The 120,024-nt window shown below is 39.0% G+C and overlaps 7 protein-coding genes and 2 long non-coding RNA genes across 14 annotated transcripts in view; 7 read left to right on the top strand and 2 right to left on the bottom strand.

The window, feature by feature from the left end:
- The first annotated feature begins 10,904 nt into the window (after positions 1-10,904).
- Positions 10,905-16,138, top strand: LOC110960094 (transcription termination factor 1, mitochondrial). Of its 2 annotated transcripts, none has more exons than XM_022207175.2 (2): positions 10,905-10,953; positions 13,426-16,138. In XM_022207175.2, the coding sequence occupies exon 2, from the start codon at positions 13,474-13,476 to the stop codon at positions 14,632-14,634; it is 1,161 nt and encodes a 386-aa protein (XP_022062867.2). In that variant the 5' UTR covers positions 10,905-10,953; positions 13,426-13,473; the 3' UTR covers positions 14,635-16,138. The 2 variants fall into 2 exon arrangements, with proteins under 2 accessions (XP_022062867.2, XP_022062868.2); XM_022207176.2 differs by having other exon boundaries at positions 10,920-10,975.
- Positions 16,139-16,440: 302 nt separating this feature from the next.
- Positions 16,441-18,254, bottom strand: LOC127536262 (uncharacterized). 3 transcript variants are annotated; one of them, XR_007945256.1, is made up of 4 exons: positions 18,178-18,254; positions 17,722-17,873; positions 16,962-17,417; positions 16,442-16,809 (listed from the first exon to the last, which is right to left on the bottom strand). It is a non-coding gene; the product is annotated as an uncharacterized LOC127536262 (long non-coding RNA). The 3 variants fall into 3 exon arrangements; XR_007945255.1 differs by lacking the exon at positions 18,178-18,254 and having other exon boundaries at positions 16,441-16,722; positions 16,875-17,417; positions 17,722-17,965; XR_007945254.1 differs by lacking the exon at positions 18,178-18,254 and having other exon boundaries at positions 17,722-17,965.
- A 3,655-nt stretch (positions 18,255-21,909) lies between these two features.
- Positions 21,910-22,685, top strand: LOC127536263 (uncharacterized). The gene is made up of 2 exons (XR_007945257.1): positions 21,910-21,996; positions 22,452-22,685. It is a non-coding gene; the product is annotated as an uncharacterized LOC127536263 (long non-coding RNA).
- A 6,819-nt stretch (positions 22,686-29,504) lies between these two features.
- dus3l (dihydrouridine synthase 3-like (S. cerevisiae)) lies at positions 29,505-39,288 on the top strand. 2 transcript variants are annotated; one of them, XM_022220746.2, is made up of 16 exons: positions 29,505-29,646; positions 30,901-31,008; positions 32,007-32,268; positions 32,433-32,784; positions 33,392-33,468; positions 33,591-33,686; positions 33,878-33,919; positions 34,832-34,984; positions 35,144-35,260; positions 36,115-36,180; positions 36,366-36,476; positions 36,876-36,972; positions 37,123-37,198; positions 37,759-37,947; positions 38,806-38,934; positions 39,048-39,288. In XM_022220746.2, exons 2-16 carry the CDS (start codon positions 30,932-30,934, stop codon positions 39,118-39,120), a joined length of 1,917 nt encoding a protein of 638 aa, XP_022076438.1. In that variant the 5' UTR covers positions 29,505-29,646; positions 30,901-30,931; the 3' UTR covers positions 39,121-39,288. The 2 variants fall into 2 exon arrangements, with proteins under 2 accessions (XP_022076438.1, XP_022076437.1); XM_022220745.2 differs by having other exon boundaries at positions 29,514-29,781.
- Positions 39,289-40,864: 1,576 nt separating this feature from the next.
- Positions 40,865-46,257, top strand: LOC110970463 (zona pellucida sperm-binding protein 4-like). Of its 2 annotated transcripts, XM_051956083.1 has the most exons (12): positions 40,866-41,942; positions 42,487-42,789; positions 42,872-42,984; positions 43,110-43,293; positions 43,433-43,555; positions 43,644-43,816; positions 44,936-45,033; positions 45,137-45,285; positions 45,414-45,591; positions 45,667-45,796; positions 45,993-46,067; positions 46,151-46,257. In XM_051956083.1, the coding sequence occupies exons 1-12, from the start codon at positions 41,621-41,623 to the stop codon at positions 46,157-46,159; spliced, it is 1,857 nt and encodes a 618-aa protein (XP_051812043.1). In that variant the 5' UTR covers positions 40,866-41,620; the 3' UTR covers positions 46,160-46,257. The 2 variants fall into 2 exon arrangements, with proteins under 2 accessions (XP_051812042.1, XP_051812043.1); XM_051956082.1 differs by having other exon boundaries at positions 40,865-41,942; positions 45,993-46,227.
- Positions 46,258-47,610: 1,353 nt separating this feature from the next.
- cndp2 (carnosine dipeptidase 2) lies at positions 47,611-56,046 on the top strand. The gene is made up of 12 exons (XM_022220744.2): positions 47,611-47,850; positions 49,125-49,202; positions 49,509-49,652; positions 49,776-49,938; positions 51,508-51,596; positions 53,174-53,374; positions 53,506-53,590; positions 53,685-53,845; positions 53,926-54,090; positions 54,681-54,822; positions 55,491-55,638; positions 55,843-56,046. The coding sequence occupies exons 2-12, from the start codon at positions 49,143-49,145 to the stop codon at positions 55,907-55,909; spliced, it is 1,425 nt and encodes a 474-aa protein (XP_022076436.1). The 5' UTR covers positions 47,611-47,850; positions 49,125-49,142; the 3' UTR covers positions 55,910-56,046.
- Positions 56,047-56,911: 865 nt separating this feature from the next.
- On the top strand, positions 56,912-76,074 carry recql4 (RecQ helicase-like 4). The gene is made up of 28 exons (XM_051956081.1): positions 56,912-57,447; positions 57,604-57,637; positions 58,357-58,460; positions 58,826-58,972; positions 59,083-59,237; positions 59,719-60,748; positions 60,831-60,913; positions 61,000-61,099; positions 61,778-61,943; positions 62,703-62,813; positions 63,926-64,087; positions 64,177-64,269; positions 64,356-64,492; positions 64,578-64,661; positions 65,157-65,345; positions 66,797-66,979; positions 67,187-67,388; positions 67,586-67,779; positions 68,101-68,184; positions 70,156-70,293; positions 70,378-70,497; positions 70,620-70,857; positions 71,952-72,081; positions 72,255-72,415; positions 72,678-72,855; positions 73,612-73,765; positions 73,849-73,957; positions 75,781-76,074. Exons 1-28 carry the CDS (start codon positions 57,364-57,366, stop codon positions 75,900-75,902), a joined length of 4,692 nt encoding a protein of 1,563 aa, XP_051812041.1. The 5' UTR covers positions 56,912-57,363; the 3' UTR covers positions 75,903-76,074.
- A 7,983-nt stretch (positions 76,075-84,057) lies between these two features.
- Positions 84,058-94,774, bottom strand: slc39a4 (solute carrier family 39 member 4). Its single transcript, XM_051955588.1, has 12 exons — positions 94,571-94,774; positions 91,300-91,647; positions 89,193-89,394; positions 88,483-88,676; positions 87,897-88,077; positions 87,387-87,559; positions 87,053-87,244; positions 86,682-86,786; positions 86,406-86,460; positions 86,142-86,294; positions 85,327-85,514; positions 84,058-85,232 (listed from the first exon to the last, which is right to left on the bottom strand). The coding sequence occupies exons 1-12, from the start codon at positions 94,772-94,774 to the stop codon at positions 85,104-85,106; spliced, it is 2,124 nt and encodes a 707-aa protein (XP_051811548.1). The 3' UTR covers positions 84,058-85,103.
- Positions 94,775-119,299: 24,525 nt separating this feature from the next.
- Positions 119,300-120,024, top strand: part of LOC110954977 (CD59 glycoprotein) — a 3,131-nt gene continuing 2,406 nt past the window's right edge. Inside the window, exons 1-2 of the mRNA XM_022199754.2 lie at positions 119,300-119,405; positions 119,838-119,915. Coding sequence (XP_022055446.1) covers positions 119,315-119,405; positions 119,838-119,915 — 169 coding nt within the window. The 5' untranslated portion in view covers positions 119,300-119,314. The remainder of the gene's footprint in view (positions 119,406-119,837; positions 119,916-120,024) is intronic.

Here is a 120,024-nt window from a genome sequence, read left to right as displayed (position 1 = left end):
TTTCATTCAGCTTTCAAACAAAAAAAAGCCAACTATTTGATAATTTCAATTTCTCAAATGTGAATATTTGACACTTTTCTTTGTCATATATGACACTAAACTAAAGATCTCTGAGCTCTAGACTGCTGGTCACTGGAATATGGGACAATAGAATAAAATAAAAAAAATAGTAATAAAATGTCTGGGTATAGAATCATCACATTTGGGTAGCTAATGCAAAAAATGTTTTACTTTTTTTTCTTCAATGCATCTGCTGATGACTGCATTCTGAAGACATATGACTGCCTTTGTACAATGCATGACCGACCATCATTTGTCACATGTTACAACTTTAAGTGCTTGAGGAACAAAATACTGAATGCACAGGTCTGTTTAAGACACTTTAGATACCAACTGAAAAAGCAGCTCAGTACATGTGATGCTTAAGGCAATGATTAAACAGTGTTTACATGTATTATTTACATAATGTGTCAATATTAAATAGGGGACACTCACACTCTGAAAACCCTCAGATACAATTTACAGACACTTCAATATACTTCTAGATACAATTCTTTCACCTTGTGGTCAGGTCTCTGTCATTTCTGCAAAGGAAAAGAAGCCTCACTATCAGCAGTCCAGAGAGAGGAAGCCCGACGCCTCTCCTGTCATGTGCCAATGAGAGTGTCAGCAACATTGTGTTAGTCGACACCGAGCGACTTCAGGGCCTAAATCCTCTGCACACACACACAATCATTACAGTATGCAATGAACAATAGCTAGTAGCTGTGAATACAAAACATCTGAAGCTGCCTCCGCCCCGCCTGCTTCATCACCGGTACAGCAGGTGGAGCTGCAGTTTATCTGTGACGTGTTCGAAAAGCTCGGAACTAAGAGGTGGTGTAATGGCTTAAACAGAAAGAACACATAGCTGGCATGTGACAGAGAAGCTGACTGCAGGACTCTTTTAGACCAGTCAGAGTGGAATATAGACTCATTTTAGTGGTTTGTCCTGCGACAGTAAAGCTTGTGCATAATGTCAGTAAACAGTGTGTTAGATACAGGAAAGAATTTAATAGAATATATGACACAGAGGTAAAACACGCAAAAAAAACAGAGGTCCTCCAAGTCACTTTAAAGAGATTGGTGTGCATTTGTGGCAAAAATGGTCACTCCTAAAACACACTGCGGTTCAGTTTAATATCTTCTTCTTCTTCTTTAGCCAACAGCAGAAGTCAAGCCAAGTATCCGGGAATGATTGAGTTACTTGTTTTCCAGCATGTCTCTCTTAATGACTCCTGACCCAGACTCCTTCTTCACCACAGACACAACGGCAGGCAGAGAGCAACCATCAGTCTTGAAAGAAGGCAGTGACTCCACACCAAAGCAGTGGAGCAGACCGGCTTTACTGGCAGTCGAATAAAAACACTAGTTCAAATGTTTCCAGCCCTGTCCTTGCTGAATTATCAAAACTGTTCTTTCTGTGCACAACAGCAGGTGAATACGGAGCTCAGTGATTTCAAATAAATGCTAGATTCTAAATCTCAAGTACAAACCAGAACCTTGCAAATTGAGTCTTTCCGTAGTTTGTTTAAATTGGAGTATTTTTTTACATAATTTACTGCATTTTCACTTGAAGCCAAGTGTGACTTTTAAGCTTTTAATTTGGTGTAAACAAAAATGCAAAGATATAAAAACATCCTCAGACTTCCTTCCTGAAAGCCTTCTCTCTCATCCTGGCAGTAAAACCCACAGAGACTCGTGCAGGGCATGATAGCAATACATTAGTTATCTGTTGTGTCATGCAGCTGCAGCTTCATATTACTGCTACACTTCCCAGCTTCTAGAATATTCCTGCAGGATGCGGACTCCAACAGGATTGCATCAAGTGAAAACCAGTTTGCTACATTAGGAGAAATCATCTCAGTCCTCACAAAAGCATGCAGAGCTGCACAGAAAGTCAGGTTTAGTCGTCATCCAGGTTGTAGCTAATTAAGACTGGGCAGCTGCTCGACTATCACATTCAATTAATCACCCGGCAATCCCTTCTAAAGCAGCACAGCACAACAGAAGCACAGTTTTAAAGCTTTCAGAAGACTGAGGTTGTGCTACAGATGATAAAAAGTGTAGCTTCAAAGTGGCAGTGTCAATTATGCCAATTAATAAAGCTGCATAAACTGTGGTGGTCATAATCGTCTCATTACAGTGATGCAGGACACCTCCATGATCAGTCACCTGAAGGATTATTCAGGCCTAAGTTAAGTAGATCAACTTGTATCTTTGCTGTCCTCAAAACCTGCAACGCTGACTGACAGTGACGCCGACCTGTTAGTCCAGCTGAACCACGGGAAAACCTACTCGTATTCTATGGATGCACTAATAAAATGAACTGTTTTAGAACTAGTGGTCTCTCTACAGATCTTTTCGTAAATATCTGGTATACTAAATATCTGCGAGACAACAATACTATTGCATTTGATTTGCAAATAATAATAATAATAAGGCATCTTCTTAGCATAATGAGCAGCTGTCACAAGCACAATGAGGCATTACAGCTCTATGACAGTCTGCGCTGCTCAACCAAAACCTCATTTAGCAGAAAGACACTGAGCTTTGTTTGTGTGCAAACCATTCACACAATGCCAGAAGCTGATAAAGTTACTCCTAATTAGTGACCAGCAGACATTGACAGGCAGAGAAACGAATGAGCTTTCTCTCCTTCATGAATGATGTTTGCATCCCCTGAGCCAAATTAAACAACACTGCTGTGCCCTCCCCCTGAGCCAATCAGGATAAATTTGAAGCTGCTGGAACCGCAAACGGGCTGACACTTTTTATTCCCCGATGTTTTATTAAAAATTAGTGCTGTGCAACACACTGAGAGGAACAGAATGATGATCAGACACACCAGGATGGATCACAGGATGAAAGACTAAATACACAACAACATTAAAAGTAAATTTCATTCAGTGGAGACACACCCATCTATTAGTAACAGCGAGGGGAGGAAAATAAGCACAACATCTCGACCCATATACATCTTTGCCCCTTAATGTTTCAGACAAAAAAATAAGACAATTTACACAACTTCCTCCCTATGATTGGTGCTAAAAAGTGACATTACAGATGCCTGGTTAGACTCGGATTAGACAGAGTAGATGTGAAAAAGAAGAGAGACTGAAGAGATAACGTTAAAGTCACAGACTCCCTACAAAAGGTGCCATATCCGAGTTTCTTTGACCTAACACCAAATTCTTACACCATCCTGAGCTCATCAGTGCAGTTCTGGGTGCTTTGCAAAGAGGAAGTCTCAGAGGATGGCACTCGTGTAACTGGAGAACTGAGCAAATAAATCCATAGCGCCAGTAATGCACTTTTCAGTATGATCCATCTTGCACAGGCAGACGTGAAAGCAACAATACATCTGCAGCTAATGGTTAGAAACAATAACCTGGCAACACCAGCCCACATGTTTTACTTTGCTTATTATCTGGTATGACTCAACAGACACTTCCCTGGTATAAACATCATTTCAAACAGGATATACAATAGATGTTTGGCGGTTTACCGTTCACCCAGACATCAACATGAAAACCTCCTTTGTGTGACTCAAGCAACGCATCACTGTCACTGATCTTTACATCTGATTTATTAACTGGATTTCTTCAAATCAATCCCAAAAATCAAATTCTGTATAAATTTTAGGCAAAAGGTGCCTTTATTTTTTAAGTAAACTCAGTAGTAAACTCACTCCCCACAGATTGTTCACTGACTCCAACACTTATTAGCTCAGACTCTGCAAGCTTGCGAGCACACATAAGTCCCAGAAACCTCTCCTCAGTGTTATCAAAGAGTTTCTCCACTGCATGTGAGGACATGGTGACATGGTGCTGTGTGGAAAAACAGCAGTCAAACCAGCCTGCAGCACAGAGGCGCCTTTTATAAACCAAAATATCAAAGTCACAACCAGGGAGATGGTCTTTTCTACTGTATGTCCTCTCTTACTGTGAAAAAACCTCAAAGTCAGAGCACCAGTTCGAGCATGAAATCTGGAGCGACCAGAAGACCCACTAAACTACATACTAGATGCTTCAGTGTCGCATCAGGATGGAAACAATTTGAAGTGCAGCCCCTTTACCAGACTGCCGACATGATTCATTCAGATTACCTTTTTGCAATTTGCCTTATCTTGTTCACATGTCATCCATGTGGTGCTTTTGTAAATGCAGGAAGTGCATGCAGTGAAATAAGCAGATACTTTCCACCTTGACACTGCGGTGTACAAATGTCCATTTCAAAAACATGTCTTTAGACTTCTGGGGTTTCTCATGTAACAAACCTAAGATACCAATCCTGTCGACCTGTAGGGCTTCATCTGTGACTGAATTGCAACTTTCCATTGTGTAGCAATGCTAGTTTTACAGTGTTTGAGCTGCAGTGAATGGGAAGGACTTGGGTAAACAGAGAGACAGGGATTTCATAGACCTGCACGTTGTAGATAAAGTAACGGCTGTAGAGTTACATCTAATCCATTTTAAGGCCGGATGGGGATTATTTTCATTGAAAAAAATTATAAATATGTAATTCAAACAACAAGAGATCTGTTTTTCAGCATTGAATCAATGACCACTGAGGGATTTTAAGAGCAGATAATTACATCACTGGCAACTATGTGACTTTTTATTCAGAGAAGACTATCACAACTGACTCATGAGATCTCATTAGCCACATGCCTCCATTGTGTATTGATATTACACTGTGCATTACACGTGGAGGTTTGTATGTCTTGCTAGCTTCAATTTATGTTGTTAAGATGCAGCACTTTATATACAGGGGCCAGATGTTGCATAACAGAGTTGCTGCAAGATCATGCAATACATTATCAGCCAGATCTACAATTTTATTTACATTTATGGCAATGCCACAATTTATATAGGATAACATAAGAAGTCATCCAGGTTTACAAGACAAAAGGAAGTCCAGTATCATCACTGTTGTTTTGTCTGGTTAGTTAGATGGGTGGGGGTTGTCCTGACCTAATTTTTCACTGCTGCTGGTTGATAAAACCAATATAGCACAAGTTTGGCGTGTGGGGCAATGTCTGTTCCAGCTGGAGGGCACACGTCCTGTAAATCCTGTTACACCAGCTTGCCAGTGTCACTTCAGGTGTCGTTTATAAGCCCTCGTTACCGATGTGACGTGTTTGTGAATGGCTAAGTTGGCACAGCATGTACACTTCTACACACCAGTTTTGAGAAAAGAAAAAGGAAACAGTGGAGTAATGTCAGGCATGCGGCATGAAATGGGGGCGGCATGGCTCAGTAGGTAGAGTGACCCAGTAGGTAGAGTGGCCGTCTTGTAACTGGAAGGTTGCTGGTTCGATCCTCAGCCCATCGTGTTCATGTCGAGGTGTCCCTGAGCAAGACACCCCTAATTGCTCCTGGTGGGTCGTGGTTAGCGCCTTGCATGGCAGCTTCCGCCATCAGTGAGTGACTGTGTGTGTGAATGGGTAAATGTGACATATCATGTAAAGCGTTTTGGATAAAAGCGCTATATAAATACAACCATTTACCATTTATGACAAAGGCGTCCGGGGCTAGCAGCGGCTAAGCTAACCCCCCCGGCGAGCACCCAGCTGTCAGAGCGGGGCGCATGGACTGACAGCTGATACTGAGGGGAGGGGGAACACAAAAACAGCTGACAGACACCAGCCGAGAGGGAAAATAAGTTGTCGGCAACATTCAGCTCCAACTTTAAAGCACTGAGAGCGGTGTCAGGGAGTTAGGCTAGCAGCCAAACGGAGAATTCATACCTTTGCTTTGCCGGCCTCCAGCTTCTTTTGCCTCTCCTCGTCCTCCATGGCCGCGGTCCCGGTGGCTGAAACAAGAGGGAAGCTGCTTCATACGAAGTATCTGAGAGAGAAATCTAAAACCCTAACTGCTAAAATATCTCTCGTCTGGCTTCCAGCTCGCTGCCAGAGACTTGAACTCGCGTTAGCTGTCTCCTTGTTGGTAGTCCGCCGCCATGTTTTCCACGTAAACATGAGACCCAACTGTGATGACGTCGTGTAGGTGTCTCACGGCCACGCTCCCCGCATTCCACTAGTGCTGCCTTCATGGACAGTCAGAAATACCACCACTAGAGATGAATTGCTGAAAATTATTAGAGATTTTTTTACTTAAACATCTCCCCAAACACATTTGAGATATATAACGGCACTCTCCTTTGAATAATAATATCAAAACCAATAATACTGTTATTGATAAAATTCATTTGGATATGTGATATCTCCGATATGATTGAACATCCACTGGATCAATATATAATTGAGGACTTTTGAAATCCATAGGATATATATTGCATATAGCAGTTAGGTCCATAAAATGTCAATATCATTATTGACATGTAACATTTGACAAGACAGGAAAGTAATGCGACTTTAGTAAACAGGGCCAGAATACATCTTTAAATTGATCACTAAAAGCAATAAAAAATATGGCTAAAAACTTAATAACAAGTGAAAGTCCTTGTTGGAATCTTGACACATTTGGTGCAATGCAGTCTTTAGATTTTAACCTGAAAACAGCACAGTTTTCATTTTATTTTACTGTAAAATGAGTGTAAACTGTGAGACACTGTGCTCTTGACAAAGCGAGGTCATCACACATTCATTCTGTGCTTCATCAATATCACAGTGAATACCGGCAAGTTAGACCAGTGGTTCTCAAACTGTGTCCTTCAGTGTTAGTCTCATTTATGAAGTTTTACAGAGCTATAATCATAGCTAAAGATGTGACCGAAATACTTTTAGTTTAGAAGTGATGCAGGTGCAGGTGAAGGGAGAAAGTCTGGTTGTAAAGTCCCATTATACCATACCTTGAATGAATAACTAATTATACGAGTGACTCTCCTATTTTGTTAGCTGCTTTAAAGATTAGAGAAGCCGCATTCTGTATGTACATATAGTAGTTATGGGGAATTAACACCAATACCATTTCTCTCTGAGTGTGAATGTATCTCCATTTGTACAGAGTATTTAAGTAAATGTATTTAGTTTCAGTCCACCAGTGTAGCCTCTAATGATCAATCAGCTGTTTATTGGCTAAAACAAATAAACCATGTGATTTAATTTACTTTGTTGTTTCATCTTCCTCAATTCACATTTGAAAATATGTGGCAATAGTGACGTAGAACAATCCGACAATGTATTCTAGTACAATGACATTGTCATAATTATTATTTTTAAAATAATAATCATTACTAATATCAACACATGTAACAACAATGTCATAAATTTGACTGTATTATATGTTGTGTGAATGCTGCTTAAAACGTCTGCTCAGTTTCTATGGTAACAGGAGGAGAGGCTGCCAGAGCTGTCCCAGTTAAGAGTTTTTCTTTTTCAACACAAAATGTTTTCATGTCAGAGCTTTCTGATAATAAAGGCTGCAGCCATCGCCTCGTATTTTACAGCATGACATTTGATTGGACTATTCTGGGCAACAATACGGCAACAAACTCCTTCAAAGAGGAAACATTTGAGCTGTCTCGGCTGAATGTGACTGCAGGTAACATGAGAGGCTGGCATCGTTTTCTAGGACAGATGGTGGCGATAAAAGGAAAGGATGGACAATATTTTACACACAGACTCCATGTGGAACTGATCTTTTGTATAAGAATAGTTTGCATTTGATCAAAACAACCTATTCTTTGTATAATAGGAAGGTTTGCTTTTATGTTTTCTGACATTTTCTGCACAATACAGCAACTGAATGATAGTAACACTGAATTATCTCTCTGATTTTTTTTATCTATTGTTAATTTTTTGATCAGTAAACTATTTAAAGAAGCATTTCAAAGATGTGGAAGCAGGTTTTTGACATTCTGGGCCAAGATTTTAGAAATATGGAGGTTCTTTCCACTAGTTGGTGCCATATTCTTGCCTAATAAACTTGATATTGTATTATTAAAAAGTCCAAATTCCCTGAGTCTAGATCCAACCTGCAGATTTAAGACATTTTTCACTCCTGAAGAAAATACTGTGTTTAATATTTCATTAGGCTGCTACAGTTTATGTAAATGTACACATTGCTATGTATTGGAATCCTTTGGAGGGACATTTAATCTTTAATCTGAAAATATACAGCGCTTGTATAATACAGTTATTTGGAATTTCAACTCTGTTAAAATCCTCAAATTCACAGAAAAAAAGCATAATTTATATCCTCAATTTTCCACACAGACTGTTTCCATGTTAAAGTACTTTCATATGTCACGTTTAATATGGTTTGTAAAAAGTATGACTTCATAAAGAATGAAACAAAATATGAAAGTCTCTGTTCTGTTCCTATATTCCTATAAACATACCTGCAGCAGCAGCAGCAGCAGCAGGAGAAGACGGTCTGTGTCTTCGGCTGACGGGAGCCGAGCAGCTGATAGTCTGGCAGATTTTGAATTCCACCCATCTCCTTTTGGACATTTCTGGCCAAACGTGGTCTCACCTGTGAGCGGAACAGTTTGTGCAACAGCGTCAACAGGAACCACTGAGTGTTTGAAAGTTTCGACAGTTTCTGAATTATTCATTCACTCAGGGAGTACTGTGTCTGCAGTTACCAAAGCAACTTTATGAAGCAGACCGCAACAGCAAAATGGATGAGAACAGGATTCCATGTAATGTTAAAAATATAACAGCAAACATATTCCTGCATGATGTGACTTCCCTCAGCAGTTTTAATAAGGTCAGAGGGAGTAGGGAAAGTAACAGATATTATAGCTATGATTATAAAAACACTTTTTTATAAGAGCATCACTCACAGGGAGATACTCAATACTAAGGTCAATATATAATTGAGAGACTTTTGCAGTCTATGGGATATATTTTGCAAACATTTTTATTTAAAGTAAAAAAAAATATGTTTTTTATGGTCATTATGATCATGTCTTTACAAATCCCATAATTATTTATGATGTAAACAATCACTTATTAATAAAAAATGACTGGATATCACTAAAATGCCAACTAAATAACCATCCAAATTTAGTAACAACCAACTACTAATTAGCTAAACAATATTAAAATGAGCTTTAGTAAAGTATCTGTCTATCTATCTATCTATCTATCTATCTATCTATCTATCTATCTATCTATCTATCTATCTATCTATCTATCTATCTATCTATCTATCTATCTATCTATCTATCTATCTATCTATCTATCTATCTATCTATCTTGCATTATTTCTATAATGGAAAAATAACTTCATACTGTTTTCCTCTGAAGTATAGGTCAAATGTTAAGCATGACACAGGAGTAAGTGGATGTGCTACGCTGCGTTGGGTCGTGAATAATAAACTGAATAGATTTCCATGAAAGCATCAACATGTGTCAACTGTCTCTGCTTTAGAGGCAGAAAATGAGGAGGGTCACATTCTGCTGCAGCCTTCTTTGCTGTGTCTCACATGGATATTTCTTTCCCATTTGTCTGACATTACAAATGATTGAAACAGGCAGCACTGCAGACCATAAGGGTCCCTGTCACATCATTATGCAAATGCCGGGGAAAGTGGTTTGAACGAGTTGGAGAAAAATGGGTCTGGATGTGTAAATGGAAATTTAACTGTGACCGGCTGATGACTGAGACAAAGCTTAATTGAGACTGTGTCCAGGACATCAAGGAAGAAGCTGTTGTGACTAAACCACCGGTCGCCTCCATCTTACAGCAGCAGAGTGAAAGCTCATTTGCATAATGAAGATATCACTGTGCGATGTTAAAATATTCATAAGTGGTGGGACTCATCAGTAAGGAGAGGCGACGGGTCAGTAGGTTTGTCAGTGGCAGGCACATGGTCAATACTGGATGTATCTCAGGGGGATTCAGGAACATTAGCTGCAGCTGAGACAAAATTAACTATTTATGGCTGTGCTGTACTCTATAGTCGAAGCTTTCAGGTATCATAAAACGTTTCTGAAAAATCTCATTACACTCTGAGGGCCTTATAAGTGACTGAATGCTTATTTATCAAAAGTATTATCTGCAAAACAGAAATATATATGTTCACGGTCATCTCCACTGAAATCACAGAGGTCCCGTGCTTTATGCTTTCTCTGAATAAATAGAAAAAAGAGTAAAATTATCCATGTATGCACCAGATACAAAAAGTATAGGTTTTACTTTGGTTTGAGAACATTATTATCATAGAACATAACGTTTGTTCCTGACAACTCCGTCTGAATGTTGATGTCAAAACATTAGATTAATTTTGTAAGAAAATTATTGGAAGTGAAAATATCCTTTAAAGGTTATTTTTTAACATTTGATTAAGGTGTTCTCTTTAAAAGAAAAAAAAGAACTAGATAGGTCATAGGTCAGCGCGTGAGAATGCTCCTTGCCATTTCCACTGTTTCTTATTTTTTTCTTATATTGTGGATGGAGTAGTGCGAGTGCCAAATAACAAAAATTAATCTTTCAAACAATAAACAAACAAAAGTGGAATTATTCAGACGAATAAACAACATAACAAAATGAATAATGTTGCTATATAAAGAAATATTAATCAACCAATGAATCTAGAAAAGAAACAGATAATGAAAATAGAAATATAAAGACAAATAAAGTCATAAAAAATAAGAAGAAAAGTGCTTATAAATAAAATAAAAATAAATAATGTGTCAATATTAATCTTGAAATGAATCCATAAAATAAAATGCTAATAAAAGTAGAAATATAAAGACAAATGAATAAAATAATGAATTTGTAATGGATTTATAATCTTGTGAGCATCCTGAAGTCTAAATGGAAGCCCTTTGCTTCCATCTAGTGGTTGAAAGTGAACTTAGAAACAGCTTTTAACTCCAAGCCGCTTGATGGCGCTGATTAGTAATAGTGTTCAAGATGGGGTGAGCTCAATCGCTAAATCTCGCGAGAGTTTAACAAGTTCCGCTTTTGGATTGAACTGCGCTCACCTCACTTGCATGTAAGACAAATATGGATAGAAAGTATGTGTTTTTATATTTTTACAAGCAGACGGAAGCTAAAATTATTGATAAATTGGAAATGTGTTACATCGTAAAGTTTCTGTGTAGTAAACAACTCGTTTTGCACGTGTTGACTAACTAAACAATGATTACTGGCTTTCGTTCTTTTTAACATCACCCTGCTTCGCCGCCCGCACTCTGGGCGTTGCGCAACTATTCCGTGTAACACGGTAATGCGATCACAGGCGCTGAGGAGCCAGGCTGAGAAACGTCCGCTGTACATACATGCTGTTATACAGATTTTGACTGTCCATATCTGGAAATCTTTAGGTGGTGACAAAGATCTCTCACTGTGGCTTTGTCAGGGGCCATCCCAGCTACCACCATGCACAATATCACCTGATTTTACCGTAAAATTTTAGAGAAAATTAATGTCAAAGTGTGCTGCAATTTCAATCGTCTATGTTCATAATTGCTGATTTTGACTGTCCATATCTCCAGATCCTTAGGTGGTGACACAGATCTGTCACTGTGGCTTTGTCAGGGGTCATCCCAGCTACTACCATGCACAATATCACCTGATTTTACTGTAAAATTTTAGAGAAAATTAATGTCAAAGTATGCTGCAATTTCTATCGCCTATGGCTGATTTTGACTGTCCATATCTGGAAATCCTTAGGCGGTGACAAAGATCTGTCACTGTGGCTTTGTCAGGGGTCATCCCAGCTACCACCATGCACAATATCACCTGATTTTACTGTAAACTGTTGATAAAATTAATGTCAAAGTATGTTGCAATTTCAGTTGTGTTGATGCATCATGGCTGATACTCAATTCAGTTCAATTCAATTTAGCCATTATAAAAACATAACTTTTTCACGTGATTTATTGACATAATATGTCAATAATTCCAGAGCTTAGTTATCTCTAGAGTGTCCAGAGGCAAAAGTCCAGAATCGGCAAAGCCGTTTGGTGTGAGTCAACAGCTGGAAGTAGCAGGGTGGAGCAGAAACTGCAGCAGCCATTATGGACGTAGACGATTGAAATTGCAGCATACTTTGACATTAATTTTCTCTAAAATTTTACAGTAAAATCAGGTGATATTGTACGTGGTGGTAGCTGGGATGACCCCTGACAAGGCCACAGTGACAGATCTTTGTCACCGCCTAAGGATTTGGAGATATGGACAGTCAAAATCAGCAATTATGAACATAGACGATTGAAATTGCAGCACACTTTGACATTAATTTTATCCAAAATTCTACAGTAAAATCAGGTGATATTCTGCATGGTGGTAGCTGGGATGACCCCTGACAAAGCCACAGTGAGAGATCTTTGTCACCGCCTAAAGATTTCCAGATATGGACAGTCAAAATCTGTATAGCAGCATGTATTTGCAGCGGACGTCTCTCAGCCTGACTCCTCAGCGCCTGTGATCGCATTACCGTATTACACGGAATAGTTGCGCAACGCCCAGAGTGCGGGCGGCTCACTTGACCGCAGTTTATGACGTACAGAAATATCATACAGTCTAAACTTCGATAGGTACATTTATAGTTTAACTAAAATGAAAATTCATCAGGTAAATTAATATAATAAATAATATCGTATGCTCCTCACCATCATATATAAACTAGTAAAGTAAGTGAAGGTGGGTGGATCGACCCAAATATCAATAATATCGATACCAGCGTTGGTACTGATATTAAACGATACCAGTGTGATAAGATTGATACTTTAGTTTCGGTTTCTCTCCTGTATGCCAATTACAAAGACTAGCCATCTGAGCAGCATCTACTGCAGTCTGCACTGTGAGGCGTTTAGGGAACATTGGTAAATGTTGTGTCTGTCGATAAGCAAATCACTAATTTTGTGATTTCAGGGCGATAATGGCCCTGTATGTACTTGATATCGGATCGATACCAAATCTTGCAATATCGCACACCACTATATCGTAGGGTGACCATAATTTGATTACCAAAAACCAGGACACTCTGCCCGGCAATGAGATATGGGATATGGGGATACGATGGGGAGCAGGGCTTTCAACCGTTCTGCTCTCAAACTCTGGAACTCACTCCCATCGGACATTCGAAATGTTGACTCTCTGACTCTTTTCAAATCCAAACTCAAAACTCATCTGTTCAAGACTATTTATTTTCTTTAGCTGCCTTTTTCTTTGTGTAGGCTTTTTATCTTCATGTATGTTTTTTAATCTTTTTGTATGGTTTTTATCTGTTTTGTTGTATTTATTTTTCCTGTAAAGCAACCTTGGTTGTCAAGAAAGGCACTTACAAATAAAATGTATTATGATTTGTAATGCTATGTTGTGACATTTAGCAAAAAAGCTGAAGCTCCTGTGAGTTGAATATTGCACTTGTCCATTTTGTAGCCCTAAACACGAGTCTCGTTTGGCTAGACGTCTCTGTTAATATTCAGCTCATTATTTCATATGTTTTTTTCTCTTTTAGTTGCATTGGAACTACAGTGATGTGACAGTGTAGCTGTCCTCGTTAAAAATGGCAGCAGTTCCTGGAGTGAGAGCCCTCCTCTGCCTCCATCGATCAGTAATTCTGCAGCGCAGCTTTGGGCTTGTTCCAGTACAGTTAGCATCAACCTGCCTTTCCAGGAGGCTTTGCAGTGCTACTACGAGAAATAATGAACCAAAGCCACCGGTGGCATCAGAGAATGAATCTCTGCTTGAGAATCTGAATCTTATGGGAGTGGATGTGATGATGGCACGCAAGCGGCAGCCTGGGGTCTTTCGTAAATCCTTCACCAATGAGCATGGCCTCGCTCAGTTTCTGAAGGGAAAAGGTGCCAGCCCCAAAGTCATCGCCAGCATCATATCCCGTTATCCCCGTGCCATCACCCGCTCCATTGATCACTTGGAACAACGCTGGAAGCTGTGGAGAAACATCTTCTGCACAGATGCAGAAATTGTGAGCATCTTGGCTCGCTCTCCCGAGTCTTTCTTCCGCTCCAGTGACAATGAAAACCTGGAGAAGAACGTACATTTTCTGATCTCACTAGGACTGATCAGCAAAGACCTTCATCGACTGCTGACCACAGCGCCGCGGACGTTCTCCAACAGCTTAGAGCTCAACAAGCAGATGGTGGAGCTTCTAGAAGACATCTGCACAGAGCTTGGTGGGCAAAATCCAGAGCAGTTTGTAAAAACGATCATATCCAGAAACCTCTATATTCTCATTAGAAGCACTAAGAGAGTTAAGAGCAACATAGATACCCTGAGATCTGCTCTGAAGTTAACTGATTCAGAACTGCTGGCTCTTCTTGAAGGCCATGGAGCATCAATTCTGGACCTTTCCAATGAGTATCTGAAGAAAAACTTTATCAACCTTCAGCAGAAAATGATCTCACATGGCTGTCGAAAATCTGACATCAAAAAAATGATTATCAGCTATCCAATAATTCTCTACATCGGGCCAGAAACACTGAACGCTAAGCTAGATTGCCTCCTGAAAGGAGGAATAACAATAAAGCAGATACTGGAGAAGCCCAAGGTTTTGGACTACAGCACACAGAACATTGCAGGGCGACTGGAGGAACTGCAGAGAGTGGGATATGACTTCAAGAAGAATGGCATCAACATCTTGGACACGAGCCGAAAGCGTTTTGATGCAAAGATAGAAAAGCTTGCTGCTTCACTAGATAGCTGAATGTATCTGCCTTTATTGTGATGTTAGATGACACTGGATGCTGTTTTTCTCTGATCTTGACCTCAGAATAATCACATTTCATTTTGTAAGTCCTTCTCCATACAATGAATTGACAATAATAGGATTTTTTGTTCAAATATACCTAGTAGGGCTGCAGTCATTATTTCGTCATAGATAAATCAGCAGGTTATATTTTATGTCTTGAAGATTCGTTTGCTCATCACATGAAGTCTTTAAATTTCCTTTTTTGTACAAAGCAATGATCCAAAAACCCCAAGTATTCAATCAACCCTCACATATAACTGTAAAAGCAGCCAATCCACACAATGCAGAAACTATAACTGGTAAATTATTAGTACTCGAAAAGGTCTTAGTTTATCAACAATTCTGCTGCTGCCGCTTTTTTGTGAATTGACTAATTGAATAATGAACTTGTTGTTTCAGCTGAAATATAAAGTGTTTATTGACAAGAATGTTGGTTTTTAAACACAGATCCTTTATGTGCACATGTATTACTCAGAGAGAAATCCTTGCAGAGAACTGTACTTGGATTTCATGTGAAGTTGTGAAGTAAACGAAGCATCCAAAAATTGCACATCTTTCTGCAAGCTTCTTTCACAGTGCTCAAATGCATTTGACATTATTGATGTGATAAGGCAGCAACTTCCTTTTAAATGTCTTCTTAAAACCCACTTTTAAAGACTGGCCTTCAAGTAAAGTTCTCTTTTATTTCTCTTTTATCACTCTCTGTCTTTTTATCCCATTTAAATTTTTTTCACTGCTTGTAGCCCCTTATTCTAACCTCCTGATCTTAATCTTTTTCTATCTTTTATTTTCTTTGAAGATTCTCTCTAAACCCTCTTGTGCAATCTTGTCCTTTTAAACAGTTTTTAATTAGCAATCCATTCTGTACATTTTTTTGTGTCCTACCTGTCAAAGTACTTTGTGAATGTTCTTAGAGGTGCTATTATTACGTTGCTATTATTTTTCTAAGCAATGCAGAAGATGTATTTTGGTGTGATATGCATTTTGAAATTCCGGAGGATATTTTTTATGTTAAATCCCTGAGCTTTACACCGATTGAAGCTTCAGTTGAAGATCTGGAGAGGTATTAAATTATGCGGAACGAATGTTCGCCAGCGTGTTTCCCGCGAGCCCCTCTACGCCGGCACTGCGGTCAAGCCAGCCAGCCGCCTCTCGTTTCTCCGTAGTCAAGCCAGCCGCTCCTACATTTTCAGTGCGCTCTTATCTTCAGCTTACGGTAAATGCACGACCGCGCATCAACTATTTCCGGTTTAAAAAATAAAGCGCTGCATTCGCAGATGTATTATACAAGGATGTTTTAAGTAACTGACTCAGCTTAACTGTTAACTATCGAATTGTACGGCTAATATTTACACTAAATAAATAGCTTGAAGTATAAGAAGCTGAAAACTTGTTTATCTGTCTGTCTGTCTGTCTTAAAAATTGTGAATTCAAATAAAAAGTGATGTGTGTCATCCCAGTGATCTATTAGTGTGATAATAAAATAAACCTCAGTCGAAAAGTCACATGATCTGGACCGAAATGAGAAGATATGCTGATATTTACATTAAAAAATGTTTAATTTTTTGCTTTAAAATCTTATAAGCCAAACTATTTCTTCTTCTTTGGCGTATGCTGACCAGGTAAGGTAGCATTGTGATTCTGCATTAGTTTGGGGTCAATACGTCACATGACCTGAGAGCTATTGAGCAAAAAGGCTAATATTTACTGTCAAAAAACTGTAAAAAATCAATAAAGACCAGAAATCAAATATAAATTGGTGTATGTTTACCATCTTTAGTAGCACTATCATTCTGCATTAGTTTGGGGTCAATTAGTCACATGACCTGAGAGCTATTGAGCTAAAATGCTAATATTTACTGTAAAAAACCTGTTAAAAATCAATAAAGACCAGAAATCAAATATCAATTGGCGTATGTTGACCATCCTTAGTAGCACTATCATTCTGCATTAGTTTGGGGTCAATAGGTAACATGACCTGAGAGCTATTGAGCAATAAAGCTAATATTTACTGTCAAAAAACTGTTAAAAATCAATAATGTCCTAAAATCAAATATAAATTGGCGTATGTTGACCATCTTTAGTAGCACTATCATTCTGCATTAGTTTGGGGTCAATACGTCACATGACCTGAGAGCTATTGAGCTAAAATGCTAATATTTACTGTAAAAAAACTGTTGAAAATCAATAAAGACCAGAAATCAAATATAAATTGCCGTATGTTGACCATACTTAGTAGCACTATCATTCTGCACTGGTTTGGGGTCAATACGTCACATGACCTGAGAGCTATTGAGCTAAAATGCTAATATTTACTGTAAAAAAACTGTTAAAAATCAATTGTGTCCTAAAATCAAATATAAATTGGCGTATGTTGACCATACTTAGTAGCACTATCATTCTGCACTGGTTTGGGGTCAATAGGTAACATGACCTGAGAGCTATTGAGCTAAAATGCTAATATTTACTGTAAAAAACCTGTTAAAAATCAATAAAGACCAGAAATCAAATATCAATTGGCGTATGTTGACCATCCTTAGTAGCACTATCATTCTGCACCGGTTTGGGGTCAATACGTCACATGACCTGAGAGCTATTGAGCAATAAAGCTAATATTTACTGTCAAAAAACTGTTAAAAATCAATAATGTCCTAAAATCAAATATAAATTGCCGTATGTTGACCATCTTTAGTAGCACTATCATTCTGCATTAGTTTGGGGTCAATACATCACATGACCTGAGAGCTATTGAGCTAAAATGCTAATATTTACTGTAAAAAAACTGTTAAAAATCAATAAAGACCAGAAATCAAATATAAATTGCCGTATGTTGACCATACTTAGTAGCACTATCATTCTGCACCGGTTTGGGGTCAATATGTCACATGACCTGAGAGCTATTGAGCTAAAATGCTAATATTTACTGTAAAAAAACTGTTAAAAATCAGTAATGTCCGAAAATCAAGTATAATTTGGCGTATGTTGACCATCTTTAGTAGCACTATCATTCTGCACTGGTTTGGGGTCAATACGTCACATGACCTGAGAGCTATTGAGCTAAAATGCTAATATTTACTGTAAAAAAACTGTTAAAAATCAATTGTGTCCTAAAATCAAATATAAATTGGCGTATGTTGACCATACTTAGTAGCACTATCATTCTGCACTGGTTTGGGGTCAATAGGTAACATGACCTGAGAGCTATTGAGCTAAAATGCTAATATTTACTGTAAAAAACCTGTTAAAAATCAATAAAGACCAGAAATCAAATATCAATTGCCGTATGTTGACCATCCTTAGTAGCACTATCATTCTGCACCGGTTTGGGGTCAATACGTCACATGACCTGAGAGCTATTGAGCAATAAAGCTAATATTTACTGTCAAAAAACTGTTAAAAATCAATAATGTCCTAAAATCAAATATAAATTGCCGTATGTTGACCATACTTAGTAGCACTATCATTCTGCATTAGTTTGGGGTCAATACATCACATGACCTGAGAGCTATTGAGCTAAAATGCTAATATTTACTGTAAAAAAACTGTTAAAAATCAATAAAGACCAGAAATCAAATATAAATTGCCGTATGTTGACCATACTTAGTAGCACTATCATTCTGCACTGGTTTGGGGTCAATATGTCACATGACCTGAGAGCTATTGAGCTAAAATGCTAATATTTACTGTAAAAAAACTGTTAAAAATCAGTAATGTCCGAAAATCAAGTATAATTTGGCGTATGTTGACCATCTTTAGTAGCACTATCATTCTGCACTGGTTTGGGGTCAATACGTCACATGACCTGAGAGCTATTGAGCTAAAATGCTAATATTTACTGTCAAAAAAAATGTTAAAAATCAATAAAGACCAGAAATCAAATATAATTTGGCTTATGTTGACCATCTTTAGTAGCACTATCATTCTGCACCGGTTTGGGGTTAATACATCACATGACCTCCGAGCTATTGAGCTAAAATGCGAATACTTACTGTAAAAAATTAATAATAAATTCATTAAGTATCCAAATGGTATAAAAAGTGCTGTGTCTTGATCATTCTGTTTCATACTATAATCCCAAATAGATTTGGAGTCTTTGGGTCACATGACTTGGTAGCTATTGAGCTAAAATGCCAATACTTACTGTAAAAAATTAATAATAAATTCATAAAGCATTCAAATGTAATAAAACCTGGTGTGTCTTGATCACCTTTTATAGCCCTGTCAATCCTTATTGATTTGAAGTCTCTAGGTCGCATGACCTGGGAGCTATTGAGCCAACATGCTAATATTTACAGTTAAATATCAATATAAAATATGCAAAGTATCCAGATGGAATAAAAAGTGCTGTGTCTTGATCACTCTATGAGATGCTCTAATCCTGCATAGATTTGGTGTCTGTAGGTCACATGACTTGGGAGCTATTGAGCTAAAATACTAATATTTACATATTGAAATTAATTAAAAACTCACTAAAACAAATATTAACAGTCTCCAAAAGCAATAATAAAGTCTGTGTAATGAACCAGGTCTAAATCTATTTAGCCAAAAGATCACATGACCTGGGACTTATAGAGCTGTAATGCTCATAATTACAGTATAAAATACATGAAAAATTCACAAAACATATTAATTGTGTCCAAATGTTCATTCAATGTTTCTAAGTGTGACAAAGAATCTATGAACTACAAATCCCTATATTTGAGTGCCGTAATGTATCATAACATAATGTAACATAACGTCACGTCAGGTAATGTAACATAACGTCTTCCTTTTTCTGCCTTTTTTCAAACGACCCATCGCACAACTCTGACTCCAAATGGTGTTCTGGATATTGAGCAGCACGTGTGTTACGGGCTCAGTCGATTGGATACTTATTTCATTGATAATTAACGGTTAACTTACGTGAGGCAGAAAAAGGAAGAGCAAAGACCTGACATTATGTTATGATACTCACTCCTATACTCCCTATGCCTTTCTCACAGAATCGAACCGCGGCCTCCCAGGTGCCAGCCAGCCACTCGAAACACTGAGCAATACTCCCTATGCCTATCTCACTCACACCTGGAATCGAACTCCGGCCTCCCGGGTGGCAGCCAGCCACTCTACCCACTGAGCTATACTCCCTATGCCTATCTCACTCATTCCTATACTCATTTCACTCACTCCAATACTCCCTATGCCTATCTCACTCACTGCTACACTCCCTATGCCTATCTCACTCACTCCTATACTCCCGATGCCTATCTGTCTCACTCACACCTGGAATCGAACCCCGGACTCCCAAGTGCCAGCCAGCCACTCTACCCACTGAGCTGTACTCCCTATGCCTATCTCACTCACTCCTATATCCATCTCACTCACTCACTCCTATACTCCCTATGCCTATCTCACTCACTCACTCCTGTACTTCCTATGCCGATATCACTCACTCACACCTGGAATCGAACCCCAGCCTCCCAGGTGCCAGCCAACCACTCTACCCACTGAGCTATACTCCCTATGCCTATCTCACTCACTCCTACACTCACTCATTCCTATACTCATCTCACTCACTCACTCCTATACTCCCTATGCCTATCTCACTCACACCTGGAATCAAACCCCGGCCTCCCGGGTGCCAGCCAGCCACTCTACCCACTGAGCTATACTCCCTATGTCTATCTCACTCACTCCTATACTCATCACACTCACTCACTCCTATACTCCCTATGCCTATCTCACTCACTCCTATACTCATCACACTCACTCACTCCTATACTCCCTATGCCTATCTCACTCACTCCTATCCTCATCACACTCACTCACTCCTATACCCCCTATGCCTATCTCACTCACTCCTATCCTCATCACACTCACTCACTCCTATACTTCCTATGCCGATATCACTCACTCACACCTGGAATCGAACCCCAGCCTCCCAGGTGCCAGCCAGCCACTCTACCCACTGAGCTATACTCCCTATGTCTATCTCACTCACTCCTATCCTCATCACACTCACTCACTCCTATACCCCCTATGCCTATCTCACTCACTCCTACACCTACACTCATCACACTCACTCACTCACTCCTATACTCCCTATGCCTATCTCACTCACTCACACCTGGAATCGAGCCCCGGCCTCCCGGGTGCCAACCAGCCACTCTACCCACTGAGCGATACTTCTGCCTTTTTTCGAACGACCCATCGCACAACTCTGACTCCAAATGGTGTTCTGGATATTGAGCAGCACGTGTGTTACGGGCTCAGTCGATTGGATACTTATTTCATTGATAATTATCGGTTGACTTACGTGAGGCAGAAAAAGGAAGAGCAAAGACCTGACGTGACGTTATGTTACATTATGTTATGATACATTACGGCACTCAAATATAGGGATTTGTAGTTCATAGATTCTTTGTCACACTTAGAAACATTGAATGAACATTTGGACACAATTAATATGTTTTGTGAATTTTTCATGTATTTTATACTGTAATTATGAGCATTACAGCTCTATAAGTCCCAGGTCATGTGATCTTTTGGCTAAATAGATTTAGACCTGGTTCATTACACAGACTTTATTATTGCTTTTGGAGACTGTTAATATTTGTTTTAGTGAGTTTTTAATTAATTTCAATATGTAAATATTAGTATTTTAGCTCAATAGCTCCCAAGTCATGTGACCTACAGACACCAAATCTATGCAGGATTAGAGCATCTCATAGAGTGATCAAGACACAGCACTTTTTATTCCATCTGGATACTTTGCATATTTTATATTGATATTTAACTGTAAATATTAGCATGTTGGCTCAATAGCTCCCAGGTCATGCGACCTAGAGACTTCAAATCAATAAGGATTGACAGGGCTATAAAAGGTGATCAAGACACACCAGGTTTTATTACATTTGAATGCTTTATGAATTTATTATTAATTTTTTACAGTAAGTATTGGCATTTTAGCTCAATAGCTACCAAGTCATGTGACCCAAAGACTCCAAATCTATTTGGGATTATAGTATGAAACAGAATGATCAAGACACAGCACTTTTTATACCATTTGGATACTTAATGAATTTATTATTAATTTTTTACAGTAAGTATTCGCATTTTAGCTCAATAGCTCGGAGGTCATGTGATGTATTAACCCCAAACCGGTGCAGAATGATAGTGCTACTAAAGATGGTCAACATAAGCCAAATTATATTTGATTTCTGGTCTTTATTGATTTTTAACATTTTTTTTGACAGTAAATATTAGCATTTTAGCTCAATAGCTCTCAGGTCATGTGACGTATTGACCCCAAACTAATGCAGAATGATAGTGCTACTAAGTGTGGTCAACATACGCCAATTGATATTTGATTTCCGGTCTTTATTGATTTTTAACAGTTTTTTACAGTAAATATTAGCATTTTAGCTCAATAGCTCTCAGGTCATGTGACTTATTGACCCCAAACTAATGCAGAATGATAGTGCTACTAAAGATGGTCAACATACGGCAATTTATATTTGATTTTAGGACATTATTGATTTTTAACAGGTTTTTTACAGTAAATATTAGCTTTTTTGCTCAATAGCTCTCAGGTCATGTGACATATTGACCCCAAACCAGTGCAGAATGATAGTGCTACTAAGTATGGTCAACATACGGCAATTTATATTTGATTTCTCGTCTTTATAGATTTTTAACAGTTTTTTTACAGTAAATATTAGCATTTTAGCTCAATAGCTCTCAGGTCATGTGACGTATTGACCCCAAACTAATGCAGAATGATAGTGCTACTAAAGATGGTCAACATACGGCAATTTATATTTGATTTTAGGACATTATTGATTTTTAACAGTTTTTTGACAGTAAATATTAGCTTTATTGCTCAATAGCTCTCAGGTCATGTGACGTATTGACCCCAAACTAATGCAGAATCACAATGCTACCTTACCTGGTCAGCATACGCCAAAGAAGAAGAAATAGCTTGGCTTAAAAGATTTTAAAGCAAAAAATTAAACATTTTTTAATGTAAATATCAGCATATCTTCTCATTTCGGTCCAGATCATGTGACTTTTCGACTGAGGTTTATTTTCTTATCACACTAATAGATCACTGGGATGACACACATCACTTTTTATTTGAATTCACAATTTTTAAGACAGACAGACAGACAGATAGATAAACAAGTTTTCAGCTTCTTATACTTCAAGCTATTTATTTAGTGTAAATATTAGCCGTACAATTCGATAGTTAACAGTTAAGCTGAGTCAGTTACTTAAAACATCCCTGTATAATACATCTGCGAATGCAGCGCTTTATTTTTTTAAACCGGAAATAGTTGTGCATTTACCGTAAGCTGACGATAAGAGCGCACTGAAAATGTAGGAGCGGCTGGCGATTTTGTTTACCGGCGAGTTTTGATCTTGGTTGGTTGAACGTTGGAGAAGAAATTTGACTTAACATGTTCTCCTGCGTTATCCCTCTGCGTATGTCAATCAGTTCCAATCCCTCTTAAAAATATGATACAAAACACCATAAAAACAAATAGTGTAACCATCAGTTTACCAGAGCCGAAGATTAATGACGTGCCTCTAAATGATAAAAAATGTAATAAATTAGTGATGGGTAATTTATTGAAATCTAAATTATTTCATGAATTTACAATTCAATCTTCTATTAATGTCATTGAAAGTGAAACGAAAGTCGAAGGCAAATATTTCAAGTTTATCAAATGGCCAGTCTTGCCAAAAATAAAAGAGATGCAGTTCAAAATATTGAATAATTTTTACCCCTCAGCAGAAACTCTGAGGAGGAGATTTAAGTTTGAAGTAGAGTCTTGTGAATTTTGCAAAGAAAGTCCTGAAACATCTGAACATTTATTCTTTTCTTGCAATGTCACTTTTAAGTTTTGGCAAGACATTTCAGACTGGTTGCCGCTAGATACTTTGGACTCTTTCTCAAATATTCAAGTCTTAATATATATGGATGGTCCCAATAATATAGTTACCCAGGCACTAAATATAATTTTTCTTATGGGTAAATACCATATTCACAAATGTAAATGGAAAAACTGTAAACCTTCTGTGTCTTGTTTTAAGAATGAAATGAAAAGTTATTTAACCTCTTTAAATGTTATTTGTCAGAGTAACCATCGCTGGACTCCTGTGTTTGACACGCTAAATGAAATGTTAAACCTTAATTAACATATTTTATGGAATTTATATTCTACCATTGATGTGCTCAGCTTTTGCATTTATTCTGTTTTTATGACATTTCCTAAACTCTGTAAACCTCTGAAATGGATATTTTTTTTTTTTTTTTTTTTTTTTTTTAATATATGTATTTTATTTACTCCTGGAATAATCACCTCTGTCATTTTGAAATGAAATGTGTGTTTTAGAAGTGTCATCAGCTCTGTAAAAGTTCTGTAAATTGATGCTTTATGTTAATAATAATAAAAAAAAATAAAAAAAAAAAAAAAAAAAAAAGAACGTTGGAGAAGATGGCGGCGTCATCGGCTGGGAATGGAAGGAGTAAAAGTAATCGACAAAGTGTGGGAAATCCCAGTCGAATTGAAGACAGTTTCCTGGCGGTTGAGCACAACTGCTCCGTGAATGGATCAGAAGTGGGCAGTTGGGCAGATATGGACGAGGAGGGAGGGGGAGACTATGATTTTGAAAGGGGTTAGTATTGGAAGGAATAAAAGGAAGAAGAACGGCAATGATGACAGTTGTAACAGTGAGGAGGAAGGAGATGAGCATACTGGAAAGGAAACACCTGAGAACTGGTTTGTTATCTTAAGGTTCAATGAGAAGTCTCAGGAAAGCATGAAGAAGCTTAACCCTTTTGTACTGACAACAATTCTGGCAAATAAAATAGGAGATATACAGTTTGCAAAGGTCTTGAGTGATGGGAATTTATTGGTGAAGTGTACTAATAATGAGCAAGCTGATAAGGCACTTAAACTGAAAGAGTTGGGGAAAAACAAGGTGGTGAGCACAGGGAGGGTGGGAGCAGGAAAGGGTGGTGGTGGTAAAGGAGTAATCACAGGGATATCACTCACTGTAAGTATGGAGGAGCTTAAGAAGAATATTAAAGGGGGGGAAATAATGAGTGTGCAAAGAATGAAAACTACAAAAGGAGGAGTGAGAGTGGATAGCGAGACAGTATTGATTGAGTTTGAAGGAGAAAGTGTGCCTAAAAAAGTTTTTCTAGGTTTTATGAGCTACCCAGTGAGAACATATGTTCCAAAACCTTTGAGATGCTTTAATTGTCAAAGATTTGGACACATAGCCAAAAACTGCAAGGGCAAGAGGAGGTGTGCTTGGTGTGGGGAAGATCATGAGTATGGAGAGTGTGGTACAGGGGTGCAGCCAAAATGCTGTAATTGTGGAGGTGCACATAACGTGGCATATGGAGGATGTGAGGCTATGAAATGGGAAAATAATATTCAAAGAGTGAGAGTGGAGAAGAAGATTTCGTATGCTGAAGCTGTGAAAGTGGCTAGGGGGCAGAGTAGCCAAACTATCGTTCAAGGAGATTTAGGGAGTCATAGGGCGGCAAAGAATGAGTGACAGAATGTATGTGGACAAAAGAGACCTGGTAACATTTATTGCAGGGGTGGTCAACAGCACAGCAGAGGTAAAGTCAAAAAGTGAAAAAATTCAACTGATTGTTAAAGCGGCAGTGCATCACTTGGGCTTAGTGGGACTGACATGGGAAGAAGTGAGGGACAATCTCACTAATCAGTCAAGTCAGGAAACACCATGGGTTGGCTAATTCTAGTTATGGTGTTAATCCTTCAATGGAATGCTAGGAGTTTGCTGGCTCATGGTCAAGAATTCAAACATTTCATTAAAGAGATGAATAGAAAACCAGATGTAATGTGTGTGCAGGAAACATGGTTAAAACCAAATTTGCATTTCGTGGTACATGGGTATACAGTAATAAGAAGTGACAGAAGTCAAGGGGGAGGTGGGGGTTGTGCAACATTTATTAAGCAAGAAATTCCTTATAGGTTACTGGAAAAGGGAGTGGATCAGGAGTTTGTTGTGATGAAAATATGGGAAAGGGGGGAGAAAGTAGTCATAATTAATTACTACAACCCATGTAAGAGGCTTAGTTTGGAAAAGCTATTAGGGATTAAAGGGCAAGACAGTAACAAGGTCATATGGTGTGCAGACTTCAATGCACACAATACATTGTGGGGAGGGGCGCAGACAGATGTGAATGGTCAGGTAATTGAAGATTTGATGGATGAAAGGGATTTGGTGTGTGTAAATGATGGAAGAGGGACAAGAGTAAACATAACAGCAGGTACCGAGTCAGCATTGGATATAACATTAGTATCTAACACAATGGCAGGGGTCAGTAACTGGGGGATGTGGGCAGCTTCAACAATAGGAAGTGATCATTACCCAATCCTGTGCTCTGTAGGGGAGAGATTAGAAGTGAGAGCAAAGGTGGGAATCAGAAAGTGGGTGTTTCAAAAAGCAGACTGGGACCGGTTTCAAAGGTTATGTGAAGAATCAATGAGCAAGACAGAAATATTTGGAGACATTGATGAAATAAATAAACGGGTGACATCAGTGATTGTAAGGGCAGCAGAGGGCGCTATACCCAAAAGTAAGGGCAAAAGGAGTAGGAAGTTGGTACCATGGTGGACAGAAGAGTGTCATCTGGCTGTAAGAAACAGAAATAAAGCATTCAGACAAGTTAAAAGGACTCATAACTTGCAGGACTTAGTTCGGTACAAAAAGGCTCAGGCAGTGGTGAGAAAAACAATACGGCAAGCTAAGAGGGCATCATGGAGTAACTTTTGCGATAGAATAGGGAGAACAACACCAGTGGGGGAAGTGTGGGGAATGATTAAGAAGATGGGAGGTGAAAGAAGGGAATGGGATTATCCTGTCATAACGTCTGGAGAGGAGTCAGCAGTGTCCAACAGAGAAAAGGCAGAAGTCATGGCTAAGGCATTTGTAAAGGTACATAGCTCAGATGATTTGTCAGAGGAGGGGAGACAGGGGAGGGAGAGAACTATGGCTCAGTATCCAGGGTTATTAAACAAGAGGGCAAGGACAGATGATGTGATCGATGAGCCATTTACATTGGCTGAAATGGTGAGGGCCATCAGAAGGTCACGACCAGCTTCTCCAGGGAAGGATCAGGTGTGTTACAGCATGTTAAAACATTTGGGGCAAGGAGGATTAGTGAAGTTGCTGCAGCTGTATCACAGAGTGTGGGAGGAGGGGAGGCTACCAGAAGCCTGGAAAGAAGCAGTAGTGGTTCCAATAAGAAAACCTGGCAAGGATCCATCCAAACCTACTAGTTACAGACCAATATCACTGACATCAACTGTCTGCAAGGTAATGGAAAGGATGATAACGGAAAGGTTGTCATATCAACTTGAAAAGAGGGAACATTTGGCAGGGTGTCAGAGTGGTTTCAGGAAAGGCAGGAGCACTATGGACGCAGTGGTTAGATTAGAGTCGGAAATAAGGATGGCCCAGGTAAATAAAGAATCGGTAATAGCAGTGTTTTTTGACATTGAGAAAGCTTATGACATGATGTGGAAGGAGGGGTTGCTGATAAAGATACACAACATGGGGATTGGTGGGAGAGTTTTCAATTGGGTGAAGGATTTTCTGTTTGGATGAAAAATACAGGTACGCATAGGGTCAGATCTGTCAAACCAGTACGCAGTGGGAAACGGTACACCACAAGGGAGTGTGATAAGTCCACTGCTCTTTATTATCATGATAAATGATGTATTTTTAAAAGTTCCAGTAGATATAGGGAGATCGCTCTTTGCGGATGATGGGGCATTATGGAAAAGAGGAAAGAACATGGAGCACGCAATAAGGAAAGTCCAAGGTGCAATTGACAAAGTGGTAGAGTGGGGGAATGAATGGGGGTGCAGGTTCTCAGTAGAGAAAACACAGACACTATTTTTCACTAGGAAAGGATTGAGGAAGGGATGAAGTTGAGGATGTATGGGCACATGTTAGAAAGGGTTAAATCATTTAAATTTCTGGGTGTTTTGTTTGATGCACGGCTGACATGGGCAGAGCACATCGGAAGAATTGAAGGAAAGTGTAAGCAAGTAATTAATGTAATGAGGTGTTTGACTGGTAGAGAATGGGGAGCAAGCTGCTCAGCATTGAAGCGGTTATACATAGAACTGATAAGACCAGTGATTGATTATGGCACTGTGGCATATGGTTCTGCATCCAAGTCCTTATTATGTAAACTGGATGTGATTCAAGCGCAGGCTCTGAGAGTTTGTAGTGGGGCAGTCAAAACATCACCGGTTCCTGCTCTACAGGTGGAAGTGGGAGAGATGCCTCTAGAAATTAGGAGAAGGCAGATAATAGCTAACTACTGGGCTAACTTGCAAGGACACAATCAGTCTCATCTGACAAAGGGAGTTTTGCAGGGGTTCTGGGAGGGTGGAAGGAGCCGGAGGCAAAACTTTGCAAAAGAAGCAAATAACATTGCAAAAGAATTTGGAATACTTAACCTCAAAGTTAGTCCTACGGTAGTCTATCCAGGTGTGGCCCCATGGATGCTAGTGTGGCCTGAGGTTGATTGGGGTTTATTAGAGGCTAAGAGGAGGGGAAAAGGCATGGTTGATTTGGTTGGTGAATTTAAGTGTCACATATTAACAAAGTACAGCAATTTTACTTCCATATACACAGATGGGGCAAAGCAACCTGAGACAGGGGTGACAGGATTCGGGGTAACAGTACCGGAAAGAGGAATTGGGATCAACAGAAGAACATCTAATAATCTTTCAGTATACACAGTGGAAATGGTGGCGGTTTTGGTTGCACTGCAGTGGGTGGAGAAGACTGGTCTAGGAAAGGCATTAGTGTGTTCAGACTCATCATCAGTGCTAGCAAGCCTCAGGTCGTTTCATTCAAACAGCCGTCAGGACATCCTATATTCAGCCCTTGAGTCACTAACAAGAATTGTTCACCAGGGGGGGTCAGGTAAAGTTTCTGTGGGTACCAGCACATGTAGGGGTGAGGGGGAATGAGAGGGCTGATGATCTGGCCAAGAGAGCTTTACTGAAAAGGAAAATAGAAATGCATCTGAGGATCGGCAAGAAAGAAATCAAAATTATTATCTGGGATAAAAGCAACTCAGTGTGGCAAGAAAGGTGGGATGGAGAGAAGAAAGGGAGGCACCTGTATCAGGTACAAAAGAGCGTCAGAGGTGGGAGGGTGAGTAGTGGACACAGGAGGGAGGAGAGTGTGATGACCAGGTTAAGGTTGGGGCATAGTGCACTAAATAAAACACTGAAACTGATTGGGAAGCACCAGACTGGTTTATGTGAGGGTTGTCAGGAGGAGGAAGAGTCAGTGGAACATGTAGTTCTGAGGTGTAGAAGATATGAGGTGCAGAGAGGGGAGCTGATGGATAGGATAAAGGAGTTAGGGGTGCAGGAATTTACACTGAAAGAGTTGCTAAGTATGGAAGAGAGGGCACAGGTTAGGGCACTGATGGATTTTTTAAAGGGGACCGGGGTTTATAATAGAATATGATGGTTAGGTAGGGATAATAATAGGAATAAAGGGTGGTAGTTGGCTTGGGTGTGGAGAGTGCAAGTTAGAGGGTTTTTTTTCTCTTTTTTTTGTTTTTTTTTCTTTTTTTTTTGTTTTGTTTATTTGTTTGTTTGGGTTTTGTTTGGTCTTTGCAGTGTGTGTTTGTAGATTTGATAGTTTGAACTCGGTCGGGTAAAGTCTGTAAGTCTACTGTCTGGTCCACACTCCGGAACAGAAGGTGGCGGTAATGCACCAAGAAGCTGGATGCCAACCGCCGTAAAACAAGAAGAAGGAGCGGCTGGCTTGACTACGGAGAAACGAGAGGCGGCTGGCTTGACCGCAGTACGCCGGCGTACACTCGTTTTCTCACGATGCTGGATTATTGCTGTGCGTGTTAGACTGCGAGACAGGAGTGTCCTCTTACCTAACTGTTTTTTGGGTTTGATTGTAAGTTTTGACTTTAAATCCCTCTAATTTGTCGCTAAATGTGTTTAGCGGAGCAGCGGCTAAAGGCGCTCTAACGTTAGCTGTTAGCAGAGTTTTCCTGAAGCTGTTTACTTTGACAGCCCTGTGAATAAAGAGGTAAGTAACTCAGCTGATGGGAATTGTTAAGCTTTACCAGATCGTTAAGTTACATGGAAGTTAAATTTACTTCGTATAAAGTTAAGTCAAATGCAATATGGAGGTTAGTTGAAGCTATGATAACAGGACAAGACGCATGATGCAGTCACATTTTTAAGAAAACTTTATTGCTGGAGGATTTTAGCAAAAAATAGCATTTCCTGTGATTTGAATATTGCACTTGTCGAGAAGTGTTATTAGTCTCTAAGCACTGGTGACTTAGCCCAGCCTAGAAATCTTTACATTTTAACCTGACAAGTCCACAATTTTTCATGTAAAAGTAAAGCAAAATGTGAGACACTGCTCCAGGCAAAATAACATGATCCTGTTTTGTTTTTATGTTTAGCTCATGATTCACATTTACATCACAGTAGGTGCTTATTCTAGATGATTTACAGAGCTATAATAGGATGTAAAAATGTGTCTAGTTTAAAAATAGTTTGTAAACCACTGAGGCAGACCAGAGTTGATTCAGATTATTGATTATTTGTACTTATTTTAACTTTGGAACAATTTTATGCAATAGTAGTTTGTGTGGCCAACCCTGTAAATAGTTCAGGAGAAATGATGAATAGCTAATTATAATAAAGGTTGAAAAAAAAACACAAATTTAATTCAGCAATAACTTATCTAACTGCAACAGCAGGAGAAAAACTCTTCCTCCACCTCCTGCCTCACCTGCACCTCGTTTCTCCATCCTTCTTATTTTGAAAAAGCATCTTAGCCATCCCATTACCTCACTGAATTAGTTAACTGGCAACCAACAGATGACAACACTGACTGATGCACGTGCTCATATGAATAATGTGAATGTAAGTTAATCTGCTGCTCAATTGACACACAGAGGACCCAAAACCTTTTGGCTTTTTGATCTTTAATGTAGGACTAGAACGACAGATGAGAAGATCCTGGGCGATATATAAAATGTTTTGGGCTTTAGGCTTGGACAGTGGTGCCTTGACAACGCAACACTGCACTTGTCAATATAATGATTTCAAAATTAGCTCAGTGTAATGAAAAGTGATTCCTGGGTCTGTATGCTGCAGTTTGATTCAAAACTGACGTCTTGAAATCTTTCAGAAAACAACTTTGAGAAACATCTGAAGCTGTGATGGAAACGGCAACAGAACAAACTACTGAAAAAAGGACAGATGTGGCGGTAAAGGGTGAAGCTGCCATCAAACCAGAGTAAGTAGCCAGCTGTTTGAGCCAGACAATGCTTCATTTTCCTCTTCCTTTTGTTCTGATGCTCCATGCAAAGGGTGCAGCGATTAATTGATTAGTTATTAACTAATCCCCAACTATTTTGATAATTGATTGGTTTGAGTAAGAAAAACAAGTCTAAATTCTTGAGCTTCCTGTAATTGATTATCTTCTGGTGTGTTTAGTCCTCTATGACAGATGTAGAATAAATCAGTCAAAGTTCTGTCCCAAAGTTTGCTGTAGTAGTTTGTTTTATTTGTATTCCAATGTGTAGTAGACTAACAGACAGAGAGTAGATCTGGAAAATCAACCAAAATCCAGCAACTTTTGCTAGATTTTGGTTGGTTTGTATAGTTGATTTTCTTAAAGAAAATATTAGAAGTTTTACTAATAAATATGGAATCACTTTAGATATTTAGAAGATATTTTGGAAGATTTTTATTAATTTTTTGAAAATATCTGCAATTTTTGTGTGTTTTTATTTTTTTAATTTTTATTTCTTGCCATTTTTTTTTTAAATAAAACTTTTAAGGGAAACTTTTAATGAATTTCCTTCCTGAAGATTTTGCTTTTTTTTTTTTATAAATTTAGGAATTTTTTTGCTGAATTTTTGGATTTTTTTCAGTGAAAGGAACAATGTTTTTTGGTGCCTGTCAATGAAGACAGCAGGAGGGTTAATAAACTGCAGTTAGTTTATCTTTAGTGTGTTACTGCATTATTGTACTTTATACATCACTTGGTGTGTTGTACCAGGGGTGTCTTATTTATTTTTATAATTTCTTGGGATTTTCTTTTGCTTTATTTGCTTTTTTTGCAAGCATTTACAAGCTCCACCAGCTCCACTGTTTTGACTGTTTTCCAATATAGATACAGTTCATGCTTAAAAAAAACCTGCATGAGAACGCGTCTACTCTTTCCAAGTATTGTGTCAAACGCACAAAACAGGAGAATTAAATGTTTTCCTCTTTTTCTTGTTTTTGCAGGTTTCTTACCACCAAAGAAAAATTTCACGGGTTTGTCGACTCAGAGTGCCAGCGCTCAAAAGGAGGTGATAATGACGCAGATGAAGAGCCAAAGACAACGTCTGCGGAGGAACCTGAACCTAAAAGGCTCAAACTGGACCCTGAAGATAGGAACAGTTCAGGGAAACCGGACGGGAAACGTCTTCGGGGGCAGAACAAGTCGAGGCCACACACTAAGCCGACCACATATGATGAGAAACGGCTGTGTCTCTCAGTCATTCAGGTATGAAACTCACTCTGGCTGCCCACAAATGCATCATACAGTAGTTTTTGATTTGATTTTTGAAAATTTGTTTTGAACATTTCAACAGTCTCTGTATATTTTGTGGTCATGTTTTTTATCGCTTTCAGCTGATAATTGTTCTTCTGACTTTTCCATCCATTCAGAACAACAGGGAATGCTCCTTTGGAGACAAATGCCACTTCCTCCATAACGTTGCGGACTACATGGCCTCAAAGCCCGCTGACATCGGGGAAAGCTGCTACCTCTATGAAACGTACGGGAAGTGTATGTACGGTCTCTCGTGCCGCTTTGCCAAGGCACACACGACGCCTGACTTCAAAACCATGGAGAAGGCAGATCTGGTTAAAGCCTACGAAGGCAGGATTGTGGTGAAGAACAGCTTGAGTAAAGACCTCCAGAATCGTCTGAGGAAGCATTCAGTGCCCTTCAAGAAGTCAGCAGAGTACCTGAAAACGCTGGCAAACAACAAAGACAAACGAGAACAGCAAGGGAACGGTAAGAGGAGTGAAGTTCTTAATCGATTGGTTTTACTTTTGGAAGAACTAGTGACCTTTGTGTTGTTGGTGTTCTTCCTGCTTCACAGCATAAATCTATCTGCTCTGTTCGGAGGTGAAGATAACGCCACTGATTCAGGACTGCACTCTTATAATATTGTCAAACTCATAACAGACAGTTTAAAAATGATCATGCAGAACTAGAAATATCATCTTTTCTTTTGCACAACTTTTTTCTCTTAACAAAACCTGGTGCCTACATTACCCACAATGCACGGCAACTGCGACTGGTTTGATCAACATTTTGGGTGTGTTCTTCAAGCAGCAGCTATGTGGCCGTGATTTTGATCAATAAAACCTCTGGAATTGTCCTTTAAAGAGTTAAATGCCTTCTGATGTTTCATTTAATCAGCTCACCTCCATGTTTGGAGGTTAAATGCACTCAATAACTCAACTGCTTTGTGTTGCTGTACATTTAGTCCGGCTTTATTTACATTTCCAATTATTTATTTTCATCAGACTCAGACATATTTAATCAAAGCATCAATGTGTCCAACCTGAAATGTAATCCAATTTGGTGATATAATGTAGTCCTTTATCTCTCCCAGGTAATGCGTGTGCAGCTGAAGTATCTGCAGATCCAACAGGAGAGAAGCAACGTTCATCTGCTGAGGCTCAAACAGAGGTACAGCCTTGTTCTCAGAGTGCTGCCTCTGACTGCCTGGTCTGTCACTGGGTTGTAGAGGTAATATGTGGTGTGTTGTACGGTTTATTCCAAGTGTTTTTACGTGTTTTCTTTGCGACTAGCTGCAGGCCAGCCCAGATAAACAGCCTCCGATAAAAACTGTCGGCCCACTGACTGATTCAGATGTCATCAAGTTGCGCTCATGTGAAAAGAAGCAGGTATGTCCCTCCATCCAAAGTTATACTTTCTACTCTATTAGTAAAAAATAGCATAATGGTTTGTCAGTTATAAACACGTGTCAAATTATTAGAAATGTAAAGTTTGTTTTAGTGGATATTTACACTACTTAAATGACTGCAAAATGCTATGTCTTGTTGTCTAAGAAGGTTTTTTAATCTATATTTTTAAGGTGGACTTCACAGACAAGCTCTACCTCGCTCCTCTAACTACTGTAAGTACTACTGGACTGAAATGTACGGTGACCGACAGGGGCAAACACGCTGCAAACCGCAAAAGCGCTGCAAACACAGAAATGATCCAAAACCAAAAACTCACAAACACATGAAACACATGCAAGAAAAAAAAATGCTGCAAGAGAAACATGCTGCAATCACAGAAACGACGCAGAAGCAGACTTGCAAAATCACAAAACAGATGCAAATGAAAAATGCTGCAAATATATAAAAACACACACAAACCCCCAGAACAACCGCAAGAGAAAAACGCTGCAAATTCAATCCACAACGGAAATGCTCCAGACGCGAAGAAGAAGAGAAGAAGCAGAAGAAGAAGAAAGTGAAAGTGTCTGATATTTTTTAGTGTGAAAAGGTACGTTTTCATTTAGTTTTAGCATCATGTTTTACTTGGCTGGCATCTTTTATACAATATTATTTTTATACAATATTATCGAAGAGCAGCGCACAAACGTTGTGGATTGAATTTGCAGCGTTTTTCTCTTGCGGTTGTTCTGGGGGTTTGTGTGCGTTTTTATATATTTGCAGCATTTTTCGTTTGCATCTGTTTTGTGATTTTGTAAGTCTTTGCTCCTGCATCGTTTCTGTGATTGCAGCATGTTTCTCTTGCAGCATTTTTTTTTCTTGCATGTGTTTTATGCGTTTGTGAGTTTTTGGTTTTGGATCATTTCTGTGTTTGCAGCGCTTTTGCGGTTTGCAGCGTGTTTGCCCCTGTCGGCCCCCGTGGAAATGAGTACTAAAGTTATTAGCAGATGTGTTTTGATGTCGCTAAATATTTAAATCCTTTAAATATTCTTTGAATAAACCGGTAATATAGCGAGTCAAATTAAATACGGACCTGCAAAAGTAAGATTTGGACCTCACTAAATGCTTTGTCTTTATGTCCTCAGTGTGGAAATCTGCCTTTCCGTCGCGTGTGCAAACGCTTCGGTGCCGACATCACCTGTGGAGAGATGGCCATGTGCACCAACCTGCTGCAGGGCCAGCAGTCAGAGTGGGCCCTGCTGAAGAGGCACGAAAGTGAAGATGTTTTTGGTGTCCAGGTGAGAACGTCTTAGATTATTAAAAGCCTTCAGAAGTCTTGTTACGTGACATCGTAAGCACATCTTCAATATTTTGGCATCGTCTTTCTTTTCTATGAGCTTAAGTTTTGTGTGAAAATGAAGCTGGCCTTTATTCTGAAGTCTGAATTGTCTCTCCAGGTGGAAGGCTGTTTCCCCGACACCATGACGAGATGTGCAGAACTCATCAACAACAACACGGAGGTTGATTTTGTGGACATTAACTCTGGATGCCCCATCGATCTTGTTTACAAGAAGGTAAACTTATCTTACCAGGCTGCACTTTTTAGATTCCTGAGAAGTTTTGCTGTGGCTTTCAGTTTTTTATGAGCTCCTTCCTTACATTATCAATGGCTGCAGTTAGAAGAGAATGGAATAGCTTTGTTGTCATCATACATGGGGGCGTGACGATAACATAAGAAGCTGCCACTGGAGGGTGAATTGAAACAAGCTAAATTAACAGCAATAAATAATAAAGTCGGATGTACATATAAAACAAAACTACATTAAGAATTCCAACATATGCAAAAGAGGCAGGATTTATACAGTACAGTGAGGAGGTAATGAGATCAAATATAAACCAATAAATATGGGCAGGAGCAGCATTATTAAAAGTGACACTGTGCGTTAGTTTTTGAGTTGAGAAGTCTGATGGACCATGGGTGAAAACTGTTTCAATTCTGTTTTTAAATAACTCTGGTTTGGTTCACTGTGATTACGAGGCCAGCTGTTGTGTTTTGTAAAACTGCATAAAATGCTAATTACCAGCTGATAAAGTCTTTCCAGTTTACAATCCTTTTGCATAATAACACAAAACTTTCAAGCAGTAAATAGTGCAGTTTGGACTTAGATTAGCGAACGCCTTAAAACATGAAATCAGCTCCCACATGCTTTTGTTTTTACCTGAAATCGACGTTTCAAGAATCTGGGCTGACGTCAAAGACAGTGAAACAAGACAGGAGGTCATTTAAGGTGAACTAACACAGTACGACGAGTGACAGCTTTACAGTCTGTTGCACTTTGCATTTTATTAACTGGTGTGAAAAGTACAGACACCAGCATTTAGCAGGTGTTATACAACAGGACGGTTTTTATTTGCTTTCCTTCATCAGGGCGGAGGCTGCGGCTTGATGACACGCACCAGAAAATTTGAACAGATCGTCAAAGGAATGAACTATGTAAGTATGTGTTTGTACCAGATGTAGAGCACCATTTAGAGGTTTCTCAGCGAGGCACTCTCATGATTTTGACTGCTTAAGGAGAGCTTTGTTGCTATTAGCAGGAAATGAAACAACCAAAATGCAAAATTAGCTGTTTAACCAAAAAAACTATCCAGCTGAAGCCTCAGTTTTTCTCCCTGAAGGTCCTCGATGTCCCTTTAACGGTGAAGATCCGCACTGGTGTTCAGGAGAAGTCCAACATAGCACATAAACTCATCCCAGAGATGAAGAATTGGGGTGTCTCCATGGTCACCGTAAGTCTTTTATCAGTAGAAGCACAAATAAAGATGATTTATCGCGATCATGACAAAAGACTGGAAAAACACTAAAACAAAGAAAGTTGCACTTAATTTACAGATTCAGTCTCAGAAACGTTTACAAATCCAGAGAATCATGTAATAATAATCTGGAACTGAGTGTGAATTTTAAACTTATCGTGTAAAAAGTGGAATGAAACTTTGATTCAGAGATGATGTAGTCCTGTTTTTAGTTTGTTAGACGCCATATAAACACACCCTCTTGTTGTGTTGTGATAATTTTATGTGACATTTTTACAAGAAGATTTTTTTCATTTGTTTGTGTGCCACTTTTATATCTGCATTTCAATCTGCATCAAAAGATGACAAACCGCTGACGCTATGGTTTCCTTCCAGCTGCATGGCAGGTCCAGGGAGCAGCGCTACACTAAGCTAGCTGACTGGGATTATATAAACACATGTGCTAAGCTGGCCAGCCCTGTCCCACTGTTTGGTATGTCCATTTGTAAAGGCTGGTGAAGAAACTGAGAACTTCTTCCAGTATGCAAACAACTGTGATCGATTTAATTCAGCAGTCTTCAGGTTATAAATAATGGATTGCCCTTGATGTGATGAACTGAAGTGACTTGTTTTTTGGTTCCAGGTAATGGAGACATTCTGTCTTATGAAGACGCCATGAAAGCCAGAGAGACTGGAGTTTCTGGTATCATGATTGCAAGGTTGGTGTCACACGGAGTAGACAAAATGATTCAAAGACCTTACAGCCGAATAAACATTTGTCAGTGATCCAGTCTGCAGGTTTAGCGTTCTTCTTTTCCGATTAAAAAAAGGAAAACTGTTTTAACTTTGCAGCAAGCTTCAATTTGCAAACAGCTTTCATGTTTGTCAGTGCAATTTGTCTGGTTTTCTTCAGTTTTGACTCCATTCACCTACACACAGATTTAATGACTAAAGTTCAAGCATATATTCGCTTTACCTTTGTGAAACTACAGGTTGCTTTAAATAGTTTTGAAACTCATGCATGGAGCACATAGCTGTGATTTAGATGGTCTTATGAGCTGTTTCTGTTTTGTCTACACCCAGTTGTTTTGCTGTGGTGTATCATTCCATGTGCTTTCTTGTACTTTCTCACTTGCCGTCACTCAGAGGGTATTAAATCCTCATAGACCTCTCACCAGAGAAGTTACTCCATTCTGTGCAGTCTGTTTTTCTATCCTGGAATCTTGAATTTGAATCAGAAGTTTGGATTTTTTTTTTTTTGATCATTCTTATTGTTCAGGGGTGCCCTCATTAAGCCCTGGATCTTCACTGAGATAAAGGAGAGCAGACACTGGGACATCTCGTCCACTGAGCGACTGGACATCCTGAAGGACTTCACCAACTTTGGCCTGGAGCACTGGGGCTCCGACACGCGAGGTGTGGAGAAGACCAGAACCTTCATGCTGGAGTGGCTCTCCTTCATGTGCAGGTGGGCAGCAGCGTGTAGTTTCTATTTGTTCTACTATGAACAAGCAATATTCCTGACTTTGATCAAAAAAATATGGTGTTATCATATTTGTGATGCAGTGTAGAGCAGGGGTCACTAACTGGGGGACTGACACAGACCTGTAATCAGTTGATTGTAATGGGATTTACATTTGACGGGTCGCTTCTACTTTACTGGTGCAGCTTTTCCAATGTTTACTGCATTGGTTATCAGCTCAGGAACACACAGACCAATTATGTACGAGTTCGGACATCCCGCCTGTCGTTATTTTTCCAAGTTCTGCACTTTAGTTTAAGACGTACAGTTCTATCAAAAGTTATTTATGAATAAATGTTGTCAAAATGTTTTTGAACTGCACTGAATTTATTTGATTTGACGGTCAGCTATTGATTACATGAAGACACTAATAAAACTACTAAGTTACATCAACATGTATCACACTAATTCAGGTTAGACATTATGGTGTTCCAGACCTTTACTTTCATCCATTTTCTCTGACTGGACCTCTTTGAATTTTAGTTGAATACCGCTGGTGTAGACCCACTGTTAGTTGTGGTCTTTTGAGGAATCCCATCAGTAGTGGAGACTGCAGGGACTTTTGACAGCTTTGAACATGCATTTGACGGATGACGATCAGCTTGAAATGGCCTCAGCATCACTGAAAATATAATATTAGCATAGTTATGTCCTGGATTCCAGCTCCACTCAGTGAATTGAGCCAAAAAGAGAAATATCTTTATAAAAAAAAAAAAAGTGACGAACCCATCAAACTGTAGCTTCCACGTTAAATTCTTACTAAAAAGCAAGCTAGAGAGAAATAACTGCCTTCGTTTTTCTTAGATATATACCGGTGGGCCTGTTGGAGCGAGTGCCTCAGAAGATCAATGAGAGACCTCCGTACTACATGGGCAGGAACTATCTGGAGTCGCTGATGGCCAGTCAAAACGTTGGGGACTGGGTCAGGATCAGGTGAGCAGAAAACTCACAAGAATTACCCTTTAAATTAAAGCTGCATTAAACTAAGAGACAGCTTCATGCCTTTTATGATTCTAACGCTTTACGTGGTTTTATTCCCTCTCCAGTGAAATGCTGCTCGGACCCGTGCCGAAGAACTTCAACTTTTTGCCCAAACATAAAGCCAACGCCTACAAGTGATTTTCCTTTAATGCGACTGAAAAACATCCAGGTTTTTGTGTTTGTTTGATTAAGGAAAGAAGCTTTTTTTGCGTTTTAAATGCAAAAGGCCATTCAGTGGTCTGTTTATTGAACCTGTAGATGTTTGTGTACTTCAAACGTATGCAATAAATTCCTTTACCACCTTAAGATATTTCTGCATCTTTTATATGTATGTACTGTTGGGTGTGAGTTGATTTATGAAAAGGTTTTCTGGAGTAACTTTATAACTAAAGAATCTACTCATGTTTATTTTTTACATGTTCTTCTGAAAAGCAGGCGTTTGTGGTCATACAAACGAGTAAAATGCTGATGAGACGGCATGTAAATGTGTAAAATGTAATGCAGTACAACAGCAAAGCGATAACTGCTAATAATATGTTTTTACAGTCAGAGGTGCCGATTTCAAATTTGGGCATATTGGGCAGTATTTTAGAATGACACATTTTTTATTCCTCTTTTTAAATCTAATACTTTTAACATAGCATACATTCATTTTGTTAAAAGGAGTTTCCATGGATTTTTGTGAGTGTAAATATTTTTATTGAACTTTATGTTTTTTGGCACATCAAAGACAGTCACAAGAATCATAATTAACACATAAGAGCTGGGAAAAAAATTACATTAATTTTTATATATCAAGAAACCATAATATGTTTTTGTCTTGTGCAATGTGATCATAAAATTTCAGTTTTACTCGATTTAAATTAAAGCAAACAATTCTTTTTCAGATATTTGTTAATTTAACATTTTGAAACTTTTTTCACACTCTTGCTGCCATTTTTAAAAAAAATGTATTTAGTAATTTTTTAAATTAACTTTATTGATTTTTTTTTACTGATTTCTTATATTGTACAAAAAACTGCAGAAAATATGTGCATAAAAGGGAAAGAGTGTTTTATTTTGTCTTCCATTTCATGAAAAATTGGAAATCAAAAAAGCTACATCTTTGGTTTATTGTGATCAAAATTAAGAATGACTCCGTGCTTTCTTTTTCTTTCTTTTTTTTAAATAAAAAAGCTTCCAAAAAATACCATTTTCTGTAGATTTCTGGTCCTCTTCTAAGTCTCGTAGCTATAATTTAAGCTAAGTAATAAATAATACACATGATGACAGTAAAACCTTGGTGAGCATTTGCTTGTTTTTAAAGCAGGTCCACTGATTAGAGCATAAATAGGCCACAGAGCAATCAGCATCCACCAGGTGTGACCAATTAGCCAGGAGCCTTGAGTACTTGTAGCGGGGCAGGAGGAGGCTTTCAACAGTTATTTGAGTGTTTTCTGTCAGATGGCTGCGCTCCGGGTCAAGCTGCTGCTTCTGGTTCTGGTTCTGCCTGTCCAGGGATGGGAGGTGATCAATGAAACTGAGCTTTTACGTTTGTACGAGAGCGGAGGGTGGAGTGAAGCAGCGAGCATTAAAGAATCAGGTAAAGTAGCAGCTACAGTTCAGGCCTGTTCAGTCAGAGGAGTCCTCCACATGTCTGCATTCACACGGAGCTGTTGGCCCATATGTGCTGAAGGTTGATTTAAAGGCACAGTGTAACTTTGGAGATGAAATAATTCAACATTTTTATACTTACAACTTTAAACTTCCTATTTGTCCTTGTAAAACCTTGACTTCTGTCCTTTTAAGCCTCACATGTACACAGCGGTTAATATAAATGCATGCACCTAAACAAACCACACATGTTAAAGGCCCTATGTGGTGAAATTCCATTAATATTTTTTTTTTTTTTTTTTTTTTTTTTTTTGTGGTTGTTTAGGTGTAAGCAAAAGCTGTTGGGGATATTAGGCTGTTTTTCTTATTTCTTCTGGCATTCCTTAACCAATAAGGGTTTTCCTTTTATGTTACGTTTTCACTGAAGAACCAAACCACACCTCAAAATGGCCATGTGCGATTTTGGTTATACCCATCTCGCAAAAAAGAGCTTTCCTAAACTAATCTTCAATCCTCTAGTTTAATGTTGCTTAATTCTGCTTCCAGGTCTAGACCTTCAGAAAGATTGGCTACCTCAGTCCACCGGGTTTATTTACTTTATAATGCTGTTTCTGCTCTCCAAAATGCTGCAGCATTGAGCAAAGCAAACTTAACGTAATGCTATTGACTGCAAGAGTGAATACTAAAGCCTTTATGCACTCACAGTATCAGAGGAACTGAAGATCCAGTGGAAGGCTTTTATTTTTGATGGTAATGTCCACCCAGCAGTAGGCAAATCATCAGCACTGGCAGATTGTGCAGCTAATATGGCTAACATTATCACTGCCTTTGATTGTAGTTAGAATGCCGAGGGACATTCAGAGATGACAGAAGCTTGGAGAGCGATTTCAAACCAATAAACAAGGACGGGGTGGCTAACTGTATTCATGTCACCCCTTGTGCTTCAGAGCAAACTAAACTTGTCCAGTTGTTTCCATGGCTTTGCTTTCCTCTGGTGGTTCTTGAGATGTGAAACTTGCATTAATTTGCTGAAACGGGCCACAGCATGGAGCATTCTTCAGATGAGTCTTTAGCGCCTCACATGTGGATGTTTTCTCTGAAACTAGTCTTAGTTTTGTCTTCTAAAAGTTCAACAAACGCCATCTTCTCTGGTGCAGCTTTCTGTGTACGGCTAGGTTTTTGTCTACAGCTCTGTGGCATCACTAAAAACAATCTATCCTCTCCTGTAGATGACAAAGACAATGACGGTTATGAAGATGAAGTTCCTGAGAAAACTATCCTTGAAGGTGTTGGCAGCGTTGACCCCTTAGCCGGATTTGAAGTTGAGGTGGCTGGAGTAGATTCTGGTCCAAGTATCTTGACCGAGGGTAAAGTGTTTACATCTGTTTGCTTCTCTCTGGCTCTCTGTGCTAATGTATATAGTAAACTGTGTTTTACTACAGCTGAATTCCCAATAAAACAGTTTCATCTCCATATTGGTGAGAAACCGTCAATGTTTTGTGATAAATTCACCTTACAAACTAGTTAAAAACAGTTGTGATGCTTCATGTAAAATGAAGAAATTCAAAAATCCTAGTCTTGCACCGTTTCACATGCATGTTGGCTGCTGTCAATCACAGATGCAGGAGGAGTTTAGACTGAGGCTAAAACAGACGCTTTACTGTTATGGTAAAAAATAAGCCATCTTTCCAGCTTATAAATTGAAAGTATTCTTGTATTAATTTGCTGAAACGGGGGACAGCATGGAACGCTCTTCAGATGAAAGGCTTTGTTAGATCCTCACATGTGAATGTTTTATATCTCTGGAACTGACTTTATTTTTGTCTCTCAAAAGGTCAACAGAAATGCCATAATCATAAGTTTTTGTCTAGTTATCAGTGGCATCACTAAAAACAATAAACTCTCTTGTAGATGATGAGAATTATGAAGGTGAAGTTCCTGAGAAAACAATCCTGGAAGCTGAATCTGAAGGTGAAGTTGACAGCTTTGACTCATTTGCTGAAAATGGATCTGAGGCGGACGAAGTAAATTCTGGTCCAAGAATCTGGGGCGACAGTAAAGAAAATGAATATGAGGCTGAGTTTGTGACCGGCCCTTTCAGAAGCTGGGCTGGCAGCATCAGTCCGATTACTGCAAATGTACATCTGCTTTGCAATGATGCTGGCTTCCACATCACTCTGCTAACGGGCAGGCTAAGTGAGGCTAAAGTTTTGGGTACGTACTTGGACCTTTGACAAAAACATGCTGTTGCTGAATGAATCTTGTCAAATTTCCAGGATGTATTTTCTCTCTCCAGGCGCTAAGGACTTTGTGTCTGTCGGGGAAGCTGAGGAGTCTTGTGGTTTTGACGTGAACCTCTTGGAGAACACCTTGACTGTACCCTTCAGTGGGTGCAATGTGAAACAACATGTAGGTTACTGAGAAATGGTTTGAATTTGTTTATCCCAAAAGGTAGAGAACATGTAACTGTGCTGACTTTACTTGCCTGGAATCAACTTCATGTCCCATGCAAAAGCTGTTTTTAATCATTTCAGGATGATGGCTACAGTCTGCAGTTGTTGCACTTTGATTCGTTTGATCGGCTGCAAGTTTCTACCATATCTTGTGAGGGAAGTACAAAGCTGGACCATGACCTGTACCCTCGTGGTGGCAGATCACACACATGCTACGTCCCACCTGCTACATACTCAGAACCGGCGCCACCACCAAAGGCGCACAGTGAGTGTAAACAGAGTCCAGCAAATGAGCCGAGGATGTTTGCTTTGTATCTCTAATGTGGTGCATTGATATCGCATCACTCTTACAAATTTTTGGTGGTAGAATATTTAATGTGGGGTTCTTGTTTGTTAAATTTCAGATTGTGTTGTAGCCATGGCAGAGCGGTTGACATGTGGGTATTCAGAAATATCTCGTTACGAGTGTGAGAAGATTGGATGCTGTTTTTGTCCGAGTAAATCTTCCTGCTTCTACCCGCTGGATGGTAAAGCTTAGGATATTCATTCAGTCCATACTAACTTGTTCTCGAATGGAGACCTTCTCTTTTGGTGACTTTCCTCCCTCACTTTCAGAGTGCACTGCAGATCAACACTTTGTTTTTGCCATTCGCCACGACTCTGCATCCATCCATGTGGATCCCACCAAGCTGGTTATTCCTGGGAATGCTGACTGTAAACCAGTTTATGTTACTGACAAGGTTGCCATCTTTAAGTTCAAAGTTACAGAATGTGGAACTCGTGTTTATGTAAGTGTTCCCCTTGTCTCATAATGCCCTTTCCACTCTGTTTCTAAAGTTTTGAATTCAGGTCATTAGACTGCAGCAGTGCTTGGGTTATTGAGGGCAATGCTTCCAACACCTTAGCCATCACTTTGTGTCCAGAACTTGATTTAAGAACATTGAGCCATAAATCCGCCACAATTTACATTATTTATCCTTGTACTGCATCTTTAGAAGACAACTTAAATAAGAAATTCAATGCTACAGATCTCTTTTTAAAATTGAATTTCCAAATGCATAGCTGGTCACTCTGACTCGACATTGCAGCTGGTTTGTCACAAATCGATGAAGATTTCACTTTTTTTTTTTTTTTTTTAAACCGGATGATAATGTGTTTTTTTTTTTTTATAGCATTCATATTTCTGAAATGACTAAATATAGCAAAATTTATTGTGTAATGAGAAACTATACAAAATTCCAGTACTTGTGATCTGTCATACATTCTGTGGTCCATCTGTCTTGAAACTCTTGACTTTGAGGCGTGTTCTTGCAGAGGGCTTAAGGTTGTTGCATTGTGAAACTATCAAGTGCATGAGGACTTTTTTTTTTTTTTTAATGAAACCTTTCAGAGTCTGCTTATCTGCAGAATTCCCTAAGGGACTCATTCATGGTGAACTTGGTCATGCATAAATGTAGCTGTCTAACTGCAAAATGTACAAAAACCCAAGCATGGGTGAATGGAAGAAATCTGCATCTGGCTGCATGCTGTTACGGGCCTTCATTGCATGTGTGCAGAGTTGTTTGCAGCCATTCATGACTTTATTTTTCTTTTTTTTTTTTTTTTTTTGGCATTTTACTAAAATCAAAACGCTGTCATAAATGGAAAGTGATCAATCGGCTATTTGATCAGACTGAATGAAATGATCCAAATTCACTTATTTAAAAGGGCAATGCATTGTTTGCCATCAGTCTGCTTTTTTTTTAAAATACTATTTCAAGTCCTCTAACCTGAGCACTGCATTTGTGATGTCGGTTGCGTCTAAAGGGTTTCGTACTTGGATCTTGGGTGGAAATAAAATGGAATTTTATTGATCTAAACATTTCTGGATTGCATTGGGTCTGTTGAAAGCTGACTTTTCCTTACAGAATGTTGGTGAGGTGAAGATCTACTTGGCTGAAGTTCAGATTATTGTCCATGCACTGAACCTCAAGTTTGGCTTAATAACAAGAAGTAATCCACTCAGGTTAGTGACTCATACAGTACATTTAACTATGACTACAGGTCCACTCAAAATAACTTGCTCTGTAGTGCATAAATGCATTGTCTTTAACGCATGTCTCCTGTAGGTTCTTGATTGAGTGTCGCTACAGCAAAACAGGAGCTGCTCAGCCGTCACTGGCTACCGTTGGCTACATGGTCAAAACTCCACCTTCCAATCTGCCGTCAGCAATCATCTCTAACGGATTATATGGTGTCCAGTTGAGAATCGCAACAGGTCAAGTGTTTCTTCCTTATTTTCCAAAAAAAATTGCAGCATGCACAATCTTTTAATTTGGCTGGGATCACATTAAACACAAGACCTTTCAATAAAATTTTGCTTCCCATCTGTTTTAATCCCAACAGATGAAACGTATCAAAAATTCTTTCCCACCTACCACCAGCCTTTGAGACTTCTCCTCGGCAAACCTGTTTATCTTGAGTTGCGGCTGAAGTCGCCCAAACCAGATGCAGTAATTCTTGTCAACTACTGCCTCGCTTACCCTCGATCTGCAAAGAACGCTCTGGTGCTTATTTACGAAGGGTAAGCATGTCTGAATCCACTGCATAGTCATTCAGGTTCAGCTCCAGCTTCCCCTAACTCTGTTTGTGTCTACAGGTGTGCAAACCCTCATGATCCAAGTGTGTCCATCCTTCAAATCAGTGGCAAAACTCGTTACAAAAGACGTTTCGTTGTGACTGCCTTTCAGTTTATGGAACAAAAGACAAACCAATACCTTGATGAAGAAGTGAGTTAAAATGGAGATTAGGGCCTAATGGCAAAACTATTTTACAGGTTAAAGTAATGTAGAGATGCTCAGTTAGCACTGTTTTAATGGTGAATTGTAAATTAATAATACCCAAAACAAGGCAATTTATGCTACAGCTCACCTGGATTTCCTGTAGGATCTCTGACTTCATGGTGCATGTGTCATTCCCCTCTAGATCTATTTCATGTGCTCTGCAGAAGTTTGTAGGCCAACAGAAAAGGAATGTGAAGAGCGGTGCTTTGATGGAAAGGTGAGGCTGTAAACCTTGCATATTTGTTGTTGGTTCTTTAAATTTCTAATCTTCCCATTGTGTTTTGTTTATTTTGCTTCTAGACAACGTGAGGATTTTTCAACAGATGAGCCATTAAATATGATTTGAACTGTAAATAATAAATGGCAACTTCTTTTATACAAAATGCATGGGTCCTTGTGGTTTGTTTTAAATGCAACTAAGATTTATTACTTGCGTAAATGCAAGGGTTGTGGTTTGATGCTTAAAATGAATGTTTGATATCGAATTCACATTCTGAAATGTTGCCTTTCACTTTCTGAGCCATGCTTGAGTTCCACATGTTTAGAATTTGTAGTGCAGATGGAAGACTATAGTATGTGACCCTCAAACTGATTAATTCATTCTACAGTGACTGATTTTTGACCTCACAATGCCACACCTATTTAGGGGTTTAAAAAAAAAAGATCTTTGTCTTTATAACATGGCTAATGTATCATGTTTAGGCAAGGGCAGATGTCTTTGGAGAAACTAATCTTTCCATAAATGCCCAACATTATTTTGTAATCCAGACAATAATGAATGTTGCTAAAGACCATAGGGATGAGAAGCTGACATTTTTGCACTGTTGAAGATATTATGGATGATTTAAGTGTCGGGGTTTTTTTTTTTTTTTTTTTTTTTTCACAAGATAGATGCAGGTATCACAGTTGACATTTTTGCTGTTTTCAGGCCTAAACTCAACATGGCTGCCTATAACCAAACACCACATGACATTTTAACAAAGATTCATCTGTATATATATACAAGTGAGTGAAATTGAAAGTTATTGATAAAGATATTGTAACTCTGTTGACTTGCCTTCAATCCACACTTGACTCACTACTTTATATTAAGTAACTCAAAGCTTTGGGGTCTTGCCAGTCTTCTTCAGGAGGAAATGATGTGATTCAGAATTGACACACTTCCTTGAGAGGTGTTTTTGTAATGGACAATTTCTTGGACACAGATACAATTTGTTTTCCATATAAAATTTGATTTGTTGACAAAAGAAATGTCATCTCAACTTAATGAAAGGAACAACAGTTTTGGAATAAGCTCATTTTATTGTTCAGCTAAGTAGAAGGTGGTTATTAATTTTGGATGGTTATTGAGTTGACATTTTAGTGATAGTTTCCATAATTATGGAATTTGTAAAGGCATGATCATGATTTTTTTTTACTTTGAATAAAAATGTATGCAATGTATATCCCATGGACTTCAAAAGTGCCTTAGTCATATTGATGTGTATATTCTAATAAAAGTATCCATTTGTACAGTGAAATTATTATACCAACATAATACAAACCCCTTTCTTTTGATCTCCACCCTTCAGTAGAATGATTTCAATGCTATTTAAGGGTTAGAAAGGGCCACCTGTGTCTTGGTTTACCGACGTAGATTTACTAAATGGGTTTAATCGCCTCTGTAAAATGTCTCTGTATGGACGAACCGATGACCCACAATCCTTTGCGCCATGAAGCTAACTCAGAAGAGCAGTCTCTGAACTTCTCTCCCAAAACATCCTAATTAAGGATATAAAATAAACTGGTACTTGTCTGTAGAGGGCAGCATTGCGTTTAACAATAAAGAGCCTGACTGGATTTTATTAAAAGAAGAAGAAGGAAATTATCCACGGGTGTGCTGAGTTGTCAATAAACGGTTTTCAACTTTAGCCGACAAATTTTTATTAGCGAGCGCAGGAAGTGTCTGTCAGGTGAGAAGAGTCACATGTGGACATCAGCTGGACGGAAATAGAAACGAAGTAAGTCTGTACAACCGAACTGGTAATTTAATTATTCTTTTCGTGGTTTTAGAAACCAGCAAACTATGTGTCAGGATAAGCTAGCTGCCCGTCAGTGTCATGTTATGTCACCCTGCTAATGTTGCTAGCCAGTCGGCTAATATCACAGTTAATACAAACTGCTCCGTTTGTCTCTTAGCTACACATTAAACGGGCCTTCTAAATATCTGAACTAGCCAAATTAGTGTCAGTTTCATTACCAGGTCTGTTTTTTTTGTTTGTTTTTTTTTTAGCTGTGTGTCATTACAGAGATTTGAGCAGCTGCCGTTAAACTTGACATTTGAAGTTTGCTGATTCATGTTTTCACCACCTGCAAATCATAGTGTCTCATTACATTTTGCACAAAACGTTATCATAATAAAAAATGTAAGACAATAATGTTCTCATAGGAATATGCTAGATATGGAGCCCAAGCACAGGATGTCAAGTCCATGCCTTCAATTCACATAATTTCCTTTGCTAATAATCCTACTTTCTCTCAATTAATCAGTGAATTGTTTGCTTTAGAGAATGTCAGAAAATTATCAGTTACTGCTTTCCAAACCCCACAATAACATCCTCAAATGTTTGTTTTTTTGGCCACAACTAGAATATAGTCAGTTTGCAGTCATTGAGGATGAAAGAAACCAGATAATATTCAGAGTTAAGAAGCTGAAATGAAAGAATTTTGACTTTTTTAATGTTAAAAATGTTCCCAACCAGTTAATAAATTCTCAAAGTAGTTGACACACAGGCTCCACACATGCACCAATTATGTATTTATGTGTAAATATACATATTATTCTAATGATAGGAACATTTCCTGAGCTTAAATAGACTTAAGAGCTTTTTCAACCACCTTAAGTGATTTTCTCTGTGGCTTTTTCAATGATTTGATAAATGTTATGTTCTCCAGATAGACCTGCAGTGGATGGAAGAGAACCTCCTTCTATAGATGTGATATTTATGATATAACTTCCTAATATAAGGGCTTTTTGTCTAGACATTTACACTCCATGTAATTCCGAACACCTACAGGAAAAGCGGCAGTCAGCTGTATGTATAGTTCTGCAAAACTCAACTTCTTGATGTGAAACATGCTTGCTTGTCACTTGCAACACTTGTGTGCATGACAGAAGAGCTACAAATACAGCAGCAGTCAGCAGGTTTGAAGGAGGGTGTGGTCTTTGTCGTCCTATAAGATAGCACACACGGTTCGAGGCAGATTCACACCGTTCTGCTTGTTAAACCCTCAGCTCCTGTCGCTGGCAAAAATGGCTCATCTCCCGGCGCTTTTCGAGTATGTGGACGATAATCAGGACCTGTATGTGAAGGTAGGCTCATTCTGATGGAAGATTTGCAATTTAGTTTAAGTTTAGTCCTCGTAAGGATCGTTTGTGGTGGTTAGATGGTACCCAAATGTGTTGTATGAATCTTGAATACTGAGCAGGAGCATAACTCATTCACTGGCCTCTTGAAATCAGTCACGTTAACTTTAGTTGCAGATTTTGTGGAAGCCCTAATGTGCTACGACATGCTTCCTGTGACTCCATTTTTTCCAGTTCAATGAAATGCATAAAATACATGTTGTGTTTTGTGAGAAAGCATTCCAAGTTTTCTGTGATGTTCTTATTTTGCAGCGCCTTGCAGAATGGGTGGCCGTCCAGAGTGTGTCTGCTTGGCCCGAGAAGCGTGGGGAGATCAAGAAGATGATGGAGATGGCAGCCGAGGACATCAAGAAGCTGGGGGGGACGGTGGAACTGGTGGACGTTGGCACACAGAAGGTGAGCATGATTGTGTTCGCTTTGTAAATGTCTGCATTAGTTTGTTAAAAAGACGACCGGTTAACATTTGCATTTTTAGCTATTCTTCCCACAGAATAGGTAAGCTAAGTTTTATTTGTGCAGCTTCCCTCTGGAGAGGAGATCGCCCTGCCTCCCATCATTCTGGGCGATTTGGGGTCAGACCCGGGCAAGAAGACGGTGTGCATTTACGGCCATCTTGATGTCCAGCCAGCCAGCATCGATGATGGCTGGGACACAGAGCCTTTCACTCTGGTGGAAAAAGATGGTAAGAGCTGGACATTTGTTCTGCTTTTGTTTTGGTAATGCTCCCTGCAAAGTAACCCTGGAGCAGTTTAGCAGCTCAAAACAAAACCGCTTCCCTGGGAGTTATTAAAGTAGATCGGAATGTGTTTGGGTTTGTAAGATGAGACGTGATGCGGTTAAATTCAAAGTTTCTGTTTCCAGGCTTAGTTGTAACAGATATGCCACTTTTTTTCTTGCCTAAGCAAACTTATAGTATCAAACCTCACTGAAATAAACCCCAAATGTCCTACAGACAAGACCTGACAGCAGTCTTGCCAGAAAAACTGCCAGAAAAGTTAGAAGAATTAGTTTAACTGAGCCATGAGGAGGCTACAGAATAGTATAAACCCAGTAACTTTTTACATCTAACTGTAACACTGACACGTAATCAAGCTGCTTCTCTGGTGATCAGACAAGTTGTTTTCATCATAATTGCTGAAATGAAGATTTGTATTTAAATGCTCTCTCAGCTTTTTCAGCATTATATTTGCCATGCTGTCACAGTTAGCTACAGATTTCCAAAGTCCACCCTGTTTACCTCATGTTGGAGGGTCGGGCTGTTTCCTGCAAACCTCACAGTTCAAGTTGAACCAGTACGCTCGTATTAATAAGCATCAGGAATGCATTCAGCTCTTGGCGAGGCGAGGCGAGGCGAGGCAATTCTTATACAGTAGCTCTATTCACGTGCAAGGCAATTCAAAGTACTTTTCAATGGCAAAGAAATTGATTATAAAGAGGCAGAATGGCTCAAGTGGAGTATTTTACTGAGTCAAAGTCCTGCATGATGTTATTAAAGCATCTTCTGCTTTAGTTGGTGTAATCATTTTGCATGACTAAGCCATCATAATTCTTGAATCGTTGCCTGTTCATTGTTAGACTCCACATAATAATGCAAGTACGGCACCAGAATAATTTTTATTGTATTTGTCAAGTGCTAAACAGCCCAGGATAACTCTGTGCAGGAGCTTTTATAAACCCTGTAATCATGTGTGATCCATTAACACAAGTTAGCCTCATTTACACTGTTGTACAAAGCAGGTAAAGCAGATTAGGCTGAGAATAATGTATGTTTTTTTTAAAAATGTATTAAGCCACATATTCACTGTGTTTTATGACATCAGCGTTTACAGATTGTCAGATACCAGTCAGCGTTTTTAATTTTAATTCCTTCTTTTTTGGTTGTTGGATTTTTTTGAGCTTCTAATGCCAACACTCATAGTCTGTCTGGTGATAGTCAGCAGACTGAAAGTACTACATTCACTTCCTCCTCCCTCATTTCTGCTCATTCAGCTTTGTTTATGACACACACAGATCTGCCTGTGACTTTTTATCTCGTACAAGGGTTTATTAATAATAAACCCTTGTGTAAAGATAATATTATCTTTACACATAATATTAGTAATTGTAGCACTTCTGGTGTCACCGTGTTGTTTTAATGAACTAAGCCACATTCACTGGAGTTGGCTTATCTATCAATAAACAGAAACTTGTGTCATCAGATTAACATGAGTTAAATCAATATTTAAGTTGAAATGTTGCTTTCTCTTTGTAGGTAAGCTTTATGGCAGAGGATCCACCGATGACAAGGGACCAGTGCTGGCCTGGTTTAACTGCATTGAAGCCCATCAGAAGCTCAAGCAGGTACAGTTATTGCCAAAATGTCACCATGTTGTTCATGAAAAATGGGATTGCAAACCCTGTGCATGTTTAAATAAACAAAACAGTAAATCGGGGATTAGACTTTGGGCTCAACTGCATTTCTTTTGTGCTCAGCTACTTGCCGTTGCCACCCATCCACACACTCCCAAACCAAGCCTTTTCTTTTCTGTTGAATGAAAACCGCTTAAACTGGATGACATCAGCAGAAATTGATGTTCAATATGAGCTGGATGCTGAGCCAGATCCTGCACAGATCCTTTTCAACACTGTTTTGGTTCATGTTGCTTCTTTTTTGTCTATAAATTACCTACTTTGAAGCTGCTTTTTTAATCACATCTGATGGAATTTGCTGTGAATCGGGACGACGAGTCTCACAGAGGTGTGGCAGTCTATTTTAGGATGGAGGAATGTTACTGTTTAGAAGTTATTAAAGGTGACACGATTAGATCCATCTACTGCACACATCAGAAACATTTTTATTTGTTTTCAAAGCTGATCGTTAAAAAGCTTCTTATAAAGTAATAAGGTTTGGAGATTATTTAAAAAAAATTACCAGTTTATGGAAATGCCATTTAATGCAAAGGCCATAGCTGTTATATTTTATGCCAAAAGAACCATCTTTTTTGTTTTTGTGTCTACATTAGGATGATATGTGGTTCAGTCAGATGCAATCTAAAAAGACCATTATTAAGTTTTCATTCATTTTACCTACTTAGCCTCCTTTGTTAGTTTTTTGGAAATGCAACAAGAACTTGTTGCTGTAGTTCTCTGCACCGTCACAGAAAAATCAGATGAGACCTTTCCTCTTTAACATTTAACTGCCAAACAAGTAAAATTAGTTTTTTAGTATTAAATATCCATCAACCTTTAGTGTGGACTTCACATGATTTAAAATGTCATTGTGAGAAACATTAAATATAAATGATGTTATCAAAGATTTTATTTCATTTTTTTTGTGGTAGTATCCCTAAATGATATGAATCTTTTGGGTTTGGTGTAAAATATTTCTGATCTATTGATAAACGCACAATTAAGGAAAAGTGATAATGAACCAGAACTGACAACATTTTATATTTAGATGTAGAACTGCTAATTTCAGAAGCTTATTTTCCGATATGATTAATTATCACTCTAAGAAAGAGGTTATCTCTGTGTTAAAGTACAGCCCTGATTTGACGGGTGCTTGTTGATCGCTTTAGAGCTGCCAGCAGCACTTGTCCTGGTCAAAGGTCTTAGGATGGAATTGGAAGTCGTCTTATCCAGCCGTCATGTAATGATTAAACTGAAGCATGCTGCCTGCATGTGGCTTTAAATCACCTTTGCTTTTCCATGAAACACTATGATCTTGTCACAGTGTCAGAGGATATTAATGCACAGTCAACACATCCAAGAAGTGATTTGCCAAATGTTCCAAATGATATGTACAAAGATTTTATGTATTTAGAGCTTAGAAATCACCCTAATTTTCAGCTTAAATCAGTGAATGGTCACTTCCATCCTTCTGAGGTCTGATGATGCTTCATGTGACCGTTTTGACAGAGTCTCTCTCCGTGTTTCAGGACCTTCCCATCAACATCAAATTCTGCTTTGAGGGCATGGAGGAATCTGGATCCGAGGGCCTGGATGAGCTCGTGTTTGCCCGTAAAGACACCTTTTTTAAAGAGGTCGACTACGTCTGCATCTCTGACAACTACTGGCTGGGCAAGACCAAACCCTGCATCACCTACGGCCTCAGAGGAATCTGCTATTTCTTCGTTGAGGTACAGACTTGAATAATGAGTTAAACTGGAGCAAAAACAAACCTTGCTATGAAGCATTGTTTCACAAACGTAGCTTTAACGTGCGTTTTGATGCAGCACGTTTTAATGACATTTTCCTTTCCAACTTGAAGGTGGATGGCTGTGAGAAGGACCTGCACTCAGGGGTGTTTGGTGGCTCTGTTCACGAGGCCATGACTGACCTTATTGCACTTCTGGGTAGGTGAAGCTGAGGACTGAGCTGAGTGCAGGCTCAGAAGCAGACTGTTGTCTCTGAAATGTTTGGAGTTTTAACCTCATGTTTCCTCCACAGGCTCCCTGGTTGACAGGAGGGGGAAGATTCTGGTTCCTGGGATGTACGACAACGTGGCCCCTCTGACAGACGAGGAGCAGAAGCTGTATGAGAAAATCGATTTCGACTTGGACGAGTACTGCAAAGACGTGGGAGTTGGGCAGCTGCTGCACAACACCAAGGTAGGGAAATGATTCATCTGCTTCCATCGGTTGAAATGTGCTCTGTTATTCTACAGCATGTTGCTTTTTCCCCACTGTAGGAGCAAATCCTAATGCACCGCTGGAGGTACCCGTCTCTCTCTCTTCATGGTATTGAGGGGGCTTTCGCTGAAACGGGAGCCAAGACTGTCATCCCCCGCAAGGTCATCGGCAAGTTCTCCATCCGCCTCGTCCCTGACATGGACCCCAAAATTGTGGAAAAGCAGGTAGATGTGGATTTACTTAAACCTGGCAGGATTTAACGCCGTCTCTGATCGTGTTGTATTCATGTTCGGTGCTGGAAAACTTGATGACTTTGTTAACCACTTTCTTCCTCTTGTGGTAATGTGTCACACAGCTGACTCGCTCAGTCACCTTTCTTGTCTTCTTTTTTTATTTAAAAATGTTGCTAGTAAGGCAGATGTATAATGAAGCTTACATTTGTGCAGTGTTTAGGGTCACAAAGCTTCCAAAGTTAATCTATTTCATCTATTTTTGACAGTAATTCAGTGAATGATGAGGGTCTCCAGCATCTTCCATCACTGTAAACCAGCCACTCCTACTACTACTCTCAGTACCTATAATTTAATCCTCTACATACATTATTGTTGTGTATATAGAAGAATGTTTTAGAGAGGTTCTGTTTTAAAAGAGGTTTGGATTACTTCCCCTTTGAGAAGTAAGAAAGACCAACATCAGTCGGTTTCCTCCAAGGTTTTAACCTCCAAAGCTGCCAGAATTCTCCCTGCTCACTGATATGTTAGCCATATTCTTGCTGGTTTGATTTAACTAATAACTTCCCGTTTTTGTTTTCAAGGTTCTCGACCATCTGCAAAAGAAATTTGCAGAATTGGGAAGCCCCAACAAACTGAAAGTGGACATGGGCCACGGAGCCAAAGCCTGGGTCTCTGACTTCAACCACCCACACTACATGGCTGGACGGAAGGCCATGAAGACGGGTACACAGGCTGAATGATAAAATACCAATGACTGATGATTACATGGTCAATTTTGTGCATTGTGCATAAAAGGCAGATATCCTTTCTTCAGCGTTGTTCTTGAACGCAGCTTGTCACAATAATAAATATCTAAAAATACATATATACTGCAAAATCCGGTGATATAGCGAAAAATCTGTGCTACCAAATGCAGTTTAAAAAATCAGCGATACAGTGAACTGCGAAAAGTGAACCGCGATATGTCGAGGGACTACTGTATATCCCCACTTATCCCTTCCTGTATGCATTTGTGCATTCATTTTGGTTGCATGCATCGACGGTTTGAAGCTTTTAAACCCTTTTCTGCCGCCTTGATGCAGTGCAGGTGAATAGAATTTCAACTGTGATGCTCAAATTACCAAAAATTAACAGTCGGGAGTTCAAGATGATAGAAAATAGGGGTCAGAAAATGCTTAAACAATACATTTATTACCACTGAAGCTACAAAACAGTTACAACTTTTTGCAATTTGGGTAGAATTATAAGTATATCTGTCAATTTAAAAAGCCAAAAATGTGGATATTCTTGATTAATGTGTTACTTATTCTTTATTTATTTATTCTGGATGCAAAAAGAACATTTTGATCTTCACTCTCTCCTTGTCTCCTCCTCACCCTGCTGTGCTGTAGTCTTTGGTGTTGAGCCTGACCTGACTCGTGAGGGTGGAAGCATCCCCGTCACTCTGACCTTCCAGGAGGCGACAGGACGTAACGTCATGCTGCTTCCTGTCGGATCCTCTGACGATGGAGCTCACTCCCAGAACGAAAAGATCAACAGGTTGGTCACAGCACAGAGTTTCACTTCTTTTGAAAAGTCCATCGCAATAATCACATGGGACTTAAGAAGCAATATAAGATAGTTTTGTATGATTATTAACTTATTTATGTATTTTTATGTTAAAATTAATTTCTTGTCAGTGTGAGTTATTGTTTAGGCTTTTAATCACAACATTTGATAATTGTTTTTTTCCTCCATTTTCAGGACCAACTACATTGAAGGAATCAAGATGCTGGGAGCGTACTTCCACGAGGTTTCCCAGCTGGAGTGAACTGATGATGTCTGATTATGTAAACTGTAAAATATGTCCATTCTAACCCTCAGAGCCATAATCATGGTACTACATTTTGCCTCCCACACTTAGCAGTTTTCTACACACTTCTAATAATAAAGTGTTTTGCTTTGTTACCTTGTGTTGTCTGGTTTAATTAATGTGTTGATAGGATTTGCTGTTGATGCACCACAACAGTTCCTGCCTCATAGTCCCTCATTTATTCCTTAAAAATATGTCTGACTGCTTAAAAAAGCAGGCGTGAAATGTGAATTAAACTTATTACTTAGAATTAAAACAGTGGGCACAATTTCAGTAATTTATACTCACCAAAAAAGGTTTGCATAGTCAGAAACTTGCTGCACATTGTATAAGCACTAAAGATGTATGGTAATAACTGCATCTAGTAACATTTATGATTCTCTTGGTTGCTACTTTTGATTTTTAGATACTGGCATCGAGACATTTTCTGTCACTGTGATGAAACAAGAATATCAGAACAGAATTCCTTCATTGGCATTACAGTGTACAACAAATTAAGCCGCAATCTAGTTAGTGCTTGCACACATTTCAAAAATACAATAGGAAATGCACAAATGCAAGATATAACATCTAGTAGGGAAACAAATTGTGTGTGCAAGTGTATATGAAAACACTGGGATAGCTTATTCTTCAAAAGATAGCTAATTTGGTGTATCAGGAATCATAAACACAGTGCAACTGGTTGTACACGTTGCTGAACATGCACAAATATTATGGTGTAGTATGTTTAAAATGTTGTCTTTTCAGAATTTGCATCACCAAGGAAATTATTTTGATGATGGAATGTGATTTATAAACTACTAGATCAAACTTAGGGAATAATCATAGGAGAAGTAAATGGAGACTTTTTAGTGCTTCTGTTCCTTTAAGAATGGAGGCGGTGTCTGTACGGAAGCCAAGAGGGAGGGCATGTTCGCCACTTTGGCGGCTCTTTATTAATTACTGAAAATGACTGCGCAAATGCGATTGACTCACACCTATTATAGTGGCCGTTGTTCTCATCCCTGCTCGCCATTAATAAACGTGTTTCTGCTTGAAATAAGCGTTTGAAACAGCAGAGCTTGCTGTTTTGAGATTGGGGATTACAGAAAGGAACCTGGCAACCCAGGCTGTCATTTTTCCGGCGCGGGAAAATTGTAAACAGAGAAATAAGAAGGAAGGACATGGACGGAATTTAAATCTAACTTTATTCTTGTGTCCAGCCTGCAGAGATGTTCTTAGACGCTAAAGCAGCTAATAATTGCTAAACACCAACACGCTTTCGCTGCTAATGTTTGAAAAGTGAGAGAAAAGACGCCGCGTTTATAACGTAAACTAGCTGCGGCAGCACATTAAACGACGTGCGGTGTTAGAAAGTCAAATTGTGAACCCGGTGAAGTAATTGTAAATAACTTATCAACCCTGTGGTCACCATGGATCGCTACAATGAGGTAAAAATCCTGCTGAAAGGCTGGGAGCAGGGGTTCGTCAAACAGCACCAGAGGAAACCTAACAAGGTGATTTTCACGTAGCTGGCTGGCTGGCTAGCTAGCTAGAAGCACATGAACAACACACTGCTCTGAATGATAATATCTGGATCATTTGTTCGTAATTTGTGCTGTATTGTTGCTGTCAGTTTGCTGTCATAAAAGCTGAATTCATTTAATTTCCAGGACGACATTGACCAGGCTCCAGAAGAGACCAGGAGTGAGTATAGACCACAAACACAACACACATAGACAAACGTATCTCCATCTGCAGCATAAATATATAAGGTTTTACGGAATCAAGAGAGTGCTATAATAAATATATTTCCATCTGCAGCATAAATAAATAAAGTTTTATGGAATCAAGAGAGTGCTATAATAAAAGATAAATCTGTTTTAAAAAAATAAGGACGTAAATGTGTAAATATAAAGAAGAATAAATAAAAAATAAATAAATCTGTTAAAAATGAGGAAATGTGTAAATATGAAGAGGAATAACTCAAAGAACAAACAAAAAATCTGTTGAAAAATATGGAAATAAATGTGTAAATGTAAAGAGGAATAAAAACAAATCTGTTAAAAAATAAGGAAATAAATGTGTAAATATGAAGAGGAATAAAAATAAATCTGTTAAAAAAAATAAGGAAATAAATGTGTAAATATAAAGAGGAATAAAAAATAAATCTGTAAAAAAAATAAGGAAATAAATGTGTAAATATAAAGAGGAATAAGGGAAAATATAAAGAGGGGAAAGCAGACGAAAATATACCTTTGTGTTTCCATATTTATAAATTTATTTATTTATCTTTTTATTTATTCATCTTTATATTTACACATTGATTTCCTTATTTTTTTAACGGATTTATCTTTTATTATTTCACTCCTGTGATTCCATAAAGTTTAAGGACAGAAATAACTGTTTGTGTCTTTTTCTCGCAGAGTTGTATAAAGAGTACCGCAGTTTGAAACAAGCCAAAGAGAACAGCAGCAGTGATACAGCCAGTCACACTGAAGCCACAGCTGAGCGCAACAAAACCCAGAAGGTACTGAAAAAAAGTCTGATCAGATCCCTGGTTCTACCCTTGTCATCCATCCTTTACCTTCTTCATTAAGGTTTGTTGGCAGTTCAAAAACCAGCTTAAAGATAGATTAATTCAACCTTTTGGGCTGGAGTGGAACAGAAGATTGGCAGTTAAAGATTTGCAGGGTGTGATTTATTCTGCCCCAGTATGTCAGCATAAATTGTGAACTTCTAATATTAATGACATCTCTCCTTTTTCCACCTGCCATGCCGCTCCCAGCGACATTTTGATTCTTTCACTGCGTATTCTTTTGGCCTAGGCTCGTTCCTCATTTTCCTAGATAAGTCCAGCCACTTATTTTTGTCCTTGTCTCTGTGTTGATTTAGGAGTCAGACTGTTGGGGTGCCCATTTGAATCGCAGTGCATTACCAGTGGCTCCTCCCAGACTGACATCTGAGGACAGAGACAGTCTCAAGGCTTCCTCTCAGTATTATGGCCTAAAGCTGAAAAACAACCTGGCTTCTCTCAGTAAGGTGAGAGGGAAGAAAACCTGACCATACTCATTCTAGAAAGATGACAATAACAGTTATTTATTGAGTTTTAGATCTGTTGTTGAGATTTTTCTTTTCTTTCACTATCGAAGGAGAGACCTGCCTCGCTGAAGAAATCGTACTTTCCTGGTCGGGTTCCTCTGAACTCCTTGAAAGATGGAGAAACCGTAAGAACAAACAGCCCCAGTTCTGCTTCTGCCTCCGCAAAGATCACAGCTGACCCTGAATCTAGCCCCTTCTCACCAAGGTATTTAAGACAAAAAATGAAAGTATTTGCCTGTTACCTTAAGATTAAAGGATTATTTTTGCAAAATATTCAAACTGTAATATGTCAGCTGCACACAGATGCATATCTTTTCGGTATTTTTTATTTTTTCAGCAACCATTTTTAATCTACAACTATGATTATCTCTATCTGTTTTGATTTTCTCTTATGATAATTTTCTTAATATTATTTGTCTGATATGCTTTTATAGTAGTTTAAAGGTCGCTGCATTGATGAAATGGCTGAAAAATTTTGCAATTTGGAGTTTCAAGTACCTGATATTGCAGCATCTTTCTTACTTTTGTAAAGAACACCTTTGTGCCGTGACATTTATCAACGCTGCCGATACGTTTGCCGCTGCCAGCTTAAGTTTCTAAATCAGACAACTGTCTATGAACCTTGAATGCAACCACTCCATTATGATTTGTATGAGTCCTCCTTGTCATTGTGTTCTTGCTTTTAGAAGAATTAAGCCATTCCTGGGATCCCTGGCTTCAAAGACATTTCATCCAGTGGAGCCTGAGGAGCCGTTTGAACCATTTGAACCCGTCAGACAGTCCAGTGATGGACCTGCAGATGCTGCTAGTGATAGTATTAGTAGCAGCATTAATTCACATCTTGGTGCCTCCACTTTAGCTCCTTCTCCAGCCAGATCTTCTGCCTTCTTGTCATCTTTATCTCCTTCATGTACTGTAGGATTTCCTAAAGAAGATGCCACAGTCACAGAAAAGTTTAATGAAAGTAGAGGAGCTTCGGGAGAAAATCCAGAGACGTTAGGAACTCCATGTCGGGATTTTGATACTGCAGGTGTTGAAACTTCAGTTGGCTTTAAAGGAAGCCCGCAGATTGTTCGAGGTTTTAGGGGAGGAATCGTAGGTAAAGGCTTCAGAGGAAGACCCTCTCCTGCCAGCAGGCTGAGCTTTGTGGACAAGCAGTGGCTGGAGAGATGTCAGGTGTTTGGAGAGATGGAAGCTGAGGAGAGGCCTGGAGCTGGCAACCAGGAGATCAATGTGGAGAAAGCAGCAGAGAAAGAAAAGGAACGAGAAATAGAAGAGAAAATACAAGGAGGTGATGGAGTAGGAAAAGAGGAATCACAAAGAAAAGGATCACCAGACTTGGGAAGAGATAAAACAGCTGCACTGAAATCTGCTCAACGACATGCTGGAAAAGGAGGAGAAGAGAAGGAGAAAAGAAAGAGAGGTGAGGAGGAGGAAAAAGGACAGACATCACTTGAAGATGACACTGAGAATGGTCAAAAATCCAAAGGTACAAAGAAGAGAGGGAGGAAGAGGCAGAGAGAGGGGGATGACATGGATGGAGATGCTGCAGAAGAAGAAGGAGAGAAAAAGAGGCGAAGGAACAATAAAAAGAAAGAGGAGAGCCCTGATGTAAACCCCAGCTCAGGTCAGGGAGGAGCAGGGAAGAAAAAGAGAAGCAAGAATAAAGGAGAAGAGGATGGTGAAGAGAAGAAAGAAACCAAGGGACCGAAAAAGGTGAGTAGGATGCAGTAATGTTCATGTCATTTTGGTGCAAATGCATTGAATAAAGCTGAGCTGATTTATTATTTCTGCCAAGATGCCCCAAGAGAACCTGTTAGGAGAAATAGACGAGGAATTTGGACTGAACAGAACGTATCGGACGCAGTCTGTCAGAGCCAGGTGAGAACGAACGAGGATTTGAACTGCAAAATGGGGCCGAAGAATCTCTGCTTGTAGTCTGTCTAATTTCTGTCTCACTTTGACAGAGTTGCGAAAGGCGTGGAGGGAAACTTTGTGAAGATAAATCTAAAGAAGAAATCTCATGTCAAAGGGTATGCACTGAGAGGAGTCGGTCTCCGCAAACAGGTGGGTTTTTGTATTGAAAGTGTTAATTTTTCCATGTAGGATGCACACTCTACATGCTGATGTGTTTACTCCCCAGTCACTACACGATGTTATGTAGATTTTTTTTTAAAATGGATCTTCCTGCTTGCTAGGAACCTTAATTAGACTGATTTGCTTCATAAGTTCCTCTCAAATGTCACAAATCATCATTGTTTACTGTTAATTTCAAAATAAAATGAAATATATCCTCCCATTAAAATTCTCATGGAGATGGTGTATTTTTTCTTTTTTTTAAATATTTATTTATTTTCTTTCAGAAATATGAAGTCAGGTTGCCTTTATTTATTTAGAATGTGATCTGAAATTATTTCCATTTGAGACAAAGGAATAATAACACAAACTTACAGGACTGAAAGAAGTAAAAAGTACAAATAGTCATCTCTGGGCAATTAAACATCACATACAGTGTATTATAGAGGGGCATTAATTAGTTTCAATCAAGCAAGCACATGGTGAACAGAAAAACTCCCTTTTAACAGGATAAAAACTCTAACAGAACATGGCTGAGAGCATAGAGTATGAATACAACAAGCTCATCCTGTTAAACATGACTCAGTCACAGAACCAAATGTGTTCAGAGTCATAAAAATGTCTGTTTTGTGCTTCTTTGGCGCCAAGAATCTCTTGTGTGTGTTACAGTTGTACATGCAGAAGTTCCAGCTGAAAGGAGAGCGCTTTGGTGGAGGCGGCGGATATTTTGGCAGAGGAAGGCGAGGCGGCTTCAGAGGGGGATTCAATCGACAGGGCGACACCTGCTACAAGTGTGGAGGGACCGGACACTGGGCGATCGACTGCAAGGGGCGAGGTCAGGCAGTGACACACAAATGCAGCTGGATGCTCTGGTTTAAAATATACACTGTCTACTGTATATTCTCCAGAGGAAAGCCAGGTGCAACTCTGTAGTTAAAAAACTGTAAAATGATGAATCACCAGATTCCATCTCAGCTAGGCCCAGCTGCTTTTTGAATATTATTATCCCCCGCCTCCACGAAGTGGAAAAGGGGATATAGGTTTGGCCTCCGTCCGTCCGTCCGTCCGTCCGTCTGTCCGTCCATCCGTCTGACATGAAGGGGACAGCTTTTCTCGGAAACTATTACAGCTAGGATTACGAAATTTAGTGTGTAGCTTCACACCATGGACACCTTGATCAAGTTCGAAAATGAGACCTGTGCGATAATATTTAACAGAGTTATGGCCCTTTATCACTATTTTGGATATAGACTCATAGACATCACATATGGCGGGGGACATTGATGACCATGTCGTCTTGTTATCACTGCACTGATAACAATATAAGGATTTTTTTTTTTAGAAAATAACATTCCATAATAACTATGTAACTTGTATTATATTATCTGTCATTAAATGCATATATATCAGCTTCTGTGAACATTTTAAAGCCAGTCAGGGTCATAGTAGATATCCTTGACTCCTTATGTCTGATCTGTCTGATGGTATAAATGATCAGTATTAGTTTTTCTACGTGTTTTCAGCTGCTGGTGTGCTCATAAACAATTTACCATCAGATGTTTTGACTTGTTTCTCTCTGATCTCTATGTTGCAGCTCCTCCACCTCCTGTTCTTGACGACAAAGCGGCTGAAGAGGAGCCATTTGAGCTGCCCACGCTGGAGGATGTCGCCAGGGCGACGGGAACGCTGCGACCTCAGCCACTGGGTATGTGTTTTTCTTTTTGTGAAGATGCGATGAAGTGTAATCTAAGTCACACATCATGGGGCAGAATCTAAGACTTGACCATGTTCAGATGTTAAAAATCTTCAAAAAAAAAATCACCAGGAGAAATCAGCATTCGGAGGCAGCAGGATTTATTTGTCGACAAAAATCCCGGAGTAGTTTTTAGCAGTGATTAACACCACAAGAAAAAGTAAAGATACTGAGCTCTGCTTCGTCTTTTATGCTGTGAGAGTTGGTCATTTTTCTACGACTATAGGGCGTATGGTAGGAGTGATAGTTTTGACACTGTTTTATGTTTCTAAATCTGTTGATCAGATCATAATGCCACATGATCATATTTCATCCCTGGATCATTCCCTACAGAAGACTTGTGGTTGTCATTTGGTCGTGTTTTGCAGAAAACATACCCAGCATGTTCAGCCTTTTTGCACCACAACTTACCCTCATTATTTTGTGATAGATTTCATGCATATTATACCTTTATGTATTGTTATGTTTCTGAAAGTTATATAGCTTTAAATTTGCACCCTCGTGTTTTGAGTACTCCACATATCATTTTCTAAAACATCTTCGCATCAAAGTTACCGGTTATTCTTTGTGATCTTCCTTCTGTGTTTGTGTGTTTGTGTGTCCTCCACAGACACACACCATCCCATCAAACATCAGTTTATTACTAGAATATTCATCATTCTGTATTTATGAATAAATTTAAACTCTATTCTTCAGTTTAACAGCATTTGCCATAATTATATCAACTCCTACATTTAGTATATTGCAGCCAGAAAATACCACACTACAGATGCTGCTTTTTGCCTAAAGTGTTCAATTTGTCTGGGATGATATTTCTTTGTTTTTATAAATTTCAGTAATTAAAATTATCTAAAATGCTAAATACAACATAAAAATGTAATTGAAACCTTGGAAAATATACTGTCAAAAATTATACATGGCCTCATTAATGAAATAAAATTCAGTTTTCATCCCTTCAGTTTCACGTAAACACAAGATTTTCTTCCTTGAGTTGCAGTTTTTATCTTAGTGTTTCGTGTTAGCATCCTTTTTTCCCACCGTGTTTCAATCCTGATGTATTTCAGGGGCGTCTCCCAGCATCAAAGAGGAGCAACAGGAAAAGATGGCGGACGGTAACCGTAGCGACGAGGTGCTGCTGAATGTGATTCGTCCCGACTATGAACGTCCCGCTCCTCCACCTCCAATGGAGCCGCTTTATCGTCCCACAGAAGATGGGAAAGTTCAGGGTGAGTGATGTTAACACTGTATATTAGAAGCCCTGTGTGATTAAGTACAAATAGATATAGAAGTGATATGTTTGTCCATGTTTGCTTAGAAACACCTGATGACGTGTATTCTGCTCTGAGAGAACTTGGCTATCAGTCGTTTAGAGCAGGACAGGAGGAAGCCATCATGAGGATCCTCTCAGGTAAAGAGAACGCATTCACACGAGTTCATACATCTGTGTATCTATAATGTCTTCAAACACGTTTCTCTCTTTACCTCTACCTTCAGGCCTCTCTACCCTCGTAGTCTTGTCTACAGGGATGGGTAAATCATTGTGCTATCAGCTCCCAGCTTATCTGTATGCTCAGCGATCAAAATGCATCACTTTGGTCATTTCACCTCTCGTCTCTCTAATGGATGATCAGGTAAACACTCGAGAGCAAAGAGCAAATGCACATTGTCATGCTGCTGACAGATTGTTTTATGAATGTCCTGTTGTTGTGTGTGTAGCTGTCTGGCCTGCCTGCCAAGCTGAAGGCTGCCTGCATCCACTCCAACATGACGATGAAACAGAGAGAAGCTGCGATAGAAAAGGTAACGCACGCATTAGGACGACATTCAGGTATTAGCATGACATCACTGGTCCACATTCAAAGCTTCTTCTTTGTTAAGGTCATAATAAAAATTTGTGTTTCTACAATCGGATACAGTCATGCATGCTCCAGTGAGTTGCATACAGTGACATGTACAGAATGTAAATGAGAGAGAAAAAAAAAACTGTATTGTGCTGGATTAACATTCGGTGCTGAATATAACTTTAGGTTTTTACAGTCAGTCTTCAATGAGAGGAAGTTGGATCTTTCCAACCTTTCTGTAAAACTTTAAATCTCTAATAAAAACCTTGTCTTTCATACTTCTTCTCTGCCTCATTTCCTTATGGATTGAATGTTACAAACACAGTTTAGCATCTCAGTATCTCAGTGCTTCAACAGCTAATCTGAATTCTCTTACACTGTACTCAGATAATGTGATGACACAGTAATATATAGAGCAGTATTTTCATGCTGTCTCTGTCATCTATTTGTCCAGGTGAAGTCAGGCCAGGTGTGTGTGCTGCTCCTCTCTCCAGAGGCTCTGGTTGGTGGTGGAGGTTCAGGTTCAGGGTGTCTGCCGTCGGCTCAGGAGCTCCCTCCTGTGGCCTTTGCTTGCATAGACGAAGCTCACTGTGTGTCTGAGTGGTCGCACAATTTCAGGCCCTGCTATCTGAGGCTCTGTAAGGTGGGTTACTGCTGGTCAGTGAGTGCTTTTCTGGTCTTAGAGTTGCCCCGTTTTTCTTTGAGATGTCCTCCTGTACACGAGAAGAAAAATAAAGTCGGACATCATCAGATGCAAATGCAGTTAGTTGTTGTTTAAATGTCAGATGATTAGCAATGAAACCAACAGCTGATATTACTGTACAGATACTTTAGGAACACATATAAACAATGTGAACGTATTGAGTGTAGCAAGAACACAAAATCATGTGTGGCTTTTCCATTGGTAAACGCTGGTAGACCCAAGGATGGGGTTTTAAAGTTTGTAAGAATCATAGACAGTAAGAAAGAGTTTCTCTGTTTCTGCAGTTTATCAGAACAGTGCTTTTCCTATTTATTATGGCTTAAAAAGATGTCACAGTTGTCTTTTCTGTAGTGAATTGCACACATGCACAAGCAAAGCCTTCAATGGTAAATGTGAATTTGAGGCCACTTTTACTTAGGGATGGCCCGAATAGTGGTTTCTGGCCTTCGAATATTCGGGCCCTATTAAAGACGAATATCCGAATATTCGTTCCGCCCCTAAACATCCGACGGAGGGGAGGGGGGTGGCGGAGGTGCGGTAGTGGCGGCGGCGGCGGCTTGTGACACAGACGGCCCGAAAATTTTGATCCTTTTTCATTTTTTATAAAGTTCTGGCCAACATTTCCTGATGACAGATTGAACCCAGTGTAAACCGACCTTCGTTGCCTTCGTTTTGTCTTCAGCAGAGGTCTTCGGCATCTTGTCTTGTGTTTATGCAACGAAGTGAAGCGCGACGTCAGAGTCGGCAGCCACCCGGCCATTCGGGTGGTGTTTACAAACACCAATGGAGGAGCCGAAATGAGCCGAAGAACACGGCAGGATGAGCCGAAATGGGCCGAAGTTGCAGGGAAGAGACGAGCTCCGAATATTTTCGTCTGGGGGGAGGAGGGGGTGATCACATATGTGTATATGTTATAGACATATATGTGTATATGTTTATGTGATCACATGAAGAGATGAACCGATAAGTGCCGATGTGGGCCGAAGGCGGAGGGAAGACAGTAACGTGGCATATTCTTTCTGCCTGGTAATGTCCGACGGGGGGTGGGGGGGCGAATATTCGGATACCAAATTAATATCCGGATAGTGCCATAGCAAACGGATATTCGGGATATTCGGGTCCAGCCCTACTTACTGCACAAAGTCAACTAATTTCAGTGCCTGCCTTGATGACATTTTCATGAATGCAAACAAATGTTTTTACACTGACTTTCAGAAGCATGTCTCAGACTATAAATGTGTCTGCATTAGAAGCTGCTTTGCTGTTAGTCAGGGAAAAGATTGCGGTAGGTTGGTAAAGGAACATAGACGGCTCTTCAAACCAGCGTCCACCAAGTGCATATGCTGTGTCTGTCGCTGTTTAAAGCTTTTTATTGTGGGGTTTCTTTGTAGGTGCTACGGGAGCGTCTGGGAGTTAGGTGTTTGCTCGGACTCACAGCTACAGCCACTCTGTCCACTGCTCTGGACATCGCTCAACATCTGGACATCAGCGATCAAGACGGCATCGCAGTCAGATCTGCAGCCGTGCCTCCGAACCTGAATCTGTCCGTGTCGATGGACGGAGAAAAGGATCAGGTCTGATGACTTGTGTGTTTTTATGTCTATGACCAACTCGGTGCAGAGCAGAAATCTCATAGTCATATTTATAGCTGCTCATGTGTGGTTTCCTTTTCCCCTTCCCAGAACTCTTTACTTTTTTAGGTAGTTGGCCGTGTGTCTTTCTAGTAAAATTTGCAGCTCTCTCATGTTCCCCATGTGTCTCTCCTGTCTTTACATTTTCAGGCTTTAGTCTCGTTGCTAAAAGGTGATCGTTTCGGTTGTTTGGACTCCATCATTGTCTACTGCACCAGAAGAGAGGAAACTGTTCGTGTGGCAGCGCTGCTCAGAACCTGCCTTCAAGGCGTTCTGGTGAAAGAAAACCACCAAGTCAGTGGCAGCAGCCAGACACAAAACAACCCTATAGGACAGAGAAAGAAAGAACTGGGTACGTTTTATTCAGGATTTACTACTTTAAATTGGGAGAGAAATAAACATGGTATCAGAAAGAGTGGAATGTAAATGCAACCTTTGCCGTGGTGTGGAAGTATGTGTTGTATCCCTGCATTTGTTTAATATTGTAATCTTTCTGTGTCCTTCACTTGGCTTTGTCTGTTGTTTTTCCAATTCTATGTCTGTATTCAGCGCGGAAGAAGATCCGTAAACCGCTGAAGTGGCAGGCTGAGTCGTACCACGCCGGCCTGTCGGGGTCGGAGCGGCGACGTGTTCAGAACAACTTCATGTGCGGGGAGCTCAGAATCGTAGTGGCCACCGTGGCGTTTGGAATGGGCCTGGATAAATCTGACGTTCGTGGTATCATCCACTACAATATGCCCAAGGTTGGTAGTGATCTGATTTATCTGAAACAGAGTCTCTTCATACTGGACACAAAAGCACCATGAAATGTTTAGAATCTTACTAAACATCAAGCCTACTTCCAACAGGAATGAAGGATCTGTGAAGGAGATTGAAATCACTTATTCTTCGTCCATGTATTGATGTTTCACTGTCATTAAAAATATTGAATAAACATTCTGAAACCTATTAACAGATTCATATTTTCTTGATCTCTCCTTTGGACTTTTACCTGCAGGTATCTCTTTTTCAGTGCATATTTCAATCAAACTTTGACGATTCTCCATATTGCACGTTTTTTTCAGAGCTTTGAAAGCTACGTTCAGGAAATCGGGAGGGCAGGGAGAGACGGAGAACCGGCTCACTGTCACCTCTTCCTGGATCCTGAGGTCAGAATTGAAGTGTTAATTTAGGAAGAAAGCAAAGAGAAACTTAAAGCATTTCAGCTTTCACATCACAAAATGCATCAATGAATAACACCACTGTTATCTGACTGTTGATTCTATTGATGTAAATGAATGAATGAAGTGTTAAAGCGAGTGTATCAATTGACAGTAATGTTAGGACAATTGAGATAATTTATCAGATTAGTTGGGGGTGAAGTTTTTAGAAACAGCAGCTTTATTTAACACAGCTTGTAGATGTGTAAGCAAAGAAAAAGCCCAGTGTTGTTAAAGTGTTAAACTCACATCCATTATTCACTGTGTTATGAGGAAGTAGTGGCCCAGTGTGGGGAGGATTTACCAAACTGTACAGCACGTTCCTGATGTTGATTTAACTTTCTTGTACTTGGTGTACTTGTTTCTACAAATGAGTCAGTGTTTTTTTGTAGTTTTCCCTCAGGCTCGGACAGATTGTCAAATTCTGCACTCGTGATAATGTTTATTTTAAAGTCAGACATCTTCAGACGCTGCCTGGTTGTGCCGTTAAACCAGCAGCAAAATTAAATAAAGCTTTTATCTTTGCACTTCAGATAAACTTGTGATTTCACCCTATGTTGAATCCAGCATTTACATCCTGTTATTAATCAATACCTACACATTATTTAACTTCTTTAGTTTTACAGCTGGCCACATGCGAAGTCTTGAGGAAATAATCGGTGACTAGAAGTACCTTCAGGCTGTTGTGGGTCACAATAAAACTCACTGTCATCACACTGAGAGATAAAACAATACACTGAACTATTACACCTTTAAAGCCATATAATGCATTATGCTGTATATCTGTTTTTTGATAGTGCTCATCATAAAATTGTAATGTTTTTGGTTTCTTTAAAATTAAATACGTCACATTTAGTCATATATTTAAGCATCTGTATTGTTAGGTGCAGTCTATGTGGTTTTGCTGGTGTATTTCTCCATGATATTGTTTATTTGTTTCAGTTATAAATTCATTCTCTGTGACACTGGCTCTTTCTCCTCACTCGCCAACATATAAATTAACTCAATGCGTTACATTAATACACAGATTTTTAAATAAGTTTAACATGATCCTTTGTACATTTCAAGCTGTTTACAATACATGCATTTAACACGTAATCTTACTAGGGCTGGACCCGGATATCCCGAATATCTGAATATTCGTTCGCTACGGCACTATCCGTACATATACACACATGTCTATAACATATACACATATGTCTATAACATATACACATATGTCGATCACCCCCTCCTCCCCCCAGACGAAAATATTTGGAGCTCGTCTCTTCCCTGTGCCTTCGGTCCTTTTCGGCTCATCCCACCGTGTTCTTCGGCTCATTTCGGCTCCTCCATTGGTGTTTGTAAACACCACCTGAATGGCCGGGTGGCTGCCGACTCTGAAGTCACGCTTCACTTCGTTGCATAAACACAAGACAAGATGCTGAAGACCGGTGTTTGGGAATTCTTCAGTTTAAAGACTAAAGGAGGGCAAAATGTGGACCCGGGAGACCAGACGAACGGCTCCGAATATTCGGGCCGTCTCCGCCGCCGCCAACACCCCCCCCCCCCCCGGACGGTACGGGACGGAACGAATATCCGGATATTCATCTTATAGGGCCCGAATATTCGGAGGCCAGAAACCAGTATTTGGGCCAGCCCTAAATCTGACACATTCTCCAGCAAATAATTCACACATTCCTGCTTTTAGTAAATATATCTACTCCTTTTAATAACCTTCATAATTAATTGGATTTGCTTTTATTCCTGCTTATTTGACTTTGTTTTGCTGTTTTTTGAATTTTGTCCTCTTTCTTCAGAGACTTTCCCCTTGTCACCGTTTACTGTAAAGTACTGAATCACAGCGCCGGTTTCCTTGCACGTGAAAATCCTCTTGACACTAAAACTGACCGTGTCTTTGATTTTGGTGTGTCTGTGCAGGGTGGGGACCTCCATGAGCTGCGTCGCCACATCTACGCAGACACAGTGGACTACTACACAGTGAAACGACTGATCCAGAAAGTTTTCCCAGCATGCAAATGTAAACAGATCCACCAGAAACAACAGGAACTCTTCAAGGTGACTCCTCCTCTGGGTGTCTGCAGTCGTAGGGGTTTGGACTCCTCACTACAGAAATTCAAGTAAAAATGACTGTGTTTGTAGGATGTTGAAGACTCGGAGCTGTTGGAGATGATGGATGCGTGCGATCAGGAGAGCAGCCCGAATCCTCCGACTCAACAAGACCTGCTGCCTACAGATCAACCACAACCTGCTGCTACTCAGGTGATTAAAATGTTTTATAGTCAATTCATGAAAGAGAGTTAAATTTAGGCAACTCTGAAGCAACTGAGGAAATGAAAGAAAAAGTGTGAGATTGATCATTTTTACTTTATTATCTATTTAAGGCACCAAATCTCAATTTGGCTGAGCTACCAGTCCAAGAGGACCGAGATGAAAGATGGGAAAAGGAGGAAAAAGAGGAGGATGGGAAAGAAGAGCAGCCAGGTAAAGATGTGGCAGCTGATTGGCAGAAAGACCTGGAAGCGGAGAGCAGTGATTGGACAAGAGAGCGAGTGTGTCACACACATGAGAGAGCAATTCCCATCCAAGAGACTGTAGAGGCTCTGGACATCACAGAGGAAGGTGAGTGAAAACATGCGGCAGTAATTAAAGCAAAGAATCATTAGTGTGGTGGTAGGCACACGGAAAGATTAATAATCTGAAAATATGTTTAAAAATCTTTTCTAACTTGATGTACTAAAGCAGAATTTGCACCCGAACGGTCCAGAAATGGTAATCTAGTCAAGTTGTGTGATGTGAGAACTCGTGTAAATTCAAAATAAATGACAATTTAGTGGCTATGGTACAAGATGTGCTGCATCCAGTGAAAACAAAGGGAGTGCAGTGTAGAAATCAGCAGTATTTTTAGTTGGGCATATTTGGAAATGAACTGAAATTCAAGACGCTGAAAAAAGCAAACAAGCAGAACAAAGGTAGTTAGAATCAGTTTTATCGGCTCTCTGTTGGTTTTAAGATTTTACTGATCACTTTTATGATCTGTTGACCCTGTATGAGCCTGCTGGCAGACTTAGACCCTCAGGTGGATCCTTTTGGTCGTTCCAAAGCCGATTTTTAAATCTAAAGGTGACCGAGCGTTCTTCCATCAGGACCTCGACTTTGGAACGACCAGCCTGAGCAGATGAGGCTTGTAGAGCCAGTAATTTCTTTTAAATCACTTCTTTAAACCCACTTTTATGGACTTGCTTTTATGTGAGGTTTACTTTTAGCTTCAATTAGTTATAGTTTTCTATTCTGTATTTTAGATGTTCTCTCATTTTATTTTACTTTTAGCTGCTTGGTTCTTTAGTATGATGTCGTCTCTACAGTTCTTTAATTCTGTATGGTGTTTTTTTTACTTTTTATCTTGACCATCAATCTTGTTCCTTAATTTTAAAATTGCCTACTTCCTTTGTTTAAGTTGCATGCAAATCTAGAAAATTATTCATTTAATTTATTGTAATTTTTACTATTTATTTTTAATTGACTGCTCTGGCTTGTTTGGTTGTCTCTGTGTCGCATGTTTTAACCGTCAAAGCACTTTGTGAACGCTGTTCTTCAGGCTGCTATATAAATAAAGTTAATATTATTCTAATTGTTTAAAAAAAACAGAAAAGTTGTAAATTGATATTAGGTGAACAAAGCAATTATCAGTTCTGACTGTTTTGTATTTTTTCCAGGTGTGGAAACGCTGCTCTGCTATCTGGAGCTTCATCCTCAGCGCTTTGTGGAGCTTCTCCATCCCACGCTGTCTGTGTGTAAAATCAGCTGCTACAATGGACCGAGACAGCTGCAGAAAATCACTAAAATGTACAAAATGTTTGCCTGCGTTAGAGATTTTCTTGTAGAGTGCCCTTAAAAAGCTACATGATCACAAATGTACATTTCTTTACGTAGTAATCATCATCAGGATATCATTGGACAACTGATATGGGCAAGAAGAGATCTAATTTGTGTTTTATTTACCATTTTCTTCTCCACAGTTGCCCTCCAATCGCTGTGGTTTTGGCCAGGAAACGGATGGCAGGAGAGCAGGTGGAGGCGTGTGATCAGCTGGAGTTTGATGTCGTCGAGGTATCGGACACTATGGGATGGCAGCTTCCTCTCGTGAAGAGAGGACTCAGACAGCTGCAGTGGAGCTCCGGTAAAGATTTTTTTTATGGGCGTCTTTGTAATGTACTTAACTTTAATAATCCAATTTTAACATATTTTCACAAAACTTTCCATTTTTCATTTATATTAATGATTGTCCTTACATTTTTTCATCACACTGTGGTAGAGTTACACACAGCCTTACACAATCACCCTAAAAACACTCAAAACTAGAATGTGACTGTGGGTCGGTGTCAGTACAAACAGCAAAGACTCTTTATCGTGTATCATCGCCGTCATAAATATTTTTTCAGCTGGCGGTCGTAGCGGCGTCCTCGTTGAGTTCTCCTCCCCTTCTTTCTACTTCCGTTCCTACGGCGACCTGAGCGATGAAGAGATGGACAGAGTTTGTCAGTTCCTTCATAATCGAGTGCAGGACCAAGAGAGGACACAGCTGTACCAGCTCACAGCTTGTTTCAAAGCCTTCAAGAGGTACCATCTGTTTTTTTTTTAAGTAGCACTGGCTTTTTATTTTTTCAGTTAAGCGCCTCGAAGTTAATTTCTATTGCAGCTTACAGTCATTTCTGCTCAGATTTCTGAAAGATAAATTGTGAATCTGACTCAAATGGGACTTTTACTGATGTTTCAGTGTCTTTCCTTTAGTCATAGATGGTTGCTGGTTTTTTTGTTTTGTTTTGTTTTGTTGTGGGGTTTTTTTGCTGTTTTTTGTCTTTGTCTAAGCTTAAAATAAAGTTTTCTGAGCTCCACACAATATCTTGATTGAACAAATTTCCATGTTATTAAAGCTGAAGCTATTTGTCGTTTTATTTATTGATCTAGTAAAACAGGCAAATTAAATGTTTGTAAATTTAGTCTGTGATATGATGTTCTGTGACAGTAAAGGGTTTTGACTGTTGGGAAACTTGAGTTTTGGGAAATTGTGATGTGGTTTATCACAGTTTACTTACAGTTTATTATTAAAACAATTCCCCAAAACAAAATGATGAATCAATCAAGAAGGAAAATAAATGTTCGTGGCACCTTTGCTAATTAATCATGAATATCATTCCTGTGAAACTGTCAGGCCTGTATTTTAATAGCTAACCAGCTGCACTGTTGACATTCTGATTAGTTTTATCCTACCCCAATCTTGATGTGTGACTGTTTGTGTCCTTTGTCATTTGTGCAATTTATCCATTGTCTGTCTGTGAACTTGCCTACATTACCATTGTGTGTGTTGTGTTCCAGTGTTGCCTTCCGGAGTGTGTTGTCCTGTGTAGATGATTTGGACGAGAGTCGCAGTTTGCAGCTGAAAAACCTCCTCTCTGAATACTTTGACAAGAGACGAGACAGAGAACACTCGCTCAAACCGGTGGAGCTCGAGGAACTCGACAAGTTTAAGGTGAAAAACACACATTTGGAAAGTTTTAGTTGAATTCACATCTGTGGATGTTGTGGCTTACATTTGATGGTGTGTGTTTGTAGCTGATGGACTGGGAGAATCAGATCAGAGCAGACATTAGAAGTTTCCTCTGCAACCGAAGTGATGAGAAGTTTTCAGGAAGAGCTGTTGCGAGAATCTTGCATGGCATAGGTGAGGACACACACACACACACACACACACACACACACACACACACACACACACACACACACACACACACACACAATGGCAATCTCCCAAGACAATTTCCCGCAGAGCTGTGCATTCTTCCCATGGAGTAAAAATGTAGGACGAGGGAAAAAAAGGAAGAGAGGATGCTTGTTTCCATTCTGATGCTGAGATCCTTCGTCTCTCTCATCACTCACTTTATTTAGTGCTTCAGATGTAAGATTTTGAGGTAGGAGGTGGAACAGAAGTCGTGTCCTCAGTCCCATCCTGACACACTGAGCAGCAGGGCTTTTCTTTTTATTGAACCAGAATTTAAAGACTCCTCCAATGATTTACATACAGCTGGAATACTTGCGTATTTACACACACACCTGAGTGTGCTCCTACATAACAAACAAGCACAGGTGTCCCCCCAGAGCAAAAATATATTTTAATCTAATGCATTAGCAAAATAGTTTTCACACCTAAGTAGTACTTTTCTTTTTACGTTTTCTCACAAAATCTGTTTGTGTAGGTTTAATTTCACCTTAATAAGTTTTAGTTGCAGAATTTACTCTTTCAACCAGTGTATGGATCATGTACTGTAGATGACATACTCACTCATCTACTAAGCCATTCTCTGCCTGTACAGAATATCAATTACAAAGTCAGGTGGCAAATTATCAGTGACAGCAACCAGAAGGACTGAACCTTTAGACCTCTAGAGGTCACTAGAGAACCAGTTTAGAAATGTTTAGTTTCACTGAGGTGTGACTCCAAGAATTTAGCCTCTCAATTTACAAACGTAATCTACACACTATTAGATACAGACTTTAATTGCTATAAATAATCAATAAGGGATCATCTAAATTTGTGTCTGATTTCCCAATAACCTGATCTCATGCACTCATGTACTGACTCAGTGTGTAGTTGACATTGTGTATGTTGTTCTAACAGGGTTATAAGGGGATGCGTTTGTTTGTCATAATAACAAAAACTTTCTGTTATAAATGTAAATGTTATGATGTGGAAAAACAACTTTCAGAATACATTATTACATGAAACATTCTTTCATTTTTTGTGTGGTAGCAGAAGGGGCGTTATCAAAAACATCTGTAAAGATGGTAAAATGACGGTAACATGTAGGTCAGGTTTTCTTTGCAGGAAAACAACAGGTAGGAACACAAGACAATATTTACAAAGAGCAACATGTCTTGTCTGTTGTCCTTTTCTCTGTTGATTTATTTCCATTGTTTAATGTGTTTTTTCTCAGAAAATGGGCTTCACTGTGCAAGTCTTTGCAGTTTTTAAAAAATTGTCTTTTTCATGGCAGCACTGAGCTGAGGTCAGAAGTTCAACAAGGATTCGATTTGATCTGTAAACCATTTTCTCAGATTTTAAATGCTGAAAAGAATACCTGCTGACTGTTGAGCTTTCAACAGTTCTTTTGTTTTCTTTTGTGTTCTAGCAACAAAAGAGTTGTAGGTCCTTGCATCCAGAATTATAGAGTTTGAATTCCAGTTTCCTTTTGCGACTCTCAATTATTCAGTTCAGTTACTTTTTTAAAATTAAGATAGCATCAATTCAGAACTAAAGTCACGAGAGAAATCCATTATCCAGAGCTAACGAACAGAATGTATTTCATAGCAGCACTTAACTGAGAAAAAGTTGACAGTATATTTAGTAATTATATAATGTGTTTTGTTTTTATTTCAAGTTTTTCGTGTTTCACTTCTGTGCGACAAGCTCCACCTAAAGTCCATTCATCAAGTGCAGAACTCTCAATTAAGGACTTCCGTAAAGATGAAAACCGCTCTGTCTTTCAGGCAGTCCTTGTTATCCTGCTCAAACCTACGGCAAAGACAGACGTTTCTGGAGGAAGTACATCCAGTTTGATTTCAACCAGCTCATCAGACTGGCCACTCAGGAGATCATTCGCTTCAAGTGATTAATGCACCGTACGTGCATTCACTCCCTCAAACACCAGCTGTTTCATACGGACATTCCACCACGTTGAACTATTTAACTTTTGATGTTTTCCTTCATAGTATTTGTTTTATATGTTGGTTTAATAGATTTACTTTGTTTGAACTAATTATTAAAATCATTCTATTTTTCTAGTTTGGTCTTTCAATGATATTTATTTAAACAGATCTCATCAGAAACTCGGGAGAACATGAGCTTTTTATTAACTATTCTCAGAAACCGAGTGGGTTTGTTTGATCTAATGACTGAAGCCTCAAAGAAAAGTCCTGCCCTGTGTATGAAACGGTATGAGGAAGTAAAGAGAGAAAAATAAAGGCAGACCATGCACCCCCTTTGGCAGGAGAAGAAACTTTCAACGAGCAATAAGAGAACAAATACAACCTTGTGTTGAGTAGTGACTGTTGTTGGCCATGAGCTGCTTTCTGAAGTCATGTGTGGAATGTTTCCCCTCCTGTAAAATATTTACTCAACTTCATGTGACACGTGAATCATGTGAATAGAAAATTAAGTTTATGGTTGTTTTTATTCACTGTCCAAAGCAGTAGTGGAATGAATCTGCAGTTCTCAGTCATTTTACTGCAGTTGCTCTTGTTAGTCTTGCTAAATTTAGTTTGGTAGTGTTTGTCATTTATAAAGTGAAAAGAAAACAGCAGTCACGAGTACTGCCTCATGACTGCTAAACATAATGACAAAGCAAACTGTCGGATTCTTCTGCACTATATAGACATGAAAGAAGCTTCAATGTTCACCTGTAACGCTCAGCAAATAATGGAAAAAGTCTACTTTCCAGAGTGTCACCAGAGCGGAACTCATTGTTCTATTCTATTGACATGCCAGATGCCATGACAGAGTATTTCCACCTTAAAACCATAGTTTATAGAGTCAGAGTCACAAATACATGGGTTCAGACTTCTGGGTTTAGATTAAGGATACAATCTTTCCAATCGGTTTCTGTTTCCATGTATGGCTGAAATACTCCAATATTACAACTTGCCATTGTTTAGTGTAGAGAAGTTTTACAGTGTTTGAGTTGTAGGTGAGCTGGTGTGCTCCAGCTGCAGCAAATGAGAAGGGGTGACTGAAGAGAGAGGTGGGGGCTTCAATGATCCGTATATTCTAGAAGAAGCAACAGTGCAGAGCTACATCTAAGACATTTTAAGGCAGAATTAAAATTAATTAAAGCTGGAAGCAGCATTGAATGGGTCCTCGCATCCTTGCTGCTCAGCGAATTCAAGCATGTCCACCATGTCAAGAGTACCTACGATCAAGAGTACATTTTGACCTGTTTTGCTGATGAAGGCCGGACTCTGATCACACATGTAAAGTTTGAGGCAGATTGGAGCATGTGCAGGGCAGTTATACAGCACTTCCTGCGTCATGGCAAATTGTCAAAATTCTGCCAGGCGCCATTTCCACACCCTCAGACTTTAGCGGAGCATTTTGATAACCTTTGATCGGCCATGCCTGGTGTACATCCTGGCCAGGTCTGAGCTCAGTCAGGGTTGCCTTGTTTGAGTTTATTGCTTTTGAAAAAGTGCAAAAATTGTTTTTAAAAAAATGGTCCAAAAATTGACACATAATTCTAAATGGCCGACTTCCTGTTGTACTTTAAATATGGTTGTGACTTAAATTTTTGTACCTCTTGTCTGTAAATGTCATCAGGGCCAGACTGATCACACGTGAAGTTTCTGGCAGTTTGGAGCATGTACAAGCTTGTTATGCAGTATTTACTGTCAATCCACCAGGTGGCACTGCGACTGAGAGTGTATTTTGTCCTGTTTTTCTGATGAAGGCCGGACTCTAATCACATATGTAAAGTTTGAGACAGATTGGAGCATGTACGGGATAGTTATGAAGCACTTCCAACATCATGGCGAATTGTCAAAATTCTGCCAGGCGCCATTTCCACACCCTCAGACTTTAGCAGAGCATTTTGATAACCTTTGAGCAGCCATGCCTGGTGTACATCCTGGCCAAGTTTGAACTCAGTCAGGGTTGCCTTGTTTGAGTTTTTATCTTTTGAAAAAGTGCAGAAATTATTTTAAAACGAATGGTCCAAAAATTGACACATAATTCAAAATGGCCGACTTCCTGTTGCATTTTAAATATGGCTATGGGGTAAATTTTTGTACCTCTTGTCCGTGAATGTGATCAGGGCCAGAGTCTGATAACGCATGTGAAGTTTGAGACGGATTGGAGCATGAACAAGCTTGTTATGCAGCACTTCCTGTGTCATGGTGAATTGTCGAAATTCTGACAGGCGCCATTTCCACACCCTCAGACTTTTGCGGAGCATTTCGATAACCTTTGATCAACCATGCCTGGTGCAACATCCTGATTTGAGCTCTGTCAGGGTTACCTTGCTTGAGTTTATAGCTTTTGAAAAAGTGCAAAAATTGTTACAAAAAATGGTCCAAAATTTGACACATAATTCAAAATGGCCAACTTCCTGTTATACTTTAAGTATGGTTGTGAGGCAAATTTTCGTGCGTCTTGTCTGAACGTCATCAGGGCCAGAATCTGATCACAAATGTAAAGGTTGAGGCAGATTGGAGTGTGTACAAGCTTGTCCTCCGCTGCGCCAGTTTATTCAGTATGGCTCGGAACAATTCTTTAATCCACAAAGATATCTTTTCAACACACCACCTTTGGGCAGTCAACTTTTTCTGTAGAAGCTACGGCTCAGTGGAACGCCCTGCCTGATGACATTAAGAACTGTGTTTCTATCAGCAGTTTTAAAAATCTTGTCTCTTCGTTGGGCTTTAACGGTGGATTCTGTCTTTTGCATATCAGCTTCAACTCTGACAACATGTCATAGAGTGTGAAGAAATCCATTCAGTGAGTGCATACTCTGTATACTGAGAGTGAAATGAAGTTGTCATCTGTGACAGACAGCTGTAGGGATGCCTCCTGGCTGAGAGATGATGTCAAACCTTAACTGCTCAGTTATCATGGCTGTCTTCCACCATCTATTAATCTATTCGTCTGTAAATGTCAGTGAAAGGGTTATTTAAGCTAGGATGCTGCAACACTACAGAGCGAGGTTTTCCTTCAATGTCAAACATCTACACTCAGTGACTAACACTAGACCACTGATGGTTTCATTTGACATCAAGAGCGGGAAATAAGCACAGCAGCAAGCGAAGACGATCTAGTCATTTTTCAAAATAAAATGCCCTGCAGACTCCGCCAGAAAAACAATGCACAATAAACCACTTTTATTGTCTCTGTGCAGTCCAGTGGTTGGGAACGATTGCACAAGAGGACTGAGATCCACTCACATCTCTGTGGGTGGAGCTGCAATAAAATAACTGGGTCAACAAGACATTCTTTTCTGAGTAGGTCAACTAAAGTTTGACATCAACAATCAACACACAGTCAACAGCCACTCCAGGGCATGTTTATCTTCGACCAAGACTGCTGTTGCTTTGGTTGTTACAGCATACATTTAGATCTGACAAGGAAACGTAAAGCTGGCTGTGGCAAAGTAGTCTATTTAGTCTATAATCATTAACAGGTTGACAACTACATGCTGTGACACTGGAGACTGGGAGGGATTAACAACATTGTTGTATTACTTTGGCAATAAAAGTATCTTATTGTGACATCCCGCAACATTTAAGCATTCCGAGAATTCAAGCTAAAGGGAAATAATTGTAATGCCTTACCTTGGTTCTCATTTTTCACCCCGTGGCCCTTTAATTTAGGCAACCTTCGGTCATTCATTACCCCTTACTAAAGGTTGTTTTTATCTATTAGTTGTGAGCAGTTTGACCACAGAGTGATGTTTCTGTCCCTGATTGTTTCATTTAAAAAGTTGTCAAAGGTCTCAGAAGGGGAAACTATCCATTACGCAATGACAAAAAGGAGAAAGGTTGAGAAATATAATTTCCGTCTATCTGTATTATTTTCACTGTCCTGCATGCAGGATGTTGCAGGACTCCCAAGTTAAAAGACATCCTTCAGTGTGATTTATGTAGAGCATTAAGCTATCAGAGATGGTTTTCTGTTTTGTGAGTACTCATTACAGAGTGAACACCCATCATTTCTCAGATGTTTATGGAGACTCCAGGGTGTTGATAAAACCTTCCCTTTTGTGGATGTGTGTAGCGGCCATTTATTACCTTGGTAACTGTTTCTCTGGGTGTCCATCGCTAAATGTTCTCAACAGCAGTGGACATATGCATTGTTAAGTTTCATAGTCTTTTATAAAGTAAATAGGAGGTAGATCCTTCAGTTGTCAGACTCCTCTTTCATGGAGTCAGCTTCTAACTTGGGTTCAGGAGGCCGACACATCTCTGCTTTTAAGATCAGGCTTTAAACTTTTCCTTTATGATAAATGTCAGAGTTAAGGCAGCTTCAGGTGACCCCAAACCATCTCTTAGTTATGCTGCTGTAGGCCCAGAGTGCTAGATGGCTTTCCATAATGCACTGATCACCTCTCCTTCACTCTCCTGTTTGAGTCTTGACAGGTTCTGTAAAACAACAACGTATATTTATTAGTTTTAACTTTATACCAGATGGTTGACCTTCATTCAGCATGATGGCTGATATTCCACACATATCACAGTTATCAAAACTTATAAAGCTGATTAATTTATAACGTTTGACAGATTCCAGTAACACTAAGTAGGTCAGCGCTCTCTGCCAGCTGTAAAGTGTGGGTACTTTTTTATTGATCCAGTGCAGTAAAAGATTTTTCCTGGTAGCTTAAGTAAAAACTTCCGGTTCCAAATCCAATATTTTTTTAGATTTCTCTAGACATTTATATGCCACCACTGCAAGCACAAACTTTATGCCTTTTTTCTCATGTAATTTATGTTTTGTCTTCTCTGCAGGAATCTCAGGTTCTGGAGCAACAAGTTTCTAATATCTCTCCCCTTCATCCTCACCACAACCAGTCATTTAACATCAAGAGCAGGAAATATGCCCTCCCTGCCTTCCCTGAGCTGGTTCTGCTGGATGTTTGTTCCAGGTAAAGGGCCTTTCTCCTAATAATACAATATTGTAAGGTCTTACTATGGGAAGTGTCTTGACCTGACCTGTGTTCTCTTAATGTAAACTGGCACTGCATAGATAAAGCTGAATTGAACTGAACTGAATCGCAATTACGTGAAAACACAGCTAAGGGTATGTTGTGGGATAATGTGAAAGTAATAGAATGAGTAGTTTCACATTTTGCTCTCCACAGGGAATTAATAAGTAACATGAGACATTTGAAAAAGTAAAGCATGAAGTGTATTCCATTACATTTTTGAGTAACAACCCCAACACTATACAATACATAAAGTGTATGTCAGACTGTATTTATTCATTACAATGCTATGACTCTATCAAACCCAGCCTGATAAATTATATCAAAATGGAACTTGCCATCCTTCTTGGTAGTAATATAGTTTATTTCTGAGTAAAGGAAGTATAGTTTTAAAACAGTTATACTTTTGTTGGAAAGAAACATCGAGCTGAGGGTTCAGTGAAGTCGCTGACAGTCAGAAAGAGAACCGAGACTTGAGCACACACTCACCTACAAACATCTGACTATGAGCTATGACCAGTACAATGATGATCACAGGCTGTTTTCTTATTTCTAGGTTGTCACTCGTCTGACCACTCAGCCACTTACAAATACAGTGTCCTGGACTTCCACTACTCATGATCTCCACTTAATAACAGTCTTTCAGCCAAACACTCACTGGTAATTTCACCTTCCAAATGTCAGCTGTATACAAGTACAGTCATGGAAACAATTAGACCACCCTTGTTTTCTTCAGTGTCTTGTTCATTTCAATGCCGGTGTCACTGAAGGTATATTACCTGAAGAATACAATAAACACGACAATAAATGCAGCTGATTCCATAATGCTTTATGTCCTATTTGACATGCTTCAGCTTCATTGTATTCCAGGGTATATAAGAGGTCATTTCATGTCATCAGCAGCACTGCACATGTAAAGGTCTAGAGTGGTTTTAAGCTGACATTCAAGCCGTAGCACAACTCACAAGTTGTCAGCTCTCACATAATGCCAAAAACTAAAGAATTATGTGAAGCCACAAAAGCAGACATTTTGGCACTGCTGGAAATTGGTTTGAGTGGGAGACAGGTAGCCAAAAAACTGAAGATCTCCAAGACAGCCGTTCATCACACCAAGAAAAAACAAGCCCAACATGGTTCTACCAAACTGCTAGCTGGTCAGGAAATGTCTTTCTGCCACCAGATGACCGTCACTCATCTGTTCCTGTGTCAGGAATCGTCCTCAGACCTCCAAGGACCTTAAAAATGAGTGAACACTGTGAAGAAATGTGACTTGTTGGTCAAGGAAAGTTGGAAACTGACTTGTTGAAGCTGGTCTGAAGTCACACAGGGCAGGAAGAAGCTCTTCATCGAGGAAAGGCAGAGGAAAGCCCGGTTACTGTTTGCTGGGATGACAAGGATTGGACTGTTGATGATTGTTCTAAGGTTCTCTTCAGTGATGAATCCAATTTTCAGTTGATGTTCACTCCAGCCAACTTACTGATTAGGAGGAAGTCTGGAGAAGCTACAAACCAGACTGTCTGCCCCTACAGTAAAACATGGGGGTGGATCAGTGACCATCTAGGGTTGTTTCAGTTTGGGTGGAACAGGGCAAATGAACCAGGTCATGTACAGGTCAAGTACAAACTCCTGTGCGTATCATGTGACAAAAACAGACAGAAAAGAAAACATGGAATCCTAAAAGCTGTTTCTGGCAGTGCAATGTCATAGCTATTGGTGTAAGAACTTAAGTGATTTGTGTTATTATCAAGAAAACCATGGAAAAATGTCTAGATATCAGCTCTTAAACTAAACTCTTATGAGCTATTTCTGTTGTTATCATTATATTTGTCCAAACAAATGTACCTTTACTTGTACCAGGCATTAAAATGAACAAGAAATTGAAGAAAATAAAAGTGGCCTAATAACGTTTTCCATGACTGTATGTGTCTCAATAGTGACACCAGTGACACTTCAAGTCTTTTGTATTCCATTCAGCTGCTTTTATTGGCTCCTGTCCTTCAGCTGTTTCCTTTCATTTCACTTTGTTACCGTCTAATCCTGCCTCAGTTGTTCTGTTCTCCTCACCTGTCTCTTCATTTTCCGTCTATTAACACTACTGTAACAGATGAAATATGCCGTATGTTTGAGAAGCTCAAAGGTCCCGTTTTAGAGATAATTAAATTCAAGTGTTCTGTTGGCACGGTAAGTTACAGGACTCCAGAGGCTCATAAATCCTCTTTAAACAGCCTGTAGACGTTCAGAATTATGGATGCCAATTTGAAATGCTGACTTCAGGGAAATCCAGGGTTCCTCTGTCAGCAGTTACATGCTATGATATATATAATTTGTTCATGCAGCGTACGATTAAAGGACTGGTATCTACACAACCTAATAATTGACTTAAAAAGGGTCATTTTGTCTTAGAGACAGACACTTGGTCATGCTTTATGTCATACGTATGCACTAAATGCAAATGCATACATGGTGATAAACCTGTCTGTGTGCGCAGTGAGTTGTCAGTGGACTCTGTCCCTCACAAAAACGTTCATATAACCTGCAAGTCAAAAGAGATTAGATGAGGAAGATAAAGTCCAGATTGCATTGCAGATGAGACCTGTATTAACCACTGCAAGATGGAATCTGTGATCTACAAGGAGAAGGAAAGGATAAACCTGACACCAAAGGTCAAAATGCAGGAAACGCAACTTAATTTCTAATTTGGTTGACAAGTCTGAAGCTGCTAAAGTTAAATTAAAACTCCATCCATTATCGACACACTGCTTAATCCTCATTAGGGTCATGGGGGGCTGGGGTGACTGAGGTGAAGGCAGCTGACACCCTGGACAGGTCGCCAGTCTGTCGCAGGGCTACATATACAGACAATCACGCTCACATTCACACCTACGGGAAATTTAGAGTGATCAATTAACCTGAGCATATTTTTGGACTGTGGGAGGAAGCCGGAGAACATGGTAACTCCATGCAGAAAGATCCTGGGATGGCCGGGGACCCCTACAGATTCAGGGAAACAAAATCATGCTCATTTAAAGACTTATTGATTTTATAAATCAGCTTTTATTTGCAAAACTTGCAAAATTCACATTCATGTTCATCCAAGACACAACAGAGATGTTCCAAACCACTGCAGGAACTGTGAAATTAGACTGTTTAGTTAGAAAACAAACATTAAGAAGCTACTGAGCTTCAAGATAGTTTTAAATTGTTTGGACATCACTAAAATACAGAATGTAAACCACAGTGCTTATACCAGCATACATTTACTGATATATTACATGAGCTTTTAGCACAATAAGTCTGAAAGTGGGTCAGTATATTTTTATTTGGCAAATTGACATTCTTGTTTATGCTCGACTGGACAACAGATATTTTTCATAAAAAGCACAAAAAAAAAAACAACTCTGTACAATACAAGGGCAACTCACAAATGTAAAATACATTCTGACACTTAGTGTTATTTTTATCAACACACATTTATCAGTGCAGTTCAAGAAAAAAAAACGAGAAGAAGAAAAGCTGAACTGAACAAACCTGAACACTTTTATCACCAGTTCTGTGTCACTGTGGACTTTCACAATGCCCTTCTAATCTCACCATTACTACTGATGTTATGTAACTTAAAGTGAGCGACATGATGTGTCATCAGCTACAAAATGTGTCAGATAAAAGATACAAAAAGACAAATCTCAGCAGTGATAAAAAGAATTGAGAATATTGGATATTTTCAGCTGCATCTGATGTAGTTCATGACAGCAACCTTATTGGACCCTAAATCAAATAGAAACACTGTTTAAATCAGAAGGCTGTTAGTGGTGGTTTAATTGTAGTCGATTGCACGTTTCTGGTGTTTTTGTCCACCACAAACTAAACATTGGTTGAACACAGTCAAGTAAGCTCAGCAAATTTAATCACTTCCCAAGAAAAAGTCCCACATCTGACAGGTTCTTTAACCTTATGTTTGTGGTAACTAGCAGCATCTGGCTGACATCAGCTTTTCACTCTGTCTCTCTGAGCTCATTTATGCCCATAAACTCCCAGACATGTCGCAGTGAACAGTGTCCAAAGGTTTTTACAATCTTGATCCCAGAATATGAATCCAGCGAACAGCCTGACGTCTTGACAGTCCGCGTATTAAAAGGCGATGTTGTCTTCATAAAGTGACAACAGCAGCAGAGCACTCCACCCGGTCAGAAGGCCAGCATTCTGCAGCAGAAGCACCAGCCAGGGTTTGTTATTGTTGATGTGGATCATGGTAGGCAGCTGGAAGGACACAGAGGACAGATGGGGGTTCAACATGTACTTTTTATCAGTTTGTACTGTTTAGAAGAGATGGTTTGTGTTGTAAAATACTCACCATATCAGCCAGACCCACATACAGAAAAAGTCCCGCAGCCAAGGCTGCTATCCACTGTTGGGTTGCGATGTCGGTGGCTACAGACAGACCGATGTACAGGCCGACGAATGAGGTCATGGCGCTGCCGACATTTAAAAGTAACGCCTTGCAAACTGATACACCAGAATGGAGCAAAATGGCAAAATCGCCTGGGGAGAAACAAGAGCAACAGCGTGATGTTAGGTCTGTAGAGAAAAGTGATCAAATCAGACGTTCAATCATCCGTCCATAATCTATAAACCGCTTAATCCTCATTAGGGTTGCGGGCTTGGGGTGAAGTCAGGGGACACCTTGGATAGGTCACGAGTCATATACAGTCATATACATATACAGACAAACAATCACACTCACATTCACACCTACGGACAATTTAGAAATAATTAATTAACCTCAGCATGTTTTTGGACTGTGGGAGGAAGCTAGAGAACCTGGAGAAAACCCACACATGCACAGGGAGAACATGCAAACTCCATGCAGAAAGATCCTGGGAAGGCCCGGATGTGAACCGCAAATCTTCTAGCTGCAAGGCGTAAGTGCTAACCACTATTCTACTGTGCAGCCCAACATTCAATCAATCAAAATTTATTTATAGAGCACTTTACAATAACACAAAAGAAGACCAAAGGGCTTACCATTGGCATCATAAAACAAAGCAATACAACTTGGTTGCTACAAAATCATATAACCATAAAACCATGAAAACCACAAAAAGCATAAAACCATAAAACCAAAATACAGCACAGGTGACAAAGACGCTGCTTGTTTGTGATCTTTACCGAGTTCATGAGGAAGCTCATGGCAGAGCACAGCCACTGACGTGGCCAGACCAGACTTCCACGACAGAGAGAAAGCTGCACCTATCGCTAATCCGTCTGCAAAGTTGTGGATCCCGTCACCAATAGTGATCATATAAGGTAGCAGACGTTGTTCTGTAGAAGCACACGGAGACAAGGTTGTAGTTTGTGCCGCAATAATTCACTACAATTATCCCAGTGTGATGATCTCATGCTTGTTTTTGGGTTGGAGGTAACTTCACTCACCTCTGTTGCGCTTTTTCGGCTCGGAAAGTGATTTTTCTTCATCTTCAAGGTCAACCTGAAATGTATACATACACAAAACATTCAGTAACAAGACACAGTGTCAGCTTAGGTGTGTTTTACACATTTACAATATAAAAAAATCTTAGCTGAAGTGGTTAAGTTTCTCAAACATAATATTTTCAGTGACTTCTATAATCTTATTGTTACTTTTACTCTGCTAAAGTGTTGAATATGTGTTCTGAGCAGCAGGAATCTGTTCATTCTCTGTTTTCTTACCAGATCTGCTTTTGAAACTGACTTGGCGTTGCCTTTTTCTTTCCTTTCCTGCTGATACATCTCCAAAACCCTCCCATGGTCACAGTGGTGAGGCTCCCCATCTTCCTAAAAGGAGAGAGTTGCAAAACCATGAACTTCGTCTGAAAGTTGAGACAAAATGAAACATCTTAAAGGAAACTAAAAAAGTTTGGAAAGTGTGCACTACATGTCTATTTCACATTGTTTCTAACCACCATGAAGGATTTAGCTGTGGAAATTTAGGAGAACATCACCATAAATTCATTTCAACTTAATTTTAAAAACAACTTTTTCAACGATGAACCATGAAAAGTCAAGAGTGGTGCAAAAACCTTGTGCATAATTTGTCTTACCCCATGGTGCTGCTGCTGCTGATGGTGCTTATCACCTTTGTATGTGATCAGAGAGAAAATTGTTTCCATCAGGTAAAAGCAGTAAATCCCAGCAATGAGTACCAACATCTTCTTTATGTGGTCAGGAACTCCTTCGTCATGACTGTGATCTGCATGGCTCTCGCCAGCTCCGTGCACATGTAGACCCAGAAACTAGTCCGCAAGAGGAAGTCAAAATGAGTCAAACGTCTATCCCATTAGATAACAGTTTCACCAAACCAGAGCTAATATTATGAACGAATACCAACAGAGATATGTCATTTAGACAGAATAAAAAAGCGTCAGGCTCCCTCACCACAGGTAGCAGATGCAGGAAGGCGTCTCCAGTCAGGGAACCGACAGCCATGCTGATGCAGAACTGGATAGACAACTGGAAGACCTGCGTGCAGGACGTACACAGCAGCACCACGATACCAAACATGGCCATCAGTGTTATCACTACGTTGGCGGCGGTTGCATAGAGGTATCCTGCATGAAGAGGAGAGAGAAAAGGGGGTCAGGTTTAAACACTCAGGTGTCCTGAAAATGAATCTTAAACTTAACCTGCCTTTAACTTGTAAACACAAAATTGCTGCAGTTAAGAGTTCGAATGAAGGTACTGAGGTTCAGAACCAGCTACACCTACAACACAGTAACCCTAACCCAAACTAACCCCTAACTTTAACCCCAACCTTAACCCAACCTTAGCCCCTAACCTTACCTTAACCCCTAACCTTACCTTAACCCCTAATCCTAACCTTAACCCCTACTCCTAACCTTAACCCCGAACCCGAACTTTTGTGTCTCCAGTTGTCAACACACTTACTCTGAGCCATGGTGAGTCCATCTGGTCCAGCTGGTTCTGTGGTTGCTGCACAGGCTCCACTCAGGATCTGCTGCACCAGAGCAGGACTGAGCTGAGCCATGTCCGACGGACCCAGACTAGAGGCGGCGCTGTTTTCTGGCAGGCCATAGATCTGGACGAGCTCTTCGGCAGAGAAACAGCGCTGGAAGATGAGAAAACGAAACATTAAAACAACGGTTTAGGTGCTTTAGTAAACACAGGCATCACACCCACAGTAGAATTTGAGTTTGTCTCTTTTAAAAAGGAACAGCAGGAAGAGGGAGAGGGGCTTTCTCTCTGTTATTTATGGGAAATATTTGCTCCATGACAAACAAGATGTAGAAGCTGGAGACACTCGTCAGGAGCCAAAGACTCTACCATGTTTTACAAGGAAGTATGGCTTGAAGACTGTATTACCGAGAATAACACCAGAGTCAGCGGTCAGAGCCTGTATGTCTGTCTATCTTTAAGCTGTAAGAGATGATTTCGTGTCAAAGCTTGTCAGTATTTAAGATCAAAAAGTGCACCATCACATCAAGTTAAATCGCATTTTCTTGTTGCAACTTACATGGTCCCAGGTGCTGTTTGTCTCATGCTCCTCATGGTGTTCATGTCCACTCTTCTTCCTCAGTCTTTGACGGCTGTGATCATCATGAGCGTGTTCAACCTCTGCGTGTTCGTGTCCGTGATCGTGTCCGTGATCGTGTCCGTGATCATGGTCTGCAGGTCCGATGTTCAGGGTCTTCATAAAAGCTTCCAAATCTACACAAATACACAATATAATCCAAGTTAACTCCATAGCTATGACTTATATTAATATTTGCTACTGCCTTTAGTCCTCTATTTTTTAAATATAAATATTGTGATGTTCCATGTGCAGTTTTGTCCCTCATCCACTGCTAGAAGGCCTGTTTGTCGCCTCGGTGTGCAAGGAGGTCTTGTCTCTCTCTCAGACATAAATCCAAAAATCCAGTTTCAGGGAGGAAGGAACTAAGATTTGCCTACATAGACAATTCTACTAATTATTTGATGCCTAATTATTGAACAAACTGTCAAGAAAACACTTTATTTGGGCTGGAACTGTTACAAGAGACGTAACTTACCTTTAAGCTTGTGTGTGTATGATAAAGCTGCAATGAATGCTAAAATCATTTCGGGATTTCACTTTATTTGTTCAGACAACTGCACAAATAAAAGAAACACTCAGTGCTGTGCAGTTTTGGTCTGCAGTTCTATTTAAACCAGATTTTTTTGTGTGTTTTTGTGCAGAACTTTTACCCTCCACGGTGAAGTTGTCTGATCCCAGCTTGTGCATGATGTAGTGGAGGAAGAAGCTCTCCTCGGGCAGCGACTCGGCAGTGAAGCATCGACCTTGCAGGGCGTAATACAGGACGCGGCCCAGAACTGCACCCACTTCCTGATCCTGTGCCGGTGATGTTGCGTTGATCTCCGCCATGATGACGCTGGCTGTGACACAGCTCTGGTTACCATGGTGATGAAGAAAAGAAAGGACTGTTATAACAAAAGCGTTAAGGATCTGCGATAGAGCAACGTTTAAACAACACTCCTTTGATTCAGAATCATCTTTTGGTTTGAGGGACACTTCACAAGGATTCACAAGGCACAAAAAAAGACTAAAAGGTTGGTGAATTTGACTTTTTTCCTTTTTTTTAAATCTCACCAGTCATCTCATCAACTTGTTTATAATTTTCCTGAAATGCACAATTATCATATTACAGTATCATCTGCATTGCTATCATGGACACCACACAGTTTTGTCAGTATTGTATTAAGTTTGCCCAAATAACTTAGAGATTTTAGGTACAGAATTGTCCACATTTGAGAAAGAAAAATTAAAAAGTTAACCAATGGGTCAGTATATAATTGAGGGACTTTTGAAGTCCATGGGATATATTTTGCATAATTTTTTAAAAAAAAAAATACAAAAACTAATGTTTCTTTATGTTCATTATGATCATGTCTTTACAAATTCCAGAATTATTTATAATGGAAACAATCACTTATTAATAAAAAAATGACTGGATATCATTTAAATGTCAATTTAATAATCATCCCAATTTAATAACAGCCACCTTCTAATTAGCTAAACAATAATAAAATGAACTGATTCAAAAATAGTTTTGATTATGTTCTTTTTATTCAGTTCAGATAATCATGAGAGATATTTCTTTTTTGCCAATATGTCAAATTTTATTTGGAAAATAACAGATTCCATCTGTGTCCGAGAAATCACTTTCAACTAAGTTCCCCATTACAAAAACACCTCTCAAGGAAGTGTGTTAATTCCAGATCACATGACCTGCTCCACATGATGTCATTTCCTCCTGAGGAAAAGACTGGAAGACTCCAAGGCTTTCTGAGTTATTTCATATAAAGTAGTGGATTTATCACATGTCAACAGGTTTACTACAATATCTTTATAAATAACATTTTTACTTAATTGTATATATAATATTATAGAAGAATCTTTCTGTAAAAACGCCATGTGGTGTTTGGTTACAGGCGGCCATTTTGATTTTAGGCCTGCAACAGCAAAAATGTCAACTACGATATCTGTCAACTATGTCATAAAAAGTCCTGCAATTATATATTGACCCAGCAGTTTAAACAAACACAAAGGGAACTTTTTATTATGGTCAAGTCCAACTGCGACGTGACTGAATGCAGGGAAAACCTAGCATGTCTACTGCTCGTATCATCTATATACGATAAGTCATGATAAGTCAAAACACTGATGTAACAGCATACGTAATAAAGTATAAAAGAAGGACTTAAGGATCACGAACTAGAACCCTGGTTATAAAGAAGTTCATGACCAAGCATTAATCACTGTTGCATAATCTTATTAATTACTTCTCACAACTTATTAAAACCAAACACCCGTTTTTGGGCCACTCATCACAGATTTCAATGAGTTTTACAGGACTAGTGAAGTTGAAGGTTCCATATGTTGCTAGAAAGAAAGTAAGCAAGAGCTGATAAACACAAAACGAATCTCCAAACATTCAAGCATTTATGTATTATGATGAAAATTCCACAGCAGTGACTTATATTAATGTTTGTACATCTGTTGCTGATATCATCCAAATATGAGAAGTCAGGATGAGTCAAAACACCTGATGTAACAGCATAATAAAGTATGAAAGAAGGAATTAAAGATCACAAATTCATGGCCAAGCATAATCTCATTAACTAGTTCTCGTAACTTATTAAAAACAAACACCCATTTTTGGCCACTGGTCACAGACTTGAGTGAGTTGTAGAAGACTGGTGGAGTAAAACTCACTTGCGAACAACAGATATAACCACAGTTGAGCAAATACTTATTTGCTAGGCTTTAATTAGGGTTCAGTTTACGGCTTACCTCGTTGCCTGTGGCCTCATAGTGCTTGCGTAACTTCAGAAACACCGTCTCTACTCCGTGATCGTCCATGTGAGTGTGTGCGCGCGACTCGGCCTTGTGTTCGTGGGGATGTCCGTGGTCGTGAACTGTGACTTGGTGCAAGAAGTGTTCGGTCTCCTCTCTCCACCTGCCCTGGCCGATGGCGGTGCAGACCAGGCCAGGAGCCGTCAGGTACAGAACAGAGCCGGCGGCAAGAGGAGTGAACTGAGACACGGTGATGGTGACGTTTTCGCCGACTTTTCCCGCCGCTTCATCCTCGTGAGCGGAGTGATTACCAATGAGCTGGTCGGCGCCATTAACTAGATCACACTAAAAGACATGATTACACAGCACAATAATAGAATTCAGTCATTTCAAGTTATTTACATGGAGCAACACACGTACAAACAACGAAATAAATCAGACTTTATTCATTGTTTTCAGTTGTCAGTGATGCACAGTTCTGATTCATTGTAATTGCATTCACACAAAATTAACTACAAACTATAATCCATAATCTTACTAATATCAACTGTTTTCTTGTTTTTGCAAAAAGTCAAATAAATGGAACAAAGTAACATAAAACATTGACAATCATCTATCCTGACCCACAAAATCCGACAGGGACCAAACAGGAGAGTATAAGATTATAAAAAAGGGGGGAAAAAAGGGTTTTCTCAAAGTTTGTTTAATCAGAAAGACAAAAAACATATCCTTTTAATTACCAGTATTACATTTAGCCATATAAAGCTTTTAGTTAGACTTCTCAGACTTTCAGATGCATGTCTCCCCCCAACAATACAGTAATGATAGTATAGTATGAATGGCTTTTTTTTGACAAGAAAAACAGCTACTCTTTCACAGTAATGAAATAAATAAAATAAAGTTTCCAAAAGCAGCATTTTGAGCACCCCAAATTCAATTTCAGTCACGTCTATTGGGTTGGAATGATAGGAGGCTGCTGTTTCAGAATAAAAGTATGTAAAGATAAATAAATATGCATGTCTACATAGCAGTAGGGGGGTCAATATGTAACTGTGGGGCTTTTTGTAGCATAGTTGACGGGTGTCATAGTTGACATTTTTGCTGTTTTCAGCAAAATGGCCGCCTATAACATGGCCGCCTATAACCAAACACCACATGGCATTTTTACAGAAAGATTTGCCTAAATATTTTGCAAAAATCCCTCAATTATATATTGACTGAGTTTTTTTTGTCTCTTGTAATTTGAGTAAACTGAGCCTTTAAACTCTCTAAACAAGAATCAAAATGCTGTAACCGCAATATTAACTGCGTCACAAGGTCAAACTACAAGGACGTCTATAGTGGCCTAATACTGTAGGTTAAATGAGGTTTACTATTTTATTGGGCCTCTAAAAAGATGTTATCACTATGACTTAAACATTTGAACCCATAAGAACCCAGACCCATTTTTCCTTAAAGGACTTAATGAGTTAAGGTCAGACATAAAGCTTTACAAGGATGAGACTTGTTACAATAGTGTCACCGTGGGTTCTTGTGGGTTAATTCCGCTGCATTAAATGTAACCCAAACAATGAAATGTACAGTTTAACATTTAATAAAAATATATATTTTTAAAATCTCTTCATTTTTGCCCATACGCAGCTGTTTGACAGTAGATGTTTATCAATCATGCACTGTGCATTCACGCAGTTTACGGCCGACATGTTGGACGTTAAAGAACTTTGCTCTCAGCCACTGGTAAAGCAGTTTTGTCTAAATTTCCCAGAAACAATGTAACTGACAGGATGTTTTATAAAGTAATCACACACTACTTCTACCACAATAATTCTACTTGTTGTAGAGTATTTGTTTCAGTCTGTAAATGTCTCCAAAAGATAATGAAAAGGTCGTTTTTTGTGCTGAATTTTCAGATTTAATGACCTTGACCTGTTTTTCCTATGAGTTCCGACTGAAAGAAAACCCCATTAAAGACCTTACAAGCTTTGAGATAACATTTCACTAAACATTTGCCTTGATTTAGTTACAAAAAGATTGACTACAATAACAATGTAGTTGTTTCTGTCATTTTTCTGAAGTGTCTTAATATTTTCCAAACAGATCAATCGTGGTGAGTAACTTTTAATGAAAACAATATAATCCAGCTGCCTAAAACTTAAATTTTTTTGTTGTTTCTTTCCTCCTCTAGGATGCTTAATATCTTTGGATTGTGGACAAAGCAACACATTTGCCGTCTCGGGGTTTCAGAAACAACTTGTCACGGCGTGTCGCCTTTGTATAGAGTGAAAAAAGAATTTCTTATTTGAAGAATTAACAGTCAGATTATTTAGCACTGAAATAATAGTTTGTTGCATTATAATAGTCTTTAAACATTTTTTTTCAAAAAAACTAGAACTGATTCTTGTATTGAAATTCGACTTTAAGGCCTTTACTCAAAGTTCTCTTATTCAACAAAGAAGCCCATTGAGGCTTTGATAAGATTTGAAAAAACACTTATTAACCTGATAAAGAAATATAAAAAAGCTTGACTTTATATTTAAATAATTGCAATAGATCAGCGTATACATGGAAATTCAGCATCTGGAAAATTTAGACAGTCACAATATTTAAATAATAAGGGAATAAAATAATTGTTTTTGCCCTTTATTTTGGCTTAATGCTCATTGGTTTCACAGAGATGAAGGTGACAAAAAAATACTTATATTTGGCTAGCTCCTTTGTTTGTTGTGTTTGTTAATCTTGGTATTTATTCATTTAATTTATTATAATTTTTACTATTTATTTTAAGTGACTGCTCTGCCTCGTCTTGCTTGATTGCCTGCATGGCTTGTTTTCAACCTTCAAAAGGACTTTGTGAACACTGTTCTTAAGGTGTGCTATATAAATAAAGTTATTATATTGTTATTATATTATATGTAGTATTTAATTGTTTCATTAGATTACACCATTACAGGATATTTCAGGAACTTCAAAAAGAGAGAGTGAGAGGAAAATAAAAAATGCAATTGCAATTTTTTCTGAAAAAAATCAACACTGAAAGAAAGTTTTTGACTCTTCACACATTTACAGGCAAATTTGACACGATTAGAGAACATTTTTGAGCAGCATAATGATCAGTTTACATTTTAAAGGACTAGAAATATTAAATTGGATTAAGTTTAACAGCGGTTTTCTGGCTGGCTGGTTGATATGTTTTGGACCTCGGCCGCCGCCGTACAGGTTAACTAACACACCTAAGCTGTGGAACGCTGCGGAGCGCAATAAAACTCACCTTTTCACACGACACGTCGCCGCACTGCACACGGTTCTCCAGCGTATTAAAGAGCGACCGGAGGGAATCCCCGGTCAGATGCTGCTGTCCCGGAGACACGATGCTCACCACCGCCTGGTAGGCTTCCTCTACAGCGGGAGACCCCGAAACATAACCGAGCGCACCCGAAGTTAGAACCAGAATGAGCAGCGGAAATGAGAACATCTTAAAGTGTCTTCAGCTTATAAATACAGCAAAAAGAATATTTAAATGGTAGAAAAAGCAGCTCAGAGCCGGACAGCACAGTCCCGAGGTGTTTCTGAAGACACTTTAAGGTGTCCAGGATCAGCTCACACATTAAGAGTCAAACCAGTGCAGTCACCTCACCTGCACTCTGGATTCTGATTGGCTGAGACGCAGCTCGTGCTGTCCTATAGTGTAGGGTTACATGTGCGTGAACTCTACAGTCACCTGTACAGCACCCCACCTGTCCCCACCCAGCACCACCCAACATCAAAACAAACCCAAACACACACACAAATAATAAAATAAAAAGCCTGTTTAAAAAAATCTGTGATAACCTGGCAGCAAGGAGGCCAGAAAAATCCACTGAAGAAATACTGTAACAGAAAAATGTCAAAAAAGAGAAAACTAATCACAAAAATACAGTCAAATATCTGCAGAATACAGTAAAACAATAAAATTCACATATTGTAAAGGGACACATTTACATTGTGCAAAATTTTGATGTGGACATTTTGGCCTGCCTTCTTTTGCTTTTTTTTAACAGTTAAAATGTAAATTAATGTTTTTATTATAATTTTACTAGATTTTATCCTTAATTTAACAAACCTGGTAAGTGGTGTGGTAACCTGGTAATCTGTAAAGTATCAGTTAAAAAGACTAAGATTATTTAACACTTTTCAATCCTTAATATGCATCATTTTTCTTTAAAGTACCAACAAATATCTGTAAAATAATGTTTTTGTTTTGTGTGTGGCTGATTTAAATACAGTGAAATTAGTATGATTTCATAGTCAAGCATTGTTACAGTCAAAATGTAAATTAGTACAATTTTACCAGATTTCATCTATAATTTAACAAGACTGAAAATCTGTAAAATAACAGTAAAAATTTTATTTACCATTTTCAATCTTTAATATACATAATTTCTTTCTTCCATGTTAGAACAAATATTTGTATGAAATAGTAATAATAATAATAATAATAATTTGCAGATTTCAATACAGTAAAAATAATGTGATTTTACGATCAAACATTGTTAAAGCAGCAATAAACATTTGCAAAAATAAAGTTTTTTTTATTTGGACATTATCTACAATTTTGGCTTCTTGTTTATTTGTTTTTTTTTTACAGCATACATGTAAATTAAGACTTTATTCTATGATTTTGCTAGATTTTATCTGTAATTTAAGGTAATCTGTAAAATAACAGTTCACAATATTATTCACCATTTTTCAAGCCTTAATATGCATTATTTTCCCCCAAATAATTGCAAATAACTGTAAAAATAATGACATGTTTTCTCATTTAAATTTAGTTTAAATAGTGTAATTTCACAGTCAAGTGTAAAATGTGTTTTCTATGAGGATATTATTTAAAATATTTGCCTGTTCTTTTTTCTGTTTTTCTATTTATGTATAAATTCATACTTTTTTCTCCGATTTTATTAGTTATCTATAAATTAACAAAGAAGCCAGAATCTGTGAAATAACAGGGAAATACTTAAAATATACCGTTACGGTATATATGATATAGAAATGACTGGTGTAGTCGCCATCTGCACACAAGTTAAATTAACTCTCTGATGCCCAACATGGGTCAAAAATGACTCCTAGTCAATGGAAAATGGGCATCTCTTGATCCATGTTGTGCATCAGAGAGTTAAAAACAGATGAGACAGTCGGACATCCAAGAGGATGTCAGTTCTAATGACTGATGGGAATCATTCTCTAAACCCCTCAGTTAACAGCCATCATTGACCTCAGACTCACGTGCCTCCAGTTGTGAAGCTGCCAGGTCAGGGAGAAGTCAAAGCGGTAAAATGGTCTGTTGCCAGGATAAAATTATAAGTGTCTGATAAGTGGGGTCTTCTTTAGGAGGTGGCTGTTCCGGTTTAACACTGAGGACTTTATTCACTTCTCCCTAAACCATCTGTCTTCTCTGTAAACACTGAAAGATATGTTTAGAGAGCATCCCAGAGGGAAAATGGGCACTTTTATTTCTCCACCCATTTCCTTGTAATTCCAGCTCACTGTGATATTTTAGACAGCACAATTTCAGTTTGGTAGCTACATGTCTTGCCCATAAAGTAATTAACATTTAAGTTTTGGTATAGAAGAACTCTGGCCTTCACCACACCCAGCGTCTTTAGAATCAGCTGGAATTTCTGGTCTTATCACTTCTGGCTAAATTGGAGCTAATCTCTGCTGTCATGCTCCTAAATCTCATGGGTGGCCTTCAGAGAACAGTTCAGTTTAACAGCTGATATCAGACATTTTCCATGGTTTTCTTAATAATAACCAAAATCACTTAAGTTCTTACATCAATAGCTATGACATTGTGCTGCCGAAAACAGCTTTCAGGCATTCCATGTTTTCTTTTCTGTTTGTTTTAGTCACATGATGCACACAGGAGATAGTACCTGTTTACATAACCACTGTTTTTGATGACTGCAGACATGTGTCTTGGCATGTTCTCCACCAGCTTCTGATATTGTTCTGCTGTCACAGCAGCCCATTCCTGATGCACTTATTCAAGGGACGTTGTCTTGTTGGAAAATCCAGTCATTGGAGACAGGAAACAGTTTTCCAGCTGATGGAAGAAGACTGTTTTCAAGAGTAGCCCCAAACATGACCCGGTTCATTTGTCCTGTTCCACCCAAATTGAAACAACCCCAGATGGTCACTGATCCACCCCCATGTTTTACTGTAGGGGCAGACAGTCTGGTTTGTAGCTTCTCCAGGCTTCCTCCTAAGCAGTAAGTTGTCTGGAGTGGGCATCAACTGAAAACTGGATTCATCCCTGAAGAGAACCTTAGAACAATCATCAACAGTCCAATCCTTGTGATCCCAGCAAGCAGTAACCGGGCTTTCCTCTGCCTTTCCTTGATGAAGAGATTCTTCCTGCCCTGTGTGACTTCAGACCAGCTTCAACAAGTCACTTTCCAACTGTCCTTGACCAACAAGTCACATTTCTCCACGGTGCAACAGCAAACACAGACAGGCGTAGCATTCAAATATCCACATATTTAGGAGCTTTTTCCTTCTGAATATGAAGATAAACTGATTCTTTTGCATAGCTACATGTGCAAAACAAATGTAAATACTACATAGGTAATCAGATAATAAAAATGCTGCACCTCCTGCCTTGCGTCAATACTAAAATAAAATGTATTATATGGCTTTAAAGCTGTTTCACTTCAGTGTATTGTTTTAACTCTCAGTGTGATGACAGTGAGTTTTATTGTGAACCACGACAGCCTGAAGGTGCTTCAAGTCACGTTTGTTTCCACCTGAGATGATGACTTTACCTGTGGCCAGCTGTAAAACTGAAGAGTGCAAAGAAAAAAGTTTTATTTAATTTTTGCTGCTGGTTTAATGGTACAACCAGGCAGTGTCTGACTTTACAATAAACATTATCTTCAGTGCAGAGTTTGACAATCTGTCTGAGCCCGACCAAAAAAATCACAAACACACTGATTCATTTGCAAGAATAAGTACACCAAGTACAAGAAAGTTAAATCAACATCAGGAACATGCTGTGCAGTTTGATAAATCCTCCCCACACTTGGCCACTACTTCCTCATAACACAGTGAATAATGGATGTGAGTTTAACGCGTTAACAATACTGGGCTTTTTCTTTGCTTTCTTTTCACTTAAAAAAAGACCTACAAGCTGTTTTAAATAATGCGGCTGTTGTGTTATTTCTACTTTTAAACCTTCACCCCTTCTGACCTGATCAAATAAATGATTTCAGAGTAACATACGACAACGTTCCTGTTTCCGTTTTTCTGAGTTTTTAACACACATTTCTTCTTTCTGTCCTCACAGATGACAGCGGTGGCTTCAGTCGGTGGCAGCGGGTAGGCTGATGTTCATCATAATGTTGTGTACTGTATCAGCATGTCTACCACGAATGACACGAACATAACCTCAGCAATAAGGTGTTTTTAACACTTTGTAATCTAAAATCAATCAGGATATTTGTTGTGGAACATTTTTACTTAAAAAAAATAGATAACGTGAAAAAAAGACACACAAGGAGAGAAAAGCACCATTATTATTATTGTTGTTGTCATTATTATTGTTATTGTTGTCAATATCATCATCATCATCTTTATTATTATTACTACTATTATTTTGTTGTGACTATTATTATTATTGTTGTTTTTGTGATGATCATTTTTACTACTACGACTATTCTTCTTCTTCTTCTAATTCTTCTTGTTATTATTATTATTATTATGTTTTTTTTTATGATCAACTTTGCATCTAGGAAACCCATTGTATATTTGCATTTCTTCTGCATTCACGCTGAGTTTCCAGAAATTGGTCTCAAATCACATTTAACATCCCTGTTTGTGTGTGTTGTCATAGTAACCACCAGAGGGGGCAGCTGCTCTGTGCACGACCACAACAGATCTATATAGGTTGTCCCAAAATAATAATAATAATAATAATAACAGAATCATGTAAAATGTTTAAAAGTCTGTAAATCAGAAGCTCAAATATCTTTTAAAATATTAAGTTTTCACACGTTTGCATAAAAAATTTGGATTTGCATACAAATTCACCCTTAATTCTTTTTTTACTACAGAAGTTACTGAACTCTATATTCAGGTAAAATATTTTGGTCACTTGCTGTTGTACTGTACTAGTACTACCGCCACTACCACCTTCACTACAACTAATACTACTTTTCTAATTCTTCTACTATAGCAGGAGTTAGGTATACTATTATTAACTCATTTGATCATATTTTTCCACATTTTTGCCACATTGTTACACTCCATCCACTACCTGATGCTGATTAGTGTGATGATGTATTGCATGAAAAAATACTTAGATGTTTGATCAAAAAGAGAAGCAACAGTCGGGCATTATATTTGTATTTTGTTGCTGTGTGCTTCAGATTGCTCAGCAGTTGGGTCAGTATGTAAATGACATCATGTGGAGAAGGTTGTGTGATCTGGAATTAACACACTTCATTGAGAGGTGTTTTTGTAATGGTAGCTGAGTTGAAAGTGATTTCTCGGACACAGATACAATTTGTTATTTTCCATATAAAATTTGATATATTGCCAAAAAGAAATATCTGTCATGATTATCTCAGTTTAGTAAAAAGCACTATGAGGCCACAGGCAACGAGGTAAGCTGTAAACTGAACCCTAATTAAAGCCTAGCAAATAAGTATTTGCTCAACTGTGGTTAAATCTGTTGTTTGGAAGTGAGTTTTACTTCACCAGTCTTCTACAACTCACTCAAGTCTGTGATGAGGGGCCAAAAAACGGGTTTTTGGTTTTAATAAGTTACGAGAACTAGTTAATGAGATTATGCAACCGTGATTTATGCTTGGCCATGAATTTATGATCGTTAATTCCTTCTTTCATACTTTATTATGCTGTTACGTCAGTGTTTTGACTTATCCTGACTTCTCATATTTGGATGATATCAGCAACAGATGTACAAACATTAATATAAGTCACTGCTGTGGAATTTTCATAATAATACATAAATGCTTGAATGTTTGGAGATTCGTTTTGTGTTTATCAGCTCTTGCTTACTTTCTTTCTAGCAACATATGGAACCTTCAACTTCACTAGTCCTCTAAAACTCATTGAAATCTGTGATGAGTGGCCCAAAAATGGGTGTTTGGTTTTAATAAGTTGTGAGAAGTAATTAATAAGATTATGCAACAGTGATTAATGCTTGGTCATGAACTTCTTTATAACCAGGGTTCTAGTTTGTGATCTTTAAGTCCTTCTTTTATACTTTATTATGCTGTTACATCAGTGTTTTGACTTATCATGACTTATCGTATTTAGATGATACGAGCAGTAGACATGCTAGGTTTTCCCTGCATTCAGTCACGTCGCAGTTGGACTTGACCATAATGAAAAGTTCCCTTTGTGTTTGTTTAAACTGCTGGGTCGATATATAATTGCAGGACTTTTTATGACATAGTTGACAGGTATCGTAGTTGACATTTTTGCTGTTGCAGACCCAAAATCAACATGGCCGCCTGTAACCAAACACCACATGGGATTTTTACAGAAAGATTCTTCTAAAATTTTATATATACAATTAAGTAAAAATGTTATTTATAAAGATATTGTTGTAAACCTGTTGACATGTGATAAATCCACTACTTTCTATTAAATAACTCAGAAAGCCTTGGAGTCTTCCAGTCTTTTCTTCAGGAGGAAATGACATCATGTGGAGCAGATCATGTGATCTTGAATTAACACACTTCCTTGAGAGGTGTTTTTGTAATGGGGAACTTAGTGGACAGTGATTTCTCAGACACAGATGGAATTTGTTATTTTCCATATAAAATTTGATATGTAGGCAAAAAAGAAATATCTGTCGTGATTATCTCAACTGAATAAAAAGAACATAATCAAAACTATTTTTGAATAAGCTCATTTTATTATTGTTTAGCTAATTAGAAGGTGGTTGTTGTTAAATTGGGACAGTTATTTAGTTGACATTTTAGTGATATCCAGTCATTTTTTTATTAATAAGTTATTGTTTCCATAATAAATAATTCTGGAATTTGTAAAGACATGATCAGAATGAACATAAAAAAGTTTTTTTTTAAAACTTTTAATGAAAATCTATGCTAGATATATCCCATGGACTTCAAAAGTCCCTCAATTATATATTGAACCAGTTGCAGTGTGGACTGAAAAAAGTCAAGAGGAAATGTAAAACAGCAAGAAATGTGCCCCTCAGTTAATCTTTGTTGTTTATTGTTGTTACTTAGTGTGTTATTGTTTTGGGGAGCAGTGAGTTTTTGTGCTGTTGCTTCAAGTCTGAAACCGAAATCATGTCAACAGTCAGTCGCTGTCGGCCTCAGAAACCACTGAAGGGAAGGATATTGAGTTGATTGGCTGCACATCACTTCACACACATGAACAGACAGCAACACACACACACACACACAAGCTCGCTGATGGCATGGGACCCTGGACATCTGCCCCTACACACACACACACACACACACACACACACACACACACACACTCCGCTAATCTCTGAGACAAACACACACTGTCCGGTGACCTGCTTTCACACACCCCACCATCATGTCACTCTCTGTTACACTGTCTGTCATGCAAACCTGTAGATGTTCTCAACACACACATTCATCAAGTCCAACACTGTATCACCACAGAACACAAACACACACACACACACACAAGTGTATACGTACAGTACGTGTGGAGCTTCAGTAGAAGGACGTCTCGTTTAGGTTCTTGAAGATGCATCACCTCTTTTCCAAGAGGCTTCTTCAGTTATCTGCAGTATGTTCTGTACACACACTGACACACGCCGTTAGCACGTTTTATCAAATTGTTGTGTCAGTTTGCTCAATCATGAACTGAATTACTATCATACTGATGTTTGATAAATAGCTACAGCTCTGTTTTCTACTTCTGTTGTGTATTTTAAAGAGAATTAAACACAAAACACACCCTGTATCTCACCAGGCCGAACCTCACGAGTAAAAGTAAACAAGATATGTATGTTAAAAAAGTAAATTCCAAATCCTAATCTGAATCCTAATTTACAAATGAATTAAAGGAAAACTCAACTATCTCTCAGGTTTGTCACTAGCTGCGTGTACAGTCCATTAAATTCATGCCTTGAATAAAGTTCCCATGTCATTATTTACACACATATTACTGGTAACAATACACTTTTGTTTGCATTATATCTTTTGGAAACGAAGCAAGATTTTTCTTTTTTCTAAAGTACACCATGGAGTTCCTCTGTTGTCTGATCAACAATGATGTAATAACAAAAAAATTAAAATAAAGTAGGGTCATTATCTAACTTTTATGAACAATTTGATGACGAAATGTCCTCTAAAATATGGAAAAGATACGTGAAGTCGGCACAAAAAGACGAAACCTTGTGAGCAGCGTGTGTTTACAGCAGCGTTTTCAGGACTGCGTTGCTAAGTCTAGGCAACAGCGCCACCTGCTGAAGTGAATAACTAGTAGCACGTATTGAAACAACACTCAACAAGCAACTTTTAAGTTAAATTGCCAGACAATAAACCTTTAAAACCCAAAAATAGTTTTGAAGAAAAGATTAAACTTTTTAAACCGTGACTTGTTTGATAGAAATTAAGATGAACACTGCTTAAAAACAACAATGAGCCTCTAGTTTAAAGACTCCTCTGCAGTGAAATCTTTTTGGTTGAGTACTTTATTTTCTAATTTTACAAAACATACAGAATACAAAACACCCTCACCCCTCGTACACATGCAAACAACAAGAGTACCTGACTCAAAATGAGTAGGTAACAGTCAAACATGAATAGAACACAAAACAAGAGGCGGTGTAAATAATCCTGGCTTGTACAGGAGACTAGTGGTGTCTCAGTGTGGTGTCATTTTAATAATAATTTTGATGAAGGTATTACCAAGCTGTTCATTCCCAATGACCATCCAGCTGTGGGGAGATGGGAGTCAGACGTCCTTGTCACCGCGATACACTTCCTGGCAGTGCACAAAGCTGCACCAAAAAAATCTCTTCTGTGAGTTCTTAAAATGTGCTTTAATGGTTGTACAGTTCCCCAGTAGGCACATTTGTGGATCCAGTGGGAAGGCAAATCCTGCAAGTTTTGTCATAATATCACTAAATTGGTCCCGGAAAGTGTTAAGTTTTGTACATGAGCAGGTGCCTTCCTCTGTACCACATCTAAAGCATGTGTCTGATAGCTCAAGTTTATATTTATGCAATCTCTGTGGCGTGATATATAGTTGGTGAAGAAAGCTGTAAATGATCAGTCTGTGTGTTACATTAGTGGTGGCCGACAAACTTTTTTTTGACACAACTCTGACCAACGCTCTGCACCCATCTCCCCCTAGATTTATGCAACCCTAATTTTGAAGCTCCCTCCTTCCACTGAACATACACTGTACAGAAGAACCGAAGCACATTACCACTGAGCACAGGAAGTTTTTCCACATTTCCATTTTGTCTATATGTTAGATGATGTATCATGAGTTAATTGGGCAGTCAGACATCCAGGGTTTCATACGCAACAAACTTAAAGAACCAAGCCTGTCTGAGCTACATTTAGGCCATTTTTTAAGCAGGAAATTATTATTTCAACGGAAACAGTTTGCACTTATGAAGCTTTGATTCACCGAGATGAGTTTTTAGGGGTTTAATCCACAAGCGAAAAGGGACTTGAACTCTGTGGTTTGAAGCCAATGTGAAGCTGAGGAACGTCTTGGATAAAGACTTCCCTCTTCTCGTATCATTACTTAGAGCCATCTTTCTTTCCCCTCCGTCTCCCCCACTGTCTCATACAGTCTCGCTGCCTGGCCTCAGCCCTACTTTCTTTCTGAGGCTGATGTTTCCATTACAGAAATAAAAGCATGACGGCTAATCCAGTTATATGTTCCCTGGACGACACACACACCCACACACGCACACACTCGGTTGCACACAAACACACACGCAGACGCGCGCAAACCTGCTGAACGCAAGACGGCAACTACTGACGTGCACACACGTGTTACAAGTGGGCGCACACAGAAACAACATGACTGTGGACACAAAAGCGAGTCAAACACACGTGCACACACAACACTCATAAACAATAAACACATACACACGTGCACGCACACACACACAGGGGGCATGTGATTGAAGCAAGACCTCCTGTTGTGAAAAAGTCAAACAGAGCTTTCTGGAGCTCTGGAAATAAGTCGCAAACACTGGTAATCCATACACACACACACACACACACAATGGTAATCTCCCAAGACAATTTCCCGTAGAGCTGTACATTCTTCCCATGGAGTAAAAATGTAGGATGAAACGAGGGAAAAGAAAGAAAGAAAGGCAGGAAGGAAGGATGCTTCTTTCCATTCTGATGCTGAGATCCTTCATCTCTCTCATCCCTCAGAGTTTATTTAGTTCTTCACATGAAAGACTTTGAGGTAGGAGGTGGAACAGAAGTCGTGTACTCAGTCCCATCCTGACACACTGAGCAGCAGGGCTTTTCTTTTTATTGCTCCAGAATTTAAAGACTCCTCCGACAATTTACATACAGCTGGAGGACTCGCATATTTAAAAAAAAGAAAACTACACTTGCTTTGTGTTTTTGAATGTCTGTATTTTTACATGCTCAAATGCTGTCAGACAATTTAATAAGACATTTGGGATCGCTCTTCTTGTCTCTGTATCTTTTTTTTCTCAGTTTTTCTAAATTTCAGCGCCTCTAAATGATTGTATTCTTTGCTAATCGCTGAATACTGCTACAGTGGATATTTAACAGCTTCTTGTTAGAACACAGTAGAACAGAAATACTCTGAAATTCACGACAACTCAGGCCTCAAGGACGAGGTCAGTTTTGCAAAAATGTTTCTTTCATGTTTAGAAGACAACAGGATTTTTAAACGGGAGTATCTGTGGACTGATGACCTTCACTTTGTGTTAACTACGGCTTGTTTTTCTGGAGAATTTGTCCTCATTGTTCCATCCAGCAGCAGAACCCCTTTTTGTTGGTCAGAATCAGTGCAGCACAGACAGATTCATGCTGAAATCTTATTCCTAGTATGCATTTCAGGATCCAAAATGCTTGATCCTACACTTCCCATAATGCATCTCTCCCTGTCAGAAGTCACTGACAAGAGCTGGTGGAATTCTCAAGAAAGGACGCAAAGAAAGGGAGCTTCCTTTCTTATTTAGCCAAGGACACACCGGTGCATCCTTTATCAGGGGAAAGAATTCCATCCCACAATCAGTTACAGCAAAAAACATCCGGTGTTGTAGCAGCACCATGATCGTCTTTTCCTACATCCTCATTATTCTCCTTTATAGATTTGCTTGATCTCATGATATTTTCCATCAAAGCCAAGGAAAAGTGTTTAGGAAAAGACAAACATGTCATTTTTTTGAGTGTTCAACTCCAAAATAGTGATGGGAAGTGTAGGATCAAGCATTTTCAAGTTACAAATACTGTATTAGCCCGTTAATTAGCACTTTTTAAAAAGACTACCGTTTTAACACATACCTAAACAATCGTGATCCTACCCCATAAAATTAGGTTTAAAAATCAGACCACAGGAAGCCAGATTGTAAAGTGTACTTTAATCCACCCAACTAAAAAAATTAGAAAAAGCTTAACTACTAGAAAAAAATGTTTGCCTGATCACATTAAGCTGAACGACAGGAATAATCATCCTCGGGGAAATTTTACGGTGTTACGGGAAGTGAGATTGTTGAACTAACAATACCTTTTTTATTGTGAAAGCCCCAAAGCCTCTTTACTTCAGAAATATCATGAGCTCAGAAGCTGACTTCATATGTTTTTTTCTATTTGATTACTACCCAGGTCTCTCCACTTCCTCCAAAACGGGTGCATCTGAGAATGTGATTTTTTCTCAGATCCCTCCAGAGCCAAAGAAGACATTAAATATGCAACAGTCAAAAATATGTAAAAGGAAACACTGCACCATGTCCTGCTCTCTGTGTGGACTTTGTTGCTGTTTATAAAATCCCATCTGATCAGTGAAAAACGTCTCCCGTCACAGGTTAGATTCTCCAAAGCCTAAAACAGAGCTTAGAGGATAAAACTGGCTTCCTCTTGGACCACTTTAATTATAACAAGCTGAAAGTTTTTGTGGAATATTTGACCAAGAGGCCAAATAAAACACTGCCTATCCCCATTTTAAGAGCTTTCACATGCTGCAGACTCCTCATGAGTGATGAATTGATGCTGACATGGAAATATAGAACCAAACCATTCCTTTAACTTATAAAAGTTGAATAATAAAATCACAAAAATGAGAAGCATAATCTGTTCGTATGGCAACCTGTGTTTTACCCAGTTATCGTCATACTCCCACTCTTTTAAGGTTAATCAATAGCATGGTTTTATATTTTTTCAGTAAAGGTCAAAAGTGTGGTAATGTTTCAGGGATTTTCGCACAAACCTGACTAAATAAATCACAAACATTCAGCATGGGTAGATCAGGAAATCCTCCCATGCATGAGAACCCATTTGAGCATTTAATCCATATCTTTGATCTCAGTGAGTTTCCTCCATTAGTCAGGTCTTTGTCAGCACTAGTTGGACATTTGGTTCCAGTATTGTGTTGTGCTAGTTGAAGAAAAACTCTGACTTGTCACTCTTTTTTAGCAACTAGTGGCACTTTTGTTCATTTGTTTCCAACAGAAGCCAAACTAGTGACGCCCACCACCACACTGCCAGGGCCAAAATGCTCACTGGCTAACTTGTTTGAGCCTGTTTTCACTTTTAAGGGTGCTTGCTGAACTAAAGACTGGTGATACAAAATGTTCACAAGTAGATGGGGAAGAAGTGTGTATTAACACTTACTATTGGCTCCAAAGTTAAAAAATAATACTGCAAACCAAGCAGAAGTCAAGATTTTGCCACTGTCCCACCCTCTTCATTTGCATGTTGTCCTGAGGAATAGTAACTAGTTAACTAGTGACTGCATATTGCTGTTTCTTAGATGTTGGGTATTTAGAGCAAAATGTACCCTAGTTAAACTATAGAGGATCTTATTAGACTTTGCTAGTTAGCTTATGAAGTTAAAAAGTATCCAAAAATGCCCATTAGTTTCACTAGTGGGGCTATTTTTTTATCATTACTAGTTAACACTGAGACTCAAAATGTTTAGTAGGGGCCAAAATGTCCACTAGTTACATTAGTTGAGGTGTTTTGGATCTTACCAGCAATCTAGTTAGGTCCAAAATAGCGTAACTAGGTAAGTATTTTAGCAGACCATCACTTTAAAGAAGTCAAAAAATGTCAGCTTTTCTCAACTGAATAAGTGTGTTAACCCATTATTAATACAATGTTTTGGTCAACTGATGTTTTCAGATTTTAGACTGATGTTTTCTTCACTTAATTTGTCTTAACATCCATAGACGGAGATATGATGAAGAGAGCAGCGGTATAAATAGTGGAGGAGGAAGTGAAGAAGACGTGACGTAGGACGGTGGAGGGATGAGAGAGTCACTGAGGTGTTTCTGCCTGAAGGAACAATGAAGATGAAGGAAGGACGGTATGAGGGACAAAGAAGAAGCAGTGAGAAACAGACAGACACAGAGAAGATATGTCCTACATGCATGGACACTCAGGTCACTCTGGATAATTATACAAGCAATGAGGGTTTTTCACTCTCTGTCTCCCCCCATACATTTATTAATTTACTGTATTAACCCTCACATGTCTGGATAAGTTTGTTCTGTTCACATTTGAACGGCACAGACCTGTAAAACACACACACACACACACACACACACACACACACACACACACAGACACACACACACACACACAGACACACACACACACACACACACACACACACACACACACACACACACACACACACGCGCACAAACAGGCCTAACCCGTTCTGCTCTGTACTGTATGTGAAGTTTAATTGGTATTTCGCTGCTCTTTAGCGTTCATTGATTGAGTTAATTATGTCCTTAATGAGGACACTATTTATTCCTATATCTAATTAAAGGGTAGTTACACCACTTAATTGTCAGTGTCCTGGAAATGACCGAGCAAGTTGGAAACTGCCGTCCTGTGGGATCTGAAGTGTATGAGTGAGTGTCCTCAGTTTCTCCGAGTACAGGATCTCTGCTGGCTGCACGCTTGCATGTGTTACTAAGCGTGTAAGAGTAAAAGACAAGCAGACACAGATTGATTTGACTTCATGTGCATCTAAAGAAAATGTAACCAAATTCCAAAAGTAGCACAGACTAATGCTTGCTGCATGTGTTGTCAGACTGAAGATGTTTTGTCTGTTTCTGTTTAAATAAGTGGATTTCTCATCTGTAACCTTGCTGATTAGAAATGACACTATACATGCCGTCTTTGTTACATATGAATAACACATATATGACATGAAACTAAGAGCATAGATGGAGTTAATACTAATAACTTATTTTGTTACTAAACATTACCACCAACAGCTTTCATTCATCATTCAAGGCCTCATTTTGCAACTCCATAAGCTGAAACCATTTTCATGTTTTCCTTTCTACGCTGTCATTTTCTTCCTGCTGAACATCCTTCTGTTCGGCCTCCCCGCTGAAGACATTTTATGTAGGGCTGCCTAATGTTGTACAGTAGGAAGTTTGAATGGGAAGTAAGGCAAATTAACTCCAGCACATCATGCTACAGCTTTATTTGCAGTTTGATACAAACAGAAAACCCTCACTGATATTGTTTTCCATGACTGTCTGGTAGAACGTAATTTGCTCCATTTTTTACACTTCTTTGAGAAACAAATGTTTTAGTTACAAGACACAGACTCAGTTGCCATGCAGACTCCACATATGCAGAGAAAAAGGAACAACAAACACAGTGATCAGTGCCTGTTGGTGAACCTGGTTTAAAGGATGTTTCTGCTAGATGGAGTTCCTGCAGAATCTTTGCTCCCAGAGTTCACAACCAGACACCTGCACTGTCAAAATAAATGCTTCAGAGGATGACCCTGATGTTAGTCAGCTTCGTCTCTGCTGGCAGATAAAGGGCGAGGCTATGGAAAGCCAAAAGTGCCACAATTCGCCTCTGTTTGAGCATGATTCAAAATGCATATACTGCTATAACAAAGGAGCTTGAGACCACATAAAAAGTGTCATTTTAATACATCTCACAGGAGCGCCACATTATAGCTGCGTTATTGTAGCTTTTAGCCCTATTTGCATGGGATTACCATTACCTCAGGACCAATGGTGATTTGTAATAATTGCGGAGGATGTCTGTGATCTTCATCCCATGCCAATTCACCATGTCTATAATTTGTAAAGTAAAAATTCTACCACAAATTACTGACCATAATTCACCAAACACTGACATCCTGTGACACTACTAGTCCCGTGCGAATCGGCACGACTGCGCAACTTTTTCTACCTCTTTCATCGTTGAATTGTGGAGGCTGCAGTGGAAATTATTGACAGCATTTTAGGTGCAAATGCAGGAGTAGGCTGATAACAACAGGCCTATGGAGCATTAGCAGAAACGGCAAAATCAGATCAACAAGAAGAGGGAAATTTGGGAGGATATTGAGATGGATGGCATCCGTAGCAGCATACGGTAAGAAACATTTTTCTAGGCCTATCTTTCAACAGACTTAATACAAATGCCCAGACGGCCCTTTATCCCGACAAGCTGACCCGCTGTTCTCAAGTCACGTTGCTGCTTTGACATATTTACTGTTTATGATGACTACATACCATGTTAAAAATGGTCATTTTTAAACCAAAACACCTTTCCATAAAGATAACCAAGTGGTTTTTGTGCCTAAACATATTTACTAATCTAATCTGTGTAACAGTCTTTTGCACATGGATGTGACAACAGCAGATGTTGCGACGTGCACAGATTTGACATCATATCCAGGCTGTAATGTCAGTAAATTCGAACAAAATACAGACTCAACTTATGTGAGTGCACTGCAATAAACACAGATGTGGGGGGGTTATTCACAAATTACCAGAGATCCCCAGGTAATACTAATCCCGTGCGAATAGCACATTTGACGGCATAAAAAGCTCCATTTTTACTTTACTTTCAGCTTTCCATACAGAGCAACATTTAATGCAGGATCTTAAGTCTAACTGCCATTCAAACTGAGAATAATGCTGAAAAAAGCAGCTGCTTAAGATACTTCCTCAGAAGGATTTTACAATTCTACTTTCACTACCTGATAAATTGATCAGTTTGTGCTTGTCACCAACTCTGAAATTGCTGATTAAAAAAAAGATTCCATGCCATATGTTTCTTCATTGACCACAAAAGCCCTTTTTTAAGTCTCTGTCTGCTCGCCTTTTTTATCTTGCGGGGGCAGGACCAGAAAGAAAAAGGTTTGAAGCCATCATTATAATATATCTCTTTCATTACTAGAAGTAATATGGCTAATTAAATACATCTTAATGTAACAATATTGATATTAGCAGCTTTAGACATTTCATTTCTTGTAGTTATGGAGATCTATGTGTTGTTTTGTCAGTTATAAATTTTGCTGCTTTGCTTTTCACACACACAGACAAACAGTTGTGTTTTCAACACTAACTTACGTTTATGAATTACCTTCACCATAATCACGCCTCTTACTACCCTCACCCTACTCTGACCTCAAAGCCAAGACTTCATAGTAATATTTAACAATTTATGTTGCGCTGTCTTCTTTTAACCTTCAAAAAAGGCTATTCAGTGTACAGGCAGGTTTATGTCCCCACAACATGAGTAATCCAACTGCACACACACATGTACACACACGCCTACACCGGTCAAATGTTAATGATTTCTTCAGTCTTTTGGTGCTGAAATTCCTCAACCTTGCAGATGGACAGAATACTGATTGAGAGAGAGAGAGCGAGAGAATGAAAAAGAGAAAGAATGGTAATGAAAGATAGAAAGTAAGTGTGTGTGTGTGTGTGTGTGTGAGAGAGAGAGAGAGAGAGAGAGAGAGAGAAGGAATTAAAAAAAATCAGTACTTAAAAATAATAACCATGTCATGGCCTGATTGGTTTGGTTTTCCCATATTTAACTCAGTGGACTGGGAAATGAGAGAAAGACAGAGAGAAATGGTGGCAGACTGAAGGAGAGAGAGTGGAGGTGCAAGGAGAGCAAAGAAGAAAAGAAACAACAGATGGTGAATGGATGGATGGAGTGAAGGACAGGAGAGTAAAAAGGGGAGAAAGAACAAAAGAAGGAAAAGGTATAATATGTGGAATGTAAGCAGAGGTCGGGGTTTAATATGTGATAGTTTCATTCCGTGATTTGTGTGAGGTAGAGCTCAAAGATGCTGTTTGTCTTTAAACAAACACGTGGTGATGAAACTACAAAATGCCCAGAATGAGTTCATGAGTTCAATCAAATATTGACTTTAAGTGTAATTTTTAAAATGCTAGCTCTGTCCTTTACAAACTCATTTATTCTGAGGAGTAAAGCAGTCATTATAAAACAGGTGTAATATTGGCTAAACATTATGATAATAATGACAAACCATTAAGCAAAAAGTGTTGGGAATAAATTTTAATAACCGTTGTTTGAGTTAGTGTAGCTGACTCTTTCCCACTCGTTCTGAGGAACAGAAATAGTTTTGAAACCAATGTATTTAGATATTTTTTCATCTCTCAGTGCCACTAAAAACGCCTTTTATTCCTTTTCAGTATCAAATCATGGATAATTGGGTGTTTTGACAAGAATTTCGAAAAAAAAGACTCTTTCATGTCAAAGTGGAAACAGATTTCTACTAAGTAATGTCAATTAGATAACAATACAGAATATAAATAAGTATTTATAACTTTCAAGTAGCTATTCACTGCCTCATTTTTTCCTTTTCCTCATTATCACTCATCCATGTCACCTCCCTACTTGTCTTGTACCTCTGGCTCCCTCTGTCTGCATCTGTTGGTCTTTGTCTTCCTGCCTGTTTTGCTCTCTCTACTCACCTGTCTGCACTTAGCTGATTACTGCTATGTGTGATCTGCAGTAATCAGCTAAACACCACTCACCTGTTCTCCTCCTCACCTCAGCTATTTAGGCTCAGTTCTTTCTCTCAGTCTCCCCCAGATCATAGACTCACATGTCGTCCCAGACTCCATCCCCCACAAACCCTACCACCTCTGGACTGCGTCAGTTTATGGACACATCTGCTTCCCCCCTTTGTGGATTCCCCCTCTCTTGGACTCTGTTGTGCTCCGGAAGGTCTTGTTCGCTTCCCTGGTTGTAGTTTCCCTTTGTGCGAGTTCTTCTCCTTAGATCTGTTTGGTCAAATGCTGTGTGGTTCCTAGATCTCGGTGTCAGAATTCCTGGTGTTATTGTTGGCAAGTTTAGTTGTAGGATTTTCATAGTTTTGGTTTGGTTCCTACCACTAGTTCTGTTGTCTGTAGTGTATTAGTTCCCTGATTAATAAATTCATTTCAATTATCCATGTGTTTGCCACTTTGTTAGTCTGCGCTTGGGTTCTCCAACCCCTGCCTCGTAACAGCCTTCTGCTGAGAATCATCATGATGCTGCCACCACCATGCTTCACAGTGAGGCAGCAGCAAATGGGTCCCCCATATTAGCCGGGTTCTGCTCAAGGTTTCTCCCTGTACAAAGGGAGTTTTTTTTTTCTTACCGCTGCTCTGGGGGTTCAGGCCATTTGGATTCTGTAAAGCATCTTGAGACAATCTGAAATGTACTTGGCGCTTCATAGGTAGAATTGAATTTCAATTTTTAAATAACCTCGTTTTTTTATTGTTTAGCTTATTAGAAGGTGGTTGTTATTAAATTCGGATGGTTATTTAACTGACATTTTAATGATATCCATCCAATTTCCATTAAAAACCGAGACACGAAACAACAAAACCGAGACACAAAGTGACCAAAATGAGACACAAAATGACAAAACCGAAACACAAAATGACAAAACCGAGACAGAAAATGACAAAACCGAGACACAAAAAGACAAAAACGAGACAGAAACCGACAGAACCGAGACACAAAATAACAATTACGAGACAGAAAATGACAAAAGAGAGACAGAAAATGACAAAAACGAGACACAAACTGACAAAACGGAGACACAAAATGACAAAAGCGTGACACATAATAACAAAAACGAGACAGAAAACGACAAAACCGACAACTTAATAAAGAGAACACAATCAAAACCATTTTTGAATAGGCTCATTTTGTTATTGTTTAGCTAATTAGAAGGTGATCAATTATATATTTACCCAACAACTGTTCGTTCACTCATCAGGCTTGGTCTTCTGGGAATCATCGATCACATCAATTCTTTCGACATACTTCAATCTGGACCAAAGTAGTGGACTAGCTGGCTGACCGACAGCAGCGTCCCAGCAGAGCTGTATGTCCCTCGCATCGCTAAAAATATTGGCCAACGACAAGGATATTACCAAGGACTAAAAGGGATGATTTGCCCACATTTTTTCTTCAGAAACCCTCAGAAGAAGAAAAAAAAAGCTGCTGTTTTCACATAATGAAATCAAGCGCGTTTGCATAAGTAGAGCATTCTATTTACTTGTTCAAAACATCTCAGTACACTGAGGTGTGAGCGCAGGAGACGCACAAAGAAAACCTCACGGCAGATACAAATGAAGGCTGTGGTTTGCCTCATTACACCGGCCTTTAGCTCGGCCTCAGACAAGAAGTAATGAGCAGCAGGACAGCCACTCATTAGCCTAAATAGCTGCAATGGCAAAGGAAAGTCATGTCGCTCTCAGAAGGTGACATTTAAACCTCTGTGAGAAACTGCTGAGCTTCCTCCCGGGAAAATGCTCCACAGTTATACTTCTAATTTCTCTGAATTAAACATAACGCGGGCTGCATTCCCAAATAAAATTATTTTCTTTAAGTGATTGTTGTTACTCGCAGACGCAACTTGCAGGCTTTTATTGTGATAAACTTTGCTAGAGGTTAGAATATAATCTTATCTATTATTCACAGTGAAATGATCTTTTTTCCTTTAACGCAGGAACCGATTCAAAAAGCTGCATATAGAAAACACTTGGAGAGGAAAAACTGTAGCATGAACTTCGATTTCATGCTTCTGGTGCGTGTATATAAGAGCGAGTGTGTCTCTGAACTCTGATTTCACGCCTGCAGCAGAGTCTGAAGCTTACAATGAGCCGCGGTGAGAGAGGAGGACGAAAGCAGACTTAATATGAATTCAGGATTATAAAACTCATAACACCCAAAGGAGAGTTTCATTCCTGATTGAATGTTTATAGACATAAAACCTGTGTCAGTGCTGACAGCGGTGGGAGGCCGAGTGAGAATTTCATAATAAATAAAACAGCTCTCCTGGCAGTTTGCATTGTTAACAGAAAAACACGGCAGGGAAATATCTGTTTTATATAGATTTAAACTGTGATGTGCAGAAGTTTTTGTGAAATATAGATTGTTTGGGATGCAGATTTGATCTGATTTCATTTCAACAGGTTTTGATTCCTCATCAGCACCACTAAAACCACTGGAACTAAAATATGTAGGTCTAAAAGATCAAGTTCATCCAAAATGGAACCTCTTATTTGGTTATGATCAGCATAATTATGATCATTTACACATTAAAATATGTTTTCATTTACACAGACAGAGATCTAATTAAGTAAGAACCAGTAAAACTCACTGAATCTGATAGGAGTATATGAGCAGAACACTACATAGACGCTGTTTTTCTGCAGTTTGCTCTAAACTTGAGTTACATTTTCTGCTTAAACAACGCATTAGTCTCTCTTCCTTTTTCTGTCTGCAGCATAAAGCCCCGTGTGCATTCGTTTCTACAGAAGCTACACAGTGAATCTGATGATAACGTACATTTAGCTTTAAAAAACTGCACTTCTTTCCTCAACAGCTGATGCTACTCCAACAGGCGCTATTTCCAGCTGCACATTAAAACACATGTGGTGCTCTGCTGAGTGTTTCTTACAGCAGGATGATGCATGTAGGACTGACTCAAAATAAACTCCACCGGTCGTATTCGTGGTAATGAAGGAAAATGTCTCCCAGTGCAACGCTGAGGCTCAGTGATGTGTTTTTAATAGTTTTTGGACGGAAATGGAGATCTATGACACAGAGGGATAAGATACTATATCAGACTTTGGATAGAACTTCTAGGTGGAAAGAAAATGCTGCTGGTTATGCTCCTCTAACGGAAATTTGTTCGTGATAAAAAAAAATACAATATTAACCCGACTTATTCTTTGTCTAGGAGGAATGTAGAGACTTTAGGTGCCATCTAAGTCTCATTTTACACATTTCTTATTGTTAAACTTTTTTCCCTTTTACATTATACTCTTAAGCTCTTGGCTATTGGAAATTCCCACCTGAAAAAAAAAATTTAATTCAATCATCTGTAGCTCCACAACTGTAAGGCTAAATGAACATCCTTGGTCTCAATGGATGAGAGACATTTGAGAGAATTTTGGAAATACAGGAAGTCTCCTTGTACCCCACCAGGACAGAAAAAGACTTAAAAAATCAACATATCAAAATTTTAGATCACAGAATACAGAAAGTTCTTGTCGCAGTGAGTCAGTAAACAATTAATTGAATCTGTTCTAAAGATTCTTAACTGCAACTTTACACAACAGAAATCACAACAACACATTTCACTTTTATTACTGACGCATTTTTTGTGCATTTTGACATATAACATTCAAAAAAGTCACTTTTTATTAAAAACCGAGACACAAAGTGACCAAATCGAGACACAAAATGACAAAAAACGAGAGACAGAACACGACAAAACCAAGACAGAAAAAGACAAAACCGAGACACGAAATGACAAAACCGAGACACAAAATGACAAAACCGAGACACAAAATGACAAAAACGAGACACAAAATGACAAAACCGAGACACAAAATGACAAAATCGAGACACAATATGACAAAATCGAGACAAAACAACAAAATCGAGACAGAAAAAAACAAAACTGGGGCACAAAATGACAAAAATGAGACACTAAATGACAAAAACAAGACACAAAATGACAAAACTGACAACTTAATAAAAAGAACACAATCAAAACCATTTTTGAATAAGCTAATTTTATTGTTGTTTAGCTAATTAGAAGGTACCCATCCAGGGTGTCCCCTGCCTTCACCGGAGTCAGCTGAGATAGGCTCCAGCACCCCCCTCCCTGCGACCCTAGTGAGGATAAAGCAGTGTATAGAGAATGGATGGATGGCCAATTAAAAGGTGGTTATTGTTAAATTAGGACAGTTATTTAGTTGACATTTTAGTGATATCCTAGCCTAGCCGCGCTAGGCCCATGTTTCTGAAGGCACAAGGGTCTAGGGCCACTCGACAGGGAGGGAGGCGGGCTAAAAGGTTGTCTTTCAAATCACTCTGCAGCAATTGGGTAGGTATACAACCAATCAGTGCAACGAATAGGCTGACATAGTTCCTAGAGCGCCGGCGGATTGTGGCTAAGTCCCGTTAGCTTCCCAACCAGCGGAGCCAACTGGTATATTAAGGATTTGCCGTATCCCGTCGGCATAAGTCCAAATACGTCTTTCTTCTCAATGAAACACTTCAGTGCCGTCTTTGTTTATCTTTCAAGTTGAATTTTAGCTTCAAATCTTTAAGGGCTGTGGCCAAAGCCGAGTCGAAAGATAACTGTTTATTGTGCGCCGGTTGTTTCTGTCAGAATCGTCGTGCCTCTGTCATCACTTAGTTACGCCCGCCTTCTGACTCTACACTTCATGGTGATACGTCCGGCCAGTTTTAGGAGAATCCAACCTCGAGCCTTATGGAGGGTAACTAGACCCACCCTGGCAGAGAATTAAATTCGTTGCCGTGGGTTGTCTAGCGCGGCTAGGCTAGTGATATCCAGTAGGGCTGGCCCAAAAAGTGGTTTCTAGCCTCCGAATATCCGGGCCCTATTAAAGACGAATATCCGAATATTCGCTCCGCCCCGTAATGTCCGAGGGGGGTGGGGTGTGTGTGTGTGTGTGTGTGTGTCTGTATGTGTGTGTTTGGAGGGGGGAGGTGGGGCTGGCTTCTGGCGGAGACGGCCCGAATATTCGGATCCGCTCGTCTGGGTCCAAATTTTGCCTTCGTTTAGTCTTTAGTTAAACTGAAGAATTCCCAAACAGCGGAGGTCTTCAGCATCTTGTCTTTTATGCAACGAAGTGAAGCATGACGTCAGGGTCGGCAGCCACCTGGCCATTCGGGTCGTGGTAACAAACACGAATGGATGAGCCGGACACGGCGGGATGAGCCGTAGCAAACGAATATTCGGATATTCGGGTCCAGCCCTAATATCCAGTGATTTTTTTTTTATTAATAAGTGATTGTTTCATGACATGATCATAATGAACATAAAACATTATTTATTTTTTTACTTTTAATAGAAATGTATGCAAGTTATATCCCATGGACTTCAACAGTCCCTCAGATATAGTTTGTCTAAGCTAATGAGCGTTGTAGGACAGCACAAATCAGCTGTTTTCTCTTCTTTAGTTGTCTTTATAGTTACAACTTGCGTGATTGAAAACATTCTTGCACAGTCTTTTTTCTGTTTTTCTCTTGCAGATTCCCAAAATTTAGTTTGCTTCTTCAAGGTTTTTGCTGAATGTGTCATGCTCAGCTTGTATTAATGAGCGCGGCCTGCTCCCAGCACAGGGACCTCCAAGATGAAACAAGGTATGCAAATTATGTATCTTATGTAATATCTGACCAAACAAGCTGATAAACTTGATGCACAGGCACACTTTGTGGCTTCACAGAGCGTAAATAAAGCAGAACTCTTCGCTTTTCCCATCCAGTGTTTGCTGTCAGTTGCTGTTCTCTTTGTTTACTGGAGTCAGTAAAGTTTGCTCTGATTCATTGCTGACTGCTTTCTCCCTTATGATGGACAGAGATATTACACTTGCTTGAGTTTAAGCTCGCAGCACATGACTCCACAGTTCAACAGAGTGTTTTGAACTGGATGCAAGGCTGGCCGTTATTAACTCGATGTCGTAACCACTGCAAACAATGTCCTCACTCACTCATTAGCTCTCCTCTCTTTCTTTCATGCTATTTACGTGTTCCTCTAGCCATTCGTCGCTATTCTGCTTCATCTGTGCCTCACTAACGTCTCGTCTTCTCTGACAAATTCCCCCTTAAAGTCCTTGTTATCTTCCCCTTTTCCTGCATGGCTGTTTTTTAATCACATATCAAATCAAATCAGGTTTATTTATACTAAATGTTTAAAACAGCCAAAGCTGACCGAAGTCCTGCACATGTTAACAGTCAGACGGAAAAAAAAAAATGTGCAAAAAGAAAAAAAAAATCAGTTTGTAAAGACAACAAAAGAGTATAGAAGGCAACACTGGAGCAACACAATTTAATAATAATAAATATAAAATGTAAAACATTTGCACCATTAAGAACTATGGAGTCACAGGAGTGCCAAATCAAAATATAAATAAATAAATAAATAAATACATGTGGAAATATAAAGAGAAATAAATAAATAAATGTGGAAATATAAAGAGAAATAAATAAATAAATAAAAGGAAAAAACGGAAAATGTGAAAGCAAAGACAAAATTTTCCTTTTTCTTTATTTATTTATTTCTCTTTATATTTCCACATTTATTTATTTATTTATTTCTCTTTATATTTCCACATTTATTTATTTAATTATTTATTTCTCTTTAGATTTCCACATTTATTTATTTATTTATTTATATTTTGATTTGGCACTCCTGTGACTCCATAAAGAACGACTAAAGCCATTAAAATAAAGTATGTCTTAAATTTATATGGACCTTTTTGGATTTATGTGTTGTAGAATTCATTAACTCAACCTTATGCTCCAAAAATCACTCCAAGACGCTTCATTGAACTTTCTTTGACTGTGTTCCAAGGCTTTAGTTTTCACAAAATTGGAGGAAATGACTGTAGAAAACATCCGAAAAGCGTAACATGTCAGCATAAAACCATCAACCCAAACTCATTCCTGTGTTGGTCGATATTTTAGAATCACATTTGCACATGGACTCTGAACACAAACAAAAGGTCTGTTTGCTTTTTTACAAAAAGTCTCTTTCTCACAAACAGAGAATTATTTTCTTCACTTTCACAGGTGAGTGTTAAGCAGCTGCAGAAGGAACAATTTGTGGTAAAAATAATGATAATCGGACAAAAGCGGATCACAAATCATGCTATAGTTCCAAATGACTGTTTTTAAAGTCAAGCTTGGCAGGTCGTTTTGTGTTTTCTTTGGTAATGCTGTCATCCCTGTAAGTTCTTTTTAACTTGTCTGATAAAGCAGCAAGTAGCACACAAAGTCAATGAAGGTAAAAACAACAAAAGCTCACGCTGGTTTGCTTTGTTAGACAAAATTCTTGACCAAACTTTAACAGCGAGAGAGATGCAGAGGTGACACGTCATCTATCTTTTTTTGCTGTTTCCCTGCATGTGTTATTCTGTTTTTTTTTAATTTGCACAGAGTTAATTCCTTGCCTTTTATCTTGCTGTGACAACGCTGGAAACTGCTTTTTGTTTCGGTTTTCAGACGTGACAGTTCTTTCAGTCACAATGAGAAGCTCCGTGGCGTTTTGCCTGGCTGTCAGCTTTGCCACGTTTGGATTTGGTAAGAAAAAAAAACGATACTGAAGAAGGAACTCTTTCATTAATGCTCACTCTTTTGTTTTTTTTTTTTCCCTGAAAAGTGAAGCCAAGTGGGACAAAGTCAGAGAGAT

The sequence above is a fragment of the Acanthochromis polyacanthus genome, chromosome 11 (genome assembly GCF_021347895.1).
Source record: "Acanthochromis polyacanthus isolate Apoly-LR-REF ecotype Palm Island chromosome 11, KAUST_Apoly_ChrSc, whole genome shotgun sequence".
Lineage (NCBI taxonomy): Eukaryota > Metazoa > Chordata > Actinopteri > Pomacentridae > Acanthochromis > Acanthochromis polyacanthus.
The sequence above is the reverse complement of the archived record's forward strand: the minus strand, read 5'-3'. Positions and strand labels throughout refer to the sequence as shown.

Coding starts and splice junctions, on each gene's coding strand:
- LOC110960094 (XM_022207175.2), top strand. CDS start 13,474: ATGGCAGCAGTTCCTGGAGTGAGAGCCCTCCTCTGCCTCCATCGATCA.
- dus3l (XM_022220746.2), top strand. CDS start 30,932: ATGGAAACGGCAACAGAACAAACTACTGAAAAAAGGACAGATGTGGCG. Junction 33,469..33,590: donor CTGCTGAGGCTCAAACAGAG/GTACAGCCTTGT, acceptor CTTTGCGACTAG/CTGCAGGCCAGCCCAGATAA. Junction 36,181..36,365: donor TCGTCAAAGGAATGAACTAT/GTAAGTATGTGT, acceptor TTCTCCCTGAAG/GTCCTCGATGTCCCTTTAAC.
- LOC110970463 (XM_051956082.1), top strand. CDS start 41,621: ATGGAGCATTCTTCAGATGAGTCTTTAGCGCCTCACATGTGGATGTTT. Junction 43,294..43,432: donor GCCACCACCAAAGGCGCACA/GTGAGTGTAAAC, acceptor GTTAAATTTCAG/ATTGTGTTGTAGCCATGGCA. Junction 45,286..45,413: donor CCAGTTGAGAATCGCAACAG/GTCAAGTGTTTC, acceptor TAATCCCAACAG/ATGAAACGTATCAAAAATTC.
- cndp2 (XM_022220744.2), top strand. CDS start 49,143: ATGGCTCATCTCCCGGCGCTTTTCGAGTATGTGGACGATAATCAGGAC. Junction 51,597..53,173: donor CCCATCAGAAGCTCAAGCAG/GTACAGTTATTG, acceptor TCCGTGTTTCAG/GACCTTCCCATCAACATCAA. Junction 53,591..53,684: donor TGACCTTATTGCACTTCTGG/GTAGGTGAAGCT, acceptor TTTCCTCCACAG/GCTCCCTGGTTGACAGGAGG.
- recql4 (XM_051956081.1), top strand. CDS start 57,364: ATGGATCGCTACAATGAGGTAAAAATCCTGCTGAAAGGCTGGGAGCAG. Junction 59,238..59,718: donor TCTAGCCCCTTCTCACCAAG/GTATTTAAGACA, acceptor TCTTGCTTTTAG/AAGAATTAAGCCATTCCTGG. Junction 60,749..60,830: donor AAACCAAGGGACCGAAAAAG/GTGAGTAGGATG, acceptor ATTTCTGCCAAG/ATGCCCCAAGAGAACCTGTT.
- slc39a4 (XM_051955588.1), bottom strand. CDS start 94,774: ATGTTCTCATTTCCGCTGCTCATTCTGGTTCTAACTTCGGGTGCGCTC. Junction 86,295..86,405: donor GCCGAAAAAGCGCAACAGAG/GTGAGTGAAGTT, acceptor GTGCTTCTACAG/AACAACGTCTGCTACCTTAT. Junction 85,515..86,141: donor TGAGCTTCCTCATGAACTCG/GTAAAGATCACA, acceptor GTTTCTCCCCAG/GCGATTTTGCCATTTTGCTC.